The 144,179-nt window shown below is 32.5% G+C and overlaps 7 protein-coding genes and 1 pseudogene across 12 annotated transcripts; 4 read left to right on the top strand and 4 right to left on the bottom strand.

Moving 5' to 3' along the window:
• The first annotated feature begins 24,661 nt into the window (after nucleotides 1-24,661).
• LOC114367952 (lycopene epsilon cyclase, chloroplastic-like) lies at nucleotides 24,662-35,452 on the top strand. The gene is made up of 11 exons (XM_028325230.1): nucleotides 24,662-25,175; nucleotides 26,421-26,586; nucleotides 28,667-28,802; nucleotides 28,930-29,040; nucleotides 29,118-29,220; nucleotides 29,849-29,992; nucleotides 32,121-32,228; nucleotides 32,504-32,600; nucleotides 32,680-32,808; nucleotides 33,060-33,192; nucleotides 35,093-35,452. Exons 1-11 carry the CDS (start codon nucleotides 24,870-24,872, stop codon nucleotides 35,256-35,258), a joined length of 1,599 nt encoding a protein of 532 aa, XP_028181031.1. The 5' UTR covers nucleotides 24,662-24,869; the 3' UTR covers nucleotides 35,259-35,452.
• Nucleotides 35,453-36,540: 1,088 nt separating this feature from the next.
• LOC114425479 (serine/threonine-protein kinase tricorner-like) lies at nucleotides 36,541-47,521 on the bottom strand. The gene is made up of 13 exons (XM_028392416.1): nucleotides 47,047-47,521; nucleotides 45,713-45,887; nucleotides 43,759-43,842; nucleotides 43,386-43,627; nucleotides 43,058-43,301; nucleotides 42,507-42,586; nucleotides 41,126-41,210; nucleotides 40,611-40,742; nucleotides 40,394-40,507; nucleotides 38,770-38,817; nucleotides 38,213-38,303; nucleotides 37,194-37,250; nucleotides 36,541-37,117 (listed from the first exon to the last, which is right to left on the bottom strand). Exons 1-13 carry the CDS (start codon nucleotides 47,355-47,357, stop codon nucleotides 37,089-37,091), a joined length of 1,692 nt encoding a protein of 563 aa, XP_028248217.1. The 5' UTR covers nucleotides 47,358-47,521; the 3' UTR covers nucleotides 36,541-37,088.
• A 7,558-nt stretch (nucleotides 47,522-55,079) lies between these two features.
• Nucleotides 55,080-57,006, bottom strand: LOC114367936 (protein ALP1-like). Its single transcript, XM_028325202.1, has one exon. The coding sequence runs from the start codon at nucleotides 56,884-56,886 to the stop codon at nucleotides 55,303-55,305; it is 1,584 nt and encodes a 527-aa protein (XP_028181003.1). The 5' UTR covers nucleotides 56,887-57,006; the 3' UTR covers nucleotides 55,080-55,302.
• A 1,555-nt stretch (nucleotides 57,007-58,561) lies between these two features.
• On the top strand, nucleotides 58,562-73,485 carry LOC114367657. Of its 2 annotated transcripts, XM_028324842.1 has the most exons (16): nucleotides 58,563-58,845; nucleotides 60,546-61,092; nucleotides 61,171-61,444; nucleotides 62,404-62,699; nucleotides 67,341-67,517; nucleotides 68,055-68,362; nucleotides 68,495-68,804; nucleotides 68,887-68,978; nucleotides 69,075-69,134; nucleotides 69,222-69,310; nucleotides 69,760-70,296; nucleotides 70,540-70,614; nucleotides 70,866-70,936; nucleotides 71,030-71,087; nucleotides 71,748-72,006; nucleotides 72,390-73,485. In XM_028324842.1, exons 2-16 carry the CDS (start codon nucleotides 60,680-60,682, stop codon nucleotides 73,115-73,117), a joined length of 3,747 nt encoding a protein of 1,248 aa, XP_028180643.1. In that variant the 5' UTR covers nucleotides 58,563-58,845; nucleotides 60,546-60,679; the 3' UTR covers nucleotides 73,118-73,485. The 2 variants fall into 2 exon arrangements, with proteins under 2 accessions (XP_028180642.1, XP_028180643.1); XM_028324841.1 differs by having other exon boundaries at nucleotides 58,562-58,845; nucleotides 68,055-68,804.
• Nucleotides 73,486-80,538: 7,053 nt separating this feature from the next.
• Nucleotides 80,539-84,697, top strand: LOC114367658 (protein phosphatase 2C 53-like). Of its 3 annotated transcripts, XM_028324846.1 has the most exons (6): nucleotides 80,539-80,734; nucleotides 80,824-80,893; nucleotides 81,396-82,311; nucleotides 82,414-82,749; nucleotides 83,026-83,131; nucleotides 83,792-84,697. In XM_028324846.1, exons 3-6 carry the CDS (start codon nucleotides 81,526-81,528, stop codon nucleotides 84,130-84,132), a joined length of 1,569 nt encoding a protein of 522 aa, XP_028180647.1. In that variant the 5' UTR covers nucleotides 80,539-80,734; nucleotides 80,824-80,893; nucleotides 81,396-81,525; the 3' UTR covers nucleotides 84,133-84,697. The 3 variants fall into 3 exon arrangements, with proteins under 3 accessions (XP_028180647.1, XP_028180644.1, XP_028180646.1); XM_028324843.1 differs by having other exon boundaries at nucleotides 80,824-82,311; XM_028324845.1 differs by lacking the exon at nucleotides 80,539-80,734 and having other exon boundaries at nucleotides 80,742-80,893.
• Nucleotides 84,672-92,120, bottom strand: LOC114367659 (annotated as a pseudogene).
• Nucleotides 92,121-100,342: 8,222 nt separating this feature from the next.
• Nucleotides 100,343-104,078, bottom strand: LOC114368811 (pre-mRNA cleavage factor Im 25 kDa subunit 1-like). Its single transcript, XM_028326073.1, has 7 exons — nucleotides 103,672-104,078; nucleotides 103,513-103,558; nucleotides 101,548-101,641; nucleotides 101,386-101,459; nucleotides 101,220-101,306; nucleotides 101,034-101,144; nucleotides 100,343-100,645 (listed from the first exon to the last, which is right to left on the bottom strand). Exons 1-7 carry the CDS (start codon nucleotides 103,851-103,853, stop codon nucleotides 100,574-100,576), a joined length of 666 nt encoding a protein of 221 aa, XP_028181874.1. The 5' UTR covers nucleotides 103,854-104,078; the 3' UTR covers nucleotides 100,343-100,573.
• A 33,256-nt stretch (nucleotides 104,079-137,334) lies between these two features.
• Nucleotides 137,335-141,285, top strand: LOC114367106. 3 transcript variants are annotated; one of them, XM_028324213.1, is made up of 6 exons: nucleotides 137,335-137,523; nucleotides 138,447-138,492; nucleotides 139,181-139,297; nucleotides 139,531-139,657; nucleotides 139,808-139,853; nucleotides 140,880-141,285. In XM_028324213.1, the coding sequence occupies exons 2-6, from the start codon at nucleotides 138,483-138,485 to the stop codon at nucleotides 140,940-140,942; spliced, it is 363 nt and encodes a 120-aa protein (XP_028180014.1). In that variant the 5' UTR covers nucleotides 137,335-137,523; nucleotides 138,447-138,482; the 3' UTR covers nucleotides 140,943-141,285. The 3 variants fall into 3 exon arrangements, with proteins under 3 accessions (XP_028180014.1, XP_028180012.1, XP_028180013.1); XM_028324211.1 differs by having other exon boundaries at nucleotides 137,340-137,523; nucleotides 139,736-139,853; nucleotides 140,880-141,281; XM_028324212.1 differs by lacking the exon at nucleotides 138,447-138,492 and having other exon boundaries at nucleotides 137,341-137,523; nucleotides 139,736-139,853; nucleotides 140,880-141,281.
• Nucleotides 141,286-144,179: the final 2,894 nt, after the last annotated feature.

Here is a 144,179-nt window from a genome sequence, read left to right on the forward strand (position 1 = left end):
TAATCGATTACATCCTCTGGTAATCGATTACCATAGAGTAAATCTCTTGAAAAACACTTTTTAACTTAAATTACTTGGCCAAACCTTTTGCTATATCAAATAGGAATTCCCTTCCTAAAATACTAGTGATCATCTTGATGTTGTGGCTTGTATTCTTGAATCATTGTCTTGAATATAAACTTGAAAAGCCCATTTGCATCATTTGCATCAAATCATCATGATCATCATCAAAACACCAAAGGCATTTGCTTCTACAATCTCCCCATTTTTGATGATGACAATATAAGTCCTGAAATCAAGATTCAAGCAAGCAATGTATATATATAAAATTTGCGTTCACTCCCCCTATGTTTTGGAATTGATGATCACTTGATTTCTAAGCTTTTTCTAAGCCTTTCTACTAAGCCTTTCTAATCACTTGATTTCTAAGCTTTTTCTAAGCCTTTCTACACCCCATTTTTCTCCCGCTTTGGCAACATCAAAAGACCAAAGTACTTGGGAATCAAACTAGATATAATAATGAAGTAGAAACAGATCAATATCAAAGTATAAGGCATAACCAACCAAACTCATAAATAAGACATAACCAAACCAGAATCCAAACAGTTCAAAATTCAAAAACCACATAGTATCAAAGCATAAAAGTCTGAAATCCAAATACTACAAGATAAATAAAGTACTGAACATACTAATCTAAGTAGCATAGCCAAAATACACGGCTTATAAGAGACATAAAATTAGAAACTAAATGCTAAGAAGGTGGAGGTGGTGGTGGAAGATCGAAACTCTGACGAATGTAACCCACATCCTCTTCAAGCTGTGTGAGGCGAATATCCATGCCGGCAAAACGTGTATCCAATGAGTCGAAACATTCACCAACATAAGAACGAAGTCCTTGTAATTCGGAAAGGACTTCATTCATGAGTGCTGAATCATCTCGCTGAGGAGGAGGTGAAGGAGTACGCTCATCTTGAGGAGGGAGTGCGTCTTTCTTTAGCCATTGACCATTTCGATCCTTACGGTATCCAAAGGAAGTCACTGCACCAACACCAATTGCAAAGGAACGCTTGACTTGAACAGATGGTTCATCATCAAGCGGAATTTGAAAATGACGCAGAAACAAAGTTATCAATTGAGGGTAAGGTAGAGGTGCATTGGCCCGTAATGCCTTAAGCATTCGGTACCAAACCAAATGGGGCCAGTCGATCTGACGATCGGTAAGGAAAGCCCACATCAGAATCAAATCCTCCTCAGAGGCTTATGCTAAATTTGAAGACCGGGGAAGCAAAATTCTAACAATTATATAGTGCATGATGCGATTATCAAATGTTAATGACCCGGCCAGCAATCTACTGGTCATTTCAGCCTGGTCATTGCAGACCATACGGCGAGCATCATGACTAGAATAATCAAATTTCCAGACATCAACAATGGTGCCCTCAAAAGGTGCACCTTGACTGGGTAAATGAGTTAAAGAAAAGAACAATGACTGATCAATGATCATGGGAATACCATGCACCTCTGAAGAAATAATGTCATCCTGAATTTTTAAATTGCAGTAGAAGACCTTTACAAGTTCAGGATAATGTGGCAATTTTAAGGACATGAAATCAACCAAGCCGGAATTTTGAAACACTTGATAGCAATCAAATGTTTCATCATTAAAGAAATCTACGTCTAGGTACTTAGGGTCTAAGATGATCCTAGAAGAAAATTGAGAAAGGTACCGTAGACGCTGATCATCGGATGAAAACAAAGTGGATGATCTTGGAGATGACAAAGAGGGATGAATAGGTGTTGTGGGTGCTTCGGATGGTCCATGGCGGCGATGGGCAGCAGCAGCGGCGGTGGAGGATGATCCTTTTCTCTTCTTCGATGGTTCTGCCATTTGATGAAGTTTTAGTGGATTTCAATCGGTGGAAGTAAAAGAGGAGTGAAAAAGAGGAAGATTGGGCTTTACGGGACGTGATTTGGTGAAGATTTGAGTAAGATAAGAAGGTTGGAAGATTTAAGGATGGAGGAGGCACGAGGAGAGGCCTTGGCTGCGCAACAACTCTAATTTCGTGAGTATTTATAGACGAGGACGAGTTGTAATCGATTACAAGGCTTGGTAATCGATTACAGGAGTAATAAGCCTTCTGGTAATCAATTACAGGATGTTGTAATCGATTACAGGCTGTCTATTCTTGTGTAATCGATTACACTGGATGGTAATCGATTACCAGAGCATAAACTAGGCTAGTTTCAAAAAAAAAATACCTATGTCTATGCTAAATATATCTAATATGATTAATTATCACTACTAATGCACTTAATTCAATCATTCAACTATAAAACACATAGGAATTCATAAATTCTATAATAACAAGAATTTAAACAAAATCAATCAAAGTAACATATAAACAATCAATCATAAGAGTAAATTAATTAATTAATCAATCCTTATTTTTCTAAATCACTAACATCTAAGAGGCCTAATTCCCTTCTAATAGAGAAGAATGCTTATTTGGGGAGAGGTTTTGTGAAAATATCAGCAAGTTGATTCTTAGTATCAACAAACTCTAATACACAATCTCCCTTTAGGACATGATCTCTAAGAAAATGGTGTCTAATTTCTATATGTTTAGTTCTAGAGTGTTGAACTGGATTCTTGGAGAGATTAATTGCACTTGTATTATCACATCTAATAGGTATATGGTCAAGAAGAATTCCATAATCAGAAAGTTGTTGCTTCATCCATAAGATTTGAGCACAACAACTGCCGACAGAAATATATTCCGCTTCTGTAGTGGATAAAGCAACACTATTTTGTTTCTTACTGTGCCAAGAAACTAGAGCAGATCCAATGAATTGACAAGTTCCACTAGTGCTCTTTCTATCTGTTTTAGAACCAGCAAAGTCTGAATCAGAATATCCAATTAAGGTGCATGTGGAATTTCTAGGATACCATAAACTTATGTTTGTAGTGCCTACCAAATATCTAATGATTCTTTTAACAACACTAAGATGTGATTGTTTAGGATTTGATTGAAATCTAGCACACATACACACACTAAACATTATATCAGGCCTGCTAGCAGATAAATAAAGAAGTGAATCCGATAATACCTCGATATTGCTTAACATCTATTGACTAACCGATTTCATCTTTATCTAGATAGCAAGCAGTGCTCATTGGTGTAGCCATGTGCTTAGCATTTTCCATGTCGAATTTGTGGATTAACTCTTTGCAATACTTGGATTGATTGACAAAGATACCATCCTTAGTTTGTTTAATTTGTAATCTAAGAAAGAAGATAAGTTCTCCCATCATTGACATTTCAAACTCACTTTGCATGTCATGAGAGAATTCCTTGCACAACAATTCGTTAGTGGATCCAAAAATAATGTCATCAATATAAATTTGAACTAATAAAATATCATGTGATTTTCTCTTTCTAAAAAGAGTAGTATCCACTTTTCCTCTAGAAAACTCCTTTTCTAAAAGGAACTTACTTAGACGCTCGTACCAAGCCCTAGGGGCTTGTTTCAAGCCATATAAAGCCTTTTTCAATCCATAAACATGATTTGGCTTATCCAATATTTCAAAACCTGGTGGTTGTTCAACATATACTTCTTCTTGAATTAAGCCATTTAGAAAAGCACTTTTAACATCCATTTGATAAAGCTTAAAATTCATTATGGATAAATATGCTAAGAGCATTCTAATGGCTTCTAATCTAGCAACTGGAGCATATGTTTCCTCATAATCTATACCTTCTTCTTGATTATATCCTTTTGGAACTAATCTAGCCTTATTTCTAATGATTATTCCATGTTCATCTAACTTATTTCTAAATACCCATTTTGTTCCTATGATGGGATAATTTTTAGGTTTCTCTACAAGTTCCCACACATTGTTTCTTTCAAATTGATTCAGTTCTTCTTGCATGGCGATAATCTAGTTATCATCTACTATGGCTTCTTTTATATTTTTAGGTTCAATCATAGATACAAAAGCCATATTATTGCATAAATCTTTAAGAGAATGTCTAGTTGTTACCCCTTTTGAGATATCACCAATAATGTTGTCAAGGGGATGATCTTTTGAAGCTTTCCATTCTTTTGGATGTTCATCATTGGATTTGAATTCTTATGGAGGATCTTCATTGTTTCCTTTACCTTTTCCTTTAGTATCTTGTCCATGAATATGCATTTTTTCTAAAGATTCTGCAATATCATCTAGCATATTCTTTCTTGACAAGATAGCATTAGATTCATCAAAGGTAACATGAATGGATTCCTCAATATTCATAGTTCTTTTATTATATATCCTATATGCTCTGCTTTGTAATAAATATCCAAGAAAGATGCCTTCATCAAATTTTGCATCAAATTTTCCTAGATTATCTTTACCATTATTAAGCACAAAACATTTGCAACCAAAAACATGTAGATGTGAAATGTTGGGTTTTCTACCATTATATAACTCATATGGGGTTTTCTTTAAAATGGGTCTTATTAAGGCCTTATTCATGATGTAACATGCAGTATTGACCACTTCAGCCCAAAAATATTTTGGAAGAAAAGTATCATTTAATAAAGTTCTAGCAATTTCTTCCAATGACCTATTTTTCCTCTCAACAACTCCATTTTGTTGAGGGGTTCTAGGTGCAGAAAAATTGTGTTCAATACCATGTTCTTCACAAAATGATTCAAAATCTTTGTTTTCAAACTCACCCCCATGATCACATCTAATAGATGCAATCTTAAGATTTTTCTTGTTTTGTATAACTTTAGCAAGTTTTCTAAATGCTTGGAATGCATCACTTTTATAAGTAATAAATAATGTCCAAGTATATCTAGAGAAATCATCAACTATAACAAGGGCATAGTAATTTCCTCCAAAACTCATGGTTCTAGATGGACCAAATAAATCCATATGCAATAATTGTAAGGATTGAGTGGTTGAAACAATATTTTTAGGTTTGAATGAGACTCTAGTTTGTTTACCCTTTTGACATGCATCACATAGTTTATCTTTTTCAAATTTCAATTTAGGCAAACCGACTACTAAATCTTTTGAAATTAATTTGTTTAAGTGATCCATGTTTATGTGAGCAATTCTTTTATTCCATAACCATAGATCATCATCTTTGCTAAGAAAACAATGATTGTTATCTAGTTTTAGGCTTAAGTCTATCATGTATACATTGTTGACTCTATGTCCTACATGCTTTATATTAATGTCATGCTTATGTTCTATAAGAAATTTTTGAGAATCAAATGATACTAGATAGCCTTTGTCACATAATTGACTAACACTATGCAGGTTGTGCTTAAGACCTTCAACAAGTAGAACATTTTCAATGGAGTTTGAAGAATTTGTACCTATTTTACCAACTCCAAGGATTCTACCTTTGTTGTTGTCACCATATGTTACATGTCCACTTTTCTTTGGAGAGATATGTGTAAACTTTGATGCATCTCCAGTCATATGTTTTGAGCATCCGCTATCTATGTACCACTCCTTCCTCAAAGACACCTACATAATCAAGTTTTTGACTTAGGTACCCAAACTTTATTGGGTCCTTGTGTGTTAGTGTAAACTGAGGATCCTTTTGGGACCCATATCATTTTAATGTTGCTGTAGTTTTTCTTAAAGTAGCAAGTAGATATGCCATGTCCTTTTCTTCCACAGTAAAAACAAGTGATAGAACTAGAATTATATTTTTGTGTGGAAGTAGAGAAGTTTTTATGAAATTTTTGTTGTTTTTCATATTTATATCCTAGTCCAGCCTTATTGGAGACATATCTTTGTTTTCCTAATATGACACTAAATTATTTTTACTATAAGAAAATTTTGCAAGTGAGTTTTTCAACTCTTTAATTTCTTTTTCATATTTTTCACAACAACTACAAGAATCTGATATTTTCTTGTCAGAAATAGTAGAGATATGAATTTTTTCATTTGATTTAGAAATTGAGACTTCATTTCTAAGATGATCTAATTCTTTGTTTAATTTTGAAATTTCATTTTCTAAATTTGAAATTGTTTTCTTAGAAGATGAAACTAACTTTACAAGTTTAATTGACTCTTTATGCAAATCAACAAATGGATATTGTAATTCATCAAAAGAAATGGATAAGTTATTTGAAGATGTTACCTCTTTATCACTTTCATAACTTTTAGCCATAAGGCAGAGGTTTATCTCTTCATTTTCTGAATCTTCAGAAGATTCCATATCATTTTCATCCCATGTGATGTATGCTTTCTTCAATTTCTTTTCACTAAGATTTTTCTTTTCAGACTTCTCCATCTTTTTCTTGAAGATGGGACAATCAACCCTCAGATGTCCAGGTTGATTACACTCAAAGCACTTTGGAGTAGAGGATGAAGTTTCTGTCCTTCTTTTAGATTTAAAATTGGGTCGCCTTTGATTTCCTCTTACTTTAAGAAACTTGTTGAATCTTTTTACAAAAAGGCTTAGATAATCATCTTCATCTAGATCATTTTCCTTATCACTTTCTTCTTGGATTGAAGATGAGGCCTTAAGAGCAATTCCCTTCTTTTTCTTGTCATTTTCTTCATGTTGGCGTAATCTCAATAATTCCATTTCATGTTCCTGTAACTTTCCAAATAGAGTAGCAAGAGACATGTTAGATAAATCTCTTGATTCAGTAATGGTTGTTACTTTAGGTTGTCATTCTCTACTTAAACATCTTAACACTTTGTTTATGAGATCTTCATTTTGAAATTCTTTCCCTAAGGCTGCAAGATGATTTACTATATGCGTAAATCTCTTTTGCATGTCTTGAATGCTTTCATTTGCATTCATCCTAAACAGTTCATATTCATGAGTTAGTATGTTTATCCTAGATCTTTTAACATTTGTAGTTCCTTCATGTGTTAATTGTAGAGTGTCCCACATTTCCTTAGCACTCTTACAATTTGAAACCCTAAAATATTCATCCATTCCTAGGGCAGATGTTATTATGCTTTTGGCTTTTAAATTGTATTGTACTCATCTTCTATCCTCTTCAGACCATTTATCTCTAGGTTTTTCTATTGTTATGCTTTCACTTGATGTGCTTCCATCTATTGTAATTATTTCTACTGTGTTGGGTATATAAGGCCCTATTTCTATGGCTTCCCAAATACATAAGTCTATTGCCTCAATAAAAATTTGTATTCGGGTTTTCCAGTAGTGGTAACCCTCTCCATTAAAGATTGGAGGTCTATTGATAAAATTTCCTTCTGGAAATAAGAAGTTTGCTGAGGCCATTTTTCTTGAAGTTTCTAAACTTTATACAAGAATGAAGCTCTGATACCACTTGTTAGACAAGCGGCCTCAGATATCTTAAGAAGGGGGGGGGGGTTGAATTAAGATATTACAAACTATTTTCCCAATTAAAATTCTATTTCACTTTCTATTCAAGTTACAAATTCCCTTAACAATGAACTTCTTAAATATTGATTCAAATAGAACAATCTGAATATAAATATAAAACAATAATAAATAAAAGAGTTTAAGGGAAGAGAAAGTGCAAACTCAAATTTATACTGGTTCGGCCACACCCTTGTGCCTACATCCAGTCCCCAAGCAATCCGCTTGAGAGTTCCACTATCTTGTAAAATCCTTTTACAAGTTCTAAACACACAAGGACAATCCTTCCTTTGTGTTTAGAATTCTTTTACAACAAGAGACCCTCGATCTCTTAATCCCTTAGAGAATTAGAAAGAGAAGAAGAATGAATCTCTCTTGAAAGAGATAGATTTTACAATTTGAACACTCAAATGATTCCTTAATGAATTGCAAGTGGATTGGCCAAGGAATTCTTAAGAGGATAAAACGATTTTGCTCTTTGAGAGAATAAACACTTGTTGTTCTGAAAAACTCTAAGCAAATTCGTGTTCTAAGTCATATATATATAGACCATTGGTGGTCATGTAAAAACCTTTTGAGAAGTTGTGACTCTTAGAAACATTTTTCTGAAAAACTTGTCTGGTAATCGATTACAGGATTTGTGTAATCGATTACAACTTTTAAAATTTGAATTAAAACGTTTATTAACTACTGGTAATCGATTATCAATATTGTGTAATCGATTACACAGTCTAAAATTTGAATTCAAATATTTAGTAGCTGTTGTAAAGCATTTTTGGCCATTGGTAATCGATTACATCCTCTGGTAATTGATTACCAGAGAGTAAATCTCTTGAAAAACACTTTTTAACTTAAATTACTTGACCAAACCTTTCCCTATATCAAATAGGAATTCCCTTCCTAAAATACTAGTGATCATCTTGATGTTGTGGCTTGTATTCTTGAATCATTGTCTTGAATATAAACTTGAAAAGCCCATTTGCATCATTTGCATCAAATCATCATGATCATCACCAAAACACCAAAGGCATTTGCTTCTACATTTTTGTCTCAAGATATCTTCATATTTTTTCAAAATGTTGAACAAAATTGTGGCTTCCCTTTTTGTTGCTCTGGAGAAAACAATGTTGTCATTTGCAAAAAAACAAGTGTGAAATAAAAAAATGCATAGGGACATATTCTTAAGCCATGCAAAGACCCTTGTTCATCAGCTTTGATGATCAAAGTAGATAGCACTACAACACATAAGATGAACAAATAGGGTGAAAGATGATCACATTGCTTAAGCCCTCTATATGGACAGAAAACATCACGGGGGAAACCATTCACAAGGATAGAAAAAGACAATGTTTGCACACACCTCATAATGAGGGAGACCCAAGTTGTAACGTTCATGATTGTTGACTTCTCAACGACTCTCATACTACTACACTTCATACGATGACACTTCACTCAACATCATTGTTGGTCAGAACCCTCCACCGATTAGAATTCTCCGTACGTAGTCCTTTTTGAGACCTTGGCAACCAGCTCTGACATCGCTTGACTGCTCTTAAGATCATTAACTATCCCCACATACCAGCACGAGACTTTTCAGCGTGCTTTGTCCCCACTCACACACTTTTTGGGGAAACTTCCTAAAAGGTCACCCATCCCATAATTACTCCAAGCCTAACATGTTTAACTGTGAAATTCTTAATTGATAGGCTACTGAAAAGTATATGCATCTTATTTTTATAGGTAGTACAAATTAATTCCTTTAAATCATCATCAACTATGCAGTTTCATACTTGTAGAACCTTTGAACCCCTCTCATTCTGATTTGATTCGTTCGAGGTGTTACATAAGCAGTTGGGAATCCCATAGAAAACAAGACTTTAAAAAAGCTCATTCTACTCTATCGTAGGCTTTGGACATATCAAGTTTGAGTCTCATGAATCTATGTTTCCATGGATTCTTATTTTTCATATAATGGAAACACTCAAAAGCAATAAAGGCATTATCAGTCATAATTCTTTGAGGGACAAAAACACATTGAGTCTCACCAATAATATCAGGAAGAATCTTCTTGAGTCTATTAGCCATTTTCTTAGTAATAATCTTGAACAAGACATTATAAAGACTAATAGACCTGAATTCGCTTATGTGGGAAGGTCTCTTATTCTTCAGGATAAGAGCAATGAAGGTCTAGCTCAGAAAAGAAGGATCCCTACCATTGTTCAGAACCTCCAGCACTATTTGTTTCACATAAGGTCGAACAAGATCCCATAACTGTTGATAAAAATAAGCAGGTGTCCCATCTGGGCCAAGAGCCTTTGTGGGGTGCATCTGAAAGAAAGCTTCCTCTACCTTTTCACCAATGAAACTTTTTCCCAGTAATCTTAACATCTCATCATTAATACGACCCCCCACATGGTTGTCTATAAAATCCAAACCTGTTGGATTTGATGAAGAAAAAAAGTGTAGAGAAAATAATTGGACAATATACTTGCAATATCCTTTTCATTATCATGATAAATACCTTCATCATCTCTAATCTTCTTAATTTTATTCACCTTGTTTCTTTGGGAAGCTTTTTGGTGGAAATACTTGGTATTTTTGTTTCCATCCTCCAACCAATTGGTTGTTGAACATTGGGCCCAATAAATTTCTTCATTGCAAAGCAACTCATCAATGTTTTTTCTTGAGGCCATCAAGCTTCCTTTTTGCCCCCTTAAAATTTCTGATTTTTTCCTTCCTAACACCATAACGTTGTTCCTGTCCTCTCCAAATTATCACAAATATTACTTCCCCTTCTCTAGGTTGTTGCCATGATGTCGTACTCTCCTCATCTTCTAACCTCATTTTTTAAAACTTGTAAATACAACTCATTTTTCATCTCTTCTATTATTTAGCAAGAACTCCACTTGGATTTGGCTATGATCATAACCATGCCTAGTAAGGCAAGAGACTTGAAAATTCTTCCACAATTGCCTCTATTCTCCATTAGAAACAACACGACCCAACCTTTCTTGAATGTTGAAATGTTTCTTCAGTCTATTATTCCATGCGAACTTATTTCTAGAATAGCCTAGATCTTGAAGCTAACTTTCATCTAGAACATTTATAAAGTTTTGTACCTAAGATAGCTCCACAATTGCCCCCCCCCCCTCCAATCTTCTCATCAGGGCTCAGTATATTGTTGAAATCTCCAAGACATAGCCATGGAACATGGTCACTAGGGAATAATGACTTAATAAGTCTCCACGTTATATATTAGTTTGGGCTTTCTGGATGCTCGTCGATGGTGGATAAGTGGAAACACTTTTGACTAGTGTTTAAAAAGATCCACATATCTACAAGATTCAACGACCAAGAGCAAATATCCACCTCCATGTAATCACTCCATAACAACATGAATCCACCAGCTCTATTTCTCCCATAAACATTAAAATCTACTCCAAATATTTTTTTAACACATTCATTCCTCAAGCACTATAGCTATACCACCTTCTTTTTGGTCTCCATAAGGAACAACAAATTTGAAACTTTGTCACATATAATTTTCCATAGAAAATAATTCCAACTTAAAATTTTCATTGCTCTTGGTGGAGCTGGTGTGTCGCCTCTGCCTTTCTTCAAAATTATTTTGTTTCTTATTCAAACTATGAACAAAGTAACCATCAACCCCTATCATTTCCCCCTCTATTTTCCTTTTTTCCATCGACATATAGCTTGTCCTCTTTCTTTCTTTCACCATTTTCCCCTTGTCTCCTCCATGTCTTTGTCGTATGTTGGATTTGTTGTGCCTTTTCTTTGCCTTCAATCGAGAATGACTTTGGAAATTGTAACTCATCCCTCTCTTCCTCATTTTTGTTTAGATCACTGGTCCCTTCATTTTTTCCAGCACTATTGTCTTCTACTCATGGCATAACCTTCTTACTATGTGTCACTCTGAATGGGATTTATTTTTCCCTAGACGTGGTTTTCTCTACTTCCTTTGGATTTGACAGTTGGAAGTTTGCCAGGGAATCTGCCACTTCCTCCACTTGAGTAACTTCCACTTGTGATACATCCCCTTCATCACCCCTAGTCCTTTCTTTAGCATGTGAAGTTTCTAATTCAATAATCCAGCCTCACTTTTCTCCATATGGAGCCTTTTCTTCAACCTACCAAACACCACCTCACTACTGATCCCCGCTACCACTGAGTTTTTTTGAAGAGATGCCCTCAAACCTAGATCGAAGGGGACATAATTTATATCCTCTTCATCATGATTTTCATCTCGAAGATCACATGTTCGTAGTTGATGGTCCAAAACCTCATGACCACAAATATCGAAGAAATCCTCCAAAAAATAGCTCATCGTGCATCTCCAAAATCCCTCACCTTTTCCCATTTGACCTATAGCAACACAACATTTCCCAATAAACCTCGTTGCATGAAGCTGGATGCACCCAAATTTGATGATCTTTAAAATCACTAAAATCTTTGAATACCATGCAAACCCTAACTCTAAACCCCTAGCCATGGTAATAATGTCATGAAGAAAGATAGTGATAATGGGCTTAATCTAGTCATAACCCATCAACTCCATCGCATGATTCATATAGATGAAGTATGTGTTTTCTTTCATATACGGATCATACCCATAGAGGCCTATTCAACCTAAACCAATAACCTATTTCACCATAATCCATAAATGACAATCTTAACTCACAACTTCACAACCATCTTTCAAACCTTTTCCACAATACCATCGTTGGAAATACTAACCACACCATTAAAGTTGTCAAAATGGATTAGCCCAGCCCATTGGACTCGACCTACCTTATAAACGGGTCAACCGAAACCAACTCGACCCACTTTCTGTTAAGCCATAAAAATGTTGGCTCGGCTTGGCCCATCACAGGTTGGTGGGTTAAATGGGCAAGCCCACCTAAAATTAAAAAAAAATGTTTTTTTCAAAAAAAAAATTTTAATAAAATATAATTTTTTTAGAAAAATATATTGGAATGTTTAGGATAACTTTGAATAATCAATGATAGCATTGTTTTTAAACTTCATGGGTTTAAAAATATAAAATATTACTTAAATTAAATCCTCCACTGTCCACACACCACACCTACAACATGGCATATCAACAAGCTAAAAAATATCTTGTCAATTTGTCATGGAATGTGAGCCAAATATCTATGGTGATCATATAATTATAAAATTACAATAACAAAATTTTTAAAAAATGACAAAAGCATTTCATGTTTATTAATTTATTTTCTATTTTTTTAGGTGAGTTAGGTTCTATTTTTTTAGGTGATTGTAAGATGTAATAAAAATTTCAACCCGACTCGACCCAAACCTGTGGTGCGCTAGGTTGATCCATAGGTTTCAACTTATTTTGACAGCTCTACACCCCATTCATTTCCTTCCAAACTTTCAACCAGCGAGCATACGACCTTACCATTACCCATTATACTTTTTTTAAAAAAAATAGGTCATATAAAAGGTTGCAAAATGGGATCATTCGCCTTAGCACAAGCCCATTCTCTTTTCATGTTCTCTTGGGTAAGAAAAAAATGGTACATGGAGGTTTTGTGTGGACCGAGCTCTCAATGATATTGTAGTAAAGGATCATTTTTCAATTCCGATGGTGTTGAATCGTGTCATTGAGTAGTAGGTATGCACATTCATGCCAAACCATCTTGGGGCAAGTTTTCAGTGCGGCCTGGATGGTTTTACTACACTTCAAAGAATTCTGGTACTAAAGCATCTCCTTTTGAAGTTACTTTTGGTAAGAAATCTCCTATCATTTCATATATTATTAACTCTTTCAATATTGTGACTGTGGATGATCTCTTGGTGAATAAAGACACAATGATCATTGTATTGAGGAGGAAACTCACGAAGGCCCAAGAAAGTATGAAGCAATTTACTAATGTTCATAGAAAAAGGTAAATTTTCAAATTGGTGACAGGGTTATGGTCAAGTTATGTCCTCACAGGAAAGTCACAACTGCTATTGCACCCCTATACCAATCTTGCCAAACATTTCCATGGTCCCTTTCAAATATTGGATAAAATTGGCAAAGTGACTTACAAGCTCAAACTACCAGAGCAATTTTGCATTCATCGTATTTTTCATTGCTCCAATCACAAGCCTTTTCAAGAATTCTTGAGGATACTATTCCTGCCATTATGTTACCTAAAATCGTAGTTGAGAACCAACCTATGATCACTCCCCTTGCTATCCTCAATACTGTTGGAATTACTCTATTGTTGCACCACGTTTGATAGTGTTAGTCCAATGGGCAAGTTTGTTCCTTGGTGATACTTCTTTGGAAGGGCTATGTTGAAAAACTGAGTATCACCTAAAGGCCCAAGAGAAAGATTATTCCACTAAAGCATTTAGAAAACTATGTCAAGTGAAGGCTTAATAAATTTTGTTATGGAGTGGATCTATTGGAACTATATTGATTAACTTAGTTCTACAAATATAGGTGCTAGATTGCACTTTGTCATTTAACATTTTGTTGTTTTTTTAGAATTTAAGTATGTGATATATCAGTATGTAAGCATTGGGAATGAATCAAGAAAAATATTAACTAATTCCCCATCTCTTCTTTTGAGGAGGCTCCTAGTCCTCAAATTTTAAGAATTGCTACTCTTATCATAACATAGACCTTTTGGATTGTCTCTAGTTACTATTCAATTTACAAATCATCACCTTGAAAAGTCACATACGTGTCTTAAGCTGCCACTTTGCAAACTCATATTGACATTGTGCAATAAATCCAATGAAAGCTCTTCCACAACTACATGATTGTTTCTTAGCTTGAAGTCGAACATGCTAGTCTCACGCCATTGTGACTCAACTGATCCCTAGTGCTAGTTTTGTACATTTCATAGAACCTCTTGATTTGGAAGAGGCTAGTAACCTTCGTTTCACTCTTGAGTGTATTTGTTATATTTACCATTTAATATGGAAAGAGCTTAATTATGTTATAAATGATCACATTGATTGTGTTACTGGTTGTCCTTTAATGCCTACATTTTGTGGTGAGTTGAGTTTTTGAAGTTTATGATATTTATGCCTATTTATAATACTATTAAGGTTGAGGTTGGTAGTAGTAGAAATGAAAAGGTTATGCAAAAGGAAAATGAGTGGGGAAGATAGTGTTCTTTTTCAAGTTGCACTTATTGTTTCTTGGGAGGCTACCACTTATTTATGGAAGGCCTTCAAGAATCAAATGAGAGTGTTATTATTTGCTTGCATTACCTATTTACTAACATTTTCTTTTATTGGCATATGTTACTTATTAGTATTGTTAGTTTTTGTTAGAGAAGGGATTTGAACATGCAACCTTTCCTCCCTTCCCATCTCCCTTCAATACTAAATCAATCTTATATTATCACCTATTTAACAACAAGTAACCATTGATAATGCATTAATAAAAGAAATTAATTATCTCAATATTTTTCCTTTTCTTATTTTTTCCAATGGTAGTTCATAGTAAAAAGTGAGTGAAAAAAATAGAAAAAAGATAAATAAATGGACAAGGAACCAAAACAATGAAAAGATAACACATAATAATGTATATAACCAAAATATTTTTTAATATATAATAAAGAGAAATATAAAATATTATGTTGTTGGTATGAGTAGCACGAGACTCAAGTATTTATTAAGATTTCATGTTTAAGTCTTATAAGAAGAAAAAATATAATTTAGAGAAAAAATCCTACTAAACTAAAGATGATGAAAATAAAAATGACAAAAAATAAAGATATTTATTTTTAAATAGATTAAAACACAAGAGCTATAAGACCCACATGAAATCCAACAATTTCTTCTCTATTTCTTTTTCTCCCCTCAATCAAACACAACTTAAAAGTAATTTTTTAAATACTACACACTATCGCCATGATGATAAAAAGTAAAATAAAATAAAGAAAACCATAAACTTTATTTTATTCAAAGAGAAACATGAACTTTTAAAGCAATCGATAGATGTTTGTAACTTGTCGTGCATGGTGCCATCATGGTCCGGTGATATCCTTTATTGTAAAGAAACAAACAAATTTAATTAATGTTATCATATATCAATCAATTTTCTCTCTCCAAATTTTGTAAATCCTATATAATCTTCTTCTTTTATCCAAATCTATTATAAAAAAATCAGAAAATGTCAATCAAATGTAGATGATAAAACATGAGATCAACTTAGATTAAATTTAAAATTATAATTAAATAATATATATTTTTAGAAATGTTACTAACATTATTTTGAATACACTCTCTTTATTGATTAAAATTTATTAAAATCACAAAATTGTATAGATGATACCTCTTATTTGATGACTCTGTCTTTTAATTGTGTAATTTTTAATAAGTTTAATTCATGAGGAAATGTGTTATTTTTTATTTGAATGTAATAGAATCATTATAACCGATTAAACTTAAATATATATCTTATATCTAGGACTTGAATCAAATATTTGTAATTAAATTAAAATAATTCTAAATCAGTTAATTCACATGCTATGATATAATTAAATCATCTAAATTCTACACTTCATTTTACGATCATATCAAATTATTACTCTTTTCCTAAAATTTTATCAAAATCAAATCACAAACACCCGTATGAATAATTTCTAACCAGAAAAAAGCGGTGAAAAACAAAAACAAAAGTAAAAAATAGAAACTTTATCCCCGTCGTTGTTGTACGTACAAACAGCACACAACACAAGCAAAGTTCGCAAAGGCACTGTTTGGAGTTTGGACCACGAGAATTGTCAATATAAAACTGAGGCCGTTGGATGCGACTGTTTGGGTCGACAGTCACACACGGTTTAGTTTGGATTGTATCATGGCTTTTTATTATTGATTAAATTAATTTCTTTTGTCTTCTAATTTATTTATTTTTGATTAATTTAATTCTTTAGTTTTATTAGATCTTCGATTAAAGTCCTTATTATCAATTTTGACTAACAATGCTAAATGTGGAATCATGTAACAATAATGTGTTATTCTATTTTTTTTACATAGATAAAAATTTAACATTGTCAATCAAAATTTCTGTTAAGATCTAATCAAATGTATTTTATTCAGACGATTTAGATAAACTTAAAAAAAAATTATCAATCAGAAAAAAAAGATAAAAATTAAGAAAAATGATATGAATGTTATTTTTTTAATATTATCAACACCTATTATTTTTTTTATTTCCCTCCCTTTTTTCACATCATATAATTTATAATACTTATATCTTTTTCCGTCTCACTACGTGAAATATAACATCTATATCATATATTATTTTTCAAACTAGGAGGCTTTTCTACCTTTACTGATTTATATTACATTATCTTAAATACTATTGTTTTTATCGTATTACTATTTTTACTTTTTTGTTGTTTAAAATACAAGTGACTCGGTGCCATATTGGTATCAGAGCTGTTATTTAGTTTTGGATAGACATCAAGATGTAATTAATAATAATAGTTTTGTTAACAAACTTTCGATAAAATCTTTTGAGGACTTCTCTTGAAACTTTAGATAGCCTAACAAAAACACAAAATTTGTTGTTTAACAAAATACAAACTTTAGAAAATAAAGTTAACGACATTTTGAATATTCTTAAATCTAAAGAACAACAAATTCGTTTTTCCACAAACAAACTCGATAAAATTACAATGCAGCTTTCTAAACTTGATTTAGGAAAGACAACAAGTCAAATCTCAACCAAATTCGTTTTAGCAAAGCCTAGAAAATGAGGACAATACCTTTTACAGTAACCTCACAAAGAGTTTCAGGACACAATTCTATTACTGAATCTATAAACCAACATCCTGGAATCTTTGATAGATTCTTTAGAAGAACAAACTCCTGAACCAGACAACTGGAACAAATAGTAGGTATAGAATCCAATATTGATATTGGATCAAATTCTAGGATAGACTCTCTCAATCCTAGACAATTATACAATCTAAATTGGTTGGCTTATGATAGAACTAGCTTATACAGATACAGAAGGATTGATGATTTTCATCTCCCTGACGGAAGACACAAGATTATCAAATTAATCTAAAAACAAACCTAATGACAACTCCTTAATACAAATAGAAGATATGTACACCTAGGGTTAATTGTCATAGGCGTCAGGTCTCTAACAAGATCTTTCGTAGGAGCTACAACTTTTGTAGTCCTTTTTTATCAAAGGTTCAGAGATAATAATTCTCAGGCCATAATAGGGATGATAGAAATAGATCTAAACCGAATCGTCTCCCTAATTTATATTGCCCCTAATTACACAATGAATCATAGTGATTTCATACAAAACATAAACCTAGAAGTCCACACAATAGGTTTTAGAAGAAACTTTGAGGGACATAACTTACACTTGGATATTACCTTCACTGGCAGAATAAGTGATCAAATATCCCCTAGATATAGGATAAACACTAATCCATTAGTGACAACCTTATCATTTGATGGAATCCAATTTTTGCCACCCGAAATCTTTGATTCCTCCAGAAACCAAAACAATCAATGGCAAACACATATTAAGGCTGGATCTTCTAGGAGTGCAATAACCACTCCTGGATCAGCTATAATAACAAACAAAAGAAATAGTCTTTCAGTAAAATTTACTGATTATGAAGACATACAAAATCCCCCAAGAGAGGAAATGGAACCCTCTAGAATGTTTATGATGAATCTATGACATTGTTCATATTTCGAATCATATATTCCCTATGAGGAACATAAACAAACTGAAACCTCTTCTTTAGAAAAAACTTGCCTTTCCCCAAAACTCCTTAAAGCAGTTGAAAAATGGGAAGAAGACAAGAAGTGTGAAGGACAAAGTTTTATAAATAATGAAATAGATTCTGATGACACTAACGAAGAAAACGAATATGTTTTCAGACAAAGATTATTCTCAATGATAGATAAAGAAAATTCTGATACAGAGAATATTCAAGATTTACTTGAAAAAATCAATTTACATGAATTTTATGAAAAATAAATAAACTTCAAAAATACTTTAGAAATAAACTTTGAGATTGATGAAACAGAAACACTAGTCTCTTTTCCTGAAACTCATAAAGGTCTCATGGCTGATGCTTCTAGCTCAAATTTTACCCCTCAATTTGATTATATTACGGAAGACTACAACATGGGATTTCCCCCATGAAAAAGTTATCACCCCAATAGATTTAACTCTAGGAGATAATATAAAGTCAAAAGGGAAAAGGCTACCTATAGAACCGACATTTAATATGCCATCTCTTTTACTAAACATAGGAAATATTGACCCCCAATTACTTCTGAACTACATAGAACAGTGGACTTCTGCTGTTATAAGAGACTATAGAGTAAACCATGAAAGTCATGTATCCAATAATCAAGATATGATAGCAAGAGCCGAAACATATCTAGGAGATATAGCTAGAGCCTATTGGAAATGTTTCAAACAAACTTTCCCAGAATAAATCAAAACAAACCTAGTAGACCCTGGTCCAAATATCTACAATTTCTGTAGCCTAATACAAAGAATTTTTACAGCCCAATCTATAAATGATGGAAATACCATCAGACAAAAAATTTATCTAGGTAACCTAGAAAGACTCTCTATAAGTTATTTCGGTAAAATAAAAGAATTTACCCAAGATTACCTAATGTATGCCTCTATAGCGGGAGGATTTACAGATAAATCTTTAGAAGGAAAATTATTCTTAAAACTCCCGGGTAAATTAGGATAAAAAATTAGAGACAGTTGGAATGATGACCAAATTGACCCAGTCATGAATAATCTAACGGTCAAAATCCAACACATAATGAAAGTGATGGAAGATACATGTACCAACATAGCCATTAACAAACAAATAAAAATAGCTGATTCAGAAATTTGTAAACAGATTTACACTCTTCAACAATACCATAAAGAAATTAGGAGAAAAAGACCTCAGTACAGACCTCCCAATAAACAACCTTCTAGGAAAAAGAATCCAACCCGTAGGTATTCAATTAGAGCCTCTAATTCTAAAAAACCTACAATTAACAAAGAAAGACATGTTAGGAAACTTAGAGATAATAAAACATATACAAAACAATTAGAATGCTATTCTTGCCACCAACCAGGACATTACTCTAGAGATTGTCCAAACAAAACCAATCTATTTACAAGAGAAGCATAATTGATAAAAAGCTATAGGATGAATCTTATTCCTATAGATGAGACAGTCTCTACTGACTCAGAAATATATTCAATAGTTAGTTGGTCTGACTATACTTCTGAAGAAGAAGAACTCAAAAAAGATTATAAAATCTTAAACGAATTCACTAGAAATGAGTATGTGAATCTATACCCAGTGGATGACAAATACAATCAATATGGAGAAATCCTTGAAAATTTGGGATATAGCCTAATGTTCAAAAGAGAACTAAATGATTGTGAACATGAAATACAATTCCACATAGGACCAGATTGTAAGGAATGTCATTTCTGTAAAAGATATCCCCACAAAACGTTAAGAGCTCACATAATTTCCTGATTTTAAGAAGGAAAATGGTTCTAGAAACAAAATTATGAACAATCCGATTTCAACTTTGGAAATCAGATTAAACCAAATGAAAAAACAATAGATTTTCTCTACGAAAATTTGAAAAAAAATAGAAATCCAAACTTTTCTGAAGAGCATACAAGTGGGCTTATGGCACTACAAAACAAAGATTGCATCCCCATAATTTGCAATAAAAAGAAAAATAAAAGCCTACATATTTTGGTTAAAATAAATTTTCCTAAAATAAATAATTTTGACCAAACCGAAGTAATTTTGCAAGCTTTGGTAGATATTGGTTGTTCTTTTACTTCCATATGCCAAAGTATTGTACCCCAACACAATTGCTTTAAAAGTAATATAATAACTAAAACTAGAACAATGTCTGGAGACATAATAACAAATGATACAGAAACTAGAAATTTCACCATTCAATTATCTACAAACTATGATATTTTCGGTAACAAAATCTATAAATAAAGTAGATGTTGTAGACTTGCGACCTACCAAAGAAACAATGATTTTAGGACTTGATTTTATCATACATGATAACATATCAGTTACCATTACAAAAGACTACTTATTAATTTCTACAAACTCACAAATGTCACCTATAATAGACGAACTCACATCAGAGTTATGAACAAAGCATGGTGATGCCCCCACTAATGTTAATGTTAGTGATCAATGTCCTTGTGACACACCAGGAAGCAGCAAAATAAAAGAATCAAAAAATTATGGTAGTATAAACGCTCCAGAAACATGTGACACATCCCATGATTCTTATCATGAAAGTATTTTAAAAAGCATAAAAACAGAAACTGAGCTACAATATGAATTATCTGTAGCAGAATTTGATTATAATTCTGTCAAAATCATCAAAATTATAACTTTTGATAATATGCAATAGATTATAGGCAAATTAAATAGAACAAATATAATAGGAGAAGACCCTACAAAATATTGGAAAAAAGATCCTGTTATGTGCAAATTAGAAATCATAAACTCAAATCTGATAATTAAAACTAAAGATATTCAGTATGGGAATTTCAAACAAGAAGAATGTAAAAACCATATAAAAACCCTCTTGGATCTAAAAGTTATAGTACCTAGTACTAGTCCTCATAGAAGCCCTGCTTTTATTGTTAATAAACATTCAAAACAAAAAAGAGGGAAAACTAGAATGGTCTATAATTACAAAAGGCTTAATGATAGCACTTACATAGATGTATACAATATTGCTTCTAAAAATGTGTTGATAAATAGGATACAAAAAGTTATATGGTTTTCGAAATTTGATTTAAAATCAGGATTTCACCAAGTAAAGATGCATCCCGATTCAATAAAATGGATTGCCTTTTTCTGTTCAGAAGGATTATTCGAATGGAAAGTAATGTCTTTCGGACTAAAAAATGCACCACAAATTTTTCAAAGAAAAATGGATAATATTTTTGGAAATTACAAAGAATTTAATTGTACATATATATATAATGTACTCGTCTTCTCAAAAACTAAAGAAGAACATTATCTCCATCTCAAACAAGTTCTTCATTTATTTAAAAAATTTGGCCTAATTATCTCAAAGTCAAAAATGGAAATTTGCAAAACTCATATTTCTTTCCTGGGAACAGAAATAGGAAATAGGAAAATAAGGCTTCAGCCTCATATCTCCCAAAAAATTCTTGGTTTCCCAGATAAAATGGAAGACATAAAAACCCTGAGAGCTTTTCTAGACCTACTTAACTATGCAAGAAATTTTATTAAAGACTTAGGGAAATACATAGCTCCTCTTTACAACAAAACATCTTTGATGAAACAGAGAAAATTTAATACAGAGGATGTAAAATTAGTTCAAAAAATTAACGAAATGGTTAATAATTTGTCATATCTTTCTCGACCATTAGATTCTGACTATTTGGTCATAGAATGTGATGGTTGTGAACAAGGATGGAAAACCATCCTAAAGAAAAAGAAAGATAAATATGAAAAAATTCATGATGAAGAAATCTGTAGGTATACTTCAGAAAAATACCACACAAAACTACAGGTATACTCAATTTCTACAAATTACGAAGTAAATGCCATAATAAATGCTTTAGAGGGATTTAAACTCTTCTTGATTAATAAAAGCGAAATTACCATAAGAACCGATTGCGAAGGAATAGTGACTTATGGTAGCCAACAAATAAATACGGATATAAAACCTCACAAAAGATGGGTTTTATTCCAAGAGTATGTTTATCATAACGGAATAAAAATAAATTTTGAACACATAAAAGGAGTTAAGAATGTTGGTGCTGATATTCTTTCTTGTTTTGCAGGGATACAACAAGATGAAGCCTTGTAAGGTCTCTTACCAAAATATAAAACAAAAAATGAAGTTTGGCAATCAGGATTTACCTGTACTTACAAACGAGTTTCACTACCCCGGTAGGGAAGCTATCAACGACAAATTCAATTGCCTTATTGATAATATTTGGAATATTCCAAAACATACAAACAATAATGAGCAATTCATTTGTTCAGTGAAAAAGGCATAATTTATGCCTTATACAATTTCTGCATAGCAGATAACCAAGGAGTCCCTCTCCTTACAAAAGCCTCTCATTTTGGGAAAGGTTATACAACTTTTGTCCTGTTATCAAGGCCCTATAAAGGTATTTATACCAATTTTAAAGACCTTTCCCTTGTAAAGGAGGGTATTCAAAGCCCAATTTACAAAAGGATTCTATTCAAGGGAAGAAGCAGAAAAAACCCTTGAACTAAATACCACAGATATAAATAAAATAAAAAAGGCCCTTGAACCAAAAAACACGACTATAGTCATAAATGCTGACCAAACCAAGACCAACCACAAAACCTATAAAGACTCAGTCAACCCAAATATCCTCGGACCAATAAATGGCTTGAACATAGACAATTTCAAGAAAATACAAAACTTATTGTTTAAGGTACACAACAATCAAACCCAAATTTCGGGTCTCTGTATAGGCGTGCATGCTTATTTCAACCAAAAATTTTGTATGCACCAACAAAACCCCATTCTGCGAAGACAAAACCAATTGTCCTTGCAAAATAAAATTCCTTTTCAGAAAAGCCATATTAGACCTGGACCAGTTTAAGTCCTTTGGATATGAGGACTTAGCGATTTCCACAAAGAGTCTACTGGATTATGGATGTTTGGAATCAATCTTGATTCCTCCATCAGATAGATTTGAAGGATTTAAGCCCTTAATTAACGAGGCTATTAACCTAATACAGGCAGAAATGATGGATTACATTGCCATCAAAATGATAACCTGCCTGAGCAATTTTTTTGCTCAAAATTACCCCTGCCATGTCATGAAACTCCTACCAGAGGATCATATGCTCAAAATTACCCCTGTCATGTCATGAAACTCCTACCAGAGGATCATAGAAACTTTTTTCCTGTTTGTTCGATGATGAATATGAAAGAGTTGGGATGTACAGGGTAATACACAGTATTAATACAGACTCATGAGGGCACAAATACAAGGATACCAATGGTTCTCAGAATTAGACAAATGAGAGTTTGACCTAATAAGAGAAACTCATGACACACAGCTCTTCCATCCATCATACAATGGGAAGTTCTTCATTCCTTTCCTGGTTAATCACAACAACAAATTGGTTCAATTCTTCCAAGAAGAGAAGAAAGATAAAGAGATTTAAGAAGCTAGTGGATGTCATGGACAACAAACTCCTCCTTTTCCATCCATTGATCTCTCAATGGAAGACTCATCAGACATTTTCTGTTCTGGAAATATCTAAGACGAAGAAGATGTTACTATTACAAAATCAGCAAAGAGTTAAATACAGAAGCATCCTGCCAAAAATATAGCTGTAAATTCAAGGTGGGAATCTTTACTGTTGCAAAGACTCTGACACTAGTGAACAGTAAATGAACAGTAACTTTACCGTTCTTGATTGAAGGGGCCTTTGTCTTTTTCTTTCCGTTTTCTCTATATAAAGGGTCTTCAATTGTAAACACAAGATAGATACTAGGAAGACTAGTGAGAGAAACAGAAAGGAAAAAAGTTTGTAATAGTGTTTTGAGCAATAGTATCCAACTTATTTCGGGATCTTTCCCCTTTCCCCCCTTGATTTTTTCGTCAATCTGTAAGTATAATATCCACTGTATCTGGCTAAATTCTTCGAAGGCACCCTAAAGGGGGCCTTAGTTATCTTCATTTAGAAAATGTGAATATGATTTAGAACCCAAATGTTTACTTTACTTTTGGATTTTTTTTTGCTTTGTTTTTCGAAACCTGAGATTTGTAAGCCTGCAAAGGTGTGTCCTTGATACCTGTTTTTGGAAAGCAATGGAAATCCTTTATGGTTAGACTCGTGCTTGAAGGAAAATAAGATCATCGAAAGACTCAAAGAGTGTGGACTAGTAAGGATCTTTAGTACTCGACTGGTATCATTATATTTTATATTTTTCTTAAATGAGATAACTTATAGTATCCATTGAGGAGTCTTCTCTATCCATCTAATTTGATATTTTCTTTAGCTCGCTTACTCTTAACTATCTATTTTATTTATACCATATATTATTTTCCAAAAAGTAATTTAACCTTTATTCTTTCTTCTCGTAGACTTTTCACTCTTCCAACGAATCGTTTCCGATAAGGCTAGCATTCTTCAAAACCCGCCCAATCAGAGAACGCCACGTGGAAGTTTCGGATGGCTGTTAAACATGTACGCAAATTAAAACGAAGCATCGCATACCATATCCCTCTGCAACATAAACTCAAACTCAACCGTTCACACACACACTTAGCGTGACACCAAGGACGTCGTCGTTTTAACCCTCGACTTGCCGTAACGTAACTGCAGAACGCAACGACTTGAATGAATGCCATGGTGAGGAAAAAGGAGTGACAAAAAAAGTATTATTACTATAAAAAGCAGTGTCGTATACTGAAAAAACGACAACGAAATGGAGTGCGTTGCGGCGAGGAACTTGGCGGCAATGGCGTTCTGCGTGAGTCCTTTGTCGTCGAGGTTGAGGCTGCGGAGGAAGAAGCTGTGGAGAAGACGAACCGCGTCGTCGTCGTCGTCGTGCGGCGGCCGCGGCGTGCGGTGTCTGAAGGTGGAGGCGAAGGCCGGGAGCGAGAGCTGCGTGGCGACGAAAGAGGACTTCGCCGACGAGGAGGATTACGTGAAGGCCGGTGGCTCCGAACTCGTTTTCGTCCAAATGCAACAGAACAAAGCCATGGAAATGCAATCCAAGCTCGCGGATAAGGTTTTTTTCGGTTCTCTCGCTTCTGTTTCTTGGATTTTGATTCTTGTTACTGTGTGTTGAATGTGGAGCTTCGTTATGATCGGTTTTATGAGGGTTGGATGAATTTTCGTGAAATGCTTTTAAATTTTTTTTGGTTGAAAATTTAGTGGATATTGTTTTAGGCTTTTTTTTTTCGCTGTTAGGTTACTGTGGACTACATTATCAGATATCAATATATACTATCCAAACGGCAATATAAATTTTACAATTATTTTAAATATATGTAGGTTACAATGACCTGTAAGAAGTAAGATTCTCTCTTTTTTAAGGCGATGCAAGATCATCTTGATATGAATAAAATTTCATAAAACATAAATAGTAAGTATATAATTATAATAATCCGAATTAATAACATACTTTTTGAATATTACTAAAATTAAAAATAAAATATAAATCATTGTAATGATAAATTACTTCCTATTAATTATACAGATTGAAATATTACTATCAATTTCATTTCTTTCTCAAAATCATCTACGGAAAAGACAATTTCCATTTTTAGTTCATCAAGGAACAATGTTTTTATGCTTTTATATTATACTTGTATTGTAGTATTTTTTTTTTTAAAAAAAACTTGAATACTTCACCTATATGTATCGAAGTATCCGAGAGTATTGGTATGGGATAGAAATACATGAAGCAAATTAAGTAGGTCATCTTGAGAAGCTAATAATAAAAAAGTGATTGAGTTTTTTTTTTAATATAAGGAATTGCGTTAGATTTCTTTAGTACATACTGATATTTGAGTTGTGTGGATGAAATTGAGGTGTGATGGGTTTGGCTGTGATGATCTTTTTGTTTGGTGAGAGTGATGCCATTGTTTAGTCGTGTGGATGAAGTTGAGGTGTGGTGAATTTGGCTGTGATGATCTTCGTGTTTGGTGATAGTGAAGCCATTGTTAAGTCTTATAAGAAATGCTAGTAACACACACTGTTTCATTGGCTGAAATTTATTGAAAATGATAAAATTTGGTAGGTCTCATGTCATATTTAATAGCTCTATCTTCTGATTTTATAGTTTTCAGTGAATTTTAACCAATTAAAAAAGAATGTGTTTGAAAAGAGTGTGCTAAAGACTCGGTTCCTAGCCCTCCTTTTAGTGTTATACACATGCACCGGTTTTGATGGTTATGAAGATGCTTAAACTAAATTGTGTTTTTGGATTTATGTTTTCTTACCGAGAACCTGTTGATAACCACTCTTGCAGTTGCCACCTATAGGAGATGATATACTGGATCTAGTTGTGATTGGTTGTGGTCCGGCTGGTCTTGCTCTTGCTGCAGAATCAGCCAAGTTAGGACTGAAAGTTGGGCTTATTGGTCCGGATCTCCCTTTTACAAACAATTATGGTGTGTGGGAGGACGAATTTAAAGGTATCGTTCTTGCTGCATCATTCTACTGATATCATCTTTGTATCAGATATGCTATTTATTTAAAATATTGTCTCGGCCAACCCGAATCAGCCCTAACCCATATGGAATAGGGCCAAAATGCCTCGTGGTCATGTGGGTTAGCGATATTAAGAACAATAAAAAATTAACAACAGACTTGTCTTTAACAAGGGAGGTCGGTTACTTGTATCACTTAACATCAATGGATTAGTCTCCTGATCCAGCTGGTTAGTAAACACCGTATTCTTTGACTCAAAAAAAAAAAAAAATCAATAGATCCGATCAAAACCAAATTCTCATAAATATAAATATTATTTACAAATAAGATTTCCTATAACATACTGGTTGTTGTTTTATTGGCTTCACATGACTAAAAACCATACAATTTTATTCTCTTCGTGTGGCTATTTTTTTGTGCATGTTCAAACTGCTCTAATAATTTTTGTCATTTTTACACAAAAAGTGTTGTAACAATATCCCTGTTGAAATTATTCTGTATCCCATCCTTTCTTATGCTGCCTCACAACCATATTTTCTCATCCTTTCTTGTTCTTATGCTGCCTCACAACCATATTTGTTTTTTTAATCCTCTGGTACATTGTTTCTGCTAAAGATCAAACTACCCGAACGATCTAATCTTAACTTCAACACATTAACCACTTGTGTCCAATCATTTGGTTCTTCACCACCTTCTTAACATTTTCATCTTAAATTCCATCTTAAAATTCAACATTCATTACTATAAAATATAACCCGGTGTGTAGTATTGTGATAAAGTTTCCCTTTGAGCTTAATTAGTACTTTGTGGTTGCTAATATTCCTTTATGTATTTCTTCCTTTTAACAATCCAATTTGTTATATAAAAAAAAATCCAATTTGTATCTTGTACGTGACATCTTTATTAAATTTCCTATTGTTTTATACTATTGATCCCATATACTTAAACTTAAACTTGTGGGTATGACATCTTCTATTTTTACCTCCAAATCATTTTTCTTTTGTGTCTTGCTAAAACTTTAATGCATATACTCAAACTTAGAAATTTGTGATATCACATCTATCTAAGAGCTCAAGCTTAGAGCTAACTTTTTATTTTCCCTTGAACCTTCAATTAGAATTATATCATCTGCAAATGACATACATTTAGGGATAATCTTTTGAGCTAACTTTTTTAATAGTAATTTTGTAAACTTAAGTTATAAGTTATATATGCCTAACAAATTTCATTTAGGTGGATAAACTTCACTATCCACTTATATGAAAAGAGAATAGGGTAAATTAGAATTTTTTTCCTCCTAATATTTTAAATCCTTTGATTTTTCTGAATTTTAATTGTAACATTTTGATCCCTTAGTTTGATAAATTGGTAATTTGATCCTCCTGATAGATTATTAACATATAATTTTGATTAGTTGAGTTAATTATAAATTAATTAAAATTATTAATTATTTAAAAATTAATAAAATATTATTAATAATCCTAATTCTCCACTACACTGTGCTTCTCTTCTTGAACGCAAATATCTCTTCCACCTTCATTGTCACATGCAATTACCACATTAGGGTTAATAGTCTTCTATTAAAATTTTCTAAAGATTAATAATTTTTATTTAATTTATAATTAATTTAATATCTCTAATAATCATAATTATTATTTATTAGTTAATAATCTATTAGAGGAACTAAAATCATAAATTTATAAAACTATAGGATCAAATGTTACAATTAAAAATTAAAATGACCAAAATCATGGATTTAAAGGAACTAAAATTACAATTTAACAAAAAAATAAAAAAAGTAAAATACATTCATAACTAAAATCAACTTCTCCGTATTAACTTGTGGAGAAGTTAAATGAATAAAGCTATAAAAGCTCAATTCATTTTAGTGGAATTTCTAAATGCTTATAAATTCTGATGAGCTGTAAAACTCTGATTTTTTTAGGTTTTCAATTTGAAGTTTTGACATTTTGCCATAAAAAGCAAGATTTTTGTCTTTTTGACAGATGCATACTTGCTTAGTTGATATAATGCATTGATGAACACAATTCATTATAATTTCAGATCTCGGACTTGAAGGTTGCATTGAGCATGTTTGGAAGGATACCATTGTCTATCTCGACAATAAGGACCCCATTTTTATTGGTCGTTCCTATGGACGTGTCAGTCGGCATCTGCTTCATGAGGAGTTGTTAAGAAGGTACAACCGTCTAACTGTTGATGATATATTTACTATCACTGTTAACTTGCTACTTGTAATTTAATTTCCTAATAACAATTATTTTATTTATTTTTGTAGATTTTTGATTCATATTAATTTTCCCTAGGTGTGTCGAGTCAGGTGTCTCGTATCTTAGCTCAAGAGTAGAAAGTGTTATTGAGACGAGTAATGGTCATAGTCATGTTGTCTGTGAATATGACGTTGTAGTGCCCAGCAGGTATGACAACTCACATGCTTCTAAAAGTTTTATCCATTTATCTATTATATATGGAAACTTCTGACATGTTATTATAGGCTTGTTACTGTTGCATCAGGAGCTGCTTCAGGGAAACTGTTGCAATATGAGGTCGGGGGTCCAAAGGTTTCTGTCCAAACAGCTTATGGTGTGGAAGTTGAGGTTGGAGGCTGGCTCTATGTTCTGTTTCTAAGTTTAGTTTATAGGTTAATGCTAGTATCGTTAAAAATATCTTGCATATTAACATTAATTGTTGAGAATCCTTTCTCATATTTCGTGATCATGAAGGTCCACATTTGTCCTCTCCTGCATCTTTTTTTATTTTTTAATATGTGACCTAAGAAAATTGCTTGTTTTGTGTAGTTTATATTAGTGAATTGTTTTCATTTCCATTTTAGGTAACAAGCTACTGTTTTCATTTCTTTGACTATTTGGTGTCTATACATTTTCATTAATAACACAGTTTATAAGTATGTTTAAACCAGACCAAAATTGGTGCTTCTTTTTGTGATACCTTTTTAATGCCGTTAAATTAATTAATATAGATCTGTTTAAGCAAATCAATTATTGGAGCTTATTTGCAAAGTGCAAAAGGGCAATATAAAAAATAACAGTAGCATTTTTGGTAACAAATCAAGAGGGACTGTTCCTAGGTCAGGTAGTATTTAAATATTAGTTTGTCTTCTTCCCTCTCTCTAACCATATATCGTGTTTATATTTTTATTAAAAAAAATCTAAATACATATGACGTAATAGTTTGTAATAATATTTTTTTTTGTTACAATATCAGGTGGAAAACAATCCTTATGATCCAAATCTGATGGTTTTCATGGATTACAGAGACTACATGAAGCAAAATGTTCAATGTCCAGAAGCAAATTATCCAACATTTCTTTATGCAATGCCCATGTCCCGTACAAAAGTGTTCTTTGAGGTTTGCTCCATGTTCTTAAGTTTAGTGTTTTTTACATTATGTGTTACAGTTCTGTTAACAACAACAACAACAACGCCTTATCCCACTAGGTGGGGTCGGCTACATGGATTAACTTCCGCCATAATGTTCTATCAAGTACCATACTTCTATCCAAATCATTAAGTTCGAGATCCTTTTTGATAACCTCTCTTATAGTCTTTTTGGGTCTTCCTCTGCCTCGAATTGTTTGCCTTCTCTCCATCTGGTCTACTCTTCTCACTACAGAGTCTACCGGTCTTCTCTCTACATGCCCAAACCACCTAAGTCTATTTTCCACCATCTTCTCTACAATAGGTGCTACTCCAACCCTCTCTCTAATAGCTTCGTTTCTAATTTTATCCTGTCGAGTCTTACCACACATCTACCGCAACATCCTCATCTCCGCTACACCTACTTTATTCTCATGTTGGCTCTTGACCGTCCAACATTCTGTTCCGTACAAAATCGCCGGTCTTACCGCAGTCCGATAAAACTTTCCCTTTAGCTTGATCGGTACCTTTGCATCACATAACACCCCCGATGCTTTTCTCCATTTCATCCATCCTGCTTGAATGCGATGATTCACATTCCCTTCAATTTCTCCATCATCCTGTATTACAGACCCAAGATATTTAAACCGTGTGACTTGAGGGATAATATGGTCTCCTATTTTCACCTCTGAGTTAGAAACCCTCCTTCTTTTGTTGAACTTACATTCCATATACTCCGATTTGCTTCTGCTTAGGCGAAAACCATGTGTTTCTAGAGCTCGTCTCCAAGTTTCCAACCTCTCATTCAACTCCTCCCTCAACTCTCCAAGGAGGACTATGTCATCTGCAAAAAGCATGCATCTCGGCGCTATCTTTTGGATTTGTTCCGTGAGGACATCCAGAATTAAGGTAAAAAGGTAGGGGCTAAGGGTTGACCCTTGATGCAAACCAATTGTGATGGGAAAATCGTCTGACTCTCCACCCTGTGTCCTAACACTAGTCGATACCCTATCATACATATCTTGGATAGCTCGAATATATGCAACCCTAACCCCTTTCTTCTCTAGAACTTTCCACAAAATCTCTCTAGGCACTCTATCATACGCTTTCTCTAAGTCAATAAAAATCAAGTGCAAGTCTTGTTGGTCCATGCGATATTGCTCCATCACCCGCCGTAATAAATAGATCGCTTCCATGGTCGACCTTCCCGGCATGAAACCAAATTGATTCTCAGTAACTTGAGTCTCCTTTCTTAATCTCCGTTCGATCACTCTTTCCCATAATTTCATGGTATGACTCATTAGCTTGATTCCCCTATAATTTACACAATTTTGTATATCCCCCTTGTTCTTATAGATTGGCACTAACGTGCTTCTCCTCCATTCCTCCGGCATGCGTTTTGACCTCATAATTTCATTAAAGAGTTTGGTGAGCCACTCAAGACCTCTATCTCCAAGAGTTTTCCACACTTCAATAGGTATGTTGTTTGGCCCCACCGCCTTACCGTTACTCATTCTTTTCAACGCTTCCTTTACTTCCTGTTTCTGAATCCGACGATAGTACTTATAGTTCCGGTCCTCTTCTCTTGTGTCTAGATTGCTAGAGTCATATCCATATCCATCATTAAATAAGTTGTGGAAATACGCCTTCCACCTCTCCTTGATATCTTTTTCATGCACTAAGACTTTGCCTTCTTCATCCTTAACACACTTTACTTGATCCAAATCTCTAGTCTTCCTCTCTCTACCCTTAGCAAGCCTATATATAGATCTTTCTCCGTCCCTGGTTCCTAGAGCTTGGTATAGTCCGTCAAAAGCTTGGGCTCTTGCCTCACTCACCGCCTTTTTGGTTTCATTTCTAGCTATCTTATACTTATCCCAAGTTTCAGAATTTCTACACCTAGACCACTCCTTGAAACACTCATTTTTTACTCTAACTTTGCTCTGAACACTTTCATTCCACCACCACGATTCTTTACCCCTAGGTCCAAAACCTCTAGATTCACCCAACGTCTCTTTAGCCACTTTAATAATCTCTTGTTACAGTTCTGTCTCTTTAGCCACTTTAATAATCTCTTGTTACAGTTCTGTTAACACTTTATGTAAAAATGCCAATTGCAGGAAACCTGTTTAGCATCAAAAGATGCTATGCCATTTGATTTACTAAAGAAGAAGCTCTTTTCGAGATTAAATACAATGGGGATCAGAATTAAGAAAACTTATGAAGAGGTAAGATATTGGAAATGCTAGGCTTGATTGTGTTGATTTTACAGATATATATAAAAGGAGAACACTTTTGGAGTTGAAATCCTGTTCTTTCCCTTCTTAATTGTGTTATCCTCTTAGGCTCAGTTTTCAGCTATCCTTTTAGCTTGACATTATAATATTTAAACAATAATATGATATGTACAAGATCTTCTAGTGCATCTAAAGCATCTTTTGTGCCTGAATCTGAATTTTGAGTGCCCAAAAGAAATCTCCTTTCATCAATAAATTTTATGTAGGAATGGTCTTATATCCCAGTTGGTGGATCCCTACCGAACACAGAACAAAAGAACCTTGCATTTGGTGCAGCTGCCAGCATGGTGCATCCAGCTACAGGCATGACTTTATCACATTTTCATTTCATGGATATGCTTAATTTAATTTATTGCCATTCAATATCAGTTTTTATCCACAGGGTACTCCGTTGTGAGATCTTTGTCAGAAGCTCCAAAATATGCTTCAGTAATTGCTACTATTTTGAAAGATGGTCATGCCAAGGACATCATTACTCAAGAAAGAAGAAAGGAGAATCTATCTATGCAAGGTAATCAAGTATAGTCATTATCAAAGCCTTAGATGTAAAAGTTACTCAGTTTCTCTGAAATTGCATAAACTATGCTTATTTTTTTCTTTCCTCAATCAGTTACTGTCTAGCACAAAATTGTAGATTATTTTTATTTTTATGATATAGATTGTATGTATATTACCAAAAAAATTGAGAGCTGACACTCGGACTTGATGACAATGTGAAGCCCTTTTACTTGTATATGCATTTGAATTTTCTTTTCCTTTCAGCTTGGAATACACTTTGGCCTCAAGAACGGAAACGGCAGAGAGCATTCTTTCTTTTTGGATTAGCCCTAATTCTGCAGCTGGACATTGAGGGCATTCGAACATTCTTTCGTACTTTCTTCTGCTTACCTGATTGGTATGGTCTATTTTTTCTCATGTTTTTTATTGATTTCTTGGAATTTGCTTTATAATGTTTTCCAAGTGTAATATGACTAAAAACACATGCTTAATTTTTAAGGAGATCTATATAAACGAAATTCCCTAAGGCCTATATAACCTCTTTGGATCTTCATAAGGATCTAAACTTACGTGTGGACAAGATGGCCCAAAAATATAAGGAAGGTAGCAAAAGAGACTCATGCTGAAATAAGAGATTGTTTGCCTAAGAGGAAAGAATCTTGGTTTTTGACCGCAAATGTGTGCGATAAAGTTAAGGTTAAAAGGAAATGTTATGAAGTGGGGTCTTTAGGTAAGAATGCTGAAAATTGGAGAAAATATAAGGTATCTAAGAAAGAGACCAAGAATGAAGTGAGCTAAGCAAGAGCTAGAACTTTTGTCAGGTTTTAGGTACCAAAGATGGAGAAAAATATTTATAGGCTTGCTAAATGTAGGGAAACAGGGACAAGAGATTTGAATAAAGTGAAATGCATAAAAAATGGAGAAGTTAACTTCTTGGTTACGGAAGAAGATATTAGGAAAAATGGAAGAGTTAATTCCATGTGCTATGTAATTGAGGACATGAATTTGATTTTCACTCTAATAAGCTAAGCACTAGAGATAGGACCAAAGTTATATATTTCATTGTAGAATTTTCAGGAGCATGTGAAGAGGACAAATAATGACACAGCAGTTAAACGGGATACTATACATAGTGACATATGGAAAGACCTACGAGAGAAAGGCATTAGTTGGCTCACAAAGCTGTTTAACGGTATTATGAGGTCTAAGAGAATGTCCGATGGGTGGAGAAGAAGAACTTTAATCCCTATCTATAAGAACACAAGAGATACACAAAGTTGTGCAAATTATAATGGATTAAGCTCATGAATCATACTACGATATGTGGGAGAGGGTAATTGAGCAGAGATTAAAACAAGACTTATATTACCGAAAATCAATTTTGTTTATTATCTGGGAGGTCGACAATGGAAGCAATATACTTGCTACAATAATTGATGGGGTGATATTTGAGAAATAAAAAAGACTTACGTATGGTTGATTTCGAAAAGATATACAACAGGCTGCCAATGGTGGAAGGCTCTGGAGAAGTGAATCCTATATGTTGCCTATATTTGAGCAATCAAGGATATCTATGAGAAGGTTAAGAGTATAAAATATAAAATAACTACAGATTTGGATCAAGAGTCAGTTTTGAGCCCGTTTTTTTCACCTTCGTGTTAGATGTGCTTACTAAGCATATTAAAAGATGGTGTCACGAGGCATGCTTTTTGTGGATGATATGATACAGATACAGACACAGTCCTAGTTGGAGAGTTGAGAGAGAATTAGCGAGAAGTTAGAGATGTGCAGACAAGTTTTGGAAGCACATGAGTTTCAATTAATAAGAGGTAAGGAGAGTGTAATATAAGTTTAGAAGTGAAAATTGAAGACTATGCCTTACCACAAGTCACCCTTGCCGGAGTTGACGTTTTGTTTCAGTGACCAGAATTTGTCGCAAGGATTAAACTTCATTTGAAATAGAGGCTACAAAGTTAAAACATCAGTTTTGCTACTTCATTGGTGATCATTATAGATGATACTAGAATGAAAGCCACATGTTTAACTCATTTAGATAACTCTAATGGGATTAACTGGGAAACATCTTGTAAGATGGATTATGGTTATCCCATCTCAGTTTCTAGCAAAACTTGTATTAATCTACTTGAGATTAGATTTTGCTTTCTCGTATTACAACTTGAAAACCTGATTTCATTGCTTATTGCTTAATCCCCCAACGCCCTCCCTAAACTTTTGGGATAGAAATTGCTTTCTATATCTACTATAGAATTATGGTTAAATGTTTTTTTCCCTCGCAGGATGTGGCAGGGATTTCTTGGCTCCTCCCTCTCATCTACAGATCTTGTATTATTTGCATTCTACATGTTCATAATAGCACCAAATAACTTAAGAATGGGTCTAGTCAGACATCTACTTTCGGATCCTACTGGTGCAACTATGATAAAGACTTACTTAACGATATAGTACGTTTCTATAACTTATTTATTCCCCACCCTAGGTACCCTGTATTGGGACACGGGTTAGATTACTATAGGAGCCTCAATAGTAGTTCGTAGATTCTTGTATAGACATACATATTTTATTAAAACCAGAGATATGTTCTTATGATTTTTATATCCCATCTGATATTAAAGTGCACTACGTTTATTTATATTTTATACGCTTCTTTTAGCTCTTTCGGTGATAGATTACGTTCTCATCTGTCTTTTTTTTTCCCCTCTGAAGAAGAACAATCATTTCTGGTTTATGAATAGATAATTTGACAATTAACTTTCACAGGGGTGTCTTTACTTCGCTATATACACATCCCAGTATTTATTGTTATGACGAGCATGAACTAATGTGCAAAACAAATTATATCTTCAAATCTAAAACTAAACTTACGATAAGCAAATCGGTCAATTCATGAATCCTTGCTAAGTGCTAACTCCACATCCCCGACCAGAACTTAGCTTTATACCTAAAATAATAATAATCTACTTCTAATAGCTTTAGGAGTTGCAAAATGTCTATGAACAGACTTCGTGATCATGAAGTCGTTACGAAGAAAGCAATGCGTGTCTGAGGCTTTAGCTCACCTGTTCAAGATGAGTCACCCATAGCACACACTATATGAGGGGGATCATCTTCCTCCCTCAGGTATGCAAGTATTTCTACATATTATTACTCTAATCGCGTCCATATAAAGGATTTTGGTCCTATGTGACTTCTCTTATTGGTAAAAGTAGTTTCATAATATTTATTAATTTACTAAAAAAAATGTAAAGCACTCGTAAAAAATGAAAATGAAATTGTTAATGGATATTTAAAAAATTGCAACATATTTATGTTGCAAAATATATTATGTTCATTTTGGGAGACGTCTTTTCCAAGTACATTAAACAGTGAAGTGCTGTAAAATAAATGGTAAGGAAAGCAATCGAGCCTTTAGAAGTTTAGATAAAGAAAATTTTGCACACCATCATTTACGTTGACGTGACACAAGCAACGAAATCTGAAGTTGTACATTGCCGCCAAATTAGGATTTGTTTGGATAAATTTTTATATTTTTATAAGAAAATAAAAAAATAAAATTAATATTTCTATAAGCTAAAATTTATGTATAAGTTAATTTTAACTTAGGGAGAAAATTTATTTCATTTCTTTTTATTTTCTTCTCTTACTAGTGTTTAGGAAGAAGTCTATCCAAACAAAGCCAAACGTGAATATAATAATTTCATGTAACATCCATTTAATCAAAATCATAAATCAGAACAAGAACAAACTTGATATAACTTGATTTGGTTATTATGTCAGCATATTACATTCTCATAACAACTTGACCTGCATCTAATTTGATGGAAGCCAAATGTAGTTTGAGTCAAGATACCTTTGGGGGAGTAAATAGCTTGCTGAACTACTGAAAAAGGAGGATTGAGGGAAAAAATGGTCAGAATATGCGTGCCACAAGGGATTGCAGATGTTTCTTTGCTAACCTTAGCACAAGTGGTCACAACCTAGTGACAAGTTTACAATTACATGTACTTTAACTTAAAAACTTTCACATATACTAGAGCTACCAGTGATGCATATATCCCTGTACACTAAGGTGGTTGTTGGCACTGAAAGTAAGGCAAACCTGATTGAAAAATAAGCAGGCTTGCCCACCATCATGTCCATCTATTTGCTGCACAAGAAGGTACTATACATGAAAATGGAAAAAAAATAAAAATAGCTACTAGGGTCACTGTTCACAAGCGAAAAGGTGTTCCAAGAGGGTGCAACCATCTATGATTTTGTGATGTCCATTGAGTATCAGGCGGAATAGCTTACTCCAGAATCACCTAGAACAAATGGTTCAGGTAGAACAGTTTAATTATCATCCATTGAGGAGGAGTAATCAAAGTTAGGTCCCCTTACTCTGCGTGGAATCCACAGATGTCCGTTTTGGTGACAAGCTCCCTGGATCTGTATCGCCTTCAACAAAAAGTCGTATAATCTTTTTTAGCTATAAAATTTGTGTAAAATGAAATGAAATATCTCATCCAACGTTTATGCTTACTTGCTATGCATACAATGCATGTTGAACATGCCATTGTCATTAATAGGAAAACTTGGAATTTGGAAAAGAAAAGTCAATTCAGCTACTTGAAATAAATAAAAAAGCTCAATGTAGCAAGAAGTAATTCCTATATGGCTATATATGACTATATCACATTAACACAAGTTCGCATGTAGTTGTCAAATTTCATTCACTTATGGACCAATTTGATATTACATAACCACTTTGATGATATTGACGTACAACCTTGATGTTGCAATAGACAGGGGATCAATGTGATATGAGTATTCTTTAGGGAGTGTTTGGAAGTGGGATTTTGGAGGAACAGAAGGGGAAGGCAATTTTTTATTCGTAAATTAAAAGAAAGAATATTTATTAGAAATGGAATTTTACCCTCCCCTCCCTTCACTAAAAAACTCATCTATCAAAAATACTACCTCACTGCCTTACTAATTCTCTCTTATTCCTACGAGTATAAACTAGTAGGGCACAAATGTTACTGGACTGAGCTTGAGCCGTAACAAATCTCAACTTCACAAGTCCTATATTTATTAAGCTGAATGCCACCCATCACCATAAGATGCCGTGTATCTGAATTCCAGAACAACTAAAGGTTAACTGGGTTACATATTCATACACTAGTTTATTATGTAGGTCTGAGGTCTCTGAAGCATATTGCTATACTTGTAAATCTAAGAGTCATTTTTGGCAGATAAGATTCATCAACTGATCTCATGCACGAATAGGAAATGTTACAATTGATAGAAACAGAAGATAATGCAGCACTATAAATTGATAGCAAGTGGTATCAAAGATTAGGACATGACAAGGGAAATGGAATTGTAATAATTATACTTCCGGAGAAAAAAATACCTACCATTAATAGATTGGTGCATCATCCCCTTGACAGCAGCAAAATTCTTATATGTATAACCAACAAAACTGAGATCTTGAGAAGTTAAGAGCTTCTGCGAACAAAGATGATACAATAAACTGTAAAGGAGAGAACATAGATCGATGTACATATAGCTTGGAACAACTATAACTAATGTTGTCGACCAGGGAAAAGCGTAGGAGCTAATGAATTAATGGAAAGCCACATGAAGCAAATGGATCATTAATTTATTAGCATTTTTTTTGAAGAATCATCAACCTTGAAAAATATGCCACATATTTAGAAATAGAAAAATATTGAGATGTATTGTTCCTTGAGAACCAAAACAAACATCCCAATGACTGAATTGGAACTAAATGTTATGTGTAAGTTCCGTGGAGGACCAATGATTATTACGATGGTATAAATATTCTAAAGGAGATGGAATTTTCCACTTCAAATTGAATCATACTTAAAACTTAAAAGCATACATCAGAGGCAAGTTAATTGACTATTGACTAACAAGTCTTACTATTCTTTCAAGTAAATAAAGTGTCTACCTTTCTGAAGGGTCCAGATCCAGATCTAGTTGATTTTGGTTGTTCAACCTGTTAACACAATTACAATCATGTCAGAATTCCATTTTAAAAAATGGTAATCATCTCAGGTAAAAGCAAAAGATATGACAATCCATGCACACATAAATATGAAAGTATAAGCGAGAAGGTAAATTAACTAACAATTATTTCATCCATACTGTTTCTGAAAAAGCTCATTCTATAAAGGCTTATACATTAAACAACTGAATTTAAATGATTAAAACTTACATACCAAAATACACAGACAAAACCTCTTCTACAAATATCAAGCATGCAAGCATATTATCATATATCATACAAGCATGTCATTCTAAAAAGTAGGGGCATGGTTATAACTTCAATTTTGTTAACTGGAACTGCAATTAAACTATTAGTCCAATTGCATTTTCGCTATTGGTATTTTGATTTAAGCATATTAATTCCTAGCCCTTTGTGATTTTATCAAAAATGGAGACATTGCAAACAAAATAAATGGTTAGGGGTTAATATGCTGAAATAAAAAATATCAACAGCGAAAACGCAACTGGACTAAAGACTAGGGCAATTGCAGTTAACGAAATTGAAGATATAGCCATGTCCCAGGTCTTCAGAATGACATGCTTGTATGATATTTGATATTTGTATACGATATGTTTGCATGCAAGGGGCTCAGCCTGACGGGGGGGTAATGAGCACATGTTGAAAGATCTAATGGAATTTGAGTAATATATCAGAGTGGGGAAATGCTTATCTTTCATTACTTGTTTACAGAGACAAGAAGAAAGGGAAAGAAACACCATATAACCCTTAGAGGGAAAAACATTAGACCTTATTGTGACATCTCTAATTCAGGGAAGATCAGAGATGAAGATAGCCTAGGTGCAAAAAAACAAAGCTGCTAAATTAGGAATGTCTACCTGCTTATTTATGAAAAAGGTTGTTAAACTCATTGTTATGTGAATATGAATAGAAAAGGAAAGTTAGTCAGATACTGTTAGTGAGGATTTTATGCTGTTGGATAGCTGCCTATAAATAAAGCATGTTGCTGTATTTTAAACAGAAAGATTAAAGAACTGAGTAGTGCATAAAATCCGCTCAGTTCTATAATCTCTTTTTCTCTCGTGTCTCTCTCTCTATCCTTTGTGTTCTCTTATTCCCTCTTCCCCATTTTCTTTCTCTTTCCCACCAAATTCCTTTATCACCCATCCCACAATAAGCTAATTGACAAGATAGTACAGGCTGAATGCATCATGAAGCACTGTAGGTACTAGGTAGACAAAAAAATGTGACCAATGCATATTTTATTTTCAACAAAAAAATGTTATATTTTAACAGACAAACTGAGATTAATTTGCTGTTGTCTGAATAAAGTAGAAACATAGCTCAAGGTTCATTGATAATCAAGGGAATAGATAGGCACAACTGTAGAACAAATAATGCATAAATCATTATAAGCCCACCACCACTTCAATGGCACCTACTTCTCTGGTTAGGAACAAGCTGAAAGGATGAAGCAAATTCATAGAAGTCATGGATACAAAACATACCACTGGTATAGACATGGCACACTGATCAAAAAAGGAATTCAAAAATCATAATATCTTACCTCATCAAATTTCATAAAATTCTGAGTGTCAAGCTCTCCATTGACTTGTGGTTTAAATGCTGCCTCCATTTCATAGAGCCTGTCCCACATGACATCTTTGAACCAAGGATGAGCCTGGTCAATTAAGAACCGGTAGTATTATCAAGGAATACTATGACTTAACAGTGAAGTATTGCAGGAGAAAAAAAAGAAAGAGAAAGAGACACATTTTACACACTTTAATTTCTTCTGCTCCTCTAGTACCAAGCCTATGTGGCACACCGGAAAGCAACCTGCATATTAGATCCTTGGCTTCGGGTGTCAATCTGACCTCCTCTGGAAATTTCAAGTGATTTTTCCAATGCACAATCTGAAGATACTCATCACCAAGGCAAAAGAAGTAGAACATAATTTCAACTGTTACTGTTAATGCTTCTAAAGAAAATAAGGCACTTAAATGCTAATGAGTACCATGTCAAATATAGTGAAAACAAGGAGACCGGCAAAATAATTATAAGAAAATCCCAAGACAAAATTTAAGCAACAATATTCTAAGTCAACAACATAGAGTAAGACTTGAGAATCTACGCCCAAAATTTTAAAGCATAATAAAGAAAAAAATACCCATTAGTAGAGTTTATGGTTTAAATTATAAAAGTCCATTGAAATGTCAAATAACTAAATCATACAAGACTAGGGAAATAAGAACTATAAAGCAGAATCATGCTCTTTATATGTGTGCAGTTTTCTCACCTTTCTGCATGTTGATACAGGATCATCAGAGTAAAACGGAGGATATCCAACTAGCATTTCATACATTATAGCACCAAGAGACCACCTGCAGCAAGTTAGAACTCTGTCAACAGCAAGGACAACATTTCATTCAAAAGGACATTATTCTCTTTAAGCAAAATATATTTTTACACGGGGCACAATTTTTTTTCAGGTAAAAAGAACTATAAAGAATATAATAATCTAAGATTAAAACCAGTAAAACATTCTTATGAATAATAAAATAGATTAAATCTCGAAGAACAGCAGAACATATAGACCAAATCGTTATAGTTCTTGGCCCATAATAACTATGGAAATGAAAAGAAGGCAATATTGATCAATAAATTTGGCGCTCAGGCTATTTAATGTTTATTCAAAGCAAGTGAACCCGGTCTTGAACAAATTTTTCTTACTAATCACCAAGCACGTAAGAACAACTAAGCAATCAAAATCCTTTTTTTTTATTCTTTTTACATCCAATTTATGTGGTAGAAAATCTTTATCCTCTATTAACTGTCATCTTTCTAATTATCCAAAATTTACTTCCTTCTTTCCATTAAACCGAGTTTAATTCCTACTGGGAATCACATAAACTGGCAAAACATTCATATTGTTAGATAACAAGCCAGCCAAGTCCACATGCAAATGATTATCCTTTTTATATCAGCAGGAAGATTCAATTTCAGAACTTGATAGTGAATATTACAAAACTAGGAGGATCTGAAAGCATCATGCCTTTTATATAAGATTTGTACAATCAACTGCAGAAGTGGTATCGTTAGTGGATTTATATGCCAATATCAAGTTTCCTTTGAATAAATATGAATAGTTCATTGGATCTATTAGACATGGACAAGGCCTTATTCAACCTCAAAAGAAAATTCAAGAGAATATGATTCCCCAAGCCTACTATTTGGAATATGCACATAAAATCCCAAATGTCATGACAAATTCTTAAAACTGGACAGGAAAGTTCCTTTTCTGAACTATTTGGAATTTAAATAAGAATAGAAAAAAAAGGCTACATAAAAAATTATGCTCTCAAATTTTTGCCATTCATAGATCATAAGGAGCTTCGCTGATTGCACTCTGGTTTAACTTTCGTCCCGTTTACATATGCTAATAAGCAAAAACATAGTGCTTGACACATTAACTTATTCCGGAACAAGCCATTCTAGGGTCTTTAATGTTTGGAAAGAAACTTAGAACCTTGAGCTTTTCTACTTCTCTTAATCACATAAAAATAAAAAGGTAATGCAAAGTGATATCTGCATTCACTTCAAAATGACAAAACTATTAACACAAAAAATGGATAGATGTAACCCAAATGAAATATATATATATATATATATAAACATACCAGTCGCACTCCACACCATAACCCTTTTTCAGTAGTACTTCAGGAGCAATATAGTCTGGAGTTCCAACAGTGGAAAATGCCTGCCATGAAACAAATAAATAAGCTGGAGAAGGATATGCATGCAAACAGATAAAAACATGATCAAGGTGGTAAAAATGCAATCAAAATTAGCATTTCATGCACGATTACTGCACAAATTCGCTGACCATGAATAAGAAACATGAGACTTCTATGTAGTTAAAGAGCTAAGAATTTTACCATTATGCACGACATCTGAGTGCCAAATAAACAATTACAAATCTTTCATTCTTTACTTTGATCCAAAAGTCTACATATTGACTAAATTGTCCAAGAATGGTGCTGCCATGGGGTTAGAATGCTCATGCAATAGATGGCACATGTTCAAGTAGCTATTAGTTAAATATACTATCATTTTGTATTATAGATCAATTAGATATTGGCATATTGCTATTACGAATTTGTAAGAAATCAGAAACAAGAACCAGGAAATCATCAAATACAACTTCTGAGCATGGGCAGACGGAAATTACCAACTTCCTCCTGTTAATTTGCCAATGTTGAAGTTGTTCAAGGGGACTTTTCCAGCGCCTACCATTTCTGCCATTTGGCAAGGCTCCATCAACATCCATGGTATCGTTCAAGTTCTCATCATCCAGGATTTCATTTTCACTAATAGATGATAGACTTGAGCAGTCAAGTGGCTTGCAAAGACCAAAATCAGACAGCTTCATGTGACCATATTGGTCCAATAGAAGGTTGTCAGGTTTTATATCTCTGGGGGTAAAATCAAAGAAACTTGTGATGGAAAATTATGATTTTAAGAACAAGACTTTAATTTTAAGATGTAACAATACCAACCGATGAATGTAGTTATGTTTATGAATAGACTCTATGGCAATAACGCTTTCAGCAATGTAAAATCTAGCCACAGTTTCAGTCAAAGTTTCTTCCCTCATCAACAAAGTCATTATATCACCACCAGGCAAATATTCCATTATGAGATATAAGTGTTCAGCATCTTGAAAAGAGTAATAGAGTTTCACAATGAAGTCACACGCAACTTCTGCAAGTACATTCCTTTCAGCTCTAACATGCTCAACCTGTGATGGAAATGAACCCGATGAATTAGAAAATATTCAAATCAGATGATGAAACTTAAAAAATTATTCTAATAATAACTTGAATGAAAATAAAAAAATTTCATTCAATTAATGAAAATATGAAAACTCACCTGTCCCCTGCTGAGCATTTCAGACTTTTTCAACTTTTTCATGGCATATATATTACCTGATTTCTTTTCACGGCAAAGCCTTACCTGTGAAACCATAAGGAATCTATGTTTTATTTCTAGCGTCCATGATTAGCTGTCATTTAGAGAATCCTAAATGTATTGGGGTAGGAGAAAAGCATAAAGAAATCCTAAGTTATTGCTGGAATGCATAGCTTTTATTTGTTCATTCTTTTTATAATACCGTGATATTATTTCCAAAAGAAAGATTTCTGAACTAATAAGAATAATTGACTCTCCAATTCCAATGAAAATTGAAGTTTATACAATCCTCAGTCTCATAATTTCTGTTAGATAAATATTTGTTACTAATGGATAATTGAATGTTTCTGATAAGCACTTGGGGAACTCTCCCTTAAAAGCTAGCTGTCAATGGAGAATCAAGCCTCTTAAGTACACTCCACTAAGCATCTCATACCACTCGATGTGGTCAGTCCCTTCATAGGTAGCTCTTAGAATTTGGGTTTGTACCGAACTCAACCCTACAAAAGTGACTCAGAAGATGAGGGTTGTCCCTACTTATATACTTTAATTTGGTCATATCATAATCTGATGTGGGACTAAATCACCACCCTCAAGATTGAAAATTGCAATTAAGGCAACTCCCGATGAGGCCCCAACTAAGGCGGGCTTGGTGGGGGCCTTAATTAAGGCAACTTTTCAAAAGTAGCTCTTTCTAAGACATTGGCAACCAACTCTAAAACCAATTGATAAGCACCCAAGCACTTGGGGAACCCTTCCTTAAAAGCTAGCTGTAAAGGGGGAGAACCAAGCCACTTAAGAACTCCATCAAACATCCCATACTACTTGATGCGAAACTTAGGCACCCCATAATACTCAATTTCCTATCAGTTTCAGTGTTCTTACTATTGTAGACATATATTCTTCTTGTTTTCTTTTTTCCTTTTCTGCATGTATTAATTAATGTACTTTTGTGCTTTACCTTGTATTACCATACTACTTAGTAATATAAAATAGGGTATTAGAGGATAGTGTAATTTCAGACTCCTTCACACACATTAGGGTTTCTATGGCAATGATGATGATAGCTACTGCTTGATGCAGCTCATCTTCATTTAGTCCTCAAGTCAAGACACTTGTTTCTTGGAACATTTTACCATAAATGACTTTCTGAGTGCATCCACATATGTTAACAATGGAGTATAAGGTTGGTTGGGTGGTAAAAGGAGAAGGGAGGGAGGGAAAGGTTGCAGGGTTCGATTCCGCCCGCTAACAAAAAACTAGCAATTAACAATTAACATAAGCCGATAAAAAAAACATCCACTAACAACGAGAAACACCCTGATTTTGCATCAACATTAGAGAACATCCTTGCCATCGCTATTGTAACCGATACACCTTCAACACAGTGTATTAATTATCTATTTTATGCCTTTCAGGTTTTCCAAACTAAGTGATTTCTTTTTTGTTGAGAGGATAAGAAAGATAAAAAACAAAAACAAAATTGCATGAGGAGGGAAACATCATTGCAAGATCATGACTTTCTATTCTCTGAGAATGTAGAAAAAAATGGAACCTAAACAAGGTACAAACTGAAGTGTAATTTGATACATTGCTATATACGAAATGCATGTACAATGGCCCACACGGATGCTTTTGCTATGCAGCCCGTCCCCCATAATCAAACACCATATGAGAAATTTTTTATTCCTAAGAATATTGATTGCTCAGAAATAAACAAAGGAAACACATAAAAAGGGTTAGCTCTTTCAACAAGGAGAACAATATGGTAAGCATTTTATTTTATTACGATTCAGAAATGTTTAATTGGGTATTATCCATTATCCAGATTATAACCAAGTTACGTCAAATACCATGTTTAAACGTCAACAAAAAAATAAGGCCCTACTATTAATATGATTGTATATATTTCTACCTCCCCAAAGGCTCCCCTGCCAATAATGGTTAGAAGGTCAAAATCATCAACACATATTTTATGTCTTTTTAACCGCATATACTCGGTTTCCTTGAGCTCTAAATCCTTCAATAGATTGATCTGTTCATCTTCTGGTACTTGAGAAGATGCTAACTTCTTCTCTAGCATTAACCGCCTGCAAATAATAAAATCATGCCAGTATCTTAACAGGGTACTTAAACAAATAAAAGGCAAAACAAGATGACTAAATAAATGTAAGCCCCTTCATTGAATGTATGACTACTTTAGAAAAAAGAAATACTTGAATGAAAAATAAAGCTTCATATAAAAGTACACTGCAATAACTAAAATCATGTTTGTGTGTGCATATGCATGTACTAGAGTGTCTGTCAATGAATTGAGAAAAAATCGCAAGTCTTGTGTGTTTAAGTGAGTGCAAGTACATGTGTCTGTCGAAAATAAGACTCTGCCAGAGGGCCACAAAATACACAATTAAGCACATGGCATGGGCCACACTAGTTATGTACAGAAATTATGACTTATGAGGACATTATACACTGAAAATCAAATTTTATAAATGCCCTTTCAATATATAAATGAACATTTCGTGGCGACACAGAGCATGGGAAGAGAGGACGCATAAATGCTCATGATAATCCATGCTAAAGTGCTCAGAAAGACAAATTACTTTTTCTTTCAAAAAAAAAAACATCCCAGAAAAGCTGCATTCTCCTCCAGCTCATTCATATAATAATGAGCTGCAAGATTCCTTGTATGCCAAATTTATCAACAAAACCATTTCACAATTACAATTAATCAACAATATTAAGCGTGCGGGGATCACAACCTAAAGATGTAACGATTTAACAAACAGCCACAGCTTCCACAAACACATACACATTGGCATGCTGGTATTAAAAAATTTACATTAATAAATCAATAAATATGACAATAAAACTTTGTCGCCCTTTGCGGTACTACCTGACAGCCCATAGCTGTATACTATTATCTGATTCAAACAAGATTGTCTCTTCTCTTTTAAAAGATACGCATGATCAACACAAAAAAAAAAAAAAAATCAAAGAAGGGTGCAAAAAGGAAAAAGAAGAAGAAGAAGAAGAAGAAAAATTCCATCAGAACATTTCCAGCATAAAGCAAGGGCAAAAATAGAAAGAACCAAGAAGCCCCCCACAACATGCAATGAAATAGAAACGATCTTAGCATAAAAAACAAAATAACAATGATAATATAAGAAGGCTTGTTTGGCAAATAAGAAGAAGAAGAAGAAGAAGCAGAAGAAAAATAGAAGAGCATGGTGTTTTGTTTATTACTACCTCTCCTTGCGTTCTTGGATGTGCTTCCTCTGAGACCTGTAATGATTCTCAATGAATTTCTTAGCTGCAGCGACCCTCTCCAAGGTCATGCTGGAACCAACATCAACATCTCCTTGTTGTTCCTCCTCTTCCTCCACCGCCACGTCATCCTCCTCCTCCCTCACATGCACCGATTCCCCCGCCTTTTGATTCTCCATTCCCCTTCTAACCCCTTTTTTTTTCTTTTCTTTTCTTTTCTCTCTCTTTTCTTTCTGGTTTGTGAATTGTGAACACAAATTGAGAGAGGCTCCAAAAAAAACACACACACGCATGAAAGGGAGGGAGGGCTATGTGTGCCTGTCTCTGTGTGTTGTGTGTTGTGTGTTGTGTGTCAGACAAGTGTCGAGTTTTGATTGGGACTATGTTTTTTTGAGTGGCTTAGTTTGGAACAGACCGTGATGTCGATGAATCCGAGGTCTACAACGTTGGATTCTCTTTCTCAGGTGCTGCAACTGTGGGAAATTCCGTACCGTATTTTTCTATCGTTTTTATTTTTATTTATTTATTCCTTTTGATGTTGATGCTTTGTTTTATTTTTTCCGGAAATATCTCGCAGTTGATATCAAACGGAATTTTTTTTGGGTACACATATTAAACGGAATTTAATGTAACATGGGGTAGGTTACCAATGCATGGGATCAGTTACTTGAATAGGGTGTTGAATTTTATAAACCCTTACTACAGTACTAGTATATTGCTTTTTTCTTATTTTTACGATTCACAAGAAAAAAATGTGCTTTAATTATTGTTCGAAACATAAATAAAATTTAATAAAAATTTATTTTTACTAAAAATCTTTGATTCCTACATATATAAATAAAGAAAAAACATAAAATAGATTTAATAACAAGAGATATAAGTAATATATATGAAAATTTATAGGCTTAATCACTGTTATTGTTATTGTATAAACAAAATGGAAAGTGATGTTTCCAACTCAGCAGACCAAAATATGAGAAAAAAATGTAAGAGTTTTTTTTTTCTTTCTTAAATTTGGCTTAATTTAGATAATGCAAGTAAATTATCTTTGGAAATAATCACTTAACCGGTGTGGATTGGCTATGTGGGGTTTATTTTAGTTTAATTAGTAAGTTCAAAAGAATTTTATTTTACTCTTTAAAATACATCTTTGTCAACTTAAGTAGAATTGTTTCCCTAATATAAAATATGATTGGGTCTCGTGGACATATTGGTGAGTAGGTGGTTATTTTTTTCTCTCCATAATGTCCTTATTATAATAACTAACTGGAAAGATAGAGGGAGTTGTTTGGGGGCAACTTTTTAAAATGCCAAAAATATGGGAAGATATGGAAATAACCTTATAATCTTAAGATTATAATTTCTTCTCTCAACTGCATGTCTAGACTGAAAATACTTTATAAAAATAAAGCATCTCAAATAAAATAAAACCAAAAAAAGTTACACACAACAATAATTCTCAAACAAAAAGCTTATTGTATACTTGATGAAAGACATGTTTTTACTTTTGTTTTAAAAAAAATTGTGCAATTGTAAGTATATTTATTGTATTCTTAATAAAAAAATGTTATGTAGACCTTGAACATACACTCTGTATTGTATCCTTTTAAGTTGTAAAAATAATATTTTAATTACATAAATAAAAAAAGTTAATTTTTAATTCAATTTTGTTATACTTTTTTGAGAAAATAAAATGATAAAAAAGAAGGCATACAATTTTGTTAAAAAAGAAGGCAATTGCTTATTTGGAAGATTTAAAATTATCTTTATCTACACTTTATTAAAGTTATATATATTTTTTAATTTAATGCAGTTCAAAGTATATTTTTAGCCCTATAAAAAAACTAAATTTATAGTTAACTTTAATATTAATGTTAATTGAGCGTATCATAAATTAATTTAAGTTTACATTTTAAATGTTAATTCTTTTTCTCCAATCTCTATTTATCATGAGATATTTTAATTTCACACAATTTTTTAAAATATTTAATTAAGCTGTCTGAAAAACAAATTATATTAGTGTACACATTAATGAATGGTGTCGATTTAGACAATGTTTTATGTATTTTAATAAGGTGAAATTCATTTTAAAATTTAATTATAGTCTTTATTTTAATTGAAATAATATATTTTTTAATTTAATACAATTCAACGTATATAAATAATTCACTTTAATTTTGACACATTATAACAACTAATTAAATCAGCGTTGTATGAAAATGCCAAAATGGTATTTTAATAAGTTAATTTTGTTAATTAAATAAAAAAGGCATTCATTTGAAATCTGGGTTATTGTATGCTTAATGAAAGGTATATTTCTACTTTTTTAATTTATGCAATTCAAAGTATATTTATTATATCCTTAATTTTAAAAAAATGTTATATAGATCCGAACATACACCCTGTATTGTATTCTTTCAAGTTGTAAAATAATATTTTAATTACTTAAATAAATAAAATTTAATTTCTAGTTCAATTTTTAAATATTTTTTGAGAAAATAAAATGATAAAAAAGAAAACATACAAATTTATGAATTTACTGATTTCTGTACAAAAAAAAAAAGAAGTCGATTTGCTTATTTGAAAGATTTAAAATTTCCTTTATCTAAATTTGATTGAAGTTATATTTTTTAACCTAATGTAGTTCAAAGTATATTTTTAGCCCTAAAAAAAATAAATTTTTAGTTAACTTTAATTTTGTTTCAAATAAAAATAAATGATTCACTTTAACTTGATTTATTTTTTTAAAATAATCTAATAAAAAAACCTGAAACTTTTGTATTATTACATTTCTTTTTGCTTAATAGAAGAGATTATTAGTTTCTAATTCAAATATTCAAATATATTTTTTTAAAAAATAGTCACTATTTCTATACTGATAATAAAATAATAAAACATCCCAAGTAAAATAACAAAATTAAAAAATAATTTGCACACAATACAATCATTCTCACACAAAACGTTTATTGTATGCTTAATGAAAGACATATTTTTAATTTTTTTAATTTATCCAATTCAAAGTATATTTATTATATCCTAATTTTAAAAAAATGGTTAAACATACACTTTGTATTCTATCCTTTGAAGTCATAAAATAATATTTTAATTACTTAAATAAATACAATTTAATTTTTAATTCCTTTTTGTTATTTTTTAGAAAATAAAATGATAAAAAAGCAAACACACAAATTTATGAATTTTATGATTTCTATATAAAAAAATTGATTTTATTATTTGAAAGATTTAAAATTTCCTTTATCTACAGTTGATTGGAGTTATATTTTTTAATTTAATGCAGTTCAAAGTGTTTTTATCCCTATAAAAACTAAATTTTTAGTTAAATTTAAAATTGAATGTTTTTAAGTATGAGGTGAAATTTTTGTAGTTATAAAGAGCAAATAAATAATTAAACTAATTTTTTAAAATCAAGTAAATTAAAGATATTTAAATTTACGGTAAAGCTTAATTTTATTGAAATTAAAAATTTGCTAATATCAATGTTAATTGAGCGTATCTAAATTAATTTAAGCTTGCATTTTAAATTTTAATTATTTCTCTCCAATCACTATTGATCATGAGAAATTTTAATTTCACACAAATAAATTTATACCGAAAACATTTGTCAGCATAATATTTGTATATTGTATATTTATTTCTTCTTAAGCAAGGATATTGTTTCCTCATTTCACAAAATTCAGTTTTTGGTAATCTCTTTTAATTCGGATACTTTATTTTCAAGTTGGCCTAATTTAAGAAAAAGAAATAAGATCTCAACTTAATGGTATTCTTGTTCCCATTCTTCTCTGTATTTATCATTTTGTTTTTGCTTAATATTTAACACTCCATCTTATTATTGTTAATCTGTGAGATTATATGATAGATTATAATGAAAAATGTGTACACAAAATAAAAGTAAAAGTAATTGTAATTATATATTGTTATAGATTATAGATATATATGATAAACATTTAATATACACGTGAATTGGATATATCAAAATAAGCAAAATATGATTTATATTTTAAATAGTTTGATACTTGTATTAAATTGTTAATAATTTCTTGAGAGAATCAATTGTGGAACATATGTCAATCTGGTTGTACTTAGTATTATTTGACGTGTGAGTAGTATTGCTTATATAGATTCTTTCTGACTTATTTATTTATGTTGTTCGTCTTTTAGATAATTTATTTTATTTTTGTTATATGGTCATTCTTTATTTTTTATTTCTTGTATTTTGTCTTCATATTTATTTCTGTCCGTTGATTGTTGATTTTCCATATCTTTATGTTACCTGTTGAATAAAGAAAAAATAAAAGATATATAAGATATAAAGAATAAATTGAGCAAGAAATAACTCACCAAAAAATGTGGTTGATAAAATCTTTAATTCTCAAATTGGAAAACTCTTGTTGCTTGAAATAGGTGTAGTCTCTCATTTGAAGCAATGACGCAAGTGCTGAACTAGAAAAAAGGGTCAGGTTAATGAGTTTAAAGAAGGGGATAACTTGATTTTAAAGGAGAAATTAAAGAGAGACTCAAAGAGAACATAAGATATATAATAAACGGAAAGTACAAAAAAGAAATTACCCCCTATATCCGTTAAATTCCTTTGGATTTAAGATTTATTGAACTATTTTAAGAAGGTTATGATATGGATTAAACTAAAAATGCACCTAAAATATCAGCAAAAAGATGTAACGAATGAGGAAAAATAAGAAAAATATGACATGGATTAAATATATAACAAAAGCCACATTCGATTTGGTATCCTACAACATTCAAAAAGAAAGAATGAAAAAAAAATAAAAATCAGATATGATCATGCTCGCAAGTTGCAGCATTTGCATGTTCTCTTATTGGCTTCAGCAAAAAATAAATTGCATGTGCAAACTAAGGCTTCAAATTATGCGTTTTGCTTCTGATATATATAACAAAAAAGAGGAAAAAAAGTGCTTTTCAAGTAAGAGAAGGTTTGTAGTGATAAGCCATGAGGACATGACTAGTTAAAATCAATTCAACGTATGGTAGTGGGCTAGTGGCAGCAGCATGACATGTGAAAAGGCTTTTGTACGTGTGACAGTTTTCAAAAGTATTGAAGGGTGAAAGTGGTTGTACGTTGTGTGGAAAATGTAGTTATAAAATATAGAAATAAAAGAGGATTAATTAATATTCATGTAATATTTAATATTATTAAGGATAAAATAATGTTAAAAAAGTGGAGATAAAAAAATAGTCAGTGCAAATGATATTTTCTTTATTTATTGTTATAGATTACAAAAGAAGAGTTATATCACTATCAATTGTTATTTCTGTTTTTAATTTTTTTGTTACATAATTTCAAAGGAAAATGTTATTTGTAGATTAAAAAAGAGATAAGTATAAGGTATAATTAATAATCTAATGAAAAATGATTAATATAATAAAGAAGAGCTATATTACTATCAATTGCTATTTCTGTTTTTTTTCCTACATAATTTCGAAGAAAAATGTTATTTGTAGTTTTGTACAATAAAAAAGAGACAAGTATAAGATATAATTAACAATCTAATGGAAAGAGATAAAAAAAATACTTTATGATTATTATATAAATAACAGTTAATTTCAAAAATCTAAAAGTACTTGAAATTCTCTGACTCTCCTTACCCAAAATTTGAAACAACATTGAGGTCAAAAAGGCAAGTGGACTGTGCTTGGTCAAGCTACCTGCACTGGCACTGCGTCACAAACACAAAATCTAGTAGTGTGTGTATTCTTTTATTGGTCAAATATAGATTTTGAAAAACAAAAAAGAAACTTCACATATGCAAGTGTACAAATTATAGCTAAAATTGCATCAATAACACGGTGATTACAGTGTGGAAAAAGAAGCGTACCAAAACAGCAAAACAAGAAGCCTACCATTTTGGGATTTATCATGGAAATAAAGTTAAATTACCTTAGTGTCCCTGTATAATACATTTCACTCCTTTCATATACAGCTTGGTTATATATACATATATGATATGCCAAACACATCTATGTAATAAATATCGCTGCAACTATATACTCGTATTGGACCATAAAATATGGTCTAGCATGTCCAAATTCATAGTTTCGTAAAACCATGTTAACAGGTTTAAAACCGATAACACAAAGAGGTAGGATGACCCTTTAAAATAGTGCAATGGTAAAATATATTAAAAAGTATATAAATTTACAATCTAAATAAATTCATATTTTTGTTAAAAAAAAAATTATATTGATTTTTAGATTGAAAAAATGGGGGATAGAAACATTCAGTTAAATTACATTGGCATTTAACAGCAGTAATAGTCAACATGAAATTAACTAACAGTAGAGTCAAAATGGCAATGCACACGGACTTACTTGCCATGACAGGATCAGAGACCAAATCATGACTTCCATACTCTAAGATGCAAGAACTAGAAGCATCCACACCCTTCCACACTGAATTTAAATAAATACAAATATTCATGCACACAATCGTATCATGTACAACTATCAAATATGAAAGTATAATATCATACAAGCATATCATGATTCTGAAAAGTTGGGACATGGTTTTTTGTTTTATTCAATTACGAGGTATTTGGAGTTTCTATTTGACACATAGTTAATCTCCTTTTATTAGATTCATCCATTTTAAGATAAAATAATACTTTCAATTATAACTTCATTTTCAAATTAAGAATCTAACTACATAATTTGATCAAGGAGCTTAAATACCGAATTATTTATGCTAGTAACTTTTTGGTAAGTTGAGACATGATATATATCTTCAATTTTGATGACTGTAATTGCCCTAATCAAATTTGCTAGTATACTACATCATACATATCATTCAGAAAAGTTGGGGAACGGTTTTGGTACCCTTCTTAACTCAACTTGATTACCCCTTTCTATTGTATCATATGATTACCGCTTTATTGGTCCAATTAAGAAGGGACCAAGACCCCTTCAAGTGTTAGGGTACCAAGAAAGAATTTACCACTTTCGAAATGCAAAGATGCTCCAAAAACTATATCACCATACTTTGTAGGGACCAATTCAGGGAGAGCCAGAGACACAATTCACATGTTCAAGGCATTCTCTAGAAGACAAAGGCTGCAAGCAAGAAGCTATCAGTGATTTTTTCAACAATAACTAATCAATTTCATTGGAACTTCCTTGAAGTGAGTTTGCACCAATCGTGAGTGGCAAGATTGCTGAGTCACGAGTGATTGGTCCCCGCACCCCCAAGTCCCAACAATACTCCCTAGTAGACAAAAGTCAAAAAGCACAAATCGAATCTTTTTGGGTCAGACATCATTGTGGGACAGCACAACACGTATTATGTACATGGCAGTTCCAAACATGGAAAAAAAGAAACGCGGTGGGATCAATCAATAGGACATAGTAGCAGTAATTCATGACAATTCCACGACAGCCGAAAACAATTAATTTGCGGCTTAAGCGAGAATAAGTACGCAATATAAGACCAAACCAAACAAAATTCCGCTAGCCATTAATATTGTACTATAATCTTTGGTGGTTATTATGCTATTTTAGTGTAAGAAGTTTGGCGAGTCTTGTCATGCAAGCTTACCATGGTTCAAAGATGAACAGTTATATTGAAACTCATGTATCCATGAAATATGAGTCTTGGGTTTACTAATTGAAGATTACTTTGGTTTTGAATTTTGATTCACTTAAAACGATATTTTTTGCTTTAATTTTTTTTTAAAATTCATTTCAATATATGATACTGTATTACTATTTCAATATGTTCTGTTTTGTTTAGCCCATATCATATTTCAAAAAATATCATCCTGATCTCTAAGTCATCAACGATCATTTTAACAGAAATAGAAACTAAATTGAACAAAAAGCATTATTAAAAAAATTAAAAGAAAAGAGAGTCAGGTCTCATAGTAGAAATTGAACAAAGTTTTTGAATCTTCTTCACTAAGAAAATATGTTGATATTCAATAGCTCAAATAGGTTTAAAAAAGAATTGTCTAGATATATGTTGACATTTAATATTCCAACCATGGCTCGAACATAATTGATTTAATTCCATTTCTCATCAGACAAAAATTCTCTATACAATCAATAGTTGTTGTATACAAATGACCATATTTCAATCTATGCAATCCAGTTAATCTCTAGTTATTCAACGTGACATAGCGAAAAAGAATGAGATAGTAGTAAAGTTCTAAAAAAAGCAAGAAAACCCGAAAAGAAGAACCTAGAAGACTAGAAAAAGCCAGTCCCAGCCCTCCCATGGTGCAACAAATAGTGCGCAATATGATCCCTGGCCTGAAGGGAAGCAGAAGATCGTATTCCATTTTCCGGCAGCATCTCATCATCGAAAATCTGAAACCTCCACTCATCATCCATTTCTTCATTCCTCATCTCACAAATATTATGCAAAACGCAACACGCGCCAAGCACAACGGGCAAGTCCTGAAGCTTCACTTCAGTTCTCTTCTGCAGACACCCCCACCGCCCCTTCAATCTCGCAAAGGCCTCTTTGGCTACGCCTTGAATCTCTTCAATCTTCTCATTAAACGCGTGCTGCGTCCACGTCAGATTCGCGTGCGTGTACGGCACTAGAACCCAGTCCATAAGCGGATGGCCTGAATTTCCAACGATCCAAACGCCCTTTAAGTTCCCTCTGCTCGCTCTCTGGAACAACGCGCTTTTCTCCAGAACGCGATCGTCCGGCATCGAACCTGGCCAACCGATGCACACGTCATTGAAAACGCCTTTTGAATCAACCACGCCTTGAACCGTTATCGAATAACTCGTCTTCTGGTTACGCTCCGTGTGGCGCTTGTTGAAATACGCGGAGACGCTGATTTTCGGAGCGATTATTGGAACGTGCGTTGTGTACATTGCTCCTCCTACGTTAGGTATTCCTGAGATTTTCTCGAACTCGTCTTTGATTTGCTTCGTTTTTTCCTCGTTCGGCCATTGCAGGAACTTCGGCATCAGAACGGTGCGTATAGCGGAGCAGACTTCGAGGACGAGCTTGTGACACGTGGAGATTCCTAACCCGAAGCGCTTTGAGACTAGCCGGAGCGGATCGCCGGTGGCGAGCCGCCAGATGCAGACGGCCACGCGCTGCCGCACCGGGATCGCGTCGCGGAGCATCGTGTTTTTCTTCGTCACCGCCGCGTCGAGCTCGTCGCAGATCATGTCGAACGTGCTTCTGCTCATCCGGAACCACCGCCGGAACTCCTCCTCCGGGAAGTCCTTCCGGCTGATCTTCTCCCACCAGTCCTTCGACCGGTCCTTCACCCATAGTCTCCTCTGAACCGTCGAACCGGGTTCCGAATCGGTTCGAGGTTGAACCTGAACCGAACCGGATTCATATAACATAACCGAACCAGTTCCTGTAGCAGCAGCAACCGCGCGACGAGCTTTTTTGGTTATTGTTTGTTCGAACTCTTCTGACTGCGCGTAATGGGCCTCGAATTGGGCCTTGTAGGTGTTCATGGCCCGGGTCTGGTTCTCGAAGTTGGCGTTGTACATGTTGCGATGCTGTTCGTACTCAACTTTTCTGTTCCGTTCCTCTTGAATTTCTTCCTCGTCTAACATAATCAGCGAAGCAAGTAAGTCCTTCAAGTTACTTTCACTGTTCTCGTTATTATTATTACCATTATGCCCTTTTTGTTCTGCACCTCCACCACTACCTTCTTCTTTTCTGTTGTTACGCTTTCTCTTGTTGTTGCTGTTGTTATTGTTGAGACTGTTGTTAGAGTCTGTGTCTTCGTAGAGGTTGTAGAAGTGAGAGTAGTCCTCTTGGGTGAAAAACGGGATTTGGCTGATTTCCATGTGGTGTGTTTGGTTATGGAGATTGTTTTTTTATGAAAGCATGAGATTTAGCGTTTGAAGGGTTTGGGGGGATTTTTATAGAGGGAGAGAGGAAGCGTGTGCGGAAGTGTGAACGCGATGTGTGGGGTTGCTTTGACGGTGACTCTGACCTGGGGCTTTGGATTTGGGAGCATAAAACAATGATTATATGAGTCTCGGGAAGCGTGGTTTTTTACGCGGTTGGATTGGTTTGGGGGGTTCTTTATTGAACAAAAGGGAGTGTTTGTTTTGGAATTTTGTGGATTTGAAAAACGTTGGAGAAAGGAAAAGGTGCACTCGGAATGGAAGGGAAGTGGAGTAGTTTGGCTTTCTTTTTTTGAGCTTTGAGTTGCCACGAAGGAAGCCTTAGAAAGAAAAAACAATAAAAGCACCAAGCAAGCAAGGGAAGGAGTTGAGAAACGAGGGACTTTTGTTTCTTGATTTATTTAATTTATGTGAGATTCGATCAGGTTAAATGGAATGAGAGAATACAATAAGAGTAAATGTATGAGTAAGACAATTTTTTATTCAATTATATATATATATATATATATATATATATATATATATATATATAAAATTACAAAAAGTAATGATAATGTTGAGAAAATAAAAAAGGTGATGGTAGGATGATGCTACTAGTAATTGTTGCAGTGATAAAGATAATAGTATCACTAATGATAATCAAAATATTGATAGTATGACATTAATTATTATATTAATAATAATGATGGTCACAGTAATAGTTAGAATAAAATAATTAATAATAATAATATTGATTGTGACAACAATAGTAAAAATGAGCTCAGCAAGGCTATGCAACATCTTCATCTACATTGGTTATTTTGGATGGACTCTTGTCCCGTGGGAATGAAACACCACTTGTTGTGAGATGCTAGGGGTGTTTCTTTTGTTAGGGTGTAATTTCTTTTCTTGCTTTCTAGTTGTTTAATTTCCCAATCATAAAAAATAGTAATTTCTTTTGTTAGGATGCAATTTCTTTTCTTGCTTTGTAGTTGTTTAATTTCTCAATCATAAAAAATAGTAATATATATAAAAATAGTGGGACAATGATCAAAGACGGATGTAAGGGGAGAAGGGGGCCTTGTTCCCCTCCCTCACCACTTTTATAATATATGACATTATTATGTAATATGTATATACATTCTTGTATTTCTAATTCTATATATGTATACCTTTTTCTTTCACATTATATATGTATAATCATGTAACTAAAAAAATTATCCATTAATCTTTTATGAGATTGTATGTTCTAAAGTTTTGTATAAAAAACATATCCACTTTTACATTTGGATCGATGGAAGTAAAATTTGGATCTAGTTTTGTATAAAATACATCTCTCCTTGTCTGTTCCTCCAAAAAGTTAAGAATCTTAAATTTAATTTTATCAAAAACAAGTGCATGAGCTCTTGCGTTGTGTTTGAAGGATTAGCATATGATTACTCCACCTTAAAATCCATGGCAGCAAGCATAGGAACAATATGCTCGGTCTTATTATAGAAATTCTTAAGAAATAGTTATTACATTTCTTTTTATAAAAATTATTTTCGTGATGAGAAATGCTAAAGAGGCCGACTCACTTCCTCCGGAAAAAATAGCGACCCAGTTAAAATAATATTTTAAAATATTTTTCATTTCCAAGTTTACCCTTCTGCCACACAATCACACCCTCTCAGCCCCGAACCCAAATCACACGAATCCCTTTTTGAGAAGCCGCAGAGGAGAGAAGCGGAAGATACAGTCAGAGGCGCCGACGAGCATTTAACCCTTCTCCATCCACGCGTTGACGAGCTCAGCTCAGCGAGAATCGTTGTTGGTAACGAACAGAGCCGCATGATGTCGCCGCCGATGTCGTCGACGAGAGGAGCGGTGAAGGATTCGACCCAAACCCCACATGTTCGATCTCAGAATTGTTGCGAGGTATTGGATGCAATTGTTTGGTGAGCTGAGATAGCTTATTCGGTCTGGGGTATATCAAAAGGGTGACTAATGGTTCTAGTTGTTGTTAAGACTAAATAAATATATTACATCTGGTGATCCCCCCCAATAAAACTAGCAAATTTGACCCTATTCTTTCTTCATTAAAAAGTAACTAAGATAGTTCAAGTAAATGACAAGAGGGGTAATGTGCTATGAAGTTTTTGTATTATCACTCTTAAAAAGTATATATTTTATTAAAATGATATTTTGTCCTGGAGATTAAGTTTAAAATTGAGGTGGTACACTGTACAGCGAGCTGATAAGATTTGTGATATAATAACGAGGACAAGCTCCTCTATAGAGCAGAATGGAGAGGTATATATAATGTAATTTTATCCAATTGTTTCATACATTTAATGTAAAATGGTGCTAAGGGCAATACTTGACCATGAAGCCTTTTTCTTTAGTGAGTGTATATTTTAAGTAGCTTATATAAGAATGCTGGTTCTGATGGTCTATTTTTTTCCTCTGCATTTGGAGATTTCTGTACACTTGTTTTTGTCAGATATGTAAATAATTAGTTTACATGCCAAATATAATAACATATTATTCCTTTTTAGTTGTTACTTTGACGTAGATGAGTTGGACTAGGATAATGATAGATTTTTTTTTTTTTGATCAGCCAAAATAGATATATATTAATTAAGTACCAGGGGTACTAGAAAATACATAGACAACTCAGGATTGGTCCCTATGCAGTTTGAACCAATTCTGAGAAATTAAAGATAATACAAATATTTGCTTGATTAAGCTATCCTATACTATTAGAAATCCTTCTCTGATATTGGATGACCATTGGTTGAAATGGATACTGAAATCCTTCTCCAAATGTGTGAGCCATGTCCATAGCAAGAAAATTGCATCATCTAATATTCTGTTAGCATTGAACTTCCCGTTGGAGAAAATCATGTCATTTCTTTGCTTCCATATGGTCCAAGTCAATGCAAGCCACCACCACTTCCATCTACTAGACCTCTTTCTGTTTTTTATTCCATGTATGTGATAAAGAAAGTGTTGCCTTGGGTGATAAGGGAAAGCCCCCGAGAGATTCACTCAAGACATTGATTCCGACCAAAGTGGAGATATTTTGGTACAATGAAAGAATAAATGTGCTGCGTTTTCCTCCTCAAATCTGCAGAAAGGGCACCTTGAGTCGTCTACCTCGATTTGCCTCCTCCGCTAGTTTGACCTCGTCGGGAGCCTATCTCTTATGAGTCTCCATGTGAATACCGAAATTTTTGAGGGAATTTTAAGCTTCCACAGTTCCTCAAAAGCCCCATCCAGGTTCCCATCAGCCTCTTCCTCCCATAGAACGCAATAGGCAGATTTAGCCGTGTATTGGCCACTCGGATCTGCCTTCCACACCCACTGGTCGCCTTGCTGAGCCTGAATCCTGATACAGTCTACCACCCTTAGGATAATGATAGATAATTGAGTCATTCAGACAAACTCTTTGTGCTGTGTTACAAACCCTTAGCCTTCGATGAATTTTAAAATTTTGTGTTCATCATACAAATTTAGGGTGCTTCTGAGCATGAATCTTGACTTTCTATCCCAAGTCTTTTACTGTGCACATGAATATTTCTACATTACAGCCTGTACAGTTTGATTATATCGTGTTATTGTTTTGATTCTTTCAGGTACACGTCCAATTGTTTCCCTTGTAATATAGATTTGCCCTTTATGTGCTTTAGTCAGTATAGTGCTACGTCTTTGTCATGCACCAATCTCTGTTCTGTGTATTTGGCTCAAGAGATGTGTGGGAATTAGTGCTATGGCAACATCCACCAAGTTTGATATATCTTCTAGCAGCCCAGATAGACCATTGTACTCTGGGCAGCGTGGATCCCACATAGTTCCTTCATTAGATAGATCAGGTAGCTTCCGTGAAAGCATGGAAAGTCCAATTTTGTCTTCTCTTCCAAGCATGTCAAGAAGCAATTCTTCAGCAACACAAGGGGATGTGGTGAGCTTCTTCAATTGTGTTCGTTTTAATCTAAAGTTGGTGGCTCCAGAGCATAAGTCTAATCGTCAAATAGATTATAAACGACTTGTCGGTGCTGCTTTTGGAATTTCTCCTGATGAATCTCCATCTAGTTCTGCCAAAGGCAAGCAACTATCATCCCCAGTACCAGAAGATATCAAACGACTCAGGGATAGTTTACACACAAGTTTTAGGAGGGCAAGGTAGTTCTCTCATTCTTTGTATGTTTTATTACTGGCATTGAAGTTAGAGCTGTTTAATAACATTGTATTCTTCAACAGGGATCGTGCTAAAATGTTTAGTGAAGCATTGTCTAGATTCAACAAAGATTTCCAAAATATAACTTCAAAGAAAAGGTCTCGAGCTGAAACTTTTTCTAATGAACGTTCTAGTTTCGCGTTAAATGATCGACCAGTCTTGGGAACAAGTACAGGTAAGGTTGGAGTTCAAGGTCATGCAGTCACAGGTGGTTTTGAACATGACCAACCAAAGTTGGAAGAAAGAACCAAAAATGTTCCTAACAAGCGCACTCGAACTTCTTTGGTTGATGTAAGGGTATGTGTCTTTGTTTTCTTTGTGCTTGTGTGCTAGTATCAACACAATATTCCATTTCTTTTTATGCCTCCTAATATAACTTATTCAGTTTTGTGCTGTTCTCATGTAAATAAGTTGTGGTTTTAAGTAGTGTTTAACTATTTAGACATCCCTTAGTTGTAATATTCAAAGTGTTTGTTACATCTGTGTGATATGGAGTCCTGTTTCAAATTTGGTTTAACAAAAGTTGCTGACTCGAACATTTTCCTTCAATTCTTAGAGATACCACCTAATGTGTAGAAATCGATTATGAGTTCTTTTGAACATATACATATAGGGTAGGGATCAGTTACTCCAGGATTATCTCCTACAGTTACTTTGTTCAAAAACTCTTTGTATATATATTAAATTTCATTAATCTAACCATTAAATATTTTGATAATTGATATTATCTCAACAATTATGCACACATAATTTTAGATAAATCAGACTTATAATTGACATTTTCTTATATTTTAAAAAGTGTATATGTTAAATTGAATTTACTTAATGAATTACTAAGTGCTTTTTAAAATCTTATAAAAAATTATAGACTTGATCTATTTAGTAAGAACTTTTATTTTTAATGGCTGGATTATAGAAATTCAATATATACAAAGACTTATTGAATGGAGTAACTTGATCCTCACCGATATATTTATATATATATATATATATATATATATATATATATATATATATATATATATATATGTATGTATGTATGTATGCATGTATATTGGATGTCTTTCATGAACTCTAGGTTTGTTACGCGTGTCTCATTGCTTCTATGAAATTGTCAAATTACAGAGTATGGCTTGTAGTTGTAACTTTACAACTTCATTTTTACTTCTCCTTATATGGGAGAGTCTGATTTCAGATTACCTTGGTTTGCTTTAAAATCTGTTGAGCAAAACTGACTTGGGTTTGATAAATTCTAGATGGATATACGGACTAATTCTCTTGTCAGGCCATCTGGGACTGTAGATAGAGATAAAGAAATACGGATTGCCAATAGTGTTGTAATTCAGGGTGAGGAACGAACTTTACCAATTGGAGGTGATGGGTGGGAAAAGTCAAAAATGAAGAAGAAGCGTTCTGGCATCAAACCAGACGGGCCTCCAAATATAGCATTGACAAAACCTGTTAACCTTTTCCTGGAAACTAAACATGGAATGCAACAAAGACTATCCACTGATGCTCGATCAAAATTGAGTAATGATTCTCATTCTTTCAGGTATGAATCACAAATGTATTTTGTATGCATTTGTACTGTTTGACATAATTAGCTTATTTGTTTTTCTATCTTGTGCAAGTTTGCACAGGCTAAGTAGCATTAATTATCTACTTTTAATTAACTTTTATCAATTAATTAATTATGTTTTCTTAAAAGAATCATGAATGTATACTCTAATATTTATTGACCCATCTCTTTATAATCTCTCTCTTTCCACTAAAAAGTTATCACTAATTGTTTTTATTTTACGGCATCTCCATTAAAATGTAACTAGCTCTTTAAAGTTTTTCTTTTCAAATTTTTAAACTCATGTGCCGAAAAAAAAGTAATACTAGTATACTGGATTAAAAAACAAATACTGCAATCTCTATCTACGGTTTTTTGAAAAGTAATATACTGCAATAAAAAGCAAAAAACCAATAATGGCTGAAACCTATTTTAAAAAGTAAATATAAAATAATTTTTATCTTGAAAAGTCTACAATTTTTTTTTTTTATCGTACAGGAACAACGAACAAATTAAAATATTCTAAAGAAAACATAAAAGAACTAGTTACATTTTTATCTCTTGACAAGGAGATGTAGTAAAATAAAATAAATTAGTTGTAATTTTTCAGTAGAAAGAGATAAATTATAAAGATGTGATTCTATAAAATAAATAGGAGAGATAGATTATAAAGAGGTGAGTTTATAGTAGTAAAGTAAATAGGAAAGATCGGTTATTACTTCAATCAAGAAAACATAATTAATTAACTAATCAATGTTAGTTAAAAGTGAATAATTAATTCTACTTAACCTGTGCAATTGCACAGGATAGAAAAATCCTTAGCTTATATACGCTCTTTTGCTTCCGTACAACAATTTATTAGTGTTGATTTTAATCAGATATTTCATTTCCTTATTATTAGCCGTTGATACAATAATTTACTTGATCGAAAATTGTAGGATCAAGATAAGATTGGTCTATCTTTTAGATAGTATATTACTTATATATATATAGGTACACATGCTGTAAATCATTCATTCAATAATACAGATTTTAACTATTAGCAAGTAAAATGATAAATAAATTAATTCATGGCTTTTATATATGAAAATGAAAAGGAAAAACAAAAAGATTAAAAGGTTTGAAGATTTAGGGAAGTAGCAAGACGTGCATAAGGGGAATATGTACTTATTTCTTTTTTTCCATTTATATATTTATGTATCAATAAATATTCTGCCCCATTACCCATATCTAGATTTGAATTTATGTAGCAATATATATATATAGATTTTGGTTAAATTAAAAATATGGTCTCTATTCCCAACACAATTTTTATTTTAGTCCTTATATAGCCCTACAAATTGGTTCCTACAAAAAAAGAGGTTTACAAATCTATACTTGCTTGCCAAAGTTAAAATGGTGTCAAGATTTTCTTTTTTCTTTCTTTCATCTAGGGACCAAAATGAAGTGTTAACTTTTTCTAGGGACTAAACCTTGTCAAGGCCCCCCCTGCTTGCCCCCCTTTTGATCCGTCCCTGACAACGCCATTTGGCACGGCTATCACTCTTGGCCATGCATATGGAAAATATTTTGTTACAAGCGATTGAGTGACAAAACTGTTACGAAGAAGGAACTGAAGGGTGAACTAAAGGAAAGGCCCAACAGAAAGAGCACCAAACCTGGGTACCTCAAGGACTACCTCTAACGGCCTTGATAACTGACCTGGCTACCTTGTCTCCCTCTTGCCTACCAATTCCATTTCCACTACATTCTGTTATTATCCTGTTTCTGCAAAGTTCCAAATTCTGTTATTTGTAATTTTGCTATAAATATAGGACTTATGTAATAAGGCTAGACAATGAAAATGACCAAGTTATTCCCTGCTTTTGGTTGCGGGAGGTTATTGGCCCTCAAAGTCCAGGCTCTATCCTTGTGCTCTAACATTCTAGTGCTCTCGTTGAGCTGTTCTCCATGGCGGAATTCACTTGTTCAAAGGTGAACTCCGACCGATTGGAGGATGCCATCACCAAGCTTACAACCCACCAATTATCCCTCAGCGAAACCCTGCACTCCATGACCCTTAAGCTCAATGAGCTCATCCACAAACTTCATACCCCTGATTCACCTAGCCACTCACCCTCCTCGTCCACCGCTATTCCAACCCCTGTGTCTCCATCTTCTGCGCACCGCATGAAGCTCGAAGTACCAAGGTTTGATGGTACTGAACCCTTGGGTTGGATATTCAAGATTAACCAATTCTTTGAATATCATTCAACCCCAGACCATGAGCGCCTTACTATAGCCTCCTTCTACGTGGAATGTAGAGCTCTGGCTTGATTTCAGTGGATGACCCGTAACAGTCAACTCACTTCTTGGCCAGCGTTTCTTCAGGCACTTCAAACCAGGTTTGTCCCTCTCAATATGAAGACCCTACTGGGGCTTTGTTCAAATTAACACTGCGTAGTGATGTACAGTCATACCTGGCTGAGTTCGAGGATCTGGCGAACATAATTGTCAGTCTTCCGCTGCAATTTCTTCTAAGTTGCTTCATCTCAGGCTTACACCCCGACATTCATAGGGAGGTGCAAGCTCTGCAACCTCTGACACTGGTGCAGGCGGCGAGCTTGGCGCGGTTGTAGGAATAGAAAATTGTGGATGGTCGTCGTTCTTCCGAAGTAGACCACCTTAATTTCCTTCCTCCCCTGTTCAATCGTCTCCTTCTCCTTCTGCCACAACTTCTTCCTTGTCATTGTTACCGACACTACCGAAACCACGTGCTTCGCTACCCATTAAGCGGCTATCGCCCGAGGAGCTGACCTTGAGACGCGAACGTGGCCTTTTCTTCAACTGCATGAAAAATTTCATCGGGCCACAAGTGCGCCTCCAAGGCCTTTCTACTCATTGCTGATGACGGTGAGTCTTTTGAAGACGACAATCCTTCATTGGAGCCCTACTCGACCCGCCTGATACCGCGACCCGCTTCAGGCCCAGATCAGCTTACATACACTTTCGGGCTATTCAGCTCCCGAAACATTACGTCTCGTGGGCCACATTGCACTGCAACCAGTGGTGATCTTAGTGGATGTGGGGAGTACCCACAACTTCATCCAAGAACAACTGGTGCCCCAATTGGGCTTGTCACCATGCCCCACTGCCCCTCTTCGTGTGATGATGGGAAATGGGCATCAACTTGACTCTCACCTACTTTGCAAAGCTACTCCAATACAAGTCCAGGATATTACCTTCGTTGTTGATCTTCATGTTTTGCCATTGTGTGGTGCAAACCTCGTCCTAGGCGTACAGTGGCTTAAATCACTTGGCCCAGTGCTTACGGACTACAATACTTTATCTTTGAAATTTATTCGCGATGGGTGCATTATTGAATTCCAAGGGGAGACAAACTCTTCTCTTCATCTTATCACACCACCATAACTTTGCAGGTTGTTCCGCAAAGAGGGAGCCAATGCATATTTCCACATCCACAATACCTCATCAAACCTTCCTTCAACCCAAACAAACATTGACCACCTACCATCGACAATCCAGAACCTCATCGCCAAGTTTGCACCCCTTTTTTAGTCACCATCATCATTACCTCCATCACGACCCACAAATCACCATATCCACCTACTCCCAAACTCTGAACCAGTGAATTTAAGGCCATATCGCTATCCTCATTTCCAGAAACAGGAAATTGAAGCACAGGTAAATTTGATGCTACAAAAGGGACTTATTCGTCCTAGCATCAGTCCCTTCTTGTCGCCGGTACTCTTGGTCAAAAAACATGACGACATTGACTCTTAGGGGCGGTGCAATGAAAGTGACTTGGGTATGATGTTGTGCCTAAGTCTCACATTAAGTTGTATGAGATGCTTGGTGGAGTATTTAAGTGCTTGGCCCTCCCCCCTTGCATCCCATACTACCCGATGTGGGACTTAGGCACCCCATAATACCCAAGTCCCTGTCATAGGGCAGGTTCAAGTATTGCCTTATAGTGAATGTAATAATCATATATTCATATGTAATTGTTGATTATATCTTTGATCTTTAATTCTTTATGTCTCATTTATTCAATGCCAATATTTAGATTAATTAACGGAGCAATTTATATCAACAATTATTGTTAAAAGTTTGTGCTTTAGAATTTAGATTCAATATAATGATGTGCAACAATGCCTTTACTCATTCATTGTAAACATTGTATTTTGCAAATTAAAATTTTAAATTACTTGTTTATCTAGTATCAGTATTAGCAATTTATTACCGGCACTACACACATCTAATGCTAGATAATAAGTACTTGAGTTGATGTAATAAGAATCACATATCATGTGTTAGGATAGATTGTAGCTCCCTTATTCTACCAATGATAATTTATTGAATATAACACAAAGATGGAAATGAAAGAAAATAAATGAGCAAGTCGGTGGAGTTTTATCCACATATTGTGTTAAATGGTGAAAGGCTTCAAACCCATCTGTAGCTGAAGTAACAAGATAATATAGTTAGGAATTGTGCTCAATTCTCTCTGATTTCAAGGATCTTTGATGGAAGATCTCATGTGACAAGATTTTTTATTTTATTTTTAATTCCTGTTGATTATCTTTTTTAAATATAGGCTATCATATTATACTGTCATGTATCTTTGGTTTATAGGTCGGCTAATGGAACTGTTGGAGCTGTAAAATCAGATGGTGTCTCTCAACAATCAGGGTTGGGCATACGTGTCTCTACCCCAAGAAGTGACCTAGAAAATAATTCTGCTGTCAATGATAGGCGGGATCGTCCTGTTAATTCAGACAAGGAAAGGGTGAATTTCAGAGCTGTTAATAAGTAAGCAAACTGGAGCCCATTTCTTCTTTTCATAATTTATTTCTTTCAAAAAGAAAATTACTTTTATCATTGTAAACCTTTTTCTTTCTTTCTTTCATGTTGCTTTCTCCTTGATTTCTTTGTTTTGATGGTTTGTTTATTTGCTCCGTTTCTATTAAGGATCCTAATGTTTTATGATTAGTATTCATAGCTCTTTCTTTGTCTTGAGATGTATCGTATAACTGATAACTGATTAGGAGTTTTGAGATAAGCAACTGCTTTAGGATAAGATTAGGTGTTTGACTTGCATATGATGTAAAGCACACGGTCTTTGTAAAGGGGTAAAGTGGTACCCCTTACAAATATGATGAAGGATGGGGTAGCTTTATTATGTTGATGTTTATCATTCGTTGTTTACTTTTTCTTCTCTTTTTAAGGATGATTTCTTATCCTGCTTTCCCTTTGTAATTTTCTAATTGACTTAATAAATTTACTCTTGATAAAAAATGTAATCTATAACTGATTTTGATTTTGTCTCTACAATTGTTCTGTGCACAGGGCAACTGTTCGCGATGAATATAACTCAGCGAGCCCTAATTCAAGTGCAAAAATGAATACAACTATTCGGGCGCCACGAACTGGTTCAGGAGTTGCCCCAAAGTTGTCACCTGGTGTCCATAGAGCATCTGTTCCGAATGATTGTGAGCCCTCGCAATGTATGACCAAGCCCCCTGCCAGTGTTGGCACTAACAATCGCAAGCGTGTGGCATCCGCACGATCATCTTCCCCACCTGTTGTCCACTGGCAGAGGCCACAAAAGAGCTCCCGTACTGCCAGAAGAACCAATTTTGTGCCCATTGTATCAAGTAATGATGACTCCCCTGCTTTAGATTCTGTATCTGATGTGACTGATAATGATCTTGGGTTGGGATTTGTCAGACGTTTGGCTGGCAATTCTCCTCAGCAAATTAAATTAAAAGGTGATTCTTTAACTTCAGCTACCTTATCTGAAAGTGAAGAGTCAGGGGTGGCTGAGATTAAACCAAAAGAGAAGGGAAGGAAACCAGAGGAGATAGATCAGCAAGCTGGAAAAAATGTTCAAAAGGTTTTTAACTTGGTCCTTCCAACAAGAAAAAATAAGCTTGTCTCTGGGGAAGAACATGGTGATGGTGTTCAAAGGCAAGGTAGGACAGGACGCAATTTTCCTGCTGCAAGGTCACCAACGCCAGTGACATCTGAGAAGCTTGGAAATATAGGGACTGTAAAGCAGCTTAGAAGTTCAAGACTGGGACTTGAGAAGAGTGAAAGGTTAAAATACTTGTATTGCTTAGGTTTGACAATTTGTTTAGGCACACATATTAAAGCTAATGTTTGTGATTCCATGTAGCAGGGCAGGTCGTCCACCAACCAGGAAACTTTCTGATCGTAAGGCATATGCACGCCAGAAACATTCAGCAATTAGTGCATCAGCAGATTTTCTTGGTACTAGTTTCTGCTTCTAGAAAAGAATAATGATCTCAAGTTTTCATGTGTATAATACAAGTATATCATTAGTCACTTTTGGGTTCACTGTTTTAGTTGGGTCAGAAGATGGACATGAAGAATTATTGGCTGCTGTAAAGGGTGTTATCAACTCTGGTATGAATCTTACTAAATATTATCTAGCTGTGTAGCCTAAATACTTTTTATCTGATGGAGTAGTTCTGGATTTTCTTATTACTGCAGCTCGTGCTTTTTCCAGCCAATTCTGGAGGCAGATAGAGCCTTTCTTTGGTTTGATAAATGAGGAGGATATTGCTTACTGGAAACAGAAGGTACTAATTTTTTCCCTATCGGTGATTATGAGTTTTGCTTTTCTTTTTAAGAGTATGTGTTAGATCAGTGATTGGCGTGACTCTTGTCACACTTCAATTATGGTGCTTTCGTTTGAAAGAAAAGGTAGTTTAGTAATGCTTTGGATTTGTGCTGGTGTCCATAATCTTATAGCCCTGATGAATCCTTTGGTTGATTATGGTTTAGAATTTATTGTTTTTACTATAAGTGTGTGCTGATTCTGTATGGAACTATGGCCATTATATTATCAGTTTGATACGCACACATGCACCCATGGTTTGATATATATTATGTAATTACCAACCAATCTTATATAAATTATAGTTTCATTAATACTGGAGTTAAAGCATGATTTTATTGATCTGAATTTCTTATACCTATCATGGGAATAAATTATTTAAATTTCTTTAATAATTCATTCTTCTTTCAGATAAATCTTGAATCAAGTGGATTGATGCCAAGTCCAGTTCCTTCATATATAGATGATTGTAAAGCTGTTGCTAATGGGTTTGGGTTAACTGGCTCTGAAAGAGATTTTGAACCTGGTGATCAAATGGGTGCTGCAATTGTAGCAGAACAGTTACAACTAGCTAAAGGAGATTCTAATGGAATTTCCCTCTGTCAAAGGCTAATATCTGCTTTGATTTCAGAGGAGTGTAGCAGTGAAAGTGAAGATATCATGTTTGATGCATGTGATACTGAATCTGAGGCAGATGGAGACTTGGATCACCATTCTCAATCTAATTCTCATCTTGCTTTTCATTCTCCTTATAACGGTTATAGGATAACTAGGAAGTCAGGACATGATGAGACTGAAAGTGATATAGTTGATATCCCATCAACTAGGTTAAATTCAAGCCAGAACATGCCTACCTTGATCTGTTCAGAGTTGCAATATGCCACCTTGGGTATGAATGAAAAGCTTCTCTTGGAGCTTCAAAGTATTGGAATTTCCCCAGAATCAGTGGTTAGCTTACTTTCTTAAGAATTTTTGTGCTGTTTTTCATGAAATCTCGATATTGGGGAACTAATACGAATCTATATCAAATTTGATTAAACTATTTTGTTCTAGTTTATTCTGTAGTTCCTTCAGCAGTCTACTCATCAATAGACCTAAAGAATTTATTTCAAGATGTTTTGTCTGTTATTGTATAATCTGCTGCAGATTAAGATTAGTATGCACTTATTGTTCTTACTTTTGTTTTTCAAGCCTGAAATATTGCAAACAGATGATGAAGGAATTTGTGAGGATATCACTTGGTTAGAGGAGCATTGCCAAGGACAGGTATCAACTGATGCTGAAACCAAGCTATAATGTTCTGACTTCTAATCGTCTAAATTTTCTTTCCCCAATGTTCTTTTTTTCCATCTGTTATGTAACTTCTCTGAAAATTTACATGTTGCTTTCCAAGTATTAAAGATACAGATCAGGTTAAGATCCTGATATCTGATTTATAGATATAATATAGAACCTAATGAAGTTGTTTTTGATCTTACATAATTCGCCTTTTGATTTTATTTTCATATATATTGTAGATCTCCAACAGGAAATGCTTGCTAGATCGGTTATTGAAATCGGCTTCAGTGACAAAAGAACTTCAAGAAAAGTAAATGTCTACCATTTATTCCCTGATTATTTACTTAATTTTAACTTATGTGGCTCATAGGTCTTATTGGAAATTCAATATCTTGATTAACAGGGATTTTGAACAAAATGCTCTTGACAAACTTGTGATGATGGCTTATGAGAAATACATGGTAACCTTCTCATTGTTCAGTATCACTTTTTGCATATAATCAGGTTTACAGTTTTGGAATAAATTTTTTGTATTCTAGTCAACTATCTCCAAGAGCAAGAGTTTTGTTACACTGTTACCATAGTTGAAAAGGCTGGAGATCTTTATACAACAGTACTGGACAGGACAGTATTTATAGAGTTGAGCCATGGTCTATAAATTTGATTATCCAGGTATAAAAATGGAGGAAGTAGGTAGGACAGAGATCAACAAGTGTATAGGACCATGTTCTGTTGTATAGTTGTGTGTGTAGCCTTAAATGCAGGTGCTAGAATTTATCATACTCATAATAGTTTGTGATCTAGATTTCCTAATAAGACTTGAATGGGATGTTGAGGTAACAGCAGCATGAAAACTTACCATACAACTGTAAATGTCATACCCTGCCTTTTTAATTCAGACTTGTGATATCTTTGACCTATTCTTATTTTAGTGTTCACTTTTATCAGAGAAACCAAACTCCATGCCCTACCTTATTATCTTGCACGAAGTAATTTGAATTGTCTAGGAAGAAAAGTTGAATACTCCACTACATTAATAGATGGTACTATCATATTATAAAGTGTTCCTACTTTATAAATAGGTTGCATGGCTGAGTGAATTGACAATAACTGATTGGCAGGCTAGCCGGGGTCCTAGCTCATCAGGTGGGAAAAATGCAAGCAACAAAATCGCCAAGCAAGCTGCATTGGGATTTGTTAAACGAACATTGGAACGATGCCAACAATTTGAAGATACAGGCAAGAGCTGCTTCAATGAGCCTTTGTATAAGGATATGTTCCTTGCTGCTTCTTCCCAGCTAAGTATTGTTCGGCAATTAGATGGCATAGAGGCTGAATCCACAAAACCTTGTGCTTCCTTTTCTCTGGAAGCAAGAACTGGTATCATCCTCATTTCCTTCTTGAATAAATATTCTAATATACTTTTTCTATCTTAGCTGTGTTCTGTTTGAGCATTTTAGCCAAATTTCTTAGATGGCTAACTTTATATGCCATCTTCTTGTGGACTTGAACCCTTTGTCCCCAATTCTGTCTAATTAAATACTGCCAACTAAAGCAAAAACATACAATGTACTGCCAGCTAAGAGAGAGGTAACTGCCAACTGCCAATATTTTATTGGGTACAAGATTGAGGTGGGTGTGGAGCAGCAGATGATTGGAGGCCCTTCTTTATCTTAACTGTTATATCAAGTTCCATGCCCCCTACTTTTGCTCCTGAGCACAGCCTGGAATTTGATATTTAATTCGTGTTTTTCTATCTGCAGCTTCCATGGGTTCACAGCAGAACCCTTCACAATTTAGTCAGAATATGAAAAATCATGATCTCGATTCATCAGATATTCTTCCTGCTATAAATGGTTCATCTGAACAAACTAGTGGGAAGGAAGATCTGTGGTCAAACAAGGTGAAGAAAAGGGAATTGTCCCTAGATGACGTTGGCGGTAGCATTGGTAGTTCAAGTGCTCCATCAGGTATTGGAAGTTCTCTATCAAATAGTACAAAAGGAAAGAGGAGCGAGAGAGACAGAGATGGAAAAGGACAGAGCAGAGAGGTGCTATCCAGAAATGGAACTACCAAAGTTGGTAGGCCAGCAATATCTAGTGCTAAGGGACAAAGGAAACTCAAAACAAAGCCTAAGCAGAAAGCAACTAAGCATTCTGTTTCTGTAAATGGCCTCCTTGGCAAGCTATCAGAGCAACCTAAAACAGCTTTGCCTTCCGTTTCAAAGTCTAACGAAATGTCTACTAACAGAACTCCCAAGGAGAAAGATGAGTTTGGCATGGGTGAATTTGATGACCATGAACCTATTGATTTGTCCAACTTGCAACTACCTGGAATGGATGTGCTTGGTGTTCCTGGTGATCTTGATGACCAAGGTGCTGATCTTGGTTCATGGTTGAATATTGAGGATGATGGATTGCAAGATCATGATGACTTTATGGGCCTTGAAATTCCCATGGATGACCTTTCAGACTTGAATATGATGGTTTGAAACTGCTTTCTTTGTATAGTACTGTTCATTATACCAATGACAAAGGAAACAAAGTACCTTTAAGAAATGACTAGTTACGTAGGATGGTTTTATGGCTAATCCTGCTCTCAATTAGGTTAATATATATTCTTTGGTAGACTTCCTTCTCCAAACTGTTTCTAATGACAGATCCAACTGTTTTGGATTTTGCTAGTATTGACGTTCACGACTTCCACTGTAAAGTCTTTTTGTTCTAGGTACAAGTTAGTATTCCTAGTGATTGTATGTTAGCAAACACTGTATCCTGGTTGTAGCTCTTATAAATCAGAGAAAAGCCTTTTGTACATACATTTAATTTTTCTAATAAAATCAGCTTTCATTTACTGAAATGATCTTCCAGGCTACTCTCCATATAATCCCCTCCCCCTCCCCCTCCCCCTCCCCTGCAGTTTATTTTGGTACTTGTGTTTTGCAGGTTCAGTTTCTCAACATGATGCTGTTCAAGTTGTTTACTGGGCTTCATCCAGCTGTTCGTGCAGATTTCCCTATGAGGCTTTCCTGGAAATTTTGGTATATATGATGTAAATGTGACCATTTTGTGTTTTCATCAGATAATGAGTGCTGCTCTTCACTCTGGACAGTTGCTGTCCTGCTTATGATTTGCATATATGACAGTTTTTGGCTATCTATCATCACTATGGCTATCTAGTGACTTATTGTTTATTGGCTGCAATTCCAAAGCTCTTTTTTCCCTGATCTTGAAATAATCTATTTGTAGAAGGTTGTGCCGAGGAACTTTCGAAGATTGCAATGACATTTTGTTGAAACTTCAAATGTTCTTGATAAGATCAACCTTTTTGAGAAATAACTATGCCAGGGAAATCTATCTATCTTCTACAACTTCTACAAAGGAAGTTTTTTTTACCTATGATTTGTTTTTTTTTTTATAAATAGTAAACACTATTATTTTTTTTTGTATTGTCAACATAAAGTATATAAGTGGGAGACAATTCTTATTCTATGAGTTAACTTTTGGAGTTGAGTTAGGTTCGAACTTACATTTTAAGATGATATCAGAGTTTATTTTAAATTTATTAAATAAGTCATCCATCATATTATTCACAAACTAAGTCCTAAAAAATGTTATTAGGTTTGTATTGAAAAAAATCAAATTTCACGGTTAGAGACATTGTTAAGATAAAGTGTATAAGTGAGAGATAATCTTAACTTTTTGAGTTAATTTTTTGAGTTGAGTTAGATCTAAATTCATATTTTATTATTTAATAAATAATTATTTTGAACAGAAAATATAATTCATATTTATTATTTAATTTTATTCAAATCTTAAATACTAAAAAGTTATAATAATAATATGAATTAATTACATAAATCTTTTCTTTATATTAACACTTATTACCCCCAATATCATTCCTTTTTTCAACAGTACTTTGGGCCTCCTCCTGCAAATGACACTAACGTTCTGTTTGATTACTATTTCTGTTATAAAAAAAATGTGTAAATTACCTTCTTGTCCTATTCTTGCAAGTTCCACCAGGTAACCTTATTCTCTTGACCATCTTCTACACTTCGTAACTTTGGCACACTCTTCTCGGGGATGCATTTCCCTTATCTTCTTTCCATGGTAGCAATGGCCACTGCAACGCTTAGTCCTACTGATGTTGATAAGTTCTCCCACCTCAAATCTGTCGTTGTTGCTTTGAGCCAAATTCAGTCCTTACTCTTTCTCTTTTCCAATTTTCTGCATCGCTCATTTGCATCCTCCCAATCTTGAATCTGAACCTCACTTTTTTTAATTCCTTTTTTTTTTGTGTTCAACGCAAGGAAGGAAAAGGGAGACATGAATTTTAAATTCGAAAAAGGTTTCTCCTCTACTGGCGAAGTCAATGTTGCCACCACCGGCAGCACCGCTGACGATGTAGTGATGAAGGGAGGAGTGATGAGCTTGTAGAAAATGTTATTTGTTTTTGTTTAGGGTAATATGAATTCAATTTGCAATGTTACTTTTGGTTGTTTTTTCAATCATTTGTTTAATTGCATTTGTTGAATGGTTACTAATTGATACACTGCAGTGAAGGAAAGCATGTGTATTTGGTTCCTGATTGATTATGGAGACAAATTATAAGTCCTGTCTTTTTTCCCCCCCTAATTTGGCTTTTATTATATTTTGGTTTTTGCCTCTCTTGAAGAAAACACAATAGAGTTTCAACTTGCAAAGTTTTTAGCTTCAACATGGAGAAGATGAGAACATTTTTGGAATCATATTTTATTAAAACTCAAGTGCACGTCACATGGAAGCGGCTCTGTTAACTAATTGGACGAGGTTAACATGACAGGGATGTTTGCAAAGTCCACATTTTAGATTGGTCGACTAAATCCGGTCTATGAATTAAATGAATTTTATTTTCAAGTCTGTATCTGATAGGGAAGCATATAGCAGCAGACAAAGTGCAGGAGGTGCAAGCAGAAGCAGTGGCAGGGAAGCATATAGCAGCAGGAAACAAAGTGCAGGAGGTGCAAATAGAAACGAACAAGAATAACCAAATAGCTGAATTCTGAACATTCTAGAAATCACAAAATGCCAAATTAGTTACATAGAATTCAGTATATATAGGACTATGTAATAACAGCATGAGGCATGAATGAAATTAGCAAATTAGTCTTCTCTCTGCTCTTCTTCTTCCCCCCTTGTTTCTGGAGGTGCTGGCCTCGAACCCAGCATTATCAGCTTCTATTCGTAACAATTAGTGCTCTCGTTTGTCCTCATGGCCTTCCGCAACCTCGACAAGGCCCTTGCTCGTCTTGACAATGTCATGCACTCTATGAACCTCAACCTGGACCAGCGTTTCGTCCGCCATGCTCCTATGCCTTCCTCCACCATGCCCAAACCCACACCGATTTCTCACCACACCATTTTTGTTCCTGCAAAACCCTGGTTCGCCCCATCACCGTCTGAGGACCCCGCCGGTGCCCTGTTCAAACTCACTCAGACGGGTTCAGTGCTCACTTACCTAAAGGAGTTTGAAGACTTGGCTAATAGAATTATCGGCTTGCCGGCCCCTTTCCTGTTGCCTTGCTTCATCTCGGGTTTGACGCCGAAGATTCGCCACGCAGTCCAGGCCCATCAGCCTATGACTGTCGACCAGGCCGCCGACCTTGCGAAGCTCCAGGAGCAGCAGATGACAGACCTTTGTCTGCCTCCACATCTGTGACCCCCACCCCCTCGTTCCACCACAATTCTGCCTCTTTTGCCATCACCACCATCTCCGCCACCCATGGTGAAACGCTTGACGCCGGAGGAACCCACTTTCCGACGAGAGCATGGGATGTGTTTCACTTGTGATGAACGATACCTTAGAGGGCATTACGGCGCTTCTAAAGCTTCCCTTCTGGTTGCTGAAGATGAAGATTCCAATAGCCTTAATACGGACCCAGTTGACCCGACCTTGGACCTGAAACCCACACCTAACCCAGACCCAAAATTCACACCTGACTCGGACCCAAAACCCACATCCAACCCGGACCCGATCCATTCGGCCCAAATTAGTTTGACCTTCTTCTCGGGTGATTTAGCACCGAGAAATTTGCGCCCCGCCGACCTTATCTCCGGTAATCGAGTGGTCATCCTTGTTGATGGGAGAAGTACCCACACCTTCTTTCAGCCTCAACTATCGATCTCTTTGAGCTTACCTAATCGGACTGCTCCAACACCATTACGTGAGATGTTCCTTCCTCACGAGCACTTTGTGGAACTGCAGGTTCGTCAGAATAAACCTTAGGATCCTGGTATTATTTTTGGAGGCTGTAGTTTGAATGCCCAACACCTTGAGGACAAGGTGTTTTTGATGGGGCAGGGGGTGATAGGGAAGCATATAGCTGCAGACAAAGTGCAAGAGGTGCAAGCAGAAGCAGTGACAGGGAAGCATATAGCAGCAGGAAACAAAGTTCAGGAGGTGCAAACAGAAACGAACAAGAATAACCAAATTGCTGAATTCTGAACATTCTAGAAATCACAAAATGCCAAAATTAGTTACATAGAATTCAGTATATATAGGACTATGTAATAACAGCATGAGGCATGAATGAAATTAGCAAATTACTCTCCTCTCTGCTCTTCTCTGTTCTGCTCTTCTCTGCTCTTCTTCTTCCTCTCCTTATTTCTGGAGGTGCTGGCCTCGAACCCAGCATTATCAGCTTCTGTTCGTAACAGTATCTATGAAGCATGGACACCCAGTCCCTTGCCGTGTCCGGTGTCTGACATGCGTCCGTGTCGGTGTCGGACACTGACACGACTCCTGTATTACGTTCTATATTTTAAACATTACAGATGTCCACATATCCGTATCGTGTCCGGTGTCCGTGCTTCATAGGTCCGTATCAGTTCCATAAAAAATAATGAATGTCTCAGTATACAAGCTCAATTTATCATGTGAAATAAAAAAACACAAGACAACATCATTCTGAATCTCCTTATCCTTCACTAACGTTCTAAAGGAGGCGCGAGTTAGGGTTTTTTTGATAGTCACTGCTAAGTGAGAGTGAGCAGAGACTGAATTGTGAAACTGAAAAGGCTAAAAATCCCTCTCCTCCTCCCTCGTCAAAACGCACAACACAACATCATTATAGGAGGCTCACGAACTAAGTATGTGAGCTCGCAGATTAAATCCATGGGCCTAATGGACTGGGCCCAAATTTTTCGTATGGTTATACAGATTTTAAAAAAATAGGTTCATTTTTCACACTATCCGCAAACTTGAACCCGTATAAAAAAAATATGTTTGTAATTGACAATTATCATAATAACATCAATAATTATAAAAAATAAATGTTTTTAATAGTCAAATATTAACTCAACTTTCACCAATATTTTATTGAAAATATGAAGAACCTAACTATCAAGATTAAAAATGTAAAATAGATTTAATAATGAACGTACCTAATTATTTAAAATTAACATTTTGATTAAATTAATTAATTACAAAATATTCATGAGTAAAAGATATAATTGCAATACATGTACAAAATTTAATATAATATTAAATTTATATAATTCTTATTGGAAAACATATTTAAAAGTTAACAAAATATTATTGCAATCATTGTAACAAGGGAATATAACTTAGTTGATTGAGTAAAATGTGTGTGTTGTAGATATTTTAGTATTGTGTTCAATTCTTACAAGTAAAAAAATATCATTGTACCAATAATAATAATATTAATACATATAAATTGTTATACAATTTTTATAATTGAAAGTTAATAATATCTATTTTAAAATCAAAAGATGATAGAAAAAATACATATGTAAACATTAACATTTAATATTAATAGGGATCTTCAAGTTTATTTATTTTTAAATTAGTTACTTTAAAAATATTTCACAAACAATAATGATTTTATAAATATATATTTGAATTTAAAATAATTTATAATACTTTTATTTTAATTAATAATTAATGATAGAAATTAAAATAAATAGAACTTCAGAGATTAATCTAAAAAAATTCAAAAATGAATTCACAATATAAAATGTCTCACATAATATTGCAAATTAATTGAATGATATACTAGATGTATGCGCTAGATTGTCCTAGTTGAATTTTTAGGTGTTCGGATCCAATAGAATGTGAATCTAGACATATGCAATATGAATTGTTTGCTTATGTTTTACTTTTGTTTTAGTGTTTTTAAAATTTAAAATATTTTTTTTTCAAATTCATTGATCCAATCTAAACTAACTTGGTTCTGATTAGGTTGATTTAGGTTAAGTTTAAAAAATAAAATAAAATAAAATATACAAACTTAGTGTAACCAACTTATAGAATTTTGATTGAGTTGGATCATAAATTTTGTATACTCTAACTCAACCCACCATCAAATCCTCATTGGCATATCTAAATCTACATGCCGGGCAATGAGGACAATTATTGGCATAAAGTAATTTTTTTTACTTGAATATATTAAATATTTTTGCTCTTATAAAAAAATAAGTGTTTTCCCCACATGATAATTTTCTTAAAAAGATAACTATAAGAAATAGTACAAGATAAAAGAGAAATAAATCGGTACTAATTTTACATACTTTATCCTTTGAATTTTTATTTATTCCATTTTTTAAATATTCTTTTAATAAATCTTATATTATTTTTCGTTTGAAAAAAAATATTACACTATTTTTTGTTTTCACTGAAAAATATTTCTAGATCATTGCATATTTCCCTCCCATTTGCTCTCCAAGTTCTTGAAACTAGCTAGACTTGCTTATATGGACAAAAGCAAATGTTTTTGGAACCATTTTATCAAGGGAATCATTAGCAGCGATGATGACATTATCAAATGGCATGAGTTGCTTGATTCATCATTAATGTATACTGGAAGCTTTGAAGTGAGACCACTATTCTCATTGTTCTTATCTATGTAGGCTTTTCCCTTGGCACTGTCTAGGCGATCAAGCCTTTTGCTCTTTACCTAAAGGAGGTGATTTATATATGTTAATTAAAAATATTAACAATATAAACTTTTGCAATACATATTAATTATTGATTAAAGTGTATTATAAAAGTTTTTATGGGAACGGAGTGAGCCAAACTCATTCTCGCCTTGTTTTGTTATTCCTATCTCTGTTACAGTTCTAATTTTATTATTTTATAGTATATATAATTTGAATCTTTTTAGTCACTAATATCACCTGACCCATATCTTCCACATGTAATTGATTAATTACTCAATTATATTCCATGATTTGTTGTCTTAGTGCATCTCCCCTAGGAAATGGGGATCTTCCCTTGATCTTCACGCACATGTTCTCAAACTCATCCTCTCTTGCGTGCCCTCTTTTTATTGGCTTTCACCAGTTTTGCTAATTATTATCTTACATAAATACATAAAACAATATGAAAAATGTTAATCAGTATTCTATTAAAAAAGTTGGGGCAAAAAATTGTGTTATGTATGATATTTTTGTATTTTTCTATGATTTCTTCAATGAGTGTTCTCCTTTTTTTTTTATTTCTTAATTAATATTATAAGGATGTTGATCAGGGAGACTCAAATAATATTATGTTGGCTATGGTTCAAGCTTGATCTCGATTATAGTAAAATCTAAGCACGTTTGTAAAAGATACGAATGGATGAGATATTAGAAAGACTTTTCACGTCCAAAATCTTGTGGGGATATCGGTGATATTAAAGAAAGTGTTCCCTTGTAGATATTTGTTAGGGAATGATGTAACCTAACCAAACTGACCAACTAAAAAACGAAACGAAAGTGCTACGTGTCAAACTCTTGCATCATTAAGCAAGGGAACAAGTGTGAAGCCTCCTACAATTTTCTTTTCCCATTTTCTTTGGTTGGTGATGAAAAGATTTTGTGTAAGAAAGATTTTTTTTTTCTTTTCTTTTTTCTTAAAGATAAAAAGCAATCAATCATGAGTCATCATAGTTTGTTTTCATAGGTTGAGAGTTGAGTGTCCTTTTTACTTTTACTTTTTTTAAGCAAAGAAAATACTTCAAATGTTTCTTGTTTAAAGTTTGATCCAAAAAGTCAATAATGGCATTGGCATCTACTTGTTGATGTTTTGGATCCTCCTTTTTATTCCCTTTATTTTCATTTTTTTTAAGGTAAGCAACATCTCTGTGCTTTTACTGTTTCAAGAAATTAATAATCTCAATGCACTCAAGAAAGAAATGAAGGGCAAAATTTATTATAGGTAGCAATGGCATAGAGTAGGTGGAAGTTGACATGAGGATGGGTGGCCATGCGTGAAAGGAACACAAGAGGTAAACCCAGAGGAATTAATTTTCAATGGTGGATGTTGTTTCCCTCAGATCCAAGGAACTTCTCTTCCCATTTTGTACTATTTGTTCTTGTCCTTGTTTTCTTGTTTATTTTTTTTTGTTTTTTAATGACCCCATTTCCCTTGTCTCCTTGTTTGCTAGAGAGAGACAAGGCACGGACTTTGACAATTATTTGGATTTGGGGTGGTTTTTCTTGAATCATCTATTGCCTTCTGTCTCAGGAATTAATCAAAGATTGGTGAGAGAGGGTAGAGAAATTAAAGATTTTAGAACACACCACCTGTTTCCTGTTCACTGTTTTTGATTTAAATAAGAGTCCAAAACAGGTGGATTAAGAAAGGGGTCTAGAGGGTTATTCTAATTATAGTTTATAGCTTCACTGTTTTCAATATAACCTTTGATTTTTTGAATTTTTGATGCCTAAAACTAGTATTGTTACACTGTAGAGGAGATTGTTCTAAGATCTTTTGGTTTCTTGCCGTAGGAGTCTTCTTGGTGGTTATATATATATGCCTATTGAACTTGTCATAGAGAAGAGGGTTGATGAGGTTAGCAGTTGTAGGATTCTAGAGGATAAGGCTATTTTATGCTACAAAGCAAACTAATAAAAACCTATGGAGGAAATAACTTCGACTGTTGCAGTGCCATTCACACTAGAGAATTTAATACAAAAAGAGCCAGCAGTGACAACCCACATGGAGATAACTGGTCTCAAACTCAGGGCAAATACATCACCACCTTTGATATTAAATCCTTCAATTGAAATTGAAAAGCACACAGATATTGGTCCACAACCCCAAATTAAAGCGTCTTCAGAGGGAACGGAGAATCTGGTTGGAGCTGGCCTTGTCTCAGAAATGGTTAGTCAAGGAGACAATAATGGTTTGTATTCTGAAAGTCTAAAGCAGGCAAGAAAAGAGAATGAATCATTGCAAGCTAAGGATTTTCAGTGTGGTGGCAAAATTGGTCCTTGTAGGGAGGAATCTTCTGTTTTGAGGACTAATTGTGAAAGAAATTCACCTATTACCATCAAGGTTGGTGATAACATAATTGATGGAAAGTCCGGTTCGACCAAGCCGCCACGTGCTAGGGAACATGAGAGTGATAATGGAAGTGGACCAGATGAGTCTAATAAGAAAACATTTGCTGTGCCTTGTGCGATGCCAGAGAAGCCAACATGCTTGGAATTGAGTGGTGGTACTAGTACTAATTGTACTACCCCACTTTGGGGTTGTTCATCGGTTTGTGGAAGGAGAGAGGAGATGGAAGATGCTATTGCTGTTAAGCCTCATCTTTTTCAAGTCACTTCAAGGATGGTAAGGGATGATCATGTGAGTGAAAACACAAAATACTCACCAACCCATTTTTTTGGTGTCTATGATGGGCATGGGGGCATTCAGGTATGCCTTAAAATACTTCCTTTCAATTATACAATTTCTTGTATCATTGAAGTTACTTTTCATTCCATTCCATTTCACATAGAGGGTATGATGTTTTCATAGGTTGCCAATTACTGCCGGGAACATCTTCATTCGGTGTTGGTTGATGAGATAGAAGCTGCAGAATCAAGTTTCGATGGAAAGAATGGGAGGGACGGCAACTGGGAGGACCAATGGAAGAAAGCATTCTCCAATTGCTTTCACAAAGTAGATGATGAGGTTGGAGGAGTTGGTGAAGGTAGTGGTGCAAGTGTTGAACCTCTTGCTTCTGAGACTGTTGGCTCCACTGCTGTGGTTGCCATTTTGACTCAAACACACATAATAGTTGCAAATTGTGGAGATTCAAGAGCTGTCTTGTGTCGCGGAAAACAAGCACTGCCTTTGTCTGATGACCACAAAGTAAGGCATTTGTTTCAAGGACTATAATATTACTTACATACAGTTTCTTAAGTGTTTTTAGTATTGATCTTGGAGTTTCAACTTGGTAACTCAGTTCACATGAAGTCAACATTGAATATCGAGGTGAAATTCCAATTTTGATTGGATAACGATACCAAAGCACCTAAAGAACCATAACTAAGTTTTGTCCTTATTTCAATTTGTTTATTGCACTATTAGTTAGAAGTTCAAGCTATCTGATGGAGGAAATTTTTAATTTTATTTCATCTTTTGCAGCCAAATAGAGACGATGAATGGGAAAGGATAGAAGCTGCAGGAGGAAGGGTTATACAATGGAATGGGTACCGAGTTCTAGGTGTTTTGGCAGTGTCAAGATCCATAGGTATGTGTTTATTGTGTTGTTTTTGAGCACCAATTTATACAGGTACAAAAATTTATTTATGATTAATTCTGGCTTATTTGATTTTGCATTTTCCACGACAAAAATTTTCTACAAAAATCTACATAGAATGCAGTGACAGTAAATTTTTTCTCTTGATATAGCATTGTATCTTCATGTAAACATTACCGATGTTGGTATAATATTATCTTTTGATAACAAATCAATTTGTATGTCAGGCTTTTTTTCCTGAAGTTAAATTCACAGAGGGGATGAGAACACTATTTTCTGTTCATTATTGATTCAATGAGCCGTGATTTTAGGATCCAAAAGCGCTCTGATAAATAATAATACTTCAAAAGATTGCTTGACAATTTAAAGAAGTGGAGAGGGCTAGCTCAAGCCAAGCTTTTACTTAATCTAATTTGACTTAAAAATAACATTAGCTTACTTAATTATATTAATTAATAAATTATAAGATTACGTAATTTTTTTTTTCTTTTTTTTACATTAATGGGGGGTAATCCGTTCCCACCATCTTTTATGGAAAGATTGTGAGTGCCTTTTCTTAATACTTATCATCCATTTTATGTATAAGATTCTAGTAATTTTTTCCCCTTAATTTACTTAAGTTTAAATTTGCTTCTTGTTGTTGATTAAAAGGTGATAGGTACTTGAAGCCATGGGTAATTCCAGAGCCAGAAGTGAAGTGTGTCCAAAGAGACAAAAGCGACGAGTGCCTCATTCTAGCCAGTGATGGTTTATGGGATGTCATGACAAACGAAGAAGCCTGCGAAATTGCACGAAAGCGGATCCTTCTTTGGCATAAGAAGAATGGCAACAACTCAGTATCATCAGAACAAGGCCAAGAAGGAGTTGATCCTGCAGCTCAGTATGCTGCAGAGTATCTTTCTAGACTTGCCCTCCAAAGAGGAACCAAAGATAACATCTCTGTCATTGTTATAGACTTGAAGCCTCAGAGAAAAATCAAGAAAAAAGAATAATATAGATACCCATAATCTAGAATAATTGTCAGATATATTTTATTATTTTAGAATAAACTATCAATTTGGTCCCTCGAGCTCTCTCCTAAGTAGCCCTTAAACTAATGAAATTATATAAGTAATCTCTGAAGTATTGAATATTCATCAGTTTAGTCCCTAAACTGATATACTATACTAACATTCAGGGACTAATTTGAAGAATTTTCCGATATTTGGGAGACTATTTAGTATGATTTATGATACTTGAAGGATTACTTGTACCATTTTTACTTTGTGGGTTATTTAGGAGAGAGTGTAATACTTTTAAGGATGATATTGATGGTTTATTCATTACAAGTATTTTTCAGTCCATAACATAATTTATTTATTCTATTAGCCCTTTTTAAACAGGGCTATGTAATGTATGCTAAAATTTCTTGTGCACAGTGATGCCTCTGCTTAAGAAGCGATCGAGGTGTCACTGTTGTGCTGCCCCCATCAGAAAGTTAAATTATTTTTTAATGAATAATGATGTAAAAGTTTCAAGTTGTCTACTCAAGTAATCAAAACAACCACTATTCAATTACATTATTATCTATTTGACTGTATCATAACAACAAAGTACATAATCTTTGACAAAATTTTAGAAGCTGATTTCCTTGGCTCCACTCTGCAAATCCTGGTCATAGGCAACTGGGAATCCTCTTCAAGTAAATGAATACAAATTGAAGTTACATATGAAGTGACAGTTGTAGTTTCCATTTGCCAAGTTGACATAGAATGCCATATCTTTCACTGTTCAGATAGTCCAGAATATTAGTATGGAAAGAAGGTTGAAAACGAGCACATCCCACGTTTACTTGTAGTTTAGGTAATATCTGTGAATGATATTGACTTTAGAAGAGAATTCCAATCTCATAAGCAGCACAATACAAGCTCTAAACACAATTCATTTTAATACAAAATTGGAAATCAGTCATATAATTTCTAAGCACCAAAGCATGAACACCTGTACTTGTTACCAAGGTTTTAAAAAAGAGGTGTGCTGCTAGCAACACACAGTCTAACTAAACACCTATTTTATAATTGGTTAAAATTTATTGAGAACTACAAAAATGTGAAATTTTTTTTGGATCTCTTTAAAAAATGGTCCATGATTGTGATTTAGGCCACAATGTCAGTTTTTGGAGTCTCCAAACTACATTGAAACCACAACTTCAACCGCATTTGTCAGTAATTCTCTGCAATATTAAGGATCTCGACAAAATTGCAACTGCGGCCACAATTTAAAACCTTAGTGCTTACAATTCACACTAATAAATCACTCCCTCAATATATAGAAACAACAATCCTGACAGATCAAGACATTCTGACTCCGTTTAAATAGTAATTTAATTCAAGAATGCCTAGTGAACTTGCACACAGCGCAAATTCGAATGACCTATTATTACCTTTGGGTAAAGTCCAGGATTGGAACAGACTAAGTTCTATATGGTTGCAAGTGTACATCCCGCATTGAAGAAATACGCTGAAAGATCCACATTCAAGTCCTCATAAATGTTGATAAAAGGATGATTCTGAAAATCAAATCATAGATAGACATTGTAAGAACGACTATTTGATCTATTTTACATGGCATACGCATATAGTTAGGATAAATGCATACTATAAGGTCCAGAGCTGACGGTCTATCCCCTGGATTTTCTGTAAACTAAACACAGAAGATTGAATGAGGATCAGAAGCCTCATAAAAATGCAGTGACATAAAATTCATACAGAATAAGTGATTGGTTAATGATTGAAGGTACTAACCTTTTAGATTGGTTTAAAGTTTAAACACAGATGGAGGTTCGTTCCATGAAATTATACAAGATATCTCAAAATTTAAGGCTTCACACACAATTAGATAGACTACATGTTTCGGCTACATACTCATTCTGCTTTTGAATTGTTGACTCATCAAGTATCCCAATCAATTTCAGGATGAGAGAGTAGCGACTATGTGTGCATGTGTGTGTGAGTTTTCATTTTCTTTTGGTGGGCCAAGATTCTTGAGTTATATGATTTAGTTACTGAAGCATACTTAATATTTACCATGCTGAGATAAATGAGCAAAATTCTGGAGAAAAATCATCTGATGGAGCACTGGGAGAAGGTTTTTCCACAATGACTTCAATAAGCTGGAAAATATTTTCCCATCCTTCACGTTGATCCGGTGGTGTATATGGAAACTACCCTGTAGCACACTTGAGTAAAATCAGTCCCAAGCTCCATATATCACTTTTGTAGTTGTAGCCATGCAGGTTACCAATGATTCTCTCTGGCTGAAAAATGAGCATGATGAACAAGTTATATTCCATGAAATGGTTAGAGCAAAATGATAAATATACTTGCATTTGTTACTCACAGACATATAGCTGTATGTGCCGACGAAAGTATTTGCTTGACCAGATGTGTTTTCCATGATTACACTTACACCAAAGTCAGTAATCTTTACCTCTCCTCTATGATTTATCAGCAGATTAGAAGGTTTTAAGTCCCTATGGATAATATGTTTTTGATGGTGAAGATGCATTAAACCCTTCAGCACCTAATACATTGTAGTATTAAAACAAGAGTCTAGTTAGGCATGCGGAGAAAAGAATTAAAGGTGCAAGGATGAAGTAAAATATCTTATTCCTCACCTGCTTGCAGATGGCAGCAAGATATGACTCTGGAATTTTTTTAACTTTGCTCAGAAGATCTTCCAAGGACCATCCATCCATTTACTCTAAGATGATTGATATGAAACCATTATGATAGAATCAATGGTAGCAGACAACAACATAGGGACATTGTGCTGATTGATTAATTTTTAGCTCTTGTGCTATCTGCCTGCGGATAGGCTCCTCAATAGTCATTTGAATTTCCTTAATCATGAACAACACATCATAAGATACGAAATAAAAATGTGGAATGGGAGTACATGATTGGATTTCTGTTGCCAACAAACATATCAGATAGGACAAAACTAGATTAAGATAATGATACAGATGCAGAAGAATTTCAAGCTAATAAATTCATATTGTTAAAGTAAACAACCACACAAAAAAAATGAAATTTGAAAACACTAAAAGCAGGAAGAAGAACCAAAATACTAAAGTTATTACCCCAATTACAAGTAAATGTATATATAGTGAATGAAAAAAAGATTTAAATATATTTTTTATCATATAGTTTATCTCAATTTTGATTTTAGTTCTTGTGACACCCTCTACCCCTCACATATATATTAATAAAGGAATAAAAATTCAAATATTAATTAAAAGTATTTTTAAAACATTTTTAAATACAAGCTTTTCAAATGGGTAAAAGGCTCACATTCACTTTCTTCTACATCATATTCAAACTTGTCCAAATAAATAATAAAGTCATCTCGACTCAAAGAAAGTCATATAAGTCTCATACAATTAATATAGAACATATATCCTAATGTCACATCCTATCAGAGCGTGGTGTTCCCGTGTCCTCTAGCATGAGGTTCTTCATAGTCATCCACCTATTCATCTGATCCCCCGAACACAAAGTTCAAGATCATCACAGGATCCAAACACAAACAGCAAACTGGGAGTGAGTTATCACATTGCTAACTACTAGAGAGAAACAACACAACATATAGTAGCCAAATACAATTTACTTAGCATATCTCACATTATTTCATCACTTTGTCATTCATCAATCACACCTTTCAATCATCAATCATTATACACAGGAATCACACACTCCGATCAAGACATAATAACACATCAATTTCATAATAAACAATTAGCAAGCGTATGCGACAGTTATGCTAAGACTCAAACCTATATGCAATGTGGTATCATGTCAGTGAAAAACTACCCTGGGGCGCTTAGGAGTACATAACAAGACACACCACACAATGGGTTTGTCAGGTCACTCTTACTAAGTAAGATCATAGGGAGACCAGTCAGGGTCACGATGTTTTGCGAGAATGCTCCAATCATATGGGATCAACATAGGCTTAAAGGAGCACTCAAACCCGGTGACCCCAAGGCCTACACTCCAAAGAGTCCATCAGGGCCTCTCCCTCCTGATTCAGGTCCAACCCCTAAAATTATTTTAGCACACAGACTCTATCTATGAACTGTACAAAACACACGACTCCTCAATTGTTCTCAAAATAATTTTAACTCGTCGCCCTTTAAGGGTCTTATCATTAACTCGTCGCCCTTAAAGGGACTTACATTAACTCGTCGCCCAAAAAGGGACTTAGCATCAACTCGTCGCCCTAAAAGGGACTTAACATCAACTCGTCGTCCTAAAAGGGACTTAGCATTAACTCGTCGCCCTTGAAGGGACTTATGATCGTGTGCTTGTACAATTCATAGTTCACAACTCAATGCACATATATATCTCAATCATATACATACTCAATTTATCACATACACTTAATCTCAATCAAAATAGTATAATCTCAATTTAACATGTTATCACACCTCATGAATCATGTACACTTTACCTATGAACTATGCAATACACACATCTACTCAATTGTTTTCAAAATCATTTTAACTCGTCGGGTTCCCACAGTGGATCCCATCACAATACTCGTCGCCCTTAAAGGGTCTTACAATTGTGTGATTGCACAGTTCATAGTTCAGAACTCAATACACACATCTCATCTCAATACACATGTATTTCATCATCCATCACATGTTCAATTTATCACATACTCACAGTTTGAATCATCATTTCATAACATCAACATAACAATTTATACAAAAGGTTTCATCACAACATGGGATGTAAAATCCCTGAAATAGTTTCTCACAATTATATCAAAATCAATTAATCAAATTCATGGGTTAAACACAAAGACATCAAGAGCACTCAAGTTTATCAATCAATTCTCATCAGGACATCAATTGGTACATAGAACACAATAATATTATATTTATAATCATAAAGAGAAAATTATAATTCAATAAACATCCCAAAATAAACCCAAATTTAGTTCTCTAAGGATCCCTACACATGTTCATTCTAATCCCCAATTGCGATAAACTCATCCCTTACCTCTGAGCGGACTCACGTGTCTTCAGCCAGCGATAGCAACATCTCTAGCGGTTCTCTGAAATTCTTTCAATTATTCATCCGACTGCTCCGATAGAATTCCCAAACGTCAGAGAGACGGAGAAGAGATTGAAACCTCCACTTGTATTGTCTTCATGCAATTCCTTTTTCTCTCTCCACGAATATTATTTCGCAAATCCCAACGGTGGAAGCGTGTGGAATTGAATTTCGAACAACATATCCAAATTTTATGAAAATCCAACGGCTAACGAAACTGAGATCGTAGTTTTACCAAGACAGTTTTGAGTTTCTACGGGAAATTAAAATGCTACAATGCGAAGGGTTTTCCTCTAAGCTCAGATATGATTTTGAAATTCCCAACGGTGAGAATGTTCGGAATTGGGTTGCGAAATACTTAAATTTCACAACGATCCAACGGTGAACGGATTCAAGATCGTCGTTTTTCTGAGACAGGTTTGGTGGGCTGCGGGAAAAAGAAAGGGTTTTGAGAAGAGTAGGGGAAAAACGAAAATGAGGCCAAAAAGGAAACAGCTGAACATAACTATTTATACCTACGGTACTTAGTCTCTTATTTGCTCTATATTTATTTATTTATTTATTTTTTACTAAAAAGTTTTTTAAATTTATTTACGAAAAAATTGAGATGTTACAGTTCTCATATGCTAAAAGTTTGGATTTTGATCCTTATACTTTTATTTAGTTTAGGTTAGGGTCTCTCCTACCAACAATATAGCATCACATATACCCTTCAAGAGACAACCATCAAAACCAATGTCTAGTAAAGTTATAGGGTCAAAAACCTATAACTTGAATACAATGAAACTAGAGAGCAAAAACCTAAACAAACGAAACTATCTGAACCAAAAATTAAAATTTTAAACCAAATTTATGTTCCTGTGACTTACAATGATTGCATGGAGATTTTTTTTTTAATTCACAAAAACTAAATTAGATTGAAAAATACCTGATTGCTCAATGAAATGGATTTAATGGACAATAGGAATGATTTTACCTTTGAAATTATGATTTAGGTTGACATGCCAGTACAAAAAAAGGAAACTAGGAACGAAACAGAAGATGCAAACTCAAAGCAAGGTGTGTATGCAGCCAGCAAGTATACCTTTAATGCAAAAAACTGATTAGTCCATTTGTGTTGCACCCATTGCACTATAACTCCATTTCCTTTTCCAATCACTTCGATTGTATCAATGTCTGCCAAACTTAACTGGTCATCTTGTGGCCTGATTGGGGGTGGCTGAAAATAGCACAAATATTAAACTTAAATACAAAATTATCAGAAATTCAGCCTTCATGTAGTCTGTTTTCAAAAGTATAGTGACCAAACACAATATTGCTATACAAGAAGACGAGGATTCAAACCTCTTGTACCAGAAACCACAATGGTTGGCTGATACAACTGATTTTAGCTACAAATGTATGGAGATTTAGATCATAATTCATAACAATGCATAGGATAAAGTGTTATTTCTTCACTGTGCTTGTTACAATTCATTAGTTCTCTATTTCTCTCTACCACATCACTCATTTTATCTCGTACCTTTCTTTCTTCTCTTTATATCTCTGTTGTTAAAAATGTTTTACAAAAGTGTTTTTATAAATAGAATTTTTCAAAGCATAAGAGTTTTTCCAATGTAAAACATAGATTTGTACTAGTTTTTACCATGATTGGCAGGTTAATTAACAAACTAATAGAGGCTTAGAAAGAATGAGGCCATGGTACATTCTGTTGATTCTAAAAATTCACACAACACTCTGGTCATTACAAGCACTCACTCAAAGGATCCCCAAGGTGTGCCAAGGAAGAATGGAAAAAAGGTGTGTGGGGAAAGAGGGTCCAACTGATGTGAAAGCATAATACTCATGATTACGAATACAAACATATACACTTCTCTTTCGAGTCTAGACAACACCAAAACAATTTTGTTTTCTACCATAAACCTTGGGAGAACCACACCACTTAAGTGACATATCTTGCAACTGGATCCTAGCAATAGCATCTTAAATGGAATGAAAACGAAATTATAAGTTCATTTATTTAGTAGTTCATGAAGTGGATGATATCTCCTGATTCCTGTACACCATACTTTTTTTATTTGTAGGAATCAAACTCAGGTAGTAAGAGATTTACAACAACTCACTCACGTACAATGTTCGATCAATTCAGTTAAACTCCCTTGGTTCCTACTTCATCAGCTTATCCTCCATTCGTTTATAGAGAAAATGAATGTAAGATAAATAAAACCATAAATTAAATTCATTAACAATTACTATCCCACCCCCTTTCCCTCTCTTTCTAATCCAAATTTTCTAATAAATATCTTACTATAAGGCTGAAACACCAAATAAAACCAGAAATAAAGTCTTTTATTTCCTTTTAAACAAATAGTGCTCCTCTTTGCTTTGGAAACCAGCTGAAAGTAGTCTCAAACTACAGAAAATTCAGCAACCCCTTCTGGTCAAAGAAAGCATTTCATTAGTTTCAAAATACCAAATCCAAAAAAAGAAACAATTTACCAACCCAATTGAATATATACATACTTCAAAATAAGCAACTAAACAAGTGCAAAACATAAACAAGTTAAGAGAAACATGTTACAGCTTCCACTTCAATCTCAGAGACAATTCGAACTCCTTCATTATTGACAAGCAAATCACCAGCCTTAAACGTTCCACTTTCTGGCTCAGACCTGGCAAATACCCATAATTCCAATTATCCAAAAATAAAAATAAACCATACACAAAACAAAACACATTATTCATTCACACAAACAAAAAAGAGAGGCTCAGAACAGGAACTTGGTAAATGAACCACGACCAGATGCAGCTGGAACAGTGAGTTTGAGACCGGAGCTTATGCTCCGTGCTGCTTTCTTCACGATTATGATTATGTGCTCTTATTGGGGTTCTCCAGCTACAAGAGAAAAAAAACTTCATATATAGTAAGATTGTGTATTAATATAATGAAAATATGTGTGGAACTAAGTGTGGTTATATTATATACTATAAAGTATGTGCAAGTATTTTAAGTTGAAAGTGAAAGGTCTATTATACTTTGAAGGATCGTGGTACGAGACTTTTAACTTAAGGAGTAAAGCAACTAAGATTTGAAGTTTGAAGGCGAAGATTGTGTTGACTATTCAGACATTTTATTTACCCGCGTCGCATGCTCTCTCTTTTGTCTTTTTCTTCTCCGCCTTCTTGTGTTATATGTAACATCTCTTTGTTTTAATAAATAAAAGAGTTTTTAGAAATTAAATAAATGAGAGAAAAAAATTTATGTTATTTAAAATAAGGATTTTATAGTATTAGAAAATAAATAGATTAAAATGATGTTTTAGAAAATAAAGAGATATTTTAATTAATTATTTATTTAATTAAAGAGTAAAATAAAGTTTCTTTTTATAAAATAATGACATAAAAAAATAGAGTAAATAATAGGTTCAGGATATCCTATAAATAATAGGTTCAGTTCTTACATACTTACAATATATGTCATTCTTACATATTCTCACCATTGGGAATAGCAAAATAACGTTTGTAGAGTGAGAAAAGTCTCTTGCACGGAGATAATGAAATTGAGGTTTCAATCTTTTCTTTTCTCTAATGCTTGGAATCCTAACATGACAACCAGAGGAAAAACTCGATGAATCTTAGGGAATCGTTAAAGACATCGCTATCATCGTCATGCTACACACGTGAGTCTGCTTAGAGGTAAATGATGAGTTTATCGCAATTGGGGTTTGAGTGAACATGTGTACTAATCCCTAGAGGATAAATTTTGGGTTACTTTGGGTTGTTTTATGAATTTCAATTCTGTTCTTATTCTTTTATTCCTGAATTGACTTTGTTTGACAGACCAATTGATGTCTCGATGCAAAATTATTGTGAAATTGATATGTTCTTGTAGTGTGAAACCCAGAAATTAAGCCTTTTCTAATTAGTGTGAATTGATGAAATTAAGTTAGGAGAGATTTACCATAAGAGGGAGTGAGATATTGATTTTGTATTTTCCCCTTTTCGTGTTTTTTAGGGATTTTTTTATATATAGTTTGGAATTAATATTATAATATGAAATTAGAATAGGCTAACAAAATGACATTCTCGATTATTGTTTTAGTTTTAATATTTAGTATAAGTTTATATATTGTTTCATATTGTTATTCTTTAAAATTGACCAAAGTCTATTAAACTATAAGGTTCTTCAAAAGTTTTAGTGAATCCTTGATGCAGTTTTGTTTGATTATATTTCACTTTGTAAATTCATGATTAGAATATTTGTGTGTTTAGTTATTTATATACTATGTTTGTTTATGTATGTAATACTATTTGTATATTATGAATTATGATTGAGATTGAGTATAAGTGGTAAGTTGAGCATGTGTTAATTTGTAAGATACACGCGGACATGTGATGATGGATTGTGACGTTGAAAGGTGTTAAATTGTGGACATGAGATATGATTGTGATAAGTATGTGGTTAATACTTGATGTGATATTACTTGTGTTTTGAGTTGTGAATTATACAATAATCTGACTGGTGTTTACCTTGAGAAAAATGTTTATGTGCAAGGTGATAAAAGAAAAATGTAGGGTTCCAAGTTAAGAACCCGAGGTGTTAAATTATAGCGTAATGCGCAAGGTGTTAAAAGGAAAGCGTAAGGTTTCAAGTTAGGAACCTGAGATATTAAATTGTAGCGCAATGTGTGAGGTGTTAAAAGAAAAGTGTACGATTCTGTTAGCTCTTTGGCAAGTGTACCAAATCGCTCGTAGTAATAATTTCTCGGTAAGCCGAGTGTCGTACCACAGGGATTCTGTTGCACTTATGTGAAGTACTTTTCAGTTTGCAAGTTGTAAAATTCGTGTGTAAAATTAAAGGCAATCTAAATCTAAGAAATTTAAAATAAAAGATAAAGATAATAGATAAGATAGAAGATTTAAAGATAAGATTAGAAGATAAAATATTTAAATTGCGATAAAGATAACTACTTCTACGAAATTCAAAGAAATAAAATCTAAATCTACTAAATCTAAGTACTTACTCCTAAAACCCAACAGTAAAATAAGCAATAACTACTTCTTAGAAAAACCAACAATAAAAATAGGGAGTAAGATCTATATATTAAAATCGTTAAAACCTGACAAGTCTAATTAGCCTAGATATATGGATTCTGGATTTGTCTATTATCAATACCAGTGAACTAATTTTGCCCCACATCTATCCATCTACTTGCCCCTGATGCCTCATGATGATAAGCCTACCTTAATTACCCATCTTCTAAATGCCCTTTGCGAAAACTCAATAACTAAGATGCATTAAGATTACGTTCTAGATGTTTGCTAAAGCATGGGCATTGAGGCATTAAGTCATGCTAACCCAATGATTTCTTTCTTTTATTGTTTTATTAAGCGTTACCCTCTCCTGAATGGCCTAATCCTTAAAACCGATTCACGCATTCATTATTTATCCCTACTTAGGCTTTACCCTCTCCCGAGTGGCCTAAAGACTAACAGAAAACAAAGTCCGAGATGCAAAATAAGCAAGAAAGAAAAGAAGATAAAAGAAATTGGAAGGAAAATCCTCTAAAAGATAACCCGATAATTTCCTCCTTTTAGTGTTCTCTTAAGCGTTACCCTCTCCCGAGTGGCCTAACCCTTAAAAACAGATTCAAGTATTCATTCCTTACCTCTAATTAGGCTTTACCCTCTCCCGAGTGGACTAAACCCTAACAGAAAGCAAGTTCAGAGATACAGGATGTAAAAAGAAAGAACGGTAAATAAATAAAAGAACCTGGAAGGAATTCCTCTTTTTATTGATAACTCTTGAAATGCTCCATACATCATTGACTTTTTAGGCCTGCCAGGCCCTAGCTAGGGGATTAGCCACTCATAGTCATGAGGGCTTTACAATGAGAAGGGGGGGGGGGGGTTGAAAGAAAGATAATAAGAATATAAGAAAAGGGAAGGAAAAGGAGAGAACTGAGTGCCAGAGGTCTGAAAACTGAGCTCTCAGGAAGTGTGTACATTTTCCTAGGCTGACCCTCTTATTTATAAGTGCAAACTTGGGCTTGGGCTTTCCTAGTCTCACTGAGCGCGAAGCCTCGCGCTCAGCGTCACGTCGCGCTCAGCGCGTGCCGTGCGCTTAGCGCCTTGCCTTCTTGCGCGCTGGGCACGTCATGCGCTTAGCGCCTTGCTGGACTTGGGCTTCTTCTGATTTTCTTATTTTTTTTCTTTATTTCTGCTCCTTTTTGCTTGTTGTACCTCCCTTTTTCACATCTGCAATCAAAATTCGAATTTAATTGAATCTTTCCAAATTAAAGCATAAATAACTCCTAAATAATTAATTCTAAGTTAATTTTAGACTGATTTTCCACTATTAATTCACTATTATTTAGCAGTTATCAGATTCCAAGTTAAAAACCCGAGGTGTTAAATTGTAGTGAATTGTGTTAAATGTGTTTGAAAATAAGTGTGAGGTCATGAGTATTGTATAATTCATGAATAGTGTCTGCATGCAAAAGTTATGGATTCTTCAAAATCTAGACCTTAGGGGTAAATACATTCAATTTGAGTGTTTCCTTAAGTCTATATTGATCCCATATGATTGGAGCATTCTCTCAAAACAAAGTCACCCTAACTGGTCATCTTATGATTTCATTTAGTGTGAGTGACTTGATATACCCATTGTGTGACGTGTCTTATTATGTACTCCTAGGCACACTTGTGTTGTTTTTCACTGACGTAGTTTCACGCTACATATAGGATTGAGTCTTGGTGTATATGTTGCATAACGTCCGTGTAATGATTATTGTGACTTGCTACGTGATGGTGGGTAATGCATTGTGTGAGTGTGAGAAATTGTGTTGTACTTAAGATTTATTGTTCTAAACATGTGATTAATGTGAAGGTGTGAAATGTGATTAAGTGATTAAATTCTTGGGACAAGTGATGGTACACAATGAGTAGTAAAATGATGGGAATTGTGCTAAGTTAAACTTGTTATACTTATAGTATATATATATTTGTATTCTTTTATCTCTACCTGTTTAGGAATATGATAACTCACTCCTCATGTGTTATTTGTGTTTGAATTCAGTGATGATCTCGAACCTTGTGTTCGTGAGAGCAGATGATTAGGTGGATTACTTTAAGGAATCTCGTATTAGAGGACATTAGAACACAATGCTCTAATAGGATGACATTGAAACATAAGTTTATATTTTAATTGCATGATGTTCCAAACATGTCATTTTACTTTATTTTTGTTACTTATTTAAGTTCTTTTGTAAACTTGAATGACTTTGTTTTGAGCTGAAAATATTCCTGAAAAGTTTTATTTAATAACAATGAAACAAATATAGACCTTTTACTCATGTGAATTTACTTACGATTTTATTGAATAAAATTGATTTAATTAAATTTCACATTTTATGTTTTTCTCATTTTTATGCATGTTAGGATAAAGGGTGTCACATTCTCGCAATTGCAAATAGTAATATTAAAGACCAAATTTTCATTTCATAATTATTTGAAAACTATGAACACACATCTATTGAGAGTTATCTTCACAAGAAACTTCTAAAAAAAAATCATCACAAGAAACTAATATAAATTATATAATTATACATAAATGATGAATAATTAATGTTATATATGTAAATACCCACACACACACAATATATATATATATATATATATATGCAATCAAGTATTACCTTCTAGATAAATATGTTCGACTAAAAATTCATTTTCTTCTCGATAGAAATGTCCAACTAAACTTATATTCTTTACCAATAAAAAAACTTAATTATTCCTTAATTTCAATTATAATAAAATGTAATTATTCTCATATTATATAAACAAATTACTCTTGCTGGATACATTTTCAACAAGTTATGAGGTAATTACAATTTATTTATTCTATTAATGTTTTATACTCAATGATTATAAATTCAGACCCTTTAAAATGTTCCTCTCACTTTATATAAATAAAATCTTTTGTCTTGACTGTGTGATAAGAGGAGTGATCGATATGCACATATTTTTATTATTAATTAAAAATATTAAATATTATAAAACTATGAGTGAAATTCATTAAATAATAAGATGTAAGACTTACTTTGTGATTTTTAATAATTTTTAGTTAATATATTACTGGCATTTCTCTTGTAACAATAACTAACTCACTATAAAATAGTATGAGATAGAACATTTTCATGATCTTTTTGTCATTTTTCTCTCTCTCTTTTTTGTTATTAATTTGCCATTTTTCTCATAGATATATAATATCTACCTACTCCACTGTTTAATACACTGCCAATGTTGCTTTAAGTTGATTTTCTAATTTCTATATCCAAGAAAAGTCAGCCCGTTGACAATATGAAGAGTACGTTATCTTCTTTTTTTATTGTTCCCTCCTCTCTTGTGAACACAAACACAGATCCTGTAAATTTTATTCAATAATTAAAACAGCTGTTATTATACTATATTCATTTCTGGTTTTTCAACGTTGAATTGCTTATATTTTATTTTATGGGTGGGCTTGGCTGACTATATTTAAAACTCGAGTCCGATGATAATAAAAAAAAAAACTTAGGTCAATATATGATTATGAATGATTCCGAAAAATACAAACCACTCTATAGTTTAGATTTTCATTGTTGAAAACCACGGCCGAGAATCTTGTATGGAAACCATTGTTGTTTTCTCTTTTCAAACTTCATCGCAACACAATAGGACAACTGTTAGAAACATAAGGGGAGAAAAAACACGAGTTAAAAAAAAATCAAGTTGGTGTTCAGATTAGATTTGGAAAAAAAAATTAATTTCAATAGTTGATTATATTTTTATTATAATTTATTGTTATGTTTGAATGTAGATATGTTGTAAGTAAAATTCATTTTGTTTGAACTACGTAAAAGAATAACTTTTATATTAAATTTACAAAAAGCATGAAGTTATATGAATTAGTTGATTCTGTATTTGATCTAATCAATTACTAGAAATACAATGAAAACAACAGATAAAAACCTATTATTTTTAAGCATAAGTTCCAAAAAAGATTATTATTTGAAATAACAAAGAAGAATTCCTTTGTAATAAAAAATAAAAATTGAGGAAAAAATAATAAAAATATTTATAATATGGTTTTCTTATCAGACAAAAACATATGAATAGTGCTCAAATAACATTTTTCCATGTAAAGATTTTTCTCCAGATGTTTTAATCCTTGTCAAATACAAATGAAAGGAACAGTACAAAGAAGCACGTGGTTGGGAAAAAAAATAGAAAAAGGAACCATGCATGATCTGGATTAATATTTAATAGTCTAAAGACTGACTTTCTTTATGTTCTGTTCTGATCCAGATAATGAGTATTTTAATCATTTTCTTTGTCAATTTCCTTTGATGCTGCAAGGATCACCGACGTTGGTGATGGGCAACAATCAATTGTCATAAATCAAATTGTTACCATGTTTTAGATGTACACATGAATGCCAAAAGAGAGGTGAAATTTGCAACTGTGTCCAAAATGTGCCCCCACAATTTATATCACAACAAGACCTTATCTTTCTCCTACCAACTGTATGAGTATATATTACTTTTTTTTATTGTGTTTCAAAATTTAAGTGTGTTATGTCTCTAGAAATCATCAGGTTAGGATAATCTTTAATACTTATTGAGTATTTACAAAAATATTATAAATTACCTATTTTTAATACTTAAGTACTTACAAAAATATTTATAAATTACCTACGAATAAGATCTGGATTTTTTTGCATTTTAATTTTTCACACATTCATATATTCAGCAATTCAAAATCAACCGTCTGATGAAAATCAGACTGTTCATATTTTATTTCAATAAATCAGAGTTAAAACAAACATTTAAAATCTGATGATCCGTCCGATCTTCATCCAATGGTTACGAATACCGCGACTATGTGAGAATGCTTATAAATTTAACTGCGCTAAATCCACCTCCCACGCGATGTCATTCCTGGTTATCCTATTCCAACTCAACTCAGCAACAAACCAGAGACTAAAGAACAAGAAACTAACCTCCAACAGTCAGTATTTTCATTTCTTTTTTGGTCTTGTTTATGGAGTTAACATATTGGAAATTGTCAAGGAGACTAATGATCTGATTGATGAAAAACCAAGTTAAGGATAAGGTTGTGCAAGAACAAGCACAAAACCAAGTCAAATCTTAAGCAAAAGCATCTGAAACAAAATTGGCAAAATTGTACAGGAATACATATTGTTATCTATTATAACCCATCTGCATAAATATATATGAAAAGTACCAGTAAATTTTGACAAATGCTAATTATTTCAACATTGTGTACATGAGTTACATAAAAAACTCTTCATGACTAGTCTATCTCTAAGAAGTTCGATCCAAAAACAGCCTCCATTGCAACCAACTCTATTAACATTACTTCCCTTCGCAGCATCAGTGATCTCCTCTCTAAACCGTCAAAATCAGTCGAGACTCTCCTTTTGGCATTGTCAAGATCAGAAGCCCAAGCATTCTTTCTAGCATCACAGGATCCTTCTAGCATTCAAAACACCATTTCAAGTGCCAAAACCTCACGAGGTGTTTGGTATTGTTATAAAATAAGCGTAACTCACAAAATTAAAGGAGATGAATGCATACTTTTCTTGTTGAATGATCATATCTGTTTAAATATATAGATTTATTATAAGCAATAATAATGGACTTCCTAGATAATAACCAACCACGCTTGGTCTAACAATTACTAAAAAATAACAAACTAATACTAAAAACTTGTTCAAACAATTAATAGAAAATAACAAACTAATAGGCAACTATCCACGTTCAAAACATGTATGTCTTATAGATTCTAAGCCAACAAGTCACGATCTCGCATCACGGCCATCAAAGAGACAAGAAAAGTACAAAGTCTTTTACTGAATACACTAGCATGGCATCAAGTAATATGCTGATGAACTAGCTGTTATCTCGGTCAGCCAGTTCTTAATGAAGACCTAACCTCCTTACCTTCTATGTTTTCCAAGAAACTTAGAAGCATAATGCTAACAGTTATATGATGCCTATGTTATCAATTATCATGTCAAGTGAAAACAAAGGCAAAATTAAAGAACCAATCGAACTCCATTACTCTGAAGAAAATTTCACACTAACCATGCAAGTATGATACATGTAGCTATTTTCAACATTACAGTATAATTTTTCGTATAGAAACTAGAAAGCCATGATATATACAAGTCTGTGTCTGGAGTCTGGACGCGACATGAGGAGAGGATTCTAACGAGCAAAGCCTTAGTCCCTTCACCCTGGATGATAAAATAGGTTGCAATCAGGTATCAAGATTCTATCATGTTGAAAGAGAATTTTGACAGCAGCTGTGGGACCCCTGATATAATTTGCCCATATGTCTGTAAAATGCACAGGTAAAGGGGTCAACCCAATCATCAACTGAACACTCCAGCATTTCTCATAGGAAATATTGGATAAGACAGACCATAACCAACCAATGTCCTTACAGTTTTCAGGAAAACAAACTAGTACTCCGAGATAAAGTCAACCACAATCACCATAATGAGGATCAAAAAGGAATTGTTATCCTTGAATAATGTCAGTTTGACCATGTTATCCTAAAGTATGTTTTAATTTATAAACATAAATGAAATAAAATATATAAACACCAGACTGGCCACATGTACTAATTTCAATACTGTGAAGTGTGAAGGCTTAATGATATCACTTATCAGAGCAACATAGAGCTAGATACTTTCCATGTGAATGGATTTTCTTAGTCTGTACCTTGTGATTTTCATGAACTTGGCACAACGGAACTGCAAGCACCCTCATGTTTGTAGGCACAATGAACTTTCTACTCTCTGGCAGCTTCACAAGGAAGACTTTGGTACACTCCTACACCACAAACCAAGACTGTGAAACTAGGACATCTATCAGAATTTGTATAAACAAGCCATTGGAATTATGTACCTTTGGCTTTTTTACATTAGGTGGAATGAAGGGATACATTAATGTTTCAAAATCAGGCCTCCACCACATTCCAAGGCATTCACCCACCTAAACCAAGTAAATTATAGTTCAAATGCTCACGTGATGTGAGGTTGTAATGACAAGTACAAAAGGACAAGTTTAATACCTCCCATTCTGACCCGTCCCCATCTTCATTCACAGAGAGCTTCCTTGCCAGCTTACGCTTCAACCCATCAGTATCTAGAAATTCACAATTTAATCTTCAGTAAAATATCACAAAAAACATTCCCAAAGCTTTTCATTTCAATGTTTGAGCTTCCTCTAATACCTGATTCACCTGGCCTTAATCGGCCACCAGGAAGTTTATATATGGAATTTCTTATTTGCAACAGCAACAAATGAGGATGTTTGAACAATTCAACCTGATAGAAGAACATTTACATTCTCACCTCTCAGTTCAGAATCATATTGCAAAGCTTAGGTGTTTGACAATATCTATCTAGCACTTCAGCAACAAAATCAAATGCCCAATTGCTAAGATGAAGATTACGAATATAACTTCAAGAAAAGTTAAGTCAATCATGTCTTCCTCAATCTCAATTTTCAAGAAGAATTTCCATAAGTTTACTTGCAACAGGAAGTTTGGAACAAAAAATAGACCTCAAGAGGCAATAGAAGATATCTATCTTGGGTAAATTTTCAATTAACAGTAGGCATGATGAAATTAAACATATATAAAAAGTCATTTAATGGTGAGGAGATTGTGTGGTAAGTCTCGCCATCATAAGCGAATCCCACTATGTTTAAAAATTAAAACAGTATACAAAAGCTTTTTAGCTAGTCAATGAATCTCTACACCAGTATCAGTGTGAATTTGATACACAGCAAAATCAAGAACACTTTATGATACAACAGAAGTTTGTATAATTCCCTCTATAGGAGATTGGGAGACACGCTCTGCCTCCAATATCTGAGAATTTAAATATTAATTGGTTCTCCATTTAAGTTGATTAAAGTATTAAACTGCTTTACTTAAGGTCTAATATGTAGTCTAAATATAGCTAAATACAAAGTATTGGTTTGAATCCTTGTGAATGTCCAATCCATCTTAAATTTTGAATACATAATGATCACAATGATATACTTGATGTTGAACTGCCAAAATTTATGCTCAATGGATAATCTGTGTTCCATTCCACATCAATACAGACATGACGCGGAAGCTTCAAACTGTTGCCTCTGCATAAATATATATATAAAATACTATCCTCATACGTGATTTTATTGCTGGACGTGAGTATTGGATGTGTGTCCAAACATACACCAAGTGAATAGAGTAAGTAGAACTATACAGACAAAAACATGATACATAGAGTAAGTGGAACCACACAGACAAAACATGATATGGACAAGGCTATTCTAACGAGAATTTATCTTTAACAAGGTATCTACTCTTAAATTTTGGCTCGTTAAGAAGATGATAATGCACTTTAATGTAAAGTTTGACCACTTTTTTTCACCCTTTTCTTTTCCTTCAAACCAAACACATTTTCTGAAAGTTTTATTTAAAAAAAAAAAGAATTTAATTTTCATACACATGTAAAAAAAATTATCTTGTCAACTAATAAAAAATCATGGTTTTTATCAGTTAACAAATTATGATTAGATAATAGAATAAATATTCTTTTCTTTATACTCTCAGTGTATAGATTATTTATACACTCAAAAAACTAAGTACCTTAATTCTTATACAATAAGCAACTTAAAAAAAACTAACTTCTCTTTTCTCTCCCCCACACTCTCTGTTTTCCTGTCTCCTTGCTCTGTTGTCTCTCTCTAGCCTATCAAGTCATCTTAAAAGAAATAAAAATTGTCAAAATGTTTCTTCTTCTTTTTAAATTCTTACTTTTGAGTTTAAAAAAAGCTTCTATGGAAAAAAAAAAAGCTGGCCGAACATAGCCTAAACTAAATCAAACCTGAATACACCTTTTTTGTAACACTATAAAAATGGCAAGGCTTACGGTCCCAGAAACTCATTCAAGAAACTTGGCATAATTATTACCCGTCCCTCTTATAATTAATTATAATTTTAACTTTTTAATGTAACATTAATTATAATTAATTATAATTTTTCAGGTTATCTCTTAACAGTGAACCAACAAAATCTATAAATTATTTTTTATAAAATTATTATTTTCTTTCATTATTCTAGAACGGAGAGAGTAAGAAATGAAATTAAAAATAAAAAAAATTGCAAGAAGCTAATGAATGGCTAAATGAATAGCCAACGAACCAGTAAGACAGCTTCCACGCAGGTTCGTATTCCACTGGCAGCATAGCTAACAACACGCAAAATCAAATTAAAGAAAGAAAGAAAAGTTAAAAGAAGAGAACAAAGAGAGAGATTAAATTGCAGTAAAAATAAACAGAGAGGAGGAGAAAGAAACCGAACTTGGACTTCATCCTGAGAACACGATCAACTAAGGTGAGGTCTTTGGAGGGAACAGCATCTTTGGATCCAAAATAGTAACTGCTCAAAGGATATATATCGAATTCGAGGCTCTGATCATCGTTTCCGCTGTTTGGATGATGCAAAGCGGTGACGCTCACTTCTTCTTCTTCTTCTTCCCCCATGTTTTTTGTCCAGACGCCAAACAGAACCGAGTGCACACACAACGAAGCAACAACGCAAAAAGTCAAACACTGAAATAAAAGCTAATGATAAAGTAGAGAGAGTAATAATTTCTCGTGAAGAAGAGCCTGTTCCTTCCAGAGAGAAGAAGAAGAGTGTTCTGTTCTCTAACGTGGCACTTCACAAGCTTCGTTTAACTAACGCCTGTCGACTATCCACTGGATTAACTAATTTCAACCGACGTAGCTCTTTTATTTTTTCTTTTTTTTTTTTAAAGCTGTTATGATTTTTTTCCAGTGATTTATTCCATCTCTCGTAAGAAGTGTTGCGTAGGAAAAAAATATCTTAAATTAATTACTAGTATTATTCAAATTTTTAGATAAAATTGTAAAATTGATCTTCCACCTTATATTCAATTACGGATTTATAATTTAATTCACAAATTTGGTTCACAGTTTTATAAATCCTTGTAAAATTAGTTATTAAAAGTCTGATTTGGACATTGACCATTAACCTCAAACATTAAGTGTCACGTGTCAATGTCACGTGTCAACGTCTAATTATATTTTTGGTCCCCCAGTTTTACTCCAATTTCGATTTTGGTCCCCCTATAGTTTAATTTTCACATTTAGTTCTCAGTTTTATAAATCTCTTCATAAATTGTTCCTGCAAAATTGGTTTTTTGAATGGTTTAGGGTGCTAGAGACATGGTAGGTCTTGATAAATCCCGCCACTTCGTTTTCATCGCAAGTTTTTCACTCACTTGGAATCTAGAGAAAAATCACTCTTTGTCTCTCTCTCACTTCCGAGGTTGTTCAACTTGAGAAAGTGGCGCATGAATCCCAACGTGAGCCTAAAATTTTCAGATCTCTTACTTTAATAGGTTCTGTAATAACCCCCTATTTTTTTTTTCTTTTTTTGCTCCCCATGAGGTATTATGTGTATATGACTGTTTAAAATATCACTTCTCCCGTAATGAAATTTGGGATACCAGTGCCTATGTATGACAATGGTATTTTTGTTTGAAATTTAAGATACCACTTCTCCCGTAATGAAATTTGGCTGAATTTATAAAGGGATTTATAAAATTGGAGGGCCAAATGTGCGAATTAAATTATAAGTGAACCAAAATTGAGATTGGAGTAAAACTAGGAGACCAAAAGTATAATTTTACCTACAAAGAATAAAGCCTTTACAGGGAACCACTCAGACGTTGACACGTGGCATTGACATGTGACAATCACACGTGACATTGACAAATGACAGTCAACGTCTGAGGTTAACGGTCAGGTCCAAATCGGACTTCTAGAACCAATTTTGTAGGGATTTATAAAACTGGGGATCAAATTTGTGAATTAAATTAGAGAAGATCAAATCCAAAATTGGAGATAAAATGGATAACTAAAAATACAATTTTGCCAAATTTTTAATATATTATACTATTTGATTTTCAGTTACTAGTTTTTTTACTCTGTTCCTTTTTATGTGTTGTTTTAGGTTGTTGTATCAATAAAAAAAGTTATTCTATTAAAATAGTTACGAAATTTTTTATTTTATCTATTTTTCTTCTCATTCAATGATAAATGTATATGAAAAATAAATAATGATATAATTGATAAAAAAAATAATTAATATGATCCTAACATTTGTAAATGATAAAATAAATAATTTTTTTTTCAAAAATCCAACGATTAAAAAGAAACAAAGAGAATAGTAAGTGAATTAATGATAATGAGATTAAGGTTATATTTGGAAAAAAAATAGGTAAAAGTTGAAAAGTATTTTATCGAAATCATAAGTATTTAGTAAAATGATATGTTTAAGTGGTTGGAAAATATAAAATGACATAAAGAATAAAATAATAAAATTTTACTTTAAATAGAAAAGATTAAAAAGAAAATCTAATAAATATTTAAGGATAAAAAATAATAAATATAAAAAACTAAAAGTTAATGCTTTTAAAAATGTTACTTCAAGTAAGTCTCAAAAAATATTAAAAGCTATTAAAAAAGTTTTTTTACCAAATAATTAATCAAGTTTTTTCAGCTAGAAAAAATATTAAAAAAGAAATCTAATAAATATTTAAGGATAAAAAATAAAAAATATAAAAAATATAAAAAATTCGAAATTAGTGCTTTAAAAAATGTTACTTCAAGTAACATTTCAAAAAATATTAGAAACTACTAAAAAAGTTTATTTTTCAAACAATCAAATAAGTTATTCAGCTAGAAAAAAAAATTAAAAACTAACTGAAATATCATTCCAAACACACTCTAATTCTATAAAATTTTCACTTTTTATTTATATTTATTAGGGTTAAATTGATATGGAAATTTTCAATAATTTTCTTTAACTTTTAATTAAATTCTAACTCATTATAGATGAAAAAAAATTAGAACATGTTTAGAAGAAAAAAATAAAAGAAAATAGTGTACAAATATTTTATGTATAAACTACTTTTTTTGTTCTTCTAAAAATGTTTTATTTGTCATCAGTCCCCCATTGTCACCATAACAACCACCGCCATCATTGCTTTCACTACTCTCACTATTGTCTCCACCATCATCATCGTCACCACCACCACCACTATCACCATTATTGTCACAACTCGTCATCATTATTATCACCACAACCACCACTTCTGCCATTGTAGTCATCATTGTCACCACCGCAATCACCATCTCCTTCATTGTAACATCCCAAAAATAGTAATAATATTTATTATAAAAAAAAACTAACAAGATAAAAAAATGCATATGTATAGTTTAGATAAGACAAAATAGAATATTTATTTTACCTTCTATTTTTTAAATATATTAGTTTATCTTATATTTATATATAAGATAAATAAAATAAAATAAGATATTAGATTTATTTTATATTTATATAAGATAAAATGTTAGTTGTGTTTTATAGGTAAGATAAAATAAGATAAGATAAAATGCAATCAATAATAGATAATTAAGTTGCTAAGAATTAGTATAGATAGATATTACAAGAATCAATGGACATCAAGGGGAAAGAGATGTAGAAAAAAAGAAGAAGAAAGTGAGATCAAAACAATTGAAAAATGTGATGCTATGTAACTATAGAATACGTTGTGGAAACATCTAGTCTAGAGAATTAAGAAAGTCTTCAAGAGATCAGTAAAACATTTTATTTTTCCTTTAAAACCGTCATGGTATATTCTTTGAAGATTATTTTTTACATAAAGAATTTGGGATATTATAAGTATTTGAGATGGACCGTGATTGTGTGGTGTGTGTTTATAATTGATTGAATTATGATAAGTTCTTTGTTGGTTTAATTAATCTGGATATGTTTGATATCATGTTTTTGACATATGATTGTTTGGTATTATGAGATTTAGTTGGTGCTTCATATTACAAGAGATTGAGATAACTTCTTTAAGGAAGGAGTATGTCTCCACATGAAATTGAATTGGTGCTCCACACTATTGATATTGAGGTAAATTGTTCAAGAAATGAGTATATCTTCATATGAGATTAAACTGATATTTCACATTATTGAGAATAAGGTGACTTCTTTAAGGAATGAGTATATCTCCATATGAGATTGAGCTAGTGTTCCACATTATTGAGATTAAGGTAACTTCTTCCTTGAAGAAGTCATATTATTAAGGTAACTTCTTCGAGAAAAGAGTATATCTCCATATGAGACTGAGCTGGTGCACCATATTATTGAGAATGAGGTGACATCTTTGAGGAAGGAGTATATCTCCACATGAGATTGAACTAGTGTTCCACATTATTGAGATTGGGATAACATCTTTGAGGAAGGAGTATGTCTCCACATAACACTTAGATGCCATAGAATTTAATTGATTTAGTGTTGTATAGATTGATTGTGATATTGACAATGATTAATTTTTATTATGTGGAAGGCATGCATGATAATTCTATAATATCTATGAGACAACTATTATTTTAAGATATTTATTACTAGTGTTATTTTAGAAGAATGCGGATATCATGGTTGATTTTCCATATTACCATAACGGCTGAGAACAACCCTGTTTGCAAACCCTTTTAGAACTTGTTTTATTCATTGGGATTATTATCTCATTAAAAGTGTTGTTTTGAGAGCACAAGAAAGAAGTTGTTGAAACTAAGGAGACTAAAAGACTTATTTTCTTTTAACGTTTGTTTTAAAAGCCCATATTTGATAATGTTTTCACTTTGTAATGATTCAATCTTATTTATAATATTTGAGATATTTCAAAATTGGAGTTTCCAAAGGAAAATCATATTATTGATATTTCAAAGAATGTTTTTATTATGGGTTCATTATAATGAAGGATGTTACAATCACCATTATTATCATCACCACCACCACCACTATCGTTATCATAAAAAATGTTACCATTGTTGCTATCACCACTCACCGTCGCAAACATCATTACTATTGTCGTTGCCGCCACCGCAACCACCACCATTATTGTCTCGTTGCCACCATCACAACCATCACTAGTGTCATTGTCACCACTATTGTCGTCTTTGCAACTATCACCACAACCGTCACTGTCGTCGCCACCGCCACCTGCTATCATTATCTGGTTTGTATCATGGTGTACTTGGATATCGTTAAGGCTTATTCTAGTTTTATCCTATCATGTTCGTATAAGTTTCTATAATTTATATTCTAACATATTGTTGCATCTTACTATACCCTAAACTAGGCGTGTTCAAAACTGAACCAAATTGAGCGTAAAACTAAAAACTGATCCAAAAAACCGCAAACCACAAAAAACTCGAAGGGCATCAGTTTGGTTTTGTTTTTGTTTTTCCTATACCATACAGTTCAGTTCAGTTTTCGATTTGGTAGTGGAAATCAAACCGAACCGCACTCATTAGTTTAATATAGAGTTCATATTAGTCATATATGTATACGACAATATAGCTTTAAACTTATATGAAACAAAAACACTTACACTCAGCCTAATCTAAGACTAAAAAACACTTAACACCAAATCTCTCACTTTGTCCTCTCTCGTAAAACCCTAACTGAAAGCCTAAATCACTCTTCTTATGACCTTTTCTATGTTTGCGGCGACAACACTTATTATTATTTTTTAAGTTTAGTCATTAGAACTTGGAAACAAATATTACGTATTGTTTTTAATTTTAAGTTTAATGATTTATTATTTAAGTGAATGATTATTATTCAAGTAGAAAGTTTAAGTTGACCATTTACATAGTTGATTGTTGAATTAGTTATTATTTAAATTTTATTCAATTATAACAAACTTTTAAGCATTATTTTAATACTCACCAGCAGAATTTTCAAATTGTAAAAGATTTGTTTAGTTTTGTTCGGATTTCATAAATAATCTAAATCAAACTAAACTAAACTATATTGCACTTAATTTTCTTATTTGGTTCAAATTAATTTAAAACAAAACCGCACCAAACAACATCATGAACACCCCTATCCTAAACTTTTGATTAAATTATTATAATTTTAGAATCTAAATTTATTTTATATTGAAAAGTATTTAATGATTTCAAAACTTACTATCGTAGAGATTTAATTTTTAATGTGTGACATCCTCAATTTTTATATTATAAACCATATAATTTATTTTTAAAAAATAAATTATAAAATTTTAGCTGAATATTATTTTATTTTCGAAATTCTAGTGCTTCGGGGGAACGAATAGGGCATTTTCTAATGCTGTTGGTGGTGTTTTACAGGATCTATGTGTGTCCATTGTGTTTTTTTTTTTTTTGTTAAAAAAAATTATATTTATGATTTTAATTTCATAAAATAGGAGTGTGATTTGAATTTATATAAGCTTACAAATTATCTTTTTTTTGTGTGTGCAAGCTTACAAATTATCTAAGACGTTAAATTGGATTTCGACTGATAATTTGATTTTTTTTATACGGTGAAGGGCATTCATTAATCATTAAGATTACAAGTTTATGCTAACAATTTTGGGCTACCACTGATGGACTTGGGCCACCCTATTTTCAGGTCCAGAAAGCCCACTAGTTTAGTCCACTTGTTCTCAAAAAAAAAAAAAATTAGCATATTGAGTTTCTTGGCATGTACACGTCCAATACACTACGACTTTTTTGTTGTACACTAAGGCTTTGCTTGTTGTAGGCTTAATTATAATTTTAAACTCATAAAATTTTAAATTTTAAATTTTAATTTCTATATTTTTAAATCAAGATATTTTATTTTTTTATTTTTCAAAATTAACATGACACTTATGTGAAGAAAAAGTAAATAAAATAAAAAATAATAAAATATTTTAATAGGAATTAAATTCATGAAACAAAGCAATAAACCACAAGGACATTTGATTTATTTAATTAAATACATCAATATTATTTGATTTATTTAATTAACTACATCTATAATATTTTATGTGTATCATTAGTCAAGAATTATTAATTTTTATTAAAAATTATCAAAAATTTACATATTAAAAAATATTTAATATATAAATATTTTTAATTTTATTTTATATCAATTTATATGTTTTTATTTTGAATAGTTTATATATTTTTATTTTACCGATTTATAATTAAATTTCATCAATTAATAGGTAAATTATTGACATAATTTTTTGTAAATTAATTTTAATATGCATATTATTTTTATGCTCATTATTCATAGACAAAACAATAAAACACTTGTTTTATTTAGTTATCAGCATTATTCTTTATGTATCATTAGTTTAGAATTATTGATTTTTTCAAATTATCAAAACTTATAAATTAAGAAATATTTAATATAAATATTTTTATTTTACGTAAATGATTAGAGTAAAAATAATCTGTATATTGAAATTAATTTACAAAAAATATGTAAATAATTTCCATATTAATTTATGAAATTTAATTATAAACTGTTAAAATAAAAATAAAATTATGTAAAATATTCAAAACAAAAACATATAAAAGGATATAAAATTAAATTAAAAGGATTTATATATTAAATATTTTTTAATATATAAATTTTGATAATTTGAAGAAAAAAAACTAATGATACATAGAAAATAATGTTAATATAGTTAACTAAACAAAGATGGTTGTGACTTCAACTCCTATTTAGACACTTTTTATTTTTCGTTTCATCTAATCTTTTTCAACATAAGTATTATGCCAACAATCTAATTAAGTTTCACGTCAGTACCAATATGTCATATCAAAGTCAGTGCTTGACGTTAGATGATCAATTGACAAAATGACCAAAATTACTTATACTAAAAAATAAGGAACTTTGTCTTAATTTAGAAATAGGAAGATCAAAACTATGGATTTAAAATTGTAGGAAACCAAAATTGAAATTTGGCCTACAATAAAATAAAAAATGATTTGCTTCAATTTTAAATTTTTTAGATAGGATTTCAAGTTTTTCTTTTTGGTTGTTTGGATTTTAACACCCTATCATTAGAGAAGGCAAAATTTATTAGGCCTATTAGGGCCCGTTGGGTCAAGTTGAGTTGGATTAAAAAATGTAAGTACAAATAAAATGGGCCTATTTTGGGCCAATAGTTTTTTTTTTAATTTTTACTTATTTTTCCTTTAAACTTGTATAAGTTTAGACTAAAAAAAGTGAAATGGGTCAATATAGATTGGCCTGACAAATGATTGGACTTCAAAAAATAAGGCCCATATGAAAATAAAGGCTGACTCGATTGAGTTCATTTTTCACACTTGACCTGATGGGTCGGGCTAGACTAACTCGTCAATTTTTCTAGCTCTACCTACAATTAATACCAAGTGTGAATAGATTTGAGTATTCTCAAGAGCAATGCCAAATAGTATGAATATAATAAGTACAAATTAGGCATGAAAGGGTGTATTTAAGTTTAATTGGATATTTTTGAATAAAAAAAAGTTAAGTAAAAGCAAATTTGATGGAACTCACGCTATGTGTTATTCCCCTAATTGTCAATTTTTCAGCGGCTCACATACTATGATACTTTATAGATGACACTTCTCTTAACTTTCTTGTTGATTAAAATCCCCCACCGATCAAAATTCTTCATAGGTAATCCTTTCTGAGACCTCGACAATATGTTTCGGCTACTTTCAAGGTCCATGATTGTCCCCACAAACTAAGACGAGATTTTTCAGCGTATTTTGTCCTCTCTCACACACTTCCTGGGAAACTTCTCATAATGTCACCTATCCCGTAACTACTCCAAGCCAAACACACTTAACTATGAAGTTCTTAAGTGATAGGATACCGAAAAGTATATGCATCTTATTAGTATAAGTAATATCAATTAATTCTTTCAAGGCATCCTTAACGTACAGTTTCATACTTGTACAAAATTCGTTTGAGATGTTACATTAAGAATTTGGAATTGGACAAGGGGTTGTGGAGAATGCGGTGGTTGTTGAGTGTGGTGCCTTAGTATTTGGGGTGATAAAACGGGTTAACCAGCCCCACCTCATCATTGACCAACCAAAAATGGGTTGTCCCACTTGTCCTACATAAGAAAAGTGGGTTGGGAATTCAAGCTTGTGCCGTATATACTCGGGTTAATGGGCCAAGACCAAATATAGCCATCCTCCAAAATCCACTTGAACTCCATGATGCTGGACCACAAGTAACTTGGTCTAAAACCCTTATTGGCTTCTCGGAGGGACTTATTTGGGAAATATATTGCCTTCATAACCCTTGCCATCAAGGATTGTTCACTTGACATTACTCTCCACCAATGCTTAGTCAGTAAAGCTAGATTGAAAGCCTTCATAAATTGAAATCCCAACCCTCCTTCCTTTTTGTGCCTTGCCAATTTCTTTAAGCTCATCCAATGTAATTTTCTCTTGCCAACATCCCCTCCCCAATATAATTTAGTTTTCATACTCTCGAGCTCCTCACAAATTGCATGTGGTAGAAGAAAACATCCCATAACATAAGTGAGAATTGATTGGACCACTAATTTTATGAAAACTTCTCTTCCAACTTTAGATAAAGACTTTTCTTTCCACCCATTCAATTTCTTCCATGCCCTATCTCAAACAAACTTGAAAACTTGGTTATTTGACCTCCCTATTGTGACACCTTCTACCCCTCACATATATACTGATAAAGGAATAAAAATCCAAATATTAATTAATAGTATTTTTTTTTTACATTTTTAAATACAAGTTTTTCAAAGGGATAAAAGGCTTACATTCACTTTCTTCTACATCATATTCAAACTTGTCCAAATAAATAATAAAGTTATCTCGGTTTAAGCAAGACCGTCTAAGACTTCATACAATTAATATAAAACCCTATACCCCAATGCCACATCCTATCAGAGCGTTGTGTCTCGACGTGCTTCAGCACAAGGTTCCTTAAATCAATTCACCTAGTCGTCTGCTCCCCCGAACACAAAGTTCAAGATCATCACAGGATCCAAACACAAACAACACACGGGTAGTGAGTTATCACATTCCTAACTAATAGAGAAACAAGACAACTAGATATACATATCATATAAACTAAATAAAATTTACTTACACGTAATTCACGTAATTCCACCACTTTGTCATTCAAAGTTTACTTTTCATCCATCAATCACACTTTTCAATCATCAATCACATTACACAAAAATCACATTCTCTGATCAAGACATAATAACACATCAATTTCATAATAAACAATTAGCAAGCGCATTAGATAGTTATGCTAAGACTCAAGCCTATATGCAATGTGGTACCATGTCAGTGAAAAATCACCCTGGGGCGCTTAGGAGTACATAACAAGACACACCACACAATGGGTTTGTCAGGTCACTCTCACTAAGTAAGATCATAGGGAGACCAGTCAGGGTCACGATGTTTTGCGAGAATGCTCCAACCACATGGGATCAGCATAGGCTTAAAGGAGCACTCAAACCCGGTGACCCCCAAGGCCTACACTCCGAAGAGTCCATCAGGGCCTCTCCCTCCTGATTCAGGTCCAACCCCTAAAATCATTTTAGCACACAGACACTGCTAGTGAATTATACAATACCCACGACCTCACACTCGTGTCTTAAGCACGTACAACATATTGCGCTACAATTTAACACTGGTTCCTAAATAGGAACCTACACTTTCTCTTTAACACTGCGCATTTACACATTTCTCAAGATAATACTGGTCGAGTTATTGTACAATTCACAGCTTACAACACAAATAATGTCACATCAAGAGTTAATCACACACTTATTCACAACCAAAACTCATTCACAATTTCACATCTCATAATGTCACAATCTACCATCACATGTTTTCACATATCTCACAATTCAACACCTGTTCTACTTTACACTTTTACTCAATCTCAATAACAATATTATAATCTCAAGGCAACATATCATTCCACAATTCATCACATATTTCATTTATAAGCACTGCTCATGAATTATACAATACCACGACCTCACACTCATGTTTCAAACATGTTTAACACAATTGCGCTACAATTTAACACTGGTTCCTAACTAGGAACATACACTTTCTCTTTAACACTGTGCATAAACACTAGTCGGGTTATTGTATAATTCATAGCTCACGATATAATTAATGTAACATCAAATGTTAACACATCCACTTATTCACAATCGAATATCATGTCCACACTTTAACATCTCATAACATCACATTAACCATCTCATAACATTCCCAATGATATTCATAAGGTACAACATGCACATGTTCATAAAATTTAACCATAATATTCTCAAACTCCAACACTTAATAATTTTTGGAATCATACTATAACACTCTACAATATTATTTACATAAATTATTAATATAAATAACTACCTCTATATATATAAACTAGCATACATCATATTAAATCACAAATTTCAAAGTAAGCTTTCAATGCACAAATTCTAAATAATTATATGAACACTTTGGTCTGTTTCAATTATGATATTAATTTTTTAAATTATATATAAAAACCTAAACAACAAGAAAAAGAGAAAATACAAAATCAATATCTCTCTAAATTTCTCCTTACTTTATTTTATCAATTCATATTAATTAGAAAAAGTACTCAATTTATAGGGTTCACGCTCAACATAATAACATATCAATTTCACAACAATTGGTCTGTCAAACATATATAATTCACTGTAATAATTATAAGGATAAAATGAAATTGCAAAAACACTCAAAAACACATTCCAATTGATATCTCTAAGGATCCCTACACATGTTCTCACTAGTTCCCAATTGTGAATAACTCATCCCTTACCTCTAAGCGGACTCACGTGTCTTCCGACAGCGATAACAACATCTCGAGCGGTTCCCTAAGATTCCTCCAATTTCTCCTTCGACTGCTCCGATAGAGTTCCCAAACGTCAGAGAAACGTAAAAGGGATTGAAACCTCCATTTGGACTATCTTCATGCGATTCCTTTTTCTCTCTCCAAGAAAATTATCTCGAAAATCCCAACGGTCAAAGCGTGCGCAATTGAATTTGAAACAACATATCCAAATTTCACAACAATCCAACGGTTAACAAAACCGGGATTGTAGTTTTACCAAGACAGCTATGGGTTTCTGCGAGAAAGAAAAAGGCTTCAATGCGAAGGGTGTTTCGCTCAGTTCAGACATGATATCGAAATTCCCAACGGTGAGAATGCTCGGAATTGTGTTTCGAACATGGTGCTCAAATGTCACGACGATCCAACGGTGAATGAGTCTGAGATCGTCATTTTTCTGAGACAGGTTTGGTGTGTTACGAGAAAAAAGAAAGAGTTTTGAGAGGAGAAGGGGAAAAACAAAAATGAGGGAAAGAAGAGACAGCGTCAGTATGAAAACTGACCTAACACTACTTATAGTTAGGTTTACTCTATTTATTTATTTATTATTTTATAAAGATAAACTCTATTTTATTCTCTATCAAACAAATAAATAAAATACCCTTTTTATTTTCTCTCAAATCATTATTTTAATTAATAATTATATCTCCTTATTTATTTATTTATAGAATCTCATCATTTTTCTAAAACTCTATTTATTTATAAATAAAAATTATTTTTTTAAATTAGCTTACGAAAAATGGGATGTTACACCTATCAAGGTAAGAAGACCTTGATAGCTCTCATACTTTTCCAGTGCCTTTACTTAAAAATCATCTAGATTTTCATAAATAAATAAATAAAAATATTTGTTTAATTTTTTTCCTTATGTGCAACTTTTCTTGATAAAGTAGCATGAATACAAGTGTTATAAAAAATATATATAAATAGCATTGAAAAAGTAGATTGCATCACTATAGTGTAACTAAAGAGTAAAATAAAATTTTGAGTTTATCAATTAACATCATGTTTGGGCTAATTAAATTTTTTAGTAATATTAAGAGAGCCTCATATTCGTGAAACTCAGACCTTTATGATACTTTCATCTATCGTAGAAGAAGCTTTATTGAGCCAAATATATTTGTCAAAAGATATAAAAATAAATATTCATTTTGCATAAAATTTACTTTTCAATAGTAGAATATTTTTCCTCATCATTATTGGAAGTTGCTTTTGTCTTCTGATGTTAGCGGTGGTTCCCTTAAGTTCGAGACTAAGGACAGTCTCCAAGAGGAAGAAAGTAAATAACAAACTTAAGCCTGAATGTTCTACGTTTTATTTAGTGCCTCTTGATATTTGAAGGCCTATCAAATATGTATAATAATCGCATTCCCACTACGATAACCGCTACAATAACCACTACAATAACCACCACAATAACTACTTCTAGAATGACAACTACCCCTATGGCAAGTTTTCATGGCAGAGCATCTTCTTCTTAACATTTCCTAGCCCATCAAAAACACCTTGTCCTCAAGGTGTTGGGTGCAGAAAACAGAACCTGAATCCCAAATGAAAATGGGTGTAAGAATTAGTGCCTGAAGATGATTGCGGAGACAAAGCCCTTTGGTAGCGACGAGAATGGTGAAGAGGAGGAGGAGGAAAGGGTGGTTGAGATTTGTGTCCCTGACCGTGGCAGCACACACGATAGAAAGGGAGAAGCGAATGTCGAAGAGAAGGATGCTGCGACTAGATGGCTTTGTGTGGGATCGGTTACTGGCGGCTGGGAGGGGGTCGGAGGAGAGTGTGTGGTGCTTGTTAACGGGAAGGTGGGAAGTTGCCATGGGAAGGGGAGGCAACGGGGTTTCTACTGTTGGTGGAGGCAGTATGATTTTTGCTGTTGGTGGTGGTTTAGCAGAGGAAGAAGAAGGGTTGGTTACCTTGGGAAGCAAAGGCGGCATAGGTGGTGACTTCGCAAAGGCAGAAGATGGAGAGGATTGTCTGGGTACCATGGTATTCAGTATCCGGAGAATGTCATCAAGTTTGAAAGCAATGGAAGTTTGGGCTACAGTAGTGGAAGTTTGGATTGCAGCGAGTTTGGCCATGACGGCCTCAAGACGATCCACACAGGCAGTGGAAAGTTCGGTGTCCGCCATTGAAGAGTGGCAGGTCAGACCAATTGTTAGCGGTGGTTCCCTTAAGTTCGAGACTAAGGGCAGTCTCCAAGAGGAAGAAAGGAATAACAAACTTAAGCCTGAATGTTCTACGTTTTATTTAGTGCCTCTTGATATTTAAAGGCTTATCAAATATGTATAATAACCGCAATCTCACTATAATAACCGCACTCCCACTACGATAACCGCTACAATAACCACTACAATAACCACCACAATAACTACTTCTAGAATGACAATTATCCCTATGACAAGTTTCCATAACAGAACATCTTCTTCCTAACATCTGATCATTGTTAGACATATCCATTTTATGCTATCACGGGTGTCAAAAATGATAAAAATTGTATTGACAAAATGTATGAAGGCAAATTCTGCTAAACAAGTCAATCGTATAAATTTTTCTAAAATGTATCTTTTTAACGTAGCCTCTCAAACAACGTACGTAGGCATTAAAGGTGCCCATGAGGATTGACAATTAAATACATGTAATGAAAAAGTAACGGCACATTGAAAATAGAGAAGTGGAATAATTTTGTTATTTTTAAGCAATGAAATCAACATAACAATATAAATGAAGAATAAGCTGTAACAACATATTCTTAAGCAATTAAAGGTGTCCTATAAAAAAAAAAAGCAACTAAAGGTGCCGATGGTTTATAATGAACAAGTAACTGTACATTTATTATTAAATTAAAATTAAATGCATTTGAAATTAAATTGATGTAAGAATGTTTTTTATTTCTTAAGAAAAGTTTCAATTGAACATATGATTCAATTTTAATATATTTATATTTAATAAGCTACTAAATACTTACAAAATATTTTTATTTATGTACATGGATATATATATATATATATATATATATATATAATTAAATACAAAATAAAAATATATATTTTAATAATCATGTTGTATTTTTGATTTGATGTGCATAACCATCCTTTATTGACTATAAATTATCATAATTTATGAGATATTAAAAATGACTTTTTCTTTAATTTTATCATATAGTAAAAAATAATATTTTTTTATACACACCATTTATTCCTTTGTCATATAAGCACCATCTCAAAGGACATCACTAATAAGTCATATTAGTTAGAGTCAACATTTGACTAGTCAACTAATAGTGATGACCAAAATCACTCCTTCCATTAATTTCAAGATTCACCCTCTTCTATATTAATAACACACAAAGAAACACAATTTTCTAAATATACTTTAAATTAAATTGATGTGACTGTGTTTTTATTTGTTAAAAAAAGTTTCAATTGATCATCTCCTCAATTTTAATATGTTTATATTTAATAAGCTACTGAATACTTAAAAATAATTTTATTTATGTACATGAATATATATATATATATATATATATATATATAAATACAAAAATAAAAAAATATTTCAATGATCATGTTGTGTTTTGATTTGATATGCATAATCATCCTTTAATGACTATAAATTATCATAATTTATAAGATTTTAAAAATGACTTTTTCCTTAGTTTTATCATATAGTAAAAAATAATACTTTTTTTTTACACACGCCATTTATTCCTTTGTCATATAAGCACCATTTCAAAGGTCATCGCCAATAAGTCATATTAGTTAGAGTCAATATTTGACTAGTCAACTAATAGTATATGACCAAAATCACTCTTTCCATTTATTTCAAGGTCCACCCTCTTCTATAAATATTCAAAAGATTAATAATACACCAAGAAATACAATTTTATCTTTACACACATTGAGTTCAAATTTCATCATTATCTTGATATCAACATTATTCCAAAAAATCTTTAAATTTTCTTACTGACATTTAGTCTTAAATCTCATCCTTATATCTTAAGATTGCAATCTAGGAGATATGTCAAAAGCTTCATTCAAATTAAATTTTTTGTTTGTCATTCTTGCCGTAGAAGCTTATCATGGTATATATTTATATTGCATCTATTTCTTTCATGTTATAGTTGATATTTTAATCACATATGTTGCTTATATTAAAATCATATGCTGTAGGTCTTTCATCCTCAAGGATATCAGAATCGAAGACTGGAGTGATAGATTCAGCTCAATGTTTTTCTAATAAAGATTGCATTCCCTACCTTCCATATATGGATTGTAATGGATTAGTAGCTGTTTGTCAGCAAGGTGCTTGTTATTGTAATGATGAACTTCTTGTCACCATGAACCATAATGAAACGCCTTAAAAAATATATTTTCAAGTTCTAAGAATCAAGTGCTCAAGTAAGCTAGTCTGTTCTAGAATAATTGTGTGAACATACATGGTTCATGCTTCAAATGTATTAAATTGAAGAATAAAACAATGTTTCTCTTATCAACTTTTATGTGAACATTTTTTAGTATTTTGTCATCAAATAATAGATAATTGCATGAAAACTCTTGCTAGTTAATGTTAGGATTTCATTTCACATTAGATTCAACTGAGAGGTCAAATGTAACTCAATCATAATGTAGTATCTGAACTATCGTTTAGGTCATCTCCCAAAGGAATAAAAGAGAGATTTCATGTAATTATTTAACTAAGAACTAGTTTTTGGTATTTTTTGTTTTGTGAATAGATAACATCAAATAAATTTCAATAAAAATTAAATGACAATAAAATAATTAAGTAAAAATATAAATACTAGACTTAGATGGTAACGTCGATCTTGATGAATGAATGTCTATGTTTGGACTTGGAATTGTAACTTCACAATTATATACCCATCCCTCTTGTTCATCCCCAATTCACTAATGTATTCTACCCTAACTCTCGCATGGTCGTAGATTCTAAACTACTTGTCTGATACTCAATCCCTTGGACATAGAGACACAAACAATCATGATCAATGGTCGAGAATTAACGAGACTTAACCAAGATTATTATATCCCGAGAGATAAACTCAATTAAGTACTTGATTCATGTTCGAATTTCAACAAGACTTACCAAAACGCAAGTCATTTCCTAAATTCATCTATAAGATGGTTAATCAAATAAAAGCATTAAGTACCAAAACAAATAAAAAACTCAAGATGAAGTATTAAATTGATAGAATTAAAGCAAAACAATGTTCATCATTTCCTCTCTTATGTTGAAAGAATTGCACTCATAAAAGTAATACAATGAAACCTAGAGTGTCTAATGGAATAATGGAGGTATCCAGTAGGTGGAAATCTAAAATATAATTCAAAGAACTGTTTGAGACTTTTTCACTGTTACAATGAATGTCTAGTCTCATACTTATAAAATTATAGCAAGGTTTAATTAAGGAGATATAATCACAAGAAATTACAAATAAGTAAAGGGGTGTTTGGTTTGCCTGTTTTCTGTTTTCATTTTCATTGAAAACAGAAAATGATGATGAAAATGTGTTTGGTTGGATTTTTGAAAACATTTTCAGTGAAAATGAAAACAGAAAACAACCAGAAAATAAAAACAATAATTTCGTTTTCAGTGTTTTCAGTTGAAAACAGAAACCTCATTTTGGGTAAAATAAAAATGAGATGACAATGAATGTAATTTTAAATAAATTTAAAAATACAAAAAAGACAAGAAATTAATATATTATAAATTTTCAGTGTTTTTATTTCCTAAAAACAGAAAACAAGAAGTGAAACCAAACATATTTTCAGACTTTTAATCTTTTGAAAATGAAAACAATTTTCAGAAAATAAAAACAGGAAATGAAAATGCAAACCAAACACACCCTAATATCTCTAATTAATTCAAGTAATTATCTTCTTCTTTAGTTAATTTATTCTTAAAAAATATCTTGTTCTTTGATTTTCCTAATTTTTATCTTCAATTTTCGCAATTTCTCCTTCCACAACTTTTTGCTAATTTTGGGTTGAATCCAATTTTAGTTCCCCAAATTTAAACAAAATCAATTTAGTCCCTCATATTTAAAAAATACATTTTTTTTCTCTCTTCAAATTTAGTTTTCGAAGACTAAAAATGATTTTGAAAAAGTTATTTTAGTCCCTTAAATTTAATACTAAATACTAAAAATGATATTTTATTTTTAAATATGAGGGACTATAATGATTTTTTATTTTTGGGGACTCACATTTTTCTCAAATTTTAAAAATTAAAAACATAATTAAGCTATTTTTATTGAATCTTCAGGACATGATTTCCATGATAATAAATAAATATCTGGTGGTCAGTATTTTTGTCTTTCTGATATTGAATGACCAGCTAAATGTTTATTAGTAAATTTGTGCATCAATTTTAAATGACTAAACATGATAATATATATTTGGAATTTTTATTTTTTTAATATTTGAAATATTAATGTTTAACAAGAGACCCCTTTCTTGTGTATGAAGAACCCAAACAAGCAATAGCAATATGCTGCGAAATATGGACAATCCAATAGTTTGACGACACATAATTCTCAGTAAATACATTACATAATGTAGCACAATACAATATTATTCCTTTAAAAAAATGTTGTAAAATATTATATTATTAAAAATATAGGTTCAACGTTATTGTTTGTCTAGGTCACACTTATTTAATGTATTTATGTTATAAGCAACCACCTCTGAAATACTTAAAATATTATGCGATTAATATATTATAAATATATTATATTTAATAAATTTCAAAAATATATTATACTTAATATATTATATGTGATTAAGAAAAATATTAGGATAAATTATATTATTTTCATCCCTGCACTCTTTTTTATTTATGATTTTATTCCTTAAATTTTTTTTCTAGCAGTAAATTTTCTAGAACCTTTTTTTTTCTAATATTCTAGTTATTTTTTTTTATCTATTTTAGTCGATAAATAATGATGTGACACTAATTTTATTTTATGATACTTTTTTATCCTTAAAAATTATATTTTTGAAAGGATTAAATAATTTGTGGAGACTTTCAACTATCATTTATCATTGCTTCATCTTGAATAATTAAGATGATTTTTGCACACAATTGAGCTCATTGGAAGCACAAACAAGAGTCAGGGGTGTTTGCTTATGTTTCAATAAAGATCCTAGAGTTAGTTATGCTTGGTCATTGGGTTTCGGCTTCATAGAATTCCCTTTGCCACGGGCTTCAATCGTTGTCTGGGTTTTTTTAATCATTAAATTAGCTTTTTTACCTCTAATTTATTATTTAAGTTTAGTTTGTTTTTTTAATTATTTTAGTCTTAATTTGGTCTTCTAAATTATAAAATCGATTCAATTTGATTTTTTAGTTTTTTTTTAATTTGATCTTCTAAATTTTAAACTGATTTTTTTTATAAAAAATATATATTTTATATCATTTAAAATTACTTAATCATGATTTTGAATCATTTCAAGTGTGATTTTATCATTTAGACCAAATAATCAAATTAAATTGAATTAAAAAATTAAATTGAATGGATTTACAAAATTATAGGATCAAATTGAATCCAATAAACTACAAAACTAAATTGAATCTAAAAAATAAATTAAAGGATTAAAAAACTAATTTAACCTTTTTGAATTAGTTTTGTTTTTGAGTTTAATTTTAGAAAATGAAGGAAAAGTCATTCCTCACAGTTTTTAACCGTTTGAAAAATAAAATAAAATAAAATAAAAATATAATTAATGACATATCATCACTTAACAATTAAAATAGACAAAAATAACTAAAATTTTGGAAAAAAATTGAAAGAGATTGATGGGTCGTCAAAAAGTTTAGAGATCAAAATTATAAAAAAATGAAAAGTTATTTTAGAAAAATATAATTTATCCAAGATATTAAATACTATATTTATTAAATATAATTGGTACTGAAATTGTTAAATATAGAAAATAAGACATAAAATGTTATTTGATTGTGCCACCATTTGCGTGCGGCAACGACATTGCAAAATCTGCATCTTCAATAGCACCTTGATCTACAGTCGACCTGTTTCCGCAACTCCTTGATCTACAACCACGAAGCCAGATATGGGGAAAGAAGGACTAGAGAGAGAAACATGAAGGGGCATGTGTTGTCAATTATAATTTGTTAAATTTTAGGTCTATTTATGTTAATTACTAATTAACGAGGCACCACAATACTAACACACACTAAAGCTTACATGTAAGCACAAGTTAACTTTGCATTTAACATACAATTAAGGCAATTTAAAGGAGGAACCCAAATCGCCAATTTTAAAAATCAAGAGTCAAATGTTACAATTAAGATGACACAAGATGAAAATTTTGGATTTGTAAAACTAAGAAAATCAAAATTACAATTAAGTAAGAGTATACTGTGTAAAAATTCTTAAAGATTTTCCTAGACTATCAATGATAGGAAACAACAGGATCTTGAAAGCTATGGTTCTCACAAACAATCAATAAACAACAATAGATAATGATGTGTACCTTTCTCCATAGGAAGACTTGTACCTTTCTCTATAGGAACTTCTCTCCGTTACTTTGATTTCCTTGAAAGATGAGAGAAATAAGATTTCACTTCTTTTGGCCTTTCTTTTCTGCCTCTCTCCGTTAGTGATGGCTATAAGTGAGAGAGAACACTTTTCTGGTCAGGAAGGGGACCTTATTTCATGTTAGTGGGTATTAAGCCCCTTTTATAATCACTACTCCTATCAAGTAGCAGTTAATCCTAGAAACTTCTCCTATTAAGCCCAATTACAATTTAGCTCTTAATCGTTAATTATTTACTTATTAGTCCTTACATAAGTCAAATGTCTCTCACATGAGACATTAATTCTTACATTCTCTCACTTGGCTCATGTGACATTAATAAACATTATGGACTAAATAAATAAATAGATTAACTAACATAATGCGCATTAAAAATTGACTAAATTGTTTTATACATTGAGTACTTCATAATTTCATGATTAAGAATAGGAACCAATTCGAGTCATGGCGATTGTACATCATCTAATCGACATAGTCCCTTCCATGTACTACAAATTAGTCTTCTCCTTAATATGACCATAAGTTAGGAGTACATAATTGGTCCAACATAATGTCTTCTTTCAAGACAAAACCTGTTAACATTACTCTAACACAAACATGCATGCAAACATAGAGAACAGGTAATCAGAAACATATCATAATTGAGCTCAGAGTGTCACTAAAATGCATAAGATAAATTACACTTAATGATCATCAATAACAATAATGCTCATACTTTCAACATGTTCTATAATGTCTTGGGCAGTAATCCCTTATTCAAAGGGTCAACTATCATAAGGTTTGTGCTAATATGTTCTATTGACACTCTTTGTTTCTGAACTTCTTCCTTCACTACAAAGTACCTCAATTTCATATGCTTAGCACCCTTAGAGTACTTGTCGTTCTTACAAAAAATATTGCTACAAAGTTATCACAATACATTTTCAGCGGCCTAGCAATACTGTCGACAATTCCAAGCCCTGAAATAAAGTTCCGCAGCCAATTAGCCTGAATTATAGCCTCAAAACATACTACAAATTCAGCTCTCAGATGCAACAACAACTGATGCATACAAAATTACTTTCATTTGTTTTCGTTCCATATCATTTCTAGGACATTGTGCGAGACTAACTCTGTCTCATTTCTAAATTAGAATAGGTGATGTTAAACACCTTTCCATCTTAAATCTCTCTAGCACTTTATCGATATATATACTTTTTGAGATAAGCCTAACAATCCTTGTGATCTATTATGGAATATTTCTATCCCTATCACATAACTTACCTCACCCATATCTTTCACTTCAAAGTTTCTAGAGAGAAATTTCTTAGTCTCATGAAGAAGACCAAGATCGTTTGCTGCAAGCAAGATATCATCAATATACAGAATTAGAAAATAACCTTACTCCCACTGACCTTCAGATACATACACTGATAAACAATATTTTCCTTAAATCTAAAGGAAATAATGGTATCATCAAACCTCAAATACCATTGGCGGGAAACTTGCTTTAAGACTGTATATTGATTTCTTTAGTATGCACACCATATGTTCATTTCCTTCAACTGAGAACCCCATTGGTTGGTCCATACAAACATTCTCCTCTAAATCTCCATTCAGAAAGGCGGTTTTCACATCTATTTGATGTAGCTCCAAGTCATAATGGGCTACTAATGCCATGATAATCCTAAAAGAATCCTTTCGACAGTAAAATGTCTCTTTATAATCAATGTCATCTTTCTGAGTAAATTCCTTAGCAGCAAGTCTAGCCTTGTAACGTTCAAGGTTGCCATGAGAGTCACGTTTAGTCTTGAAGACCCACTTACAACCAACTCTCTTACAATCCTTTGGTAATTCTACAAGGTCCTAAACACCATTATGTTCCATGGAATTTATCTCTTCTTTCATGACATTTAACCACTTCTCAGAATTATCTCAACTTATAGCTTGTGAAAACAAAACTGGATCATTATCATTAATGCTTAAGTTTGTTTCTGTTTCATGTAGGTATACCACATAATCATTCGAAATAGCTGGTCTCCTTTCTCTTTGAGACCTCTTTAATGCTACTTCTTGTGGTTCTTCCATAATAGGTTCATTATGCATCATGGGTTCATTATTGTGTTGCTCCTCTTCATTAATTTTGTAGCAATAACTGAAGGAGCAATCACCTTACTGTTAGAGGCATAAGCTAAAAGGGCTTACACTCTAACTTCTTTAATTTCCATTTCTCGTGGAACTGTACTCCCACTGATTTCATCATTTCCAATGAACCTTGCATTTCCAGTTTTGACAATTCTCATACTATGATTAGAACAATAAAACATATACCCTTTTAACTTTTCTGGATAACCAATGAAATATCCACTGATTGTTCTTGCATCCAATTTTCTTTCTTGCGGATTATAAATCCTTATTTCTGCCTGGCAACCCCAAACATGCAGGTGCCTTATACTAGGTATCCTATTTGTCCACAGTTCAAAAGGTGTCTTTGGAACTACCTTACTAGGAACCCTGTTCAACAACTACATGGCAGTTTTCAAGGTATACATCCACAAGGATACGGATAAAGTCTAATTGATTAACATACACCTAACCATATCCATTAAAGTTCTATTCCGCCTTTCTGATACACCATTTTGTTGTGGTGTACCGGGAATTGTGTATTGCACACAAATGCACGTTTATGAACAAGCTTAGCAAATGGACCTGGGTGTTGCCCAGTTTCATCATATCTTCCGTAATACTCATCACCTCTATCATATCTAATAATTTTCACATTTATGTCTAATTGCCCTTTTACTTCATTGTAGTAAATTTCTAAGGCATCCATTGCCTAAGAAATCTCGGGCAGTAAGTAGACATAACTGTAACGTGAATAATCATAAAAAATGATGATAAAGTATCATTCTTTTCCGAAAGAACTAACATCAAAAGGTCCACAAATATCAGTATGCACAATTTCAAGAAGCTGAGTGCTTCTTGTAGCTCCTTTCTTTGTATGTTTTGTTTGTTTTCCTTTAATACAACCCACACAAATATTTAGATCCGTAAAATCTAGATAAGGAAGAATTTCATTTTTTATTAATCTTTCCATCCTTTCTCTAGAAATGTGACCTAAACGTTTATGCCACAAGAAAGCAGATCGTTCATTCACTAAACTATGTTTAGTGCCAACATTATGATGCAGAGTTAAAACAGTTTCAGCATACAAACTGTTTATTTCCAATTTATATAAATCATCACAAGAATATCAGTACCAATGAGATGATTATGCTTAAATAAATTGAAACATTCATTACCAAATTAAAAGAGTATCCAGTAACATCAAGTTTAGATAATGAAACTAAATTACTAGATAAACTAGGTACATAAAGAGTTTCCAGTAAATCTAAATGATGTCCAGTGTCGAGTTTTACGCAATAAGTCTCGACTGCTTACACTGGAGTTTCACTCTATTCCCCATGAAAATGAACTTCTCATTTGAGTTTATGGTTTGGATTGTAAGGAATCTCTGCATAATGTTAGAAACATGAGTCATACATCCAGAATTAATCCATCATGTATCATGGAAAACTTTAGTTAAGTTTGATTCAAAACATACACGAGCATTAAGCTCACTTTTCTTTTCGAACCAAGACTTGCACTTTAGGTAATCCTTCTGGAAATGTTCGGATTTCCTACAAAATTAACAATTATTTCCCTTTGATACCTTCCTTTGGATTTGCAAAGAGTCGTCATTGTTCTTTAATGACCCTTTGCCTTTATCATGCTTCTTCATAAATTTCTTTTCAAGCTCCTTGATTTCCTTGGTGGCTTACATAATGAACTGAGTGACTTCCTTGATTCTTAAGCCTTATTTTTTTCCTGAACTAACATACTGTGCAATCCATGCACATTCCATTTATCTTTCATGGTATTATAGTTTATTTAGAACGGGCCAAACTCAGACGGTAATGAGTTTAGAACAAACTGAACAAGAAAGTTCTCATTCACAGCCATTATATTCCCAAGGTCTTAAGTCTTGCTGCAATGTTTGTCATCTCAATGACATGTTCATACATAGTACGTGAACCATCAAACTTCATGGTGGTCAATGTACTCATTAATGTCCCAGCAACAGACTTATTAGCTGTTTGAGAGCACTCTCCCACTAATCACATAAACTTTTTAGCACTTTCGATTTTAGGGAGAGTTGTCTTAATACTGTTTGCAACAGTCATTCTCATCAACATTAGGCTGAGTCTATTAGATCTTTCCCAAGTTTTATAATGGACTTTCTCTTCATTGCTACTAGCATCAATAAAAGTAACAAACTTCTCTTCCAACATAGCAAGATCATGATCCAAAACACTAAGGTGAAATTGGACTTGCTCATTTCAGTCAGAGAAGTTAAGCCCATTAAAATTGGCTCAGATGATACATAAGAATCCAATGAATTCAAAACATGTATTACATAATAAAGTTCACATAAGTGTTTTGAGACATAAAATACATATCATACATATGATTCATTCAGATAACGGTTAATGTATATTGATGTTCTCCTTTGGGTGATACACCAATACACAACATACAAACATAATGATGCTAATAAAATTTTAACATTATTTGACAATTAAATATGCACCAATTAGTAATATCTATTTCCTTTGGGCATATAAATAAAACTAATGATACACACAAATTGCCTACAATTATATTCATTAATTATAAGAACAACTAATCAACCTTTGGGCGATCCATAAATGCCTTATAACAATGAATTTCAATTACCCATAAACCAATAATCATATAATTTAGCATCCATTATTCTATGAGTAATTGGAATAATCATTAAGTTGGAATTAAATAACCTTACAAATTTGGTCACTTTGGTGACTAACAAATTCAACATACATTTAATTCCAACCAAGTATAATTGAAATAATCATTAATTTGGAATTAAATAATCTTACAAATTTGGCCACTTTGGTGACTAACAAATTCAATATGCATTTAATTCCAACCAAATATGTATGGTTTGCACATACTTATTGCTATTAACAATTCATAGCCATTCTATTAATTTCATTCCAGGCCATAAAATAATATTTGCATTTATTTGTGTTTTTGCATTCAAACACGTTCAAGCAAATATGTAGCATATACATATATTTACTGCTACCAATAATTGCAAAACATTCACATTAATTTAATTACAGAATATAAACTTTCAATCTTTTAATCACCTTCAACAATAATTTTTCGAAAAAAAAAAAAGATCAAGTGGGATTGGAAATAGCAAACATAAGGTTACAAATAGCAATTTCCAAAATTTCATATTCTTCCCTACAACGAACGTACCTGCGCAGCTTTTCAAAATTGGAATTGAATCTTTACGTTAATGGCACATTTCCTTTCTTTCACCATTAGAAGTAAAAACTTTCTCCAAATTTAATATATACATGTCGTGTAGCTTTCTCTCCGATAATCATAAGTTTTCAAATAATCTTTCTCCAAAAATTGGTATTCAACAATAACAAAATATTGCCAATAAAACAATACATGCAGCGGAAAATAAAATTCCTAAATTTCATAATTAGGATTTATGCATAATTGGAAGAAATTAAATTATCCCTAAATTTCATAATTAGGGTTCATACATAATTGGGAGAAATTAAATTATTCTTGGAGAATCATAAATTTCATAACACATGCTCTGATACCACATGTAAAAATTCTTAAGGGTTTTCCTAGACTATCAATGATAGGAAACAACAGGATCTTGAAACCTATGGTTCTCACAAACAATCAATAAACAACAATAGATAATGATGTGTACCTTTCTCCATAGGAAGACTTGTACCTTTCTCCATAGGAACTTCTCTCCGTTACTTTGATTTCCTTGAAAGATGAGAGAAATAAGATTTCACTTCCTTTGGCCTTTCTTTTCTGCCTCTCTCCGTTAGTGATGGCTATGAGTGAGAGAGAACACTTTTCTGGTCAGGAAGGGGACCTTATTTCACGTTAGTGGGTATTAAGCCCCTTTTATAACCACTACTCCCATCAAGTAGCAGTTAATCCTAGAAACTTCTCCTATTAAGCCCAATTACAATTTAGCTCTTAATCGTTAATTATTTACTTATTAGTCCTTACATAAGTCAAATGTCTCTCACATGAGACATTAATTCTTACATACTGCATATCTGGAGTGTAACTAAAGATTAAAATAAAGCTTGAGATCTCTTCATCAATTAATATCATGTTTGTGTTAATTATATTTTTAATAATATTAAGAGAGTCTCACATTTGTGAAACTCAAACCTGTATCATACTTTCATATCTACCATAAAAGAAACCTTATTGAGCCAAATATATTTATCAAAAGATATAAAAAAATGTTGATTTTGCATAAAAATTTGCTTTTCAATAGTAGAATATTATTACTAACTTCTTCATAGTGTTGCTCAAGTTTCCTTTGTTTTTTAATCATTGTTGAGAGTAGCCCTTGTTTCCTCATCATTGTTGGAAGTAGCTTTTGTCTTTCGATTATTGTTAGAAATAGTCATTGTTTGCTAACATAGGTGTAAGAAATGATAGAAATTGTAATGAAAAATGTAAGGCAAGTTATGTTATACTTACTCAATCATATAAAATTTTCTAATGTATCATTTTAACGTAGCCATTAGAGGTGCCCATGGGGATTGATAATTAAATACATGTAAAAACACATTGAGAATTAAGAAGTGGAGGAATTTTGTTATTTTTAAGCAATGAAATAAACATAATGAATAATAAGTTGTAACAACATATTTTTAAGCAATTAAAGGTATCTAAAAAAAAGCAATTGAAGGTGTCGATGTTTTATAGTGAATAAGTAATTGTACATTATTATTAAATTAAAATTAAATTGATGTGATAGCGTTTTTTATTTGTTAATAAAAAATTTCAATTGATCATCTTCCTCAATTTTAATATTATTATATTTAATAAGCTACTAAATACTCTAAAAACTAATTTTATATGTATATATATATATATATATATATATATATATATATATATATATATATATATATATATATATATATATAGATAGATAGATAGATAATTAAATACAAAAAACATAATGTTTAATGATTGTTGTGTTTTGGTTTGATATGCATAATCATCCTTTGATGATTATAAATTATCACAATTCATAAGATTTTAAAATTGATTTTCCCCTTAATTTTATCATATAATATAAAATGATATTTGTTTTTTTTTATTTCAAAAAATGATACTTGTTCTTACACACCACTTATTCTCTTGTCACATAAGCACTATTCAAAGATCATCACCAATAAGTCATGTTAGTTAAAGTCAATATTTAACTGTACATAGTCAACCAATAATATATGACCAAATTCATTCTTTTCATTAATTTCAAGTACACCCACTTCTATAAATATTCAAAACATTAATAATACATTAAGAAATACAATTTTCTCTTTACACACATTGAATTCAAATTTCACCATTATTTTGATATCAACATTATTCCAAAATCTCACCAAATTTTCTTACAAAATATTTAGTTTTAGATTTCATCTTTATATCTTAAAGACTGCAATCCAGGAGATATGTCAGAAGTTTCATTCAAATTAATTTTTTTTATTTGTCATTCTTGTCGTAGAAACTTGTCATGGTATATATTTGTATTGCATCTATCTCTTCCATGTTATAATTAATATTTTACTCTCATATATTGCTTATACTAAAACCATACACTTAACTTTGCATGTCTTTCATCCTCAAGGATAACAAAAGCGATGAGTGGAGTGATAGATTCAGCTCAATGTTTTATTAACAAAAATTGCATTCCCTACCTTCCATATATGAATTGTAATGGATCAGTAGTAGTTGTCTGTTTGCAAGGTGCTTGTTATTGTAATGATGAACTTCTTGTCACCACATGAACCATAATGAAACGTCTTAAAAATATATTTTAAAGTTCTAAGAATCAAGTGATCAAATGGGTTAGTCTATTCTTGAGTAATTGTGTGAACATATATGATTCACCCTCCAAATGTATTAAATTGAAGAATAAAATAATGTTTTCCCTTATTAATTTTTTTTATCCAAGTAATAAATTACTTAAATAAATTATGCTCCTGATTGTAGTGAGATTTGTCTATAATAATAATAATAAATAATTATTATACGTTTTAGATTTTATATCTTGTATTTTACTTATAAGGATTATTTATTTATATGAATTATTATTTTTATGTGTTACTAATTTTTAATATGTTACTAATTGTTTCATGCTACTTTTTACATTTTACTAACTTTGTTCACATTCTAAAGAAATTTAGAAAGACACCAATTATAATAATAATAATGAAATTTACTAAGGTTGTTCTCATTCTAATGAAATTTAGCAAGACATAATAATAATAATAATAATAATAATAATAATAATAATAATAATAATAATAATAATAAATTAAGTTAGTATTTGTGAGAATTGTAAAATAGTATTTGTCAATGTAATCACTTTAATCTAATTCTTTACTATAATTGAATAACATATATTTCAAAACCAAAAAAGATAATTAAATTAATTATTATTAATAATAATAATTACATTAATGACATACATTTTGTGGTGTAGCAGTGAATGGTTCCTCCAAATGAGGGCGTTGATGCTTCCTCCTATTAGAGTGTTGCTAGCTCTAGACAATGATTTCGCTTCTTTGTAATAGTACTGGTTTAATTTTCTATTACATAAAAAATATCAAAATTATATAATAATTAATGCAAATAGTTTATTTTTTAGTACACAACAATATCAGTCGTGTGAAATGAATTGAATAAACAAAAGAATTATATATATATATATATATATATATATATATATATATATATATATATATATATATATATATATATATATATATATATATATGATTCTTGAAAAGAGAAACAACAAAATAATAAAATGCACATAATAAGGAAATTAAAGTTACATAATCAGCTGTGATATAATTACATTGATATCATAGATGTTGTCCATTTAGTGATATTTGAATTTTATTATTTTTTCTAGTAATAACAGTGATGCAATATTTATATGAAAGTTAAAAATAAAAATAAAAATATAATGCATATTATTGACATCTATTTTTTGTATCTCTATGTAATTTTTTTTTACTTTTCTCGCTTCAACTATGAAATTAGAGATATTAAAGTAATATTATGCTGAAGTTAATATTAAATAAATGAATTAAAAATATAATTTTTTTTACCGAAAGACAAATAGAAAGAGATGACAATAAGTAGACCAATAAAATAAAATAGAAAGAGAAAAATAAAACTACTGAAATAAAAATAAACGAGACTAAAATACTTTAAAAAATTAATTAAAAATATAAAAGATATATAATATAAATAAATCTATGTAACACACATTGGTATAAATCTAGTGCTTTTCCATGATACCCCTTCTCTACTTTGAGCTTTATAGGGTGTGGCCATGTAAAGTTGGTGTTACATATAATTATAATACACATTTCAAAATACTGAAACGTAAATGTGTAACCAAATTTCAGAAACCATTGTAAAATTAATGTATTTGAACTTTGAAGAATTAATTATGATAAAGATACTCCCAAGGAATTTTGCTTAATAAAGCACGGCCCTTCTCAACAAACTTTAAGGGAAGATGTGCATCTTTTTCAAATTCCAGCATTATAATCAGAAACTATAGAAATCAGAATAAATAAGAAGCACTTAGCTAAAGCTTATATAGAGAGAATTTTATATAATGGTTGAAGAAATAGTTCTCGATCAGATTTCATTTATCTTTGGATTAGTCAAGATGTTTATCCCTGAATAAACTAAAGATTAAGAAAAAAAATATGGAGAGAATTCAAAAGAGTTTCAAACAAACCCAATATTCAAAGGTAGAAAAACTAATAATTAATGGGTTTTTTTCTTCATCTTTTCTATCTATTTTCTCGAGTTTGATCTAAATTCAACGTGGCTAAGAAAAGTGGAAAGGAGAGAAATTTTTTCCAGAAGCTCAAACCAAGAATTCTAATTAAGAAATGATAAACTCACAATTCACAGCAATTGTTATCACACTAGCTTGAACAAATTTCAACACCATAATAATATCTCAAACAATAATACTAAGCCAACAACCAAAATAAAGTTGAATTCAGTGTTAAGAAATTGAGAGGTTTGTTTTGAAGTCTTCTCTCTGTTGTAAATGATCATGAGGAACATTTCGCGTTTCCGCGAGGGGAATACTTGTGCAGATACTTTGGCCTCTCTTGATAGTAGCATTAAGGGCTGTTGTTGGTGGGATTACACCCCTAGTTTTATTTCTATTTCCTGCCATTTTGTAAAGGATAATTGAGCCCTTCCTACCTTTAGATTCAAGTAGACTTTTTGATATGGTGCTATTGGGTTTGGTTCTTGGCCACCCAATGCTTTGTTTGTTCTTTTTTTTTTTTGGATTTAATATATTTAATATATTTGAGTGTTGACTTTTGTGTCTGGTGGTTGTTGGGTGTCAATTTAGTTGAATCTGTTCAACATCTAACATTTTGCTTTCATCCCCCTTTTGTCAAAAAAAACAAAACAAAAAAAAAGTAAATTATCAACGTTTATGTATTCCTTAGGAATCCTTGGCTGTTGCATGAGGTACAATTATATTGATATGTACATACTCCACAAAAAATATTGATGCGTGTATTAATTTAATGGTCAATTGTTTAAAATGGCACTATCATATTATTATATATTATAAAGAGTATTATATTTTAAAACAAATTTATTTTTGTGTTTTTAATATCATTAAATTCTAATTTAATATAATTAAATTCATTAAATCTGACTAGGTAAATGATTTAGTAAAAAAAATATTTACAAAATATAAATTTAATGTTATTAATATATAAGTGCAGTAATAATAATAAGTTTTTAGTTCCTTTAACGGAAATTATCATTGAAATAATAGTTAAAAATTTAATTTTGAAAATAATTGTTGTTTTATTATTTTGTATAAGAATACATTTTTTCTTATTTTAAGACATTATAAATTTCCTTTACTACATTATTTATTATTTTTCTCTTATTCTATTTAATAATAAATATATAAAATATAGTAATTGTAAACATAACAATATCTTAAACAATACATAATTTCTATTAAATCATATTTTCAGATTCCTTTTTTTAATACACCTATTAAGAAAAAAGTTTAATTTACATTTTAAATAACAATCATAAATTTCAAAATAAATCATAAGAAAGTAAAATTAAATAATTAATTTAAAATTTTAAATTGATATTTCATTATGTCTTATTTTATTAGTTTTCTTCATTTCTATTTAATAAATATACAAAAAATAATTATTATAATTATAATAAATTATTATTTTAAAAATTAATAATCTTTCATTAATGTTGTATCAATTAAAATTGTATCAATGATTATTATTAATTTTAATTTTCGATCAATGGCTAAATACGATTAATAAATCAAATCAAAGATTGTTATTAAATTGAAATTTCAATCAACAGTTATAAAAGTTTCAAATCTCCCTTATATATACATAGATGTAAATATAGATTTTGATCTAGTTTCGGTTGTAGTAAAATTAAAATCTCAATTTAAGGATTAGTAGATGTTCAAGTTTCCTTTACACAGATTAAATAAAATTAATGATTGTTAATTAAAATTTTGATGTAAAGGTTATTGTAAAATCAAGATTTTAATCTAAAATGATTATTATTAAATTAAAATTTTGATCCAACAACTAAAGAAAACTTTTAATTTATTTTATATATAATATATAGATAAATATAGATTATGTCACGTGTTGAATGGTGGTGCATAAATTGGAAAAAGTATATTGTGGTGCATAATAAAAATCTTCCAATTTGGCCACTTTTACATTAACATTAATGGGGGGCTAAGATTGATTGAGTCAACAGATGACTTGGGCGAAGGCAAATATTCAAAATTTCTATGTTTAGACGTAGAGAAAAGAAAAAAGTAATATTTTTTATAATTATTTAATAATTAATATTTTTTAAAATAAAAAAGTTACAGACTGATATGAATTTAAAATAATTTACCTTACTAAATTTTATTTATTTTTATAAATATTATATAATTTTTGAAGTATATTATTTCCTTAATATATTGCTTACTTAACACTAGCGTTTAAAGAGTCTTTTACTCTATTTATTTATGTTCTATCTTTTATCATAAATATAGTACTTCTTAATTGAATAAAAACTTAAAAAGTATTCATTTTTTAATGAAAATAACAATTGAATTATAAAAAAATAAGAAACAAAAATTTAAATTTTATTTCGCAAACATTTTATTCAACAACTTCTTTAAATAAATAAACGTTAAATATCATGTTAGAGGTTAAATTCTTGAATATACAACGTAAGGCTTGTATCGATTAATCTGGTCGGTGTATATTTAGGTAGTTTCCATTTACGTCAAATTGCAGTAATTACTCTAGAAACGTGTTTAGTTATCCTACTCATGTAAATCGAACTTAAATCATTTTCCACACAAATTCAGCTATGTTGCTAATTTTTATATCTAAATTTTAAAAAATAAAAAAGCACGGTATGCAACCAATGTGTGCCTCTATAGCCTTTCCTTTTAAAGGGGTGCCTTGTAGCTAGTTACTAGTTATCATGATTTTATTTCAAAACAAACGTTTGACTTTCAAGACTTCTAAAATGTCTTTTCACCAAACGCAAATGCAATAACAATTAGTCATACTTTTTTTTCTTTCTCAGAATTGTTATTCAATTATTTATTATTTATATCAGAATTAAATTATACACATAAAATAAAATAAGAGAAAAAAGTTATTCCACCACCACCAACAAGCACTGGCCAGGGCTGACCATTGACCAATCAAAAGACTGTTTTATGAAGAATAAAAAAACAGTGTCAAACAAGAGGCTCAACCCTTTCAAAAAAAAAAAAAAGAGGCTCAATAGTCAATTACAATTTGGTTTCAATGGATTTTATTTGCAAGCAAGTTATGGTTTACGAAATGAGTAGCATTAGCAACAACGTCATTTATGTATAAAAAAAACGTCATTTCTAACATTTTTTTAATGCACATTCTACATTTGTTAAAATTTATTTAAAAAAACATAAAATAACGAGTAAAATTGGTTAAGTATAAATTATGATTTTTACTAAATTTTAACTGATAATAAAAAATACATTTAAAAGAAGTATTAGAAAATATGTTGGCTAGCATTTTCCTAACAAAATTAATTAATCATAAATATATTTTTTTCGATAAATATTAGGAGTTAGTTTTTATTAACATGAATTCAATTGCATACACTTTTTCCATTGTTTTTCTTCTATTACCATCAACTAAACTTGTTATATATAATTAAACACAAGTGTGAAAGCAAGTAAAGACAAGAAAGAAGGCTGCGTAAAAAAACTGCCATCCGTTATTTAAGAATTGCAGAATTTACTATGTGACGAAGACAATTTATACCACCAAAAAATAAAACAGACAAGTTTTATTTAATATTCAAATTGATGTATTAAATTAAGGCTCCTATGATTTAAGAAGACAAAGACATCGTCAATTCTCTTAAGCTTCGAGCTGTTTTAACTTTTATTATGTTTGAGATTCGATTATAATAATACAAGAGAAAATTGGGGTAACGAAAATGGCTTATCATGTTTGAAGAACACCTCTCCAATACAAAGAAGTTCTCTTTTTTGAAATTATTTTATGCTCTTTTCTCCATTCTGATCAGTGGAACTTCTTGTTGCTTTTCCAAGGCAAGTGTTTTGTTTTTTTTATTTTCTCTTGTTTTTGGTGTTTGCTCAATTCTGTTTTTTTTTTCCCCTTTCATTTTCTTAATGGTTATTCTATTTTGCCTTCTAGGAATTCCTAAATCCTTCTTATGCATAAAAGCTTTTTCCTTTTTATGTTTCTTTTCCACCTTTAAAAGCCTTTTCTTTTTTTATGTACAGTATGATGTTGGTCCAATTTTGGATCCTCAGTTGAATGAAATACTGAATTTCACTTGAAAAGAAATAATAATATGATGATTGATGATGACGATTTTTTTATGTTCCATGGGTTGTATGAGCTCAAATTCTAAACTGGGAGATGTTCTGGGAATCTGGATAACTTTAAGTGGATGTTTTCTAACTTTGGTTCTGTTTTGGATACCCGCTGCAGTACAATGCATGATCAGCTTCTTAATTTTGATGATTGGGGTTTTAGTCTTTAAGATGAGTAATAGTTTTTCTCATTTTATGTTGTTGATTCAAATGGTTTTGTTCTCACTAGTTATAAATATTAAACCTTATATTTCAAAGCCTCTCGCCTCTTAGGGAGCCATGAACAAATGTAGAATACTAGACTTCTGAAGCATTCTAAAATACTAGAATTCCCCTATTTTCTGATGTCAGAACGTTGAAAAGTATATGTATTTATTTTGGTACTCTTTTGATAGCATTTATGTTGTGACTGAATTTTGAATTTTGAATAGCTACACTGTCACTCGAGTTCTATAAATCATTCATTCAAAATTTGCTAAGCTTTAAAGTCTTCAAAACTGTCATACCATATCTTGCAACTGCTATGGGTTCTCTTTTATCTGCCTCTAAAGCAAAACATGTTTCACATATAATTATTTCATCTAAGGTGTCATTAAATTCTGTGAAACAAGGATTTTGAGTGTTGTTTTGAACAGCTGAAGGGCTGAATCAGAAAACTAGTTCTACAACAAATGGATAAAGGTACTCAAAAGTCGAAACATTTTCTTATCGATCTTATTAAGCTGCTAATTCCTTTAAAAACAATTGTTAAGCTTATTAGTTTGTAATATGGAAACAGCTTATCAATGTGCAGAAATCAGAATGTGGTGTTATACATTAACTATTCTGATCATATAAGCCAGTGTGAGATTTTATTCAAATCATGTATTGGCACCAGCTTGATATGAATGAGATATTTGAGATTTGAAGGGTATCCTTGTTTGGTTAATTTGAGAACTATGTTAGGTGATATCTCCTAAAGCTGCAATTTGGAAAAATTGTTACTATTATTGTTGACTACTCAGAAAAAAAGAGTGTGAAAGTTTCATGATATCATGGTTCCTTCCTTCTGGTCCAACTTGTTGACATTAATCCTTTATGTAAGAAATTTGTAAGGAAACACAATTATTCTGTCGTAGGGCTATAATGCCCATGCCCCAACATAAATTAAATTATCTTGGACAGAATGGTTTTCAAGGAAACAGGCTTTTTTAATGTTGTCTTTACTTGAATTAAAAAAAAAATGTTGTCTTTACTTGGCATGTTCATATGCTTGATTTTACACAATGACAATGTAACTGCATTCATGACTAGTATAAGGAATTTGGAACTCAACAAAAAACATTGCAACTCAAAGCACTTACCTGAATGAGATTTGGTTTGACTACAGGTTGTGGTATGGAAGAAACTGTTGATTTGAGAAATGGTGTGGAATTGGCAACCTCAGTCTCTGATAAGCATCTTGACCTTCTAAGGCCATCTGCACGAAATTATTCAATTTTTAGAGGTAATGATTTTCTATGAAAATAATGATCTATCAGCATACCTGAAATTCAAAATTTGTTTCTACTTTCTAATGTTACTTTGTTTCAAAAATTTCAACCAGTAATGGCTTTCATATTTTAGTTAAAGTGGAAAGCAAGGATTAGTTAAACAATACACTAGTAAATGTGCCTCTTTACATTCATCACTAAAATTGTTTAAACATGTTTGTTCTAACAATTTTTATGGCCATGACAGGTCAAGCAATGGATGTTGCTGACCATGAAAAGGGCAACTATACACTAATTAAAGGTCCAGAGGATTTCCAAACGGGACTTTATGATAAACCCCTTCCATGTTATGGTTGTGGAATTGGATGGTTCTCGTAAGTAATTGATCTACTTACTCTCTTCCCAAATAATATCTTCTTCTTGTCTTTATGGTTTTGTGTATTTAATTTCAGATTTCTTTTTGGATTTCTATGTCCACCTCTGTGGTACTATGCAACAATCCTCTACTTTGGAAATTATTACAGGAAAGATCCTAGGGAACGGGCAGGGTTAGGAGCCTCTGCAATTGCTGTAACATTTCTCTCCCATCTCTCTCTCTTGTTTAATTGTTTGTGTGCTTACACTTGCATTTGCCATAGTCAACTTAATGCATTAGAATATCACCAACCAAATAATTACATTACATAATTCTCTTAACAACCCAGCGTACTGAATTCACCGTACCACATATTATTAAGTGTGTATATTTTTCTTTCTTTTGTCCTGAGCCAGAGACTATGATGTCTCCCATCCCACTAAATCAGAGATTAATCCTGCTCACAGTGTGTGACTGTCGCTGGTTCAAAAGAATTTTGTACACGGTGGAAATTGAACACAAATTTTTCATTAAATAAATCGTTCTCATCCATCCCTTTAAGTTATATTAAGTGTGCATATACATCAATGACTTGAGTGTGAAGTTTGTAGCACTAGACATTTACAACTAATTTTATAATGTCTCAATAATGAATAGGTTGATAGACATAATAACAATCATTAGAATAAGCTCTCATACTATCTTTGAATATGAGTCTAATTCAACCCAAAAACTAGATTATGAGATGGGAGTTGTCTTCACTTATATATAATATTTTGACCATATCACCAGCCATTGAAGAATCTCTGACAAAACTTGGATGAAGCTAAAAGAAACCTATTTGGAACTTAAAAAGCAAAGCTTCCACGGATTAAACATATTTTTTTACCATTGAGTGTTTGGATCAATTAATGTAGAATTTTTCCAATTTAACCAGTGATCTTAAAGTCTTGTGTATGAAGATACATTAAGTATTTGGAGAGAGTTCTACTGTCCATAATAATCCTACCCGACTCGATTAAGATGTTCTCTGGTAGATACGTGAGGTGTCTACCAAAAACATGCATTTTCTCAACTTGAACAAGCAAGTGAGCTTGGAACAGCTATATATACCCCTTTTAGTACTCATCATGGATTGCTCTTCTTTATAGTTATCCTTATCAACCTAGTTGCAGATACCATGAATTATTGTATTGTTCACTTTGTTTCTTCATTTTCTGAATGCTCTGGTGATCTTGCAGGCATTAATATGCTCAGTAGCATTGCTGATCGTGGGAGCTATTCTTATGTTACGCTACCCCTGATGCTAGTTCCAGTAATAAAGTGAGAATCCAGAAGCGATTAAGATTGGATATCAGAAACAATTGTACGTGTATATAACAAAATATGAAGAAAAAATATGCTTGAAGATACTACATAGGGTGTACCATTAGAGAAGGATGAAATATCACAGCCTTGGTAAATTTGTGTATACAAAAGAAATATATCTCACGTTAAGTTATTACGAATCTCACATAATTTGTACTATTGATCTTTTTTCGACTAAGAGTTTCGTATTGGAGAATACTTAGGCTACTGATTTTGCTATAATGTTATTTTTTTGTACTCACCATTATATTAATAGAGAGTAATTAAGATTCGAATTTTGAATTACTTAGTTAAAAAATATAAATCATTATTACTTATATTAATCATTGTTGGTGCTGTAATGTTATTTTGAATAAGAGCACATGTTGAGTATGTCATTCTAGCATCATCCTCCAAACACTGTCTTGAAAGTAAAGCAAAAAAGGAAGTTAAAACAAGAATTACACATGGAATAAATTGCATGATCTCGTCAAAATATTTATAAATCTCACACAATTACACAAATTAAATAAATTAAATGTTCATAATAACCAAATAAAAAATAGATTAAGTTAAGGAATTACATTGACATTCTGGGTGGTTTCTTGAAATTTCACATGATACGCTTGTTACTAAAAAAACACTATATCATAAACTTTTATAAGGAGGTTATTATAATTTATAAGCATTAAAAAATAAAAAAATATCGTGGGAAAATTTAGAAATTACTGAGAATTTAAGTAAAATTTGCTCTCTTTTTTTAATCTTAAACTAGAGTACCGTCCCATCATATTAGAATTATATTTGAATTCTCACGTATTGTCAAGTACATGATATGGTCAAATTAAAGAGAAAAAACATTTTTTTCAAATATAATTAATGAAATATGAATCCTATAATCAATCATGATGGTCCCTTTTTTTATAGTCAATCATGATGGTCCTAACTTAACAAAAATTAGTCTGCAACCCGTGCATATGCACGAGTTGTTTTTCATGGACACCAAAATGATAAGGCTGATTAATAGGGACTTGGTTAGTAAAATTGCAATCACAGTAATATAATTGAATATTAGATATGTATTTATAATGTTGATAAAAGAGAGATTGTTCAAACAAAATAAACAAAATAGAATTACATATAAAATGAAAATTATTGTCACTTCCTTTCTCTTCTAATGACTATTTCCCAAATTCATTCGTGTGACCGGTAGTATAATGATACCTCATCCCCATGATGGAAATCGTTTTCCCTGAGAAACTTATACCATGGCCGGACGATACTTTTATCTTTAATGTCGCGGTCGAGTGTAACGACGTCCCATTGCAGAGGAGGTGCATTCTTCCTTATAATTGTCAAGTGGTTGTCACATTCTTTCAGATATTTCCTTGCATGTGATCGGATTTCCTGCATATCATTTATACAGATTAATAATCTGATTGAAATTCTCATAATAATGCAAGTTAATCTGATTGCATGTTACCAGCGGTTGAGGAGCACCCAGTATACATTGGGTTATTTCTGTTGTCCAGATATGTTGGCGGGAATGAAGTATTGGTCTGCCACATGTTTGTTGATTCAGGGGAGGTGTAAAATGTGGATAAAAAGTGGTGCTATCATCGCAGGCAAAAAAGTTGATGATGATAGACTCGTAGATTTTTAAATCTACCATGACGTCTGCGAGTCCATCTGCAAAAAAAATATCTGCCTCGGTGTTGTTGGACTCCTATTGGGTAGGTTGCTCCATTGTATTTGAACCGAACCTCTTGTGGGTAATTCGGTGCCCATTGTTCATGGTAGAATGGGGGTATTTCTATGAATGTCTGGATACAAAAAAGGAAGAAATTGTATGAAAAGAAATAATATGTCAAAAGAGAAAATGGAAAAAGTTAAAGGAACTAAACCAAAATGATATAAAGTTCCATGCGGAAACTACAGTCAAATGATAACTAAAGTATTTAAAAATTAGTAATATATGAAATGTCAAGAATGAAATGCAAAATAGAGCAGAAATACTATAACTGAAGCATAACTGAAGTATGATGAATATACAACAAAAAAGCAAAGTCAAAATGCTATATATTTAAAATAATAATGTGGTAAATCGAAAAGCATGCAAATGCAATGGAAGCATGGAAGCCAGCAAAAAGAGACAAAAACAGAACAGGGAAGGCAGGAAACAGGGGAAAAAAACCGAAAGAATTGTAACTCTAAACAAATAATATGATCAATCAAAAACCATGCAAATGGAATGTAAGCAATAACAAACAGATGCAAGGGAACGAAAAAAAGCTTTTTCTATTTTAAACTATAACCTGGTCATTGTGCAAAGCCGCTCTGAATTGGATGATTGCAGGTGGTCTTACAATTGCATATCTCATTTGCATGAACACAGGATTTAGTAATGTAAAAAATTTAAAGTGAAAAAATAATCCGTTGGAAGATATCAACTTTTTAAGAGACACTCCTTACTCTGGTTGAAGCGGTGGAAGATGCGATACTCATTTTGGGTTTGTCTGAAGTTGTGAAAGTATGGTGATAGGCTGTTGAAATGAAGTTTCCAGAGGAACCTGTAATATGGCTTAATAGTTGAGTGGACTTGATTAGTTTATTTATCTTCTCAATGCCATAAGTGGGGGTAGGCTTTTGTTGGAAACGGTGCAACTTAATAGTTGCTTCTTCAATGGGAAAGCTAGTGATGATGTGAAGAGTCTGAATGTGAATAGTTGTGGAAGTAACCGAACGGTTTTTTTGTGAATGGTTTCAAAACTGATTGGACTTTAGTGCTGTTTGTGGTGTGCATGTAATAGTTGGGCCTTAAATGGGTTAATTTTTTCTATGAGGTTTTCGCCTTAATGGATTAATTAATAGATTAATAATCTAAAGTTTACCCAATGACTAAACTATTTTACACGTTCCTGTGGTGGTAATTAAATTTCTCGATGATTATTATTTTGTTATTAATAAAAGGACGTGTATATATATATGTATTTTTCTGACTGTGTCTGTGTCAAAGCGGTTATGTTTCATTAAGGAGACACTTTTTAAAAAATTATAGATTGCTTGTTGTTATTGTTGGTGGATTCTTAGTATTTAAAATCAATGGAATTGTCTGCAAGAAGTGATCACAAAAGAGTAGCACCGTTTCAGAAAGCATGACAAAAGAATTGAAACTGATAGTCAATTCTCAATAT

The sequence above is a fragment of the Glycine soja genome, chromosome 9 (genome assembly GCF_004193775.1).
Source record: "Glycine soja cultivar W05 chromosome 9, ASM419377v2, whole genome shotgun sequence".
NCBI lineage: Eukaryota > Viridiplantae > Streptophyta > Magnoliopsida > Fabales > Fabaceae > Glycine > Glycine soja.

Coding starts and splice junctions, on each gene's coding strand:
- LOC114367952 (XM_028325230.1), top strand. CDS start 24,870: ATGGAGTGCGTTGCGGCGAGGAACTTGGCGGCAATGGCGTTCTGCGTG. Junction 26,587..28,666: donor GTGGGAGGACGAATTTAAAG/GTATCGTTCTTG, acceptor TTATAATTTCAG/ATCTCGGACTTGAAGGTTGC. Junction 33,193..35,092: donor TTCTTCTGCTTACCTGATTG/GTATGGTCTATT, acceptor TTTCCCTCGCAG/GATGTGGCAGGGATTTCTTG.
- LOC114425479 (XM_028392416.1), bottom strand. CDS start 47,357: ATGCGTGTGTGTGTTTTTTTTGGAGCCTCTCTCAATTTGTGTTCACAA. Junction 43,302..43,385: donor AAACATAACTACATTCATCG/GTTGGTATTGTT, acceptor TTTTACCCCCAG/AGATATAAAACCTGACAACC. Junction 40,508..40,610: donor GAGGAGCAGAAGAAATTAAA/GTGTGTAAAATG, acceptor TTAATTGACCAG/GCTCATCCTTGGTTCAAAGA.
- LOC114367936 (XM_028325202.1), bottom strand. CDS start 56,886: ATGGAAATCAGCCAAATCCCGTTTTTCACCCAAGAGGACTACTCTCAC.
- LOC114367657 (XM_028324841.1), top strand. CDS start 60,680: ATGGCAACATCCACCAAGTTTGATATATCTTCTAGCAGCCCAGATAGA. Junction 68,805..68,886: donor GGACTTGAGAAGAGTGAAAG/GTTAAAATACTT, acceptor TCCATGTAGCAG/GGCAGGTCGTCCACCAACCA. Junction 70,297..70,539: donor GAATTTCCCCAGAATCAGTG/GTTAGCTTACTT, acceptor TTGTTTTTCAAG/CCTGAAATATTGCAAACAGA.
- LOC114367658 (XM_028324843.1), top strand. CDS start 81,526: ATGGAGGAAATAACTTCGACTGTTGCAGTGCCATTCACACTAGAGAAT. Junction 82,312..82,413: donor ATGGGCATGGGGGCATTCAG/GTATGCCTTAAA, acceptor ATGTTTTCATAG/GTTGCCAATTACTGCCGGGA. Junction 83,132..83,791: donor GGCAGTGTCAAGATCCATAG/GTATGTGTTTAT, acceptor GTTGATTAAAAG/GTGATAGGTACTTGAAGCCA.
- LOC114368811 (XM_028326073.1), bottom strand. CDS start 103,853: ATGGGGGAAGAAGAAGAAGAAGAAGTGAGCGTCACCGCTTTGCATCAT. Junction 101,642..103,512: donor GCGTGGAAGCTGTCTTACTG/GTTCGTTGGCTA, acceptor TTCTTCTATCAG/GTTGAATTGTTCAAACATCC. Junction 101,145..101,219: donor CTAATGTAAAAAAGCCAAAG/GTACATAATTCC, acceptor TTTGTGGTGTAG/GAGTGTACCAAAGTCTTCCT.
- LOC114367106 (XM_028324211.1), top strand. Junction 139,658..139,735: donor TGTGGAATTGGATGGTTCTC/GTAAGTAATTGA, acceptor ATTTAATTTCAG/ATTTCTTTTTGGATTTCTAT. Junction 139,854..140,879: donor TAGGAGCCTCTGCAATTGCT/GTAACATTTCTC, acceptor GTGATCTTGCAG/GCATTAATATGCTCAGTAGC.